Here is a 105,068-nt window from a genome sequence, read left to right as displayed (position 1 = left end):
GATTCCAGCAAAATGATTCATTAGTCGACATCGTGACCAATAGTACAGTTATTTGTGAATCGTTAGTCTGAGAAATTACATTTTTTCGTTTCTTCCAAATATTGGTATCTTGTTTCTAAAAAGTAAGAGTATACTATTTTGCAAAGTCGGGTTATTGATCTATTTTTAAATTTCGAAAATACAATTAAAAACTGACAAAAAAACAAGCTAATGTTTACCACCATTTATAAAAATCGATGGAAAATGTATCCAAGCGACCGCTAAAATTTCAGTTTTAACGCCATCTTTGACATCTTGCTGATTAGCCAATACTAGAGCGGTAAACAATCGATGATCTGAAAAACCTATGACAATTTATACCTCAGTGGTTTATTAATCGAAAATGCATTACGATTATGAAATAATGACTAACGATGCATTCGAAATCAAGAAGCAGCTGCAGTCCAAATTTAATACTAGGAAGGTCCGGATTTGGTCCGCGGCCCGCCAGTTGAGTAGCTCTGTCATATAGCATTTATACACACATATATACAAATATATGGTATATATGTTTAAAATTAAAAGTACGGTATTTCAAAGTTTGAGTGTCTGAAATACTTCGGTTAATTTTTCTTGTTTGGTTTGTTTACTGTAAGAAAATGAGAATCATAGTGTAAATGATCATTCAATCAAATGGTTTCTGTTCTTTTCTTCAATGTATCTGCTATTTGTAGTTTTGTTTTGTAATATCACTGCCACGAACGCATGATTGAATTCGGTCTAGAAACCCAATGTTATTTTATTCGCACACTGATTGAATAATTTCACAAAAATAAATTAAATTTAAAATATTTTTTTATGCAAATAGACTCTAAGCAAGAAACAAGTAGGCGTAGGAACAGTACTACTAGTTTAGTTTGGACACACTTAGAGCATGTTACATCTTAGGCTGGCAAATGAGAAGTCGGCGAATAGCTATTTTAAGGCGAACTTTAATACTACACTCTATTTACGATACTTTATTAACATTTTGATTAGGCAGAATAGACATGGATTTCAGAAAAATATCCCACTGTGTATTTCATAAGATTCCCTGTTTCATTCGTTGTCCAACAAGGTGAATAAGACCGACAACAAGCCACGTGGTGGCGCAATGTACACATGAATAAAAAAAATTCAAAATGACATTTTGAGCACCTAAAAAAAATTCAAACAATAAAATAAAAATAATAGCGATAGTCTAAAATGCGAAAAATTTGAATTAGAAAGATTCACTAGTCGTGGACAGAAGCGTTTGTTCATAACAAAAACAACGCATCAAGAGACTACTAGTACTGAAATTAAAAAGACTGTACAGGTGCTTTCATATTTGAAAGCATGCAATACAAGAAATAATTACAAGAAATCTTTTCCAGAAATTTCACAAAATTCAGCAGCTGATGCGTAATAGATGTTACGCCCATGCGTTAGTATGAAATTATGTCACAGGCAAATGAGTGAATTTCAATAAAATTCTTTTCAGGAGCCATAAATCAACATTATATATACGTACATCAAGAATTGTATTTAATGTTTGTGTGTACGCAGTCATATTTTCAAAAACGTTGGCAAAGATAAATATTTGTCATATCAGAAATACGATAATATTCTACATAAAATTGAATATTGAAAAAGAGTTCATTGCTGCTGTAATGTATTGTCCCTGCGTAGTTCATTTACCGGCCATGATAGCTAATCGCCCTTCTTTTATTTCAATTATTTCCTATGCTTCCTCTACAAAATTAATAACGCTCTTCGGCCAAGATTGAGTTAATATTACGACTAATACGTTCCTGCAATATTTTTGGCATAGCCATATATGAAATATATTAGTATCTTAATAATACGAGAGCAATGCAAATATATCTATGGGGAGGTCAAATGTCAATAAAGTTTTTATGAATTAAGTTGAAATAGTACAATTTTGATTGATATATCGGCCCTCGTAGGACTCAGAAAAACAAGTAATATCCTTAAGTAACGCTTTCAATTTTACAGCATACTGCGAATCAGTCCATCAGTTGCGGTGAAAGGCTATATTTTGACACCGTACTATTTAGCAAAATTATTCATACAATAATTTGATAAAGCCATTTTCAATAGTGTTCAAAAAATACTGTGCAGATCATGACAGAAAGACCCGCGAGGTAAAATATATATCTAGCATGGTGACCGTACATTTGAAGCCACGTACATTTGAACCCATGCGTATATCCGCGGGTTCAATCTATATGCGGTTGCTAAAACCCATGGGTTAGGGTGAGTATGGGTTTAATTTTTCCGTAAAACAAAAAAATATCCATATGTGCAATAGTATGCAGGTGCAATTGTCACGGGTTCAAATGTCCGTGTGTTCAAATGTAATGGAACCATCTAGCATGTATTGCGTCGGTGTGTGTTTTGAACATATGTCTAATTTACGTTTTATCACGTGACTGGTGCATAGAAGAACACACATAGCTTAACATTTACTTGTGTAATAGAAATAGCAACATTGTTTTGCCAGTTCTTAACAATACCTGCCTTCGTATCCTGAACATCATCAATAGCGAGATATGACATCAGCCATGCTAGACTCTTGGCTGTCGACTGGGCTAGAAGGAAATTGGTATTGTCTTGAAACGTATGATAGAGCTTACTCGTAGGTATCATAAGATTATTGTTACGTTGATGTGCTGGCAGACGCAGGTCAACATCTTGAACCAGGTTTAGTCGGGTTACCAGGTTCAATTGTCAACGGTAGCAGGAAATTTATGGTTGATTAGTGACGTGCGTGATACTGTTCTAAAGAAACGTAGTCAAACGATACTGATCTCAGCAAGAATATAACTTAAAGCAAGTAAATTGAGATGACAAAATTGTCAATTTCTACATCACTTCCTCGATGATCTTTTGGATTGTACTCATGGTCGTGTCATGTTCTTGTAGCTTATCTATCACTCTTATTATTTTGTGGCAACACACACGTTGTATCAATCAACATTACCGACATTGCAACTGACTACTACTCTAATACTCTAATCTGAGCCGAAACAAGAACTTTTGAATTGTTTTCCTGCTGTTTCAGAGAGTTAGTAGTCATTATCAAGTTCAGCACGTTACGAAATTTTGAATATACTGCATATTCATTGATTCACTAAAAAAGAATATACATACATATTCAACATCATTCGGACAACATAGGTTCAGCAATTACATAATTAAGAACTCAGAGGGCGCTATGCATCGGAACTAGGAAAGTCCACTTCTTACATGATCTCCAAAATAGTTTCTGGTCAAGCTGTATTTATGTATTTGAATGAAAATATTGAAATGCAGAGAAAATGAACGCGTTTGGAATATCATCACTCTGTATTATTATGTCAATAATACTTGGAGTCTCAAACGCACAAAGTAAGATGCTTTTTTTCCAAATATAGTAATGACATTGTACGTTGAAATAGATACGTCGTCTTAACGTCTTATGTAACGCGCATGGCAATATATGTATAGTCTGATCATATTGTGATATTGATCAACAGCGGAATAAATGAGATACCATAATTATTTTACAGATATGTAAGTAAAAATAAATTAATTTTTTGGGCTAGACAAACTAATTTTCTTACAAAAAATTATTACGAAAAATTGCGATTCTGCTGTTTTCCATCGATAATTCATTATATTATCTCACTATTCTCGAGTAACATCAATAAATAGCATGTTTGCGTTTTTGCAAATGCATGGCCGATCGACTGGACTGGTATTTCTTTAATTACAGTGTTGCTAACTGTTATTGTCGAATTGTTTTCATATAGGTCCATGGGCAACAAAATGCGTAGATCAGTACGAACTGACTTTTTTCAATGATACTCGGAAGTATTACGAAGAAGCAAAAGCTGCCTGTGAATCACTGAAGGGATACTTGGCAAAAGTTGATAATCAAAGAATGACTTATGTCATCAATGCAACCTTTGAGTGAGTTTATAAATTATGCCACCCAATGCAACCCGAGTCCAATAACTTGGTTTTTGAATCAATTCCAAGTTACTGCATTTCCGAGGCAATTACGATTTTTCTAATACAACAATAAAGATGTGTTAACTTGTTCTTTAAAGAATCATTAGCTATTCCAAAGACTTTTCTCCTAGTCTTGTGTCAATTTCCATTAAGTCAAGTGCATTTAGCATCAAGTCTAGTGTTCGAGTTATGTTGACTAGATAAGTCACCTATAGGGCTTACAAATACAGTGACTCGAGTCTCCCCAACACTTGAGTATATTTGTATAAATGCTTGCCCAGCATAGACAAGGCATCTACCGGTACTTAATGAATAGCTTAATATCGTTTTCGGCGCAAAATTCCAAGTGTTTGTCGAAGCAGTTAGGCTATTATTTATCTCGTTGGATTAAAATTTATTCTTGTTTGAAAATTCCAGACTCGTTGGATCTATTAATTCCTACTTCATTGGAGGTAACGATAGAGCATTAGAAGGAGATTGGAAATGGCAGGATGGTACTGATATGATAATGAGCGGACAAAATGGATATCAAAACTGGTTAGATCTGAAATAATAATAAAATAATCATTATGTATTTTTTTTATCTTATTCTTCATAAACATAAGAGTTTTCAAAAATAACAAAATCATTTCAGATACTGCGTTGTCAGTAACGACCAGTATTCGACCCGCTCAATTTTATACTCAGTAATTACAATTTAAATGTACAGGAAATCTGATATTGAACATAAAAGTTTATTGATATATAAATTTAGTTATACATTTATTGAAGGAAAAGCGGTCAGCCGAACGATTATAGTGATGATGGGGAAGATTGTTTGATGGTAGGAAGAGACAGTTATCAATGGGTGGACAGCCCCTGCCATGAACAAATATTTTACATTTGTCAATCAGGTTATTTTTTATTATTTTCTAATCTAAGCCATGAGAAAAAAACTGGCATCTACTTCTATTGCGAAGACTTTCTGTTAATTTGAGTAACAAATCCCTTTTTTCGTTGGGCCAAAAATGTACTGTGTCATCAGTAGGAAATCAACGTAACAATACCTTTACGAATAATATAGGAATAAATCGAATTTCAAGAAAAATCAGTGATCCAAGACGATTATCATTATATTTAAATTGTAGTCTGATATAAATATATATTGGTTCTTAGTATAACTATGACCTAGTTTCTATTAGATTAGAGTAATAATATTAATGTTGTTTGCTCATCATAATGCCTATCTATTGTTTACAGATGCCATTTCCATCGATGCTAGCACAAATTATAAAAAAATAGTGTGCACACTAAAAGATTCCTGCACGAATATGGAGGTACAATGGTACAGAAATTTTAGTCCTGTCACGGAAATGTCCAAACAAAATGGAATTTATCAACAAATCAATGGAAAGGAATCAATATTACATCTAGGGAATGCATCAATTTCAGATATCGATACATACATTTGTAAGATAACGGATGCTAGTGGCGGTATTGAGTATAATGTCACAGGTAAACTTATAGTTAACGATAAAACAACGAGTCATTATATATACTTGATATATATTCCGGGTAATAACGGACAAAAAATAACATTTTACTACTAATTGCTCAACTATCTCTATTGTTCTCTGGATTGCACAATTAGCATAGCCTATTATTATAGGATGTAGATTTTTGCGACAAATCCTTTCTTTCTGTTTACGATATAAATCGGATCGCTACGTGGACGTTGACAGTTGACACAATGCCCAAAAGCGACAATATTAAAGTGATGAATTCGCCATTTCGGGAAAAGATTACATTATTCTTATTATTTTTGAATCGAATATTGTTACATCTATAACTAACACAATCATATTATTAACATGCATATCGGTCTTCTAGTGGAGGGAAATCCATCAATCACGTCGGTCGCCAATTCGTCATGCAATCAAAATTTGATCGTGACATGGATACCCAACAATAATGCTATCGGAGTTATTCACAGGTACAAAACATCATTTACTAATTAAACCTATGCCAATGAAGTAGATATTAAGTAGATGTTTCATTGTACATGTTGAGATGCCGATGGCTGAGAGCTAAAGCCACCATGCAATTTAGCTGCTACAATACCTGATAATAAATTTTTACTGGGATACTAAATGTATGAATATACTTTTGGTTGATATATAAATATTTCATTATATTTATCCATCGAACAGTCTATTGCCTGTCCATTTACTAGCACTTATACTAACAATCTATTTCGTTTTATTTTAGAATCTCAGCATGGAATTTGACTACCAAAAAAGAGGTCTCTTGGAATTCATCGGTTCCTACATCAATCACGTCTCAATATACAGAACTTTTCGGTTTGGAGGCCTCATCAGAATATTTTGTAACGGTATGTTGGTGTTTTGATTTTTGAATTTATCGCGTTGGAAAGCAATATATCATACGATGTTTCAAGTGCCAAAGGTTTGGACATATTGCAAAATTTTGTAAAAGTAAAGTAAAATGTGCAAATTGCGGATCGGAACATTCTACGAATGAGTGCACAATACCAAGCAAATGCTATCGATGCCTGGGAAATCATAGCGCTGCTAGCCCCAAATGCCCAGAGTATAAGAAGCGAAAAACATTCAAATTCTACAAAAGCAAGGAAACATGACCTATGCTGAAACAGCACGTACAATTCAGGCGAGGAAAATTATGCAACCTTAAGATCTAAAATATGATCAAAAACAACAAAAGAGAACAGAATCAGAGTCAACACAATCAAAACAGGCAAAAACAAAAAATCGATTCCATACTCACCAACTCAACAGAATCCAATTCCACAAACATCAACCATGGACATAGTGAGCTTGATCGAACTCATTACAGATATCCTGAAAAGAATAGTCGCAATGAAAACACCAACTGAATATAATATAACAAAGATAATTGCTGAGGTAGCAAAAACAAGACTCAAAATTGATATGACAACAACTGATCAAATAGAAAATTTGGTACAAATGGATGAGAAAGACCAAAATGAAACGTCCTGATGGCCCTCACAATTTTAAAATGGAATTCTAGAAGCATCAAATATAAAATTTCAGAATTAGTTCATTTTATATATCATACACATCAAATACCAGATATAATTTGCTTAAAAGAGACATGGTTGAATCCAAAAGACGAAATAAACATACCAGGATACCAAATTTATAGGAAAGACAGGCTCAGAAGAAGGGGAGGAAGTTGCTTAATAGCAGTGAAAACTTCTTTATCATTCAAAAAAAAATACAGGTTACGACAACGCAAATTGAAATTCAGGCAATAGAAATTAATGGATTTTATTTGTTCAATGTATACAACCCTGGAGTAAATATCACACAAGAGGTTTTGAATGAAATTCTTAATATACACAGACAAAACGTAATCATATGTGGAGATTTCAATGCCCAAAACACTATTTGGCATTGTTCACAGACAAATTCAAGAGAACAGGTTCTACAGTCATTCATTGAAAGCCATGAATTAGTTATTTTAAATGATGAAATGCCTACAAGAGTAGGAAATGGGAATGAAAGCTCTGTCATTGATTTATGCATAACAACGAAGGACATTGCCCACTTATGCATGATGGAGATATTACATGAAAATTTAGCAAGTGACCATAATTTAATCTGGATGTCATTGAACTCATATAAAACCCCTTCAAAAGCAACAAGGCAACCATACATCACGACTAAAAGAACAGACTGGGAAAAATATAAAATTGAAAGCTTCAATCATATAAATGGTCCAACAATAAACGATGACGTTGATCTTTTTAATACAAACCTGTGTCAGGGCATAATTCTCAGCGTCACATTATGTACTCCACAAAATGTGATTGCTTTATCGAAAAAATGCGCTACCATGGTGGAATAAAATATGCAGCAAGGCTGTAAAAGAAAAGAAGCATATAGGAAACTAAAAAGAAGTTCTCTACCCCAAGACCTAGTGGCATTTAACAAGGCGGCAGCAACATCAAAAAAAGTAATACTACAGCAAAAGAGGGAATACTGGGAAAAAATTCAAACAAAGTGGGATACCAAAACAAATCCAAAAATTGTTTGGAATACTATAAAGAAAATGAAGGGGAATATACAAAACAATGACTAAAAACTAAAATCCGGAAATGGGGAAATAACAAACCACAAGGAACAAGCTGATGTACTTGCCGGAGTGTTTGCCCAAACCATGTGTTCAGACAGTCAAGATGATGTATATAACACAAATAAAAATATTCGTCAACAGTATTACAACCAAGTTAAAATGGAAATTCAACAAAACACAAACCCAATTATGTCATAATATAATAGACGAATAATAATACATGATCTAGAGAGGGAATTAAAAGATTGTAAAGATGATACTACCCCAGGGGAAGATCAGGTTACATACAAAATGATCAAAAAACTTCCGGGACCATGCAAAGGAATAGTCCTTAACTTATTTAACAACATCTGGGATATCGGCCAAATACCAGTAGCATGGAAGCACTCAATCATGATACCAATCCATAAAACAGGTAAACAGAAATCAGACCCAGACTCATACAGGCCTATTTCTCTAACCTCTTGCTTATGTAAAATTATGGAAAAAATTGTTGGCAACAGACTGATGTTATATTCAGAATTGAATGGAAAACTCAACAAAATTAAAAGTGCTTTTCGCAAACAAAGATCCACACTTGATACACTTATTACGCTTCAAGATACAATCACAAAATCTCTTCAAACAAGACAAGCAACTTTAGCTGTATTTCTTGAATTTAACAAAGCTTATGACACTGTATGCCACCATGGACTAATAGGAAAAATGACAGACATGGAAATAAATGGAAAAATGTTCAACTTTTTTGATAATATTTTAGAAAAAATGTTGAAACGATCGTTATGGCCAATAAACGTGTCCAAAAACCAAGCATTTATAGTTTGATAGTGAATGTGTTTTTATGAAAAAAGTTTCTCGAGCAAAATACATAATAACAATATGTTTATGTGTATTAGGTCGCGGCTTGTGTGTCTGAAAGCAAGTGTGGTTATGAATATTCGGACAACGAAACTGCAAGTACAAATGGAAAAACCGAACCTGTGTTATCTACATCTCTATCAACTAACTGTTCTATTCAATGGGTTTGGAAGACTAATGAAAAACCAGAAAAAGTTACAGGTTTGAAAGTAAGTGACGTAATAACTCGAGAAATACAGAAAGAATCATTCAGACTGGATTGTTGAATTTCCTATTAAGCTAGGTTTATGTGAAAAGTTAAGGATTTAATTAATTGAAGCAGTGTTTAATGCTGGTGAAATCCATCCACATTTACCTAACCTGTCAGTATTGTTTGGACAAATTTACAATAATTAAAGAAGTGCAATACGTCTGGTTAAATTTGTCTTAAAAAATACCAAAGATGTTTTTCATGACTCTTCGATTTTAGATTCGTGATGAGGTTAAATTATATATAGCAGAACATACAATTGTTTAAAGTTTGCCGCAGAGGCTTCAGATAAAAACCGTGGTTATATTCGCATTTGTTTTAGCGCCCCGACTAGTCCAAACAAGTGGTTTCATACTAACTCAATGGAAACCTCGGCTACGACAACATACCTACCCAATGAAGTTTTACTTGTTACTGTTCCATTGAATATATATTTTAATTATTCATCTATTTTTCAGGTCACCAGATATTGCACGACCATTGCCACAAGATCGGACGTAAAGTCTCCGCAAATAGACTCATTCAACATATCAATGCAACAATCTTTTACTCCGATACCCAACAGAAACTGCACAGTATCAATCAAAGTTATCGGATGTACAGGACTGAGCGAGGCAGTGAATGCAACAGGATATTGTGTTGGAAATCCAGCAGGTTTTGTATACTTTATCAATTGTGCACAATATTTCAGAAACAGGTAGCATGAACTCATTCACTAATTATACTTACGTAGTAATGCAGTTACAAGTAATAAAATCATGAATGAATATAGGAAAATTTCAGAAACAGATAGCAAGAACTAATTTAAAAATGACGTATTAATGCAGTTACTAGTAATCAAAACATGAGCAAATATGGGATATAGACGCAGAGGCACCGCATGGTAGCTCAATTTGCGTTATTGGATGAAATTCTTCGTTATTTATGTTATCAATAAGGGTATTATCCTATTATTGTCACACCAACAGAAATTAGGTTGGAATTTGGCTTTACCTATTTCTGATAATCTTAATAATAGATAATTGTAAGCGAAAAAACAGATTAGTGGCGAATCTGAAATACGCGTATTTAAAGGCTTATTTTGTCCTTTCACTTACACTAGAGCTAATATAAAGTTTTGGGTACTAACTGTTTTTTGCCCCATCGCTCTTTTTTTATGTTTAAGCTAAGTTTTTTTACTAATGGCCTAACCCTAACCTGGAGCACATACTACTCTCCGGTGTCCGCCCTATTGGTTCACATACTCCGGGAGTAAATTTGATTTTGTGAAAAAATTTTGATTTCTTTCTTCAACAGCTCCGGATGCAATCACAAAACCAATGGTTACTGATGACGCCACTGACAGTAACGGAATGCGCAAAATTACCGTGACTAAACCCGATGAAAGCAACGGTTTACTGAGGTTTGTATTGTGACGTAAGGCTGTCCAAGCCTGCCGAATATTTGAAATGGAATAGAATCGCAAATTATTCGAATTGTTTTGCGGCTAATTGGTATTCGAATCGTTTTGCGGCTAAGCGGCGGCGCTTTGCGCATAACTGGTTTCCCGATATTTTACTCGGATTCATTTTGCGTTAAAAAAAGATGTCGCGATCTCCCAACGACATGTTATTATCCATTTCATGCATGTTCATGACTGTAAAGTTATTATCGGCAATAAACGTTTAAAATGACGTTTTCGAGTAGTATAAAAAGCGAAAAAAAGGCAATTTAGTATCGACAGAAAACGCTAGTTCTATAAATAGAATCTATTTAAAGCTGTTGACAGCGCTGCCACTTTAGATGTTTTATTGCTAGATCCAGATGTGTTGTTCAAGATCTAGATGTAAAATTTGAAGTTTAGATGTTAGCTATGAAATCTAGCTTTTTTTTTTCAAAGTTCTAAATATTATCCAGTGGGAAATAAAAAAGCGATGTGTATAATTGTTGAACGAACAGTATTTAAAATCATATCATATCATATGCCTACCATGAATTGTATAGCGATGTGTATATTTGTTGAACGAACAGTATTTGAATTATATCATATCATACTATGATGCCTACTATGAAATCCAATCGATTTTATTCACAAGACTAGAGATAGCAATATAACTGTATAAAGTAGGGCGGTCCAAACCCAGGGCCGCGGGCCACATGTAGCGCGCCGCTTCATTTTCTGTGGCCCGCGTCGCATTTGGGCAGTGGTAAACAAAAAATCGCATTTGGTGTTGTTTCGTCATAAAAATAAACAGAAAAATCTTTATTAATATTGTTACATAACATCACTAATGTCACAGAATTGACTAGTGTTATGGCTATCTGAGGCAACTAGCGAAGTTGAATGATGTGCTTGACACGTCTAAATTGTTAACTGGTTTCTATATTTTCGGTCGAGAATATATGCTAACAAAGTAGGCTTCATAGAAAACTAAAAATCAAAAGAGGAATCTAATAGCCTAGGTTGGGTATGCCTGATAACTAAATATTAATGTTATGACCGACCAATATAATCCTGCCGGGTGTTTTTTTTGCAACCGGCCAAAACAGTATTACAAAAAATGCTACCTATATGTCAGAAAATTTAGTAATTACCCTCCTGTATCTCAAATTTGGTAAAATTCGGTAATCAATCAATCTGCAGTTATTTGTAAGTTATTTTGTAAACATGAATTTGAAAAGAAAGCTGACCAATTCAAACAGATTTTTGACTGGATATGGAGGAGAAATTCCAAATGCATGCTTAATAAGTCTGCAAGTTGTGTCGGTGACTATCACTTTCTCCGTTATGAAGATTTTGAAATCTTACACTAAATGTAGATGTACTAAAATTTTTGCACGTTTTAGCTTGATAAAAAACAAATAATGACCAATGTGTCTAGACAATAAATGTGTTTGTTCTGTATTGCACTGTTTACCTATTCTTGGCAATATTCTGGCCCGCGAACAAAACAAAAATTATAGTGTGACCCGCGAGTCCGACAACCTTGGACCACCCTGGTATAAAGTATATGCCAAAGATTTTTATCTTCAGTATCTGACATTAACAGCTGAAACGAAGACTACCTGCAAATTTGACTGTTTTAAAAAGCATGTCTTTGTTTTCTGTCAGCAACATACGACATACATTCTGTTAGCTGTCATAAAATATACCTATCCTAAAAACATTATCGGAAGGGCAGAGGGTCAGCTACAAAACTTTAATCTTGTAAAGTCAGAAAGTGGAACGATAACACGGCAACAGCAATGTAAGCCAGCAATGTTACTACGTCATTTAAATGCTGATGTTGAAAAAAATTTAGTGCAATAAACTGTGAAAAAAACAAACTAAAAAACAGCAGTGGGACAGATTCACTTAATGCAGTACTAGTCAACCCAAATTCAAATAAACAATGTTGCACGTCATATAGGGAACTTGTTTTGGTTTCAAAAATATATGTACAGCAGAAACATATAAATCCTTTTGAAGCAACTGTAGCAACAACATCAACTTCAAATGATCTTCGAAATCAATTTATTAAATTATCAATTTGCTTAAAATTACACAAAAAATACTAAGACTTATGATAATAGGATTAAAATAGAATCTACAGGTTTTGCATGCCCTATTGAAACTGAATCCAATAGTATTAGGTAAATAAAGTATTGAGTGCCTGTGCAGTTTTCAACCCTCAAAACTCTAATTTTGGAGACATGTGATCTTCTTATATAACTCTGGAAACATAGTTATATGCAAAATATAAGCTGTATTTTAGATGTAACTGCACATACGTTGACACAATATATCGAGGGGGGAATTTCTATTGTACAATAGAGACATATTTATAATTGCGCAATGATATTCGATCATTCGATTCGATAAAATATTCGATTCGAATCAAAAAAATATTCGATTTTGAACAGCCCTTACACTATACAAAGAAAGTAAAACAAATAAATTAAATATTAATTCATTCCAACACGGAATTCAGGGCACGTTGTGCGAGCTGTTAGAATTAACAAATCTTGCGCTTTTTCTGTATTAAATTATTTTAAATTAGTAGCATGAACTTGTTATATGACACGAAGGTGGTTTTGGCACAACTAATGGACCAAGCAATTACAATTACATATTATTAGCTACGCATAGTTCGCCCAAAATTTTGTTGTTGTTTTTTAAATTTGGAAACGCAACTCTATTTGCATTCAGTACAGTATTTCAGCATTTGGCTGGAATTTTGCTGGCATTGTAGTGATAATATTAGTCACTGGGCCTTCGTGTCAGCCTATTAACCTCCGTATATTTTGCATTGCTTCCTTGTTTATTATGTAAATATTTTCATTGCATTTAGCTGTTTATTCGTCATCGTAAAAGATGAATCATCGGAACGAAATATTAATTTCAGCATGGAGAATTTGATCAAGGCAACCAATGGATACATCGCAGTAGCGCTTCCAGTTTACAAGTACGCCGTCCATATATTATAATTTCCAGGCAACTATAGTACTTATATTACGGAAGTTGCGCGCATAAATGTTCCAACTTACCATGGGCAGTGGTTTTGATCAAAATTTCGTTAATATTTACAAATTGGAGTATTTATAAAAGTAAAATAAAAAAGAATAGGAAATATTTAAACTTATAAGATACATCTGAAACAAATGGTTTGACTTGCTTACTATACTCTTCCATTCCTGACCTACTCTTAATCATAGTCGATTTTTACTTTTGTTCAAATGAAACTGCTTTCACGTCGATCCCAGAACTATATCCATAACAGACACAGTTATCGAATCATTAGCTCGCGCTATAAAAAGAATAGTAATTTTTTTTTCACCGTCCAATATTAACCCACATCGCAGATTTACTGGCGATAAACAAGGTATCAAGCTTGGCGATAGTTCGAATTCTTCTTGTGACGTCACTCAAATAATCGATGCTGTGTCCAAGAAAAAAAGACGGCGGAGAAATGTCGGAAAGAATGCAATATTTGTAGGACAAAATCGGAAACTTGACAAAGTAAAATCTTACAGGTATGGTAGTTTGAAGGAATAACATAAGATTCGAGAAATATCAGTTTTGCTTGAAGAATGTTTGACAATGAAGAAGTGACCACCCAAAGTACAAGAGGTGCATAATCAAAATAGTTTTTATTGCTTCTCCTATAACGTTCCCCTTTGTCTATAGTGTGTTCATCGTTGCAACAACGCCTTGTGGAAATAGAATTTGCATGAAAACGAGTCCACCAACACAATTAAGTGAGTTGGTTTTTTCTCGGCATTAGGTAACCAAATTTTTTCGGCAAATTTATCTCAGTTACGGTAGACTTGTTGAAAGTTGCGAATTAGTACATGAACATCGAACATACCGGATAAAGTGCAAATTTTAGAAAGTTCGAGTGAAACAGCCAAATTAAATTTCATTGAAAATTATTTCAACAAATGTCTAATCATGAAAACATATTTTAGAACTACTATAGTTCATTCATTGAAATAACAAGATGAAACGCGTTGCGACATTTTGCTAACGAGCAAGATTTCGCGGAATACGGTTATACGAGTCGTGCTTGAAAATCAAACACGTGTTCTTCGTTCTTTAGACAATACAAATGGTTTCCAATCTTGGACAATTTCAGTAATAGTAGCTGGAGCTTGCTTGTTGATTGCTCTGCTGATAATGGTTGTAGTTATAAAACGGCGGTGAGTTCCTATTTACAATATAAACTTACTAAAAGGTATTTAGTAGATGATGAAAATGCTTGTCTGAAGTTGTTTTGAAATATTGTTAAGAAACCACTTATATAGAAATAATATTTGCTATTGTTATAAAATATTCTTCAGAGCATAAACGATAATAATCTGCATATTTGCCTATTCAAAAATTGGAAGATGAAAAAAAATGTCATTAGTTGACTTCAAGTTTCTATAATTATATTTAAATACTGTTATTTTAGCAAAGTGAAAAGTGAATCAAGCCAAATCGATTCGATGGACGAAGGTATTCCAACAAGACCGGATAACGTGGACTCAGCTGCGTGAGTATTGTAAAGCTTCCCATATTGCTTCATATTGCCAACATTTATTGGATACGAATTGGATGGAATCGTTTTTTATTATGTTGTTGTTCTTATTTTTCTTCTTATTGAGAAAAAATCTTCCGTTTTCATTTTGCGACCTCGTGTTCACGAGAAACAGAGTTTATATCATATCGGTAATGCACGATAGGTATGGTTGGTTCGTTTTCGCCTTCGTGTTCATATATTTGAGCATCGAGCACTCACAATCATTTTGTTAATGGGAGACGGAAAGGAGATATTAACTGCTAAAGTGTATGAATTAGCTAATTTACATATATTATTTTGCTGTAGAAATTTTCAAAATGAAGAAGCAACAACAGACGGTTATGCTGAAGTGGGGTTCAATGCAACAAACAAAAGTATCCCATCAAACTCGTAAGGTTTTGTTTTGATTTTACAACGACGACAAAGTATGACACAATAATAACGGACAACCCTAGATGGATGAAGTTTATAAATTTCAACCCCTGCTTCCCTTCGGGACTCAGCCATTTAGCAACTCGAACTACCCCAACTATCTTCAAACAAAATTTCAATAATTTCTTCATTTTAGGGTTCAGCCTTTGGTGATTTCAACTATTTATTTAACTCCAAATGAATTTCACTTTTGAGTTTAACCACCCCGCCTCCTCACAAAAGCAATTTCATCCACTTTTCATTTTTAGCGTTCAGACTTTTAGTGTTTTCAAATAATTATTTTTGAGAACAATGAAACATCCGCTATTCTCCCATTGGCAGTCACACATATTTTATTTTGCAACAGGAATTTTCAAAATGAAGAAGGATCAACTGATGGTTATATTAATATGGCCTTCGCTAGGACAGCAAAAAATGTCACATCCACCCAGTAAGTTTTTGATTGGATTTTTAAATCTCTCGTGAGATGCAACAAAGTATTAAAAACTTACAGAAACAGTTGTAATCTTCATCGAGTAAGGATCCTAATAACAAAAAGTTATTTTACAATTTTCACCCAAGATTCCATGCGTACTAAATTATTTTAGAAAAGTGTAAATTAAATATTTTAGCCTGATATATTTGTCATTCTCAGAAATTCAAATCCCAAAACACAAACCAACCCGAGCACGCCGAGCGCACAAAAGACGCAAATAAATGCAGAGGAAGGTGGGTTGACAATTACTAATATCTCAGAATATCAGAGTACAGTAAATATGAATATATAAATGATAATAGTTATCACTATATCCCAAGCCTAAAAATATGAACCAGGATTTGAATTCAATATCACGAATACGTGGCTGAGACATATAATCCAGCATAGATCAGATAGATAAAAATATTTAAAATCACAATTCAACAATTATTTACAGATTTGGGTCGCTACAACAACGTAACGGCAAAATTTAAATTTACAAAATCCTCCGATACCGCTATCAGCACTTCTGATTTAGAAGAAGTTTACAATTCAATGAGAAAAAAAGAAAACTCACAGTTTTTGGATCAATTTCAGGTAATAATTTCCCCCGCGCTTCGATATCCAGTCATAGTAGTCTAGTTCAGTATCCTATATCATAAGTTACTTTATATCCTTATATCAACGGAGCTGGTCGACAGCAGTGTTGTGACTAAAAATTCAATAATTGATACCTCTGAAACACAAACAAGTATCGCGATAACGGTAGTAAGTCCGCGATACCGGTTACAAGTTCACGTATCGAACATTAACTATAAAAAAATCTGTATATGACGTAACAATGCAAAATTAATGTAATATTGGGCTATTTGGATAGCTAACTGATAGTCTATGTCTCTATGATGCTACGGCTTAAGCCTTGTTAAACGCTCACTCAGGGTTGCCATATTGGCTTTTTTAACGCCAAATTTGCCATTTTTGGCTCTTTTCAAACGCGTTTGGCTTCAAAATTTCCGTTTGGCTTTTTGGCTTTTTTTGGGCTTATTTCAAGTCTATTCTAGTGACTAATATTAAAATCATATGAAATACAATATTTAGTGTGTAACAACTGAACAATAGCCTATTTCCTGTACTTAGTTACTTAACATTAGGATTTCCTGGAGCATCGATTTCCTTGTTTGTTACATTAACTCTTAACTATACCCAATAAGAAATAAGTGCAGTTTCTGTAGCTGCTTAGACAGATGTTCAAGCAGGGTTGTAAACACTGCCTCGTTTTTATAGTTTATAGGTATTTGTCAGTTTACGTTCTGTTTCCAAAAAATAGTTGTGTAATCTAATTTTCATTATGCCTGATATGATTTATGTGGGCTTTCAGCTTTAGTTTAATTCTGCAATTGCAGTAACGATGTGATTAACTACGCTAAAATTACTGAAATTAGATATCAGTGGTCCACCTGTGAGCGGCAGGGGGCTAGATAATTTTTTAATAAAATTGATGGTTTATAAATTTTAAAAGTAAAAAAATTTTCAATAGTAAAGTACGATATCGGGAGAATTTTTTTTAAGGTGTAGCACAAGTTTAAGTAGAAACATACCGGTATTGTAGGTATATTACATACTGACAGACTGAAGCGGCACCCTGTATTGTATATATTGAATGGTAAAATAATGCTGCCCGCTTGATATTCATTTTACTTTCTACAGTTCTATAGGAACTTTACTTTCTATTTGTGTGCCTCACTGAATGAACTGATGGCTCTACATCATCATCAGTACGTTGTCAAGGGCTTAAAATCTGACAAATCATGGGGCTTTTGTACTTAGTAAAATTGTTGGCTTTTTCTGGCTTTTTTTATGTCTTGATTTGGCTTTTTTTGATCGCTGGGGTCTGGCAACCCTGCGCTCACTTTAACCTACCTAAACAATTCTATATATACTCAGATACGATTCAATAAGCGAAATATCATAAAAACAGTCCGCTATACCAGGGTAAATACCGAAAATTACGGCACGGTTTATATTAGCGAATGACTAACGTTACCGGTAACATCTGCTCTGTAGCGCCTGGAACTTTTTTGGGTACCCCCGAAGTATGTGAACCCCCGAAGTATGTGAACCAAGATGGCGGACACCGGAATGTAGTATGTGTACCCGGTTAAGGTTAGGAAATAATTTTATTTCAATTTTTCTTATTTTAGTTCTATTACGAGTTCGGGGACTAGCCAAGTGACTCCCGTAGTTTTTGTATTAAAAATACATGGCCTAACCCTAACCTGGTACACATACTACGTTCCGGTGTCCGCCATCTTGGTTCACATACTTCGGGAGTACCCTATTTTGCACATGCCAACGTTATTCAACACGAAATGAACCTATGAGACGGTTCGTTTTTATTATTATTATTATTATGTTGTTGTTGGTATTCTTCTTGTTACCATATAAAAAATTGCTTTTCACTCTAAATACTGGGCGATTTCCTTTGGAATTTTCAGTGGGGAAATATTATATTTTTCACTAGAAGACTACCGGTATTACTTATATTTATTACGAAAATTTCTGTGGGCTCTAAGAGATTCGGTTTTGGTGTGCGAAGACGTCATCATAATTCAAAATTGCGCTCCTTGCTGTGGTTCCGCCTTCACCGTACGGTAGGGTATACCCATACGATTTCGTGTCCATGTATTTGAGCATCGCTCTCATGTTTTGTTTATTCCCATCGAATGTGTTTGTCAACAGTCTCGAAATGTTCACCGTCAGTAGTTTAGATACTTGAATAACTTAGATTGGTATACATTTCCTCCCTGTGTACCAAAATTATTAGCATTTTGATTTGCGTTTCAGAAAATTCTTTCGGAAGCTGCCAAACTAGGAGAGCCAAAAAAATTTGCTTCCAATCCTGATTTAAAGAAAAAGAACAGATACAAGAATATTCTTCCATGTGAGTTGTATGGAGAAACATTAGTTGTACTTTAATTTGTTTTCCACAATAGTATTTTGTCACATCATTGTGAATATAGACAACGACATATTTTACGCGGCAAACTCATGCGTGGTATTAGTGAAAGTGATTCTTTGTGCAATTTGACTTTAACGTTGAAATCTCAATAACCTTCACGCCTTATAATAACGATTTTATAAGTCAAACCTAGACGACTTCGACCCGTTCGATTTTCGAAAGGTTAAGAATAACACAATTGAGATACAAAAGTTCATTAAAATTTGATCGACCTCCGTCATGTATGCTTCTTATTCAGTAATAAAGTATATTGAAAAAAAAAAAACTACAATAAGAAATTTTGAGTGGTCGGGGTGAAAGAATAAGAAAGCATAGCATCATATTATTGACATCTCAAAATGATTGACAAGATTTCAATGACCTTTTCAATAAATGTAATTGTGACCTTTCCCTTTTTCAGTTGATGAAACTCGAGTGAAAATATCACCAGAAGGTTCGGGATATATAAATGCCTGTTATATTGATGTAAGTATAAAACAAACCGCTATGATTTATTACCTTACGTTTGCCTTCTATGTTATAAATATACTTTCAAAAAACAACCTGCTATATGAAAAATGAATACGCCTGGTATTAATGTATGATAAAACAACCAAAAATATGGTGATACCATAACTGTTAATACACTAATTTGACTCCAAACATATAAAACTGAAATATTTATAAAATAAATCATACAGACACTTTATTATATCTCGGAAATTATATTGTCGATTTTCGCGTCGTTTCATATCATTTCTTATTCTACAAGACGTGAAACCAGCTAAAAGTTACTGAAACTGAGAGAAAATTCTCATTGCAAAAAAAATTGAACCTGACCTTCTAATTGGATGTTCAATTTCATTTTTAAGGGTCACAACAAGCGACGTAAATACATCGCAACTCAGGGACCTCTTGCAACGACTGTCGATGATTTTTGGCAGATGATAATCGAACATGAATGCTTTTTGATCGTGATGTTAACAAAGGAAAGAGAAGCTGGGAAGGTAATCTGACTTCACCCTGAATTCATTTCTGAACTAAAATTCTGACAAAATATGTCTATGGCCAAGTTGGTAATGGTTAATATGTAGATCCTAAACTTCCCACCGGTATGTTATTCAAAGATAAAAATACCGCAATATAATCCTCAAATATCTCATAACAGCTCAATTATCCCAAGAATTATGCAATACAATATATAGATACGATAGTGCATTACAAAAATGACGCAAGAAAAATATATTGAACACAATTAAATTCTATTTGTAGAAAAAATGTGAAAAGTATTGGCCCGATGAGAACAAAAACCAGAAGTTTGGTTCCGTGCTAGTGGAAAATGTACATGAAGTCAAATACGGCTCGTTTATAAAGCGAAGTTTTACTGCGAAGTCTCGTAATGAGGTAAGACAAAGACGCGTCAGTGAGTCAGTCACTCGCGTATTTGGTATCACAAAAGCATGTGTACTAGAGTCGATACAAAGATAAATATAATATTATAACTATTTGTGTGGCAGGAATAGCGATGGACCTCATGAGGTTTTCAAGCAGCGACACCTATAACGCTGTTACTGGTTTATTGTAAAAAGTTACTGCATATGGTATGTAATAGACACGATGGTAAACACATTTTGAGAATAACACATAAATTATCGATGAAATTCACAGCAAAAGCAATTTTGTCGAAGTATTTATTGAAATTACGAAAAAAACATATGAAGAGAAGAGTGCTTTGCATATCCATAAGTTCGGTGTAAAATATAACTTTCACGGTACAATTAATGTGGTATCCGTAATAGCCTATCATAATTGAGCGCAATAACCGAAGATATGAATTTGACATGGGTATATGGGCACTGTTTTATCAATTTTTATGAAAGATCTCCAACCGGTTTTTAGGAATCTTTAAATTTTGCACGTGCGATATTCCTGCTGCTTCTTGAGGTTAAAGTTATTTTTATCGCACAATGTACTGTCCCCTAAGCATTGATATGACTCACGTGACGGAAGTAGAATTATTATCTTAACCGCAATTTGATTGGCACATAACCCGTGTTGCGTTGGCGTATGTCCACGACCTAAAAGAAATTATAAATAGGTCGCTGACCTATACACTCCGGATCAAATGCTTTATTTTAGGATCTTGATGTCACGTTAAATGTATACCAGTATCAATTCTTGAAATGGCCTGACCATGGTGCGCCGGCAACCACTTCAGATTTATTGCGAATGCATCGGGCTGTGATGGAAAGTTATGGAGAAATCGGAAAGGGATCTCCAATTGTAGTCCATTGCAGGTATTACAACGCACAGCCTAGAAATCGTTATGGGTTATATGGAATTATCAGTCTTAGAACTATGTGCAAAACTCATTTCTCTGAAATGCCAATCACCCAACTCTGTCGAACCTCCCAAGATCATCTCAGACATTGGGATTGCTTTTCTGTAGGCGTACAGATTTTTTGTTTATATGAAGATAAATAAAATTTGATGATATGCTCTGTCTGCATTATCTGCATTAGAATCCGCGAGTTACATGAATATCAGGTCCTTCAATTTCTACTTTGGCACAGGGATGGTAAGCAGGCAAAGATAGGATCTATCAAAAATGTAAAATCTACGACAAACAAATTATCGCGACATATTTTAACACCTTCGTTTTCTTGGCTCTCTAGCGCCGGTGCAGGACGAACGGGGACATTGATTGGTTTTGATATTCTGCTTGATGAAAGCAAGTCTGTAGGATCTGTTGACGCCTTTGCTTGCGTTCTCAACATGAGGAAACAGAGAGTTGAGATGGTGCAAAATTCGGTGGGCTATATCTTATATTTTTGCCCATACCCATTCATTATTCGGCAACTGCACCCTGAAATGACTCAGATGTTCAACAGGAGAGCAATGCTCAAATATATAGACACGAGAGCCAAAACGAAGTAGTATCTAATCTTTTACGGTACCGGTATTCTGACCACCAGATCACTGAGATGTGATCACGGAACCAAGGCACGTTGCTCATTTTATAATATTGATGACGTCATCACACAAAACTTCGAAGTAAACAACGAATCCCAAAGAGCCCAACAATTTTTTTTTTTCGAAATAAACAAAATTAATAGCGTTTCAGCGACAACAAGAATCTTTTAATTACTAAATATTTCAAAGCAATTGGTCAAGTAATTGAAGAGAAAAGCGATTTTTCACAACAATAACAACACAATAACCAAACGATTTTTAGGTCCATTTTTTGTCCAATAATATTATTATTTATTTAGGATCAATACGTTTTCGTTCACAAGCTCGTATTCGAAGCCATCTTGTTTGAAGACAGAGATTTATCTTCTGATGAAGCAAAAGCTAAATTGAAAAAGATAAAGTATGAATAATTTTCTTTCATATATTCGGTCTTGGTAAATGACTCTCCACTAAGGCTTTACGGTTTTCCTACACAGATTCGCTCGCGTATACGTATTGGTGAGGGCATGGTTCAGTATTGCAGTTGTATTTTCAAATGCCCAGTCAGTCTGTACAGTAATTTTTTTTTTGTAACGTTGTCGGATGGTGGTACCAAAATTACATATGCAAAAATTACTAGAAGTACTTAAGGTACTAAACAACACTAGATCCTGGTAGTACAGATCACTGTATTTTCCGTTCCTTTTTCCAGCTGAACTTGGAAATTTACTATTATCGCTAAAATCAATTATCACAATAACAAGTGTCGAATAAATTTAAATTCCAGGACTCCTGATGGCGAAGCTTCAATAAAGAAAGAATTTGAAGATTTAAATCGAATTGGACCAATGAAAGACTCAAAATTGCGTGGGCTCGATGGTAAAAATAAGAAAATGAGCAGATCAAAGAAATCTATTCCATGTAGGTTTTGTAAACTTTATATTCCCAATTAAACATTCTTTTATGTATAAAACTACAGAAGCCAATTTTTGTTGACCACATTTGCCTGCTTGACATATTTATACAGATTGAGAAAGTCTACAAAATGCTCAAGAAGGGCTTCAATAGACTCTCATTACTGGACAAAATTAATAAACGTTTAAAATACCCAACCTTTCAAATTATTTTATTCTTCGGCCAATACAGCGCCGCGAATCTTTAGGGTGATGTACATGATTGCTATGTAAATCAAACTTTACTAAATCAACTTGTCTTTAACCCCCTTTTTTTCTAGACGACCACACACTGGTAACAATATTCATGCAACAAGATGAAGATGAGATACCTTATATGAATGCTTCGTGGGTAGAGGTACATTTAAAATTGACACTACTTATTCAACTTATTCAACTCCATACTCTTGAGGCCTATATATAAAAAAAACATGTAAACGAACAATGCCATTGTCTAAAGAATTATTGAACTTCACGCTTCAGGATTCAAATTTATTTGAAGTTATTAAAAATCATTTCATTGGCCAATTTCTTATTTGGTCCCAAACGAAAACTATTTGGAAGAAATATACTGTATACTTCTTTTAGAGCAATGATGAATCAAGTCCAATGATCGCCTCTCAAGGTCCAACTTCATCAAACATTAATTTATTCTGGAGATTGGTTCTGGATAACAACGTTAATACAATCGTTATGTTGACGAAACTCAAAGAAGGGAAAGAGGTTAGAAATATAAAATCTAAATCAGACTGCCAACTAACGCAAGATCTTGTTCATGTTTATTCACTTCAAACCAAATTCTGCAATGGTGTTTCGCTGAACTGACTTATTGCTTATTAATAATTTCAGGAACAATGTTCTCAGTATTGGCCTACAAATGTTGGTGAAGTTATGAAATGGAATAACTTATCTGTAACTAGGATTAGTGATGAAACAGAAGCTCCCGTAACGGAGAGAAAAATTCGAGTGGAGAGAGGACCTCAATCAGTGAGTCATTGCTATCAATCCTATAGGAATTTCAAGATAAAAAAAATGCAGTAGGTTGCAATAATTAACTATTCTGGCATCGCGGGTTGACAGGTCGCAAGTTTCAACCCTTATGCAGGTTTCAACCTCACTCAGGGTACAATATTCTGGTTAGAAATTGAAAAAAATGTAGAATTCCTGTGTTTATAAAAAAAAACATACAAGTAGCTCGTTTGGAGCGAAGTTGTAATAGAGTTCAGGGGTCGGCAACCTTTTGCCTCTCGCGGGCCAAACAGTGTTGCAAGCAGTGTTCCCTCTAAAGTGTGCGCGTGTGCGCGCGTACATAGATTTCAGAGGCTGGGCACACGCATAGATTTACTGCGCACAGACGTATTTCGATGTAATGTAACAATGTGCTCGGTTGGCAGGTTGAGAAAGTTTGTTGTTGGCCCACTTATTACCCGGTTAGAACGCCAAAATTTCTTCATTGGTTTTTGCACAAATATTAGTCATTTCCAAAAAAGTTTGCACACATACTACAAAAAATTGGAGGGAACATTGGTTGCAAGTCAACAAGTCATTGGCGGGCCGCACATATTTTTAGAAAGTTGAAAACCGAACGGATGATACTTTATATAATAAAAATGAAGCAGTGATACATCTCTCAATTAGAATATATTTATTTTCTCATTGCATTGCATTTCCGGCGCCATTGAACCCCGCCATTGAAGCATCAGCTTTCTGCGTTTTATTGCCATTTGTCTATTTATAGGCTCATTAAACGAGTAATTGTGAATTTTATACTTGTTAGATTATAATATAATTTAGTCTGCACGCGTCTCACAACAAATTGTGTAACGTGAAAAATATAATCATCAAAACAGCTGTTTTGTTTCTATAATTTTGTAAAGCGTCGCGGACCGGATTAAGTTACTCCGCGTGCTGGATCCGGCCCGCGGGCCGTAGGTGGCCGACCCCTGTAATAGACACCCTAGAAAAAGTAGGTAATGATGCTAGTCTATCTACTGTACTTGCTATGCCATTTTTGATTAGCACAATTCGTAAGGTACTATACTGCTTTCAGTGACCGAATATAAAGCAAACAAATTTCTGAACATTTTCTCATTTTTTCAGAAAACAGTGACTCAGTTCCATTACATTGGATGGAAATCAACAAGTTGCCCTGAAGATGGAAGAGAAATAATTGATCTTGTAAAAAGGATGCAGAAAAATATCCGATCAACTGGGAATGGAGTCACTCTCATACATTGCAGGTATTTATCGCCATCGGTACTTTGGTGAGAATGAGATTTATTTATCAACGATTTGTAGCTGTGTACTTTGTTTTAGTCCAAATCTAATATGGCATAAAAAAATAATGAATAATCACATTGTTTCTCAATATCTTCTATTTCAGTGATGGTATCGGTCGAACTGGTGTATTCTGTGCAACAGTGAACCTGATAGATCGATTGAAATGCGAGAATCGAGTTGATGTTCTCAGAACCGTGAAAGATCTCAGAGATTGGAGACCAAATATGGTGGAAAATTTGGTAAGAATAGTCACATCATTTTTTCTTTTTATTTCTTGTGTCATGGAGGTCGCCCAACTTATTCATCACAGTAACGTGACAAATCATCAACCTCGGTAATCTAATTATGTTATCGTGGAATGATTTTTCAAATTACGCATATAAATGTGATATTCACGTGAGTGAGTATGTAACGTAAAATAAGGTAATATATATACAGCCATCGCATATACAGTCAAAGTGATATTCGTATACAACTAACCTAATATACCCATACAGCCATTCAAGTTATGTGCATGCAAAAGTAATCGATTAAGTATGCATTTAGCGTTGCCTATTGTTTTATTTAATGTAAGCGGAATAGCACATTCATACACCAACAAAATACATCTATAATAGTATCATTCACGTGATGCTTCGCTTATTCGACAACAGATAACGCTCTGATTTCAAAAACACGGTCATACATGCATTTATAATTATTTGGTTGCATATGTATAAGTGTAAATGGCTGCATATGTACGTGATTTTAATTTATAATTGGCTGCATATATACGTAAATAGATTATACATGTATATTTTGGCTGTATTTATAATTATTGTATCAACCCTATCGGTTTAATTTAATTTTTGAAAGTGTAGAGAATTGTTTCAGAAAATGATTCATTAAAGGATCGTTTCGAAAAGGCCTATTTGTAGTACATAATGACACCGTAATGGCAGTGGTGTAATAGTGAATCGCTTTGGCTAAAAAATTTGAAACATTTTAGCATCGCGGGTTCGCGAACAGTGAATGTTTAATTGGTGAGTTAATGCGACACAAGAATCTCGTTCAGAGCAAGAACATAAAACACCTGAAAAAAAAAAATTCTATGTGGGAGTGCGGTTTGTCCATATATCTCACACAATTTAATAAATTTGTTGAAAGTATATCTTTAAAGTGCCCACGAAAGTTCCTAACGTTAACAATTTTAACAGCGTAAAACTATTAGCCAATTGTATTCACTACGTATCATCGCTTTGGTTTCTAAAACACAATTATAATTTATTTCAGGATCAATACAAGTTCTGCTATCAAGCTATCGTGGAATATCTGAAATCATTCGATCTTTACTCAAACTTTTAACTTTTTATTACGACATGAAACTTTTATTTCCATTATTTTCTTGTATATTTCATTATTTATCGCAGATTAACGATAATTGAAATTATTTAATTATTTGAGTATCTTCTATGTTTTTTTTAACTTTTTCTCATTGGTTGATTATAACAGAATAAGAATCATAGCGTCAACAGTTATTAAAGCATATCTATTCTGTACTTGTTGTTCACTATATCGTATATTTATATTATTTGTGTATTATCACGTACGTACGTTTGTCGTTTATATGAAGTGGTTTAAGAAATCCTGTAGTGATACAATTTAATATTTGCGTTTCAAAGTAAAATGGTTGGCTGATTTTACAAAAATCAGAGACTTTTATAATATTATCACAAAAAAATTTGCTCAAGATCTTAAATGTGGAAACAACAGTAGAGTTTAAGACTGATTGACACACATACACAATCAGTCATGCGACAGAAATGTCAATGGATAGCTGTACACGCCAAACTTAATAATTCACATTAACTGATAAACAAAAACCCAGTTTTCTTATAGAATTAGCCTTCGCCCTTTTACATATATTTTCTGAACATTGAATATATTTTTAGAACGCGCTTCAGGTTATTTTATAATAAAATTAGGATATGATATTGAGACGTAAAATAAGTGAGTCTGAGTGTAAAAATTTAATAAATATAAAATGGATGGTAATCGTTCTATTATGGTTTATTCCATGTTTGAATTAATATAATATTGTTTCGGTAAATAACTGTTTCATGCATATTCTATTCAAAAGATGATTATAATGAAAGCACATAGCAACGTATGTCTTGTTGTAATGGTGTATTTTTCCTACCTGTAATGGCACTGGCATGCCTTGAGTGTACAAATTGCCATCTATGCCTGTTGGTGATTTTATATAGACGAAAACAAAATTTTCGTGCCGTCATTGTTCGGATAAGAGATTAATGCTCAAATATATGAACATGAAAGCCCAAACGAAGTAGTCTACCCGCCATTTTCTTAAAACCCTATCCCGCACGAAGCTAGAACTATGAACAGCTACCGGTAACTGGGTCTAGTGTAGTATAGTATCACAAGAAGTGGGCGTGGAGTAACAATTTATGAACATGTCATTCCTGACCCAAACCTGACTGCGCCATCCCAAAATTACATCCCGGCTACGTCATAATAACAAAACGATTCACACGTATTATTTATTCATTCAATATTGTATTCAAGTATTTATGTATTATCTAAACAGCGAAAAATAAATATTCTCAAACCATGAATGTTGCATGACTACTCAGACTTCAGTATCTAATTTACAATTTCCTCTAAGTGTTGTTCTTGGCTCGCTGGGAACTAAAAAAAATTGGGCATTCTGATGCCACTGCTACCATTGCGAATACAATCTATCACACTACTCTTGGAGTGAGACAATAACTCTCGCACACCGCAGAAGTTATTGTAGGATCGTTTGTTAGTCAAGACAGGCGATATTCGGCACTTCATCTTTAAACCTTGGCAGCGGCAAAACTTGCATTTGTTACATAATAATATGCTCTATTGGCCCAAACTTAAGTACTGTATGTGTATATTCTATTTTGCGCAGGTATAGTACTGTATTCTTCCTGTTTTAAAACACACAGATGGTTCAAGGCAATTTCTGGGGGTATTTTGTTAAATTCACTCAACATCAGACGCGATCGACTACTCGTGACGTGGCGATCGACGTGTTAGCCACCCCTGCTATAACGCATGCCTCCGCCTAGTACATTGACCAGCCATGATAAGTTATTACCAATCTTCTATTTCAATTGTTTTGCCTCTACCAAGTAGGCAACCACTTCGGCATATCTTTTATCAATACATCAGATCATGTTCGTTTCTGCAAAGTTGGATGCATATCTTTATATATAAAATTGAACATTATTTCAGTAATACGAGACCAATGTTAAAATATATCTGCATGGAGGTCAAATGTCAAAAGTGTGTTCACATGAATAATAAGGAAACCACAATAATTTGTTCAGAATATTGAATCACGCATGAATCATGAAGATAAGTAGTAAGACACGAACTTCTTCAATTTTCACGTACTGAATATTATTAATCGAACTACTAGTTGTGGTAAAAGGAAGTATTTTGACAACAGCAACCCTGGCAATTTGTCAAAACTATTCAAATTTTATAAGAATATATGATGGAGCCATATTCACTTATGTTCACAAATATCGTACAGATTTTAATAGAAAAACGAGTGAAGTAAAATATATAAAGCAAATTTGTTAATACCCAACCTGTGTACAATAATGTGTGTTTCAAATACATGCCAAATCGACGTTTTATTACATGACAGGCGCGTAGAAGAAGTCACATATATTTATGTTCACAACCTTAATAGTGTAATAAAACGAGCAACATTGTTTTGTCAGTTCTTAGTAATTCTGCCTACGTATCCTAATGATTCATCATCAATGGCGTATTAACAAATAATCGCTGCCCCAGAATATGACTCTTGACGTCGACCAGGCTACAAGGAAATATAACAGCAATTATCAACGTATGTTAGTACCTATGAGTAGGTGCCATGAGTTTAATGTTACGTTAATTTGCGGGCAGACACAGGTCGACATCTTGAACCAGCTTTCGGAAATGTGAAAACGGTAACACGCAGATTAAAATTGATTAGTGACGTACGTGGTAGTGCTTCAAAGCTGCGGGGTTAAACGCTACCGATTTCAGCTAGAATTTATGAAAGGGAATTGAGATGAAAAATTGCAGATATGTCATTTTCTCGAAAATCGACATCACTTTTTCAATTATCTTTGGAATTGTAATCATGGTCGTGTCATGTTCTTATAGCTTATCTATCTCTATAATGTCATATTTTGTAATATATTTGTTATATATTTTATATATAAAAATGTTTTAAATCAGTGCATATATATATATTTTTTTTTTTCATCTCTTCTTCGCAGGCTGCTTCTAATGTTAAATTTGTGAGTATTTTCACGTATTCGTGTAAAAACAGGTGCGGCACACGGAAGCTCACTATAAAAGAGAACACCCTAATAAACCATTTTCAATGATTATTGCTTTTCTATACCAATATTCTATAACATATATTTAACACCATTTGGACAGCATAGTTTCAGCAATTACATAATTAGGAACTCAGACGGGGCTACGCATAGTAAACAGGAAAGTCCACTTCTTACATCTCCAAAAGCAATTCTGGTTAAGCTATTTATGCATTTGAATGGAAATATTGAAATGCAGAGAAAATGAACGCGTTCGGAATATCATCACTCTGTATTATTGTGACAATAATACTTGGAGTCACAAACGCACAAAGTAAGATTTTTTTTTCAATATAGTAATGACATTGTACGTTGAAATAGATATGTCTTCTTAACGTCTTATGTAACGCGCATGGCAATATATGTATAGTCGGATCATATTGTGATATTGATCAACAGCGCAATAAATGAGATACCATAATTATTTTACAGATATGAAGTAAAAGAACAATAATTTTTTTGGCTAGACAAACTAATTTTCTTACAAAAAATTATTAAGAAAAATTGCGATTCTGCTGTTTTCCATCGATAATTCATAATATTATTTCACTATTCTTAAGTAACATCAATAAATAGCATGTTTGCGTTTTTGCAAATGCATGGCCGATAGACTGGACTGGTATTTCTTTAATTACAATGTTGCAAACTGTTATTCTCGAATTGTTTCTATATAGTTCAATGGACAACAAAATGTGTGGATCAGTATGAACTGACTTTTTTCAACGATTCCAGAAAAAATTACGAAGGAGCAAAAGATGCCTGCGAATCACTTGGAGGATACTTGGCAAAAGTTGATAATCAAAAAATGACTGACGTCATCAATGCAACTTTTGAGTGAGTTTATAAATTTAGTATTGGGTGCAAGCCAAGTCCAATAACTTGGTTTTTGAATCAATTCCGAGCTACTACACTCCCATTGCACAAGTCAAGTTCATCTCCATCTCCATTTGTTGCCGAAACATTCTATCGAATTTCGATTTCCCCAATACAATATTAATGGTGTGTTAGCTTGTTCTTCAAAAAATTGTCTGCTATTCCAAAGACTTTCTCCGAGTCTCATGGCAATTCTTATTAGTGTTTAGATTAGCATTTGGTCTAGTGTTCGAGTCATCTCGTTTAGGTGAGTTGAGTCATCTCGGGATTACAAAAACAGTGACTCGAGTTTTCCCAGCACTGAGTATATTTGTATAAATAAATTACACGCCTAACCAAAATAGGCAAGGTATCTATCGTACTGATTGAATTGCTTAATATCGTTTGTTGGGGAGTTTGTTGAGACAGTTAGGCTATTATGTATCTCATTGGATTAAAATTTATTTTCGTTTTAAAATTCCAGACTCGTTAAATCTATTAATTCATACTTCATTGGAGGTAACGACATAGCTAGAGAAGGAGATTGGAAATGGCAAGATGGTAGTGATGTGATCATGAGAGGAAGAGTTGGATATCAAAACTGGTTAGATCTGAAATAATAATAAATTAACCATTATGTGTTTTCTATCTTATCCAATATAAATACCTTAAAATTTAGAGTTTTCAAAGATAACGTCCAGCTCAATTTCATACACATTAAATACAATTTAAATGTACAGAAAATCTGAGTAGTGAACTTACAAGTTTATTGATAAATACATTTATTGAAGGAAACACGGCCAGCCGAACGACTATGGTGGAGATGGGGAAGATTGCTTGTTGATCGGAAGAGACACTTATCAATGGGTTGACAGCTCCTGCCATGAACAATTATTTTACATTTGTCAATCAGGTTATTTTTCAATATTTTCTAATGTAAGCCATGCAAAAAACTACGATAAATTGCGTCAAAGCGATACAAAAATAGCGTTGTTTCAGGTATCAGCTCAGATTTATCAGGTATTGCCGTAGAAGAAGGTCAATTCCATTTTCAGAAATTATTCCCAAAATTAAAAGCAACATTTCAATACACGACAATTTTGAGATAACCAGGGTCGCAAAAGGTCCGCTTTTCAAAGTCGTAATTCTTGTTGTTTTTAAATGTTACTTTGATTTAATTTCTTTTAAATATATCCTCTAATCCAGGGCAGGGCAATTATTTTTGCTATCGGGCCACATTGGATATTCAAAATGCAGTGGCGCGCCGGATTAAGTGAAGCCAATTGTGCGTTTTTAATGCATTTCATTACACATTTAAATAAAACAAAGTACTATTGTACTCCGTTATTTTTATTCAAAGCACAGTTATAAAAACTAGTTTAAAACATAAATATCGCGATTTCGAGACAATACATAGGATCAGAGTAACATTACGCTTTCAAAACAATGCCGAATTTTATCATTAATGCTAAAGAGTGAGTAACTATGCGGAATTAAGACCATGCCTTCGATGACCAAACATTCGTGATTCATATAACTTTGTTGTCACCATAGCATTTTTAACGTAAACAGGGGTCGCGGAAAATTTTATTGCATTGGAAGGCGTTGCGAGCTTAAAAGTTTGGAATGCACGGCTCTAAAATACAACGTCTATCTGCGTATATAAAAGTGTGAAATAAACTGCCGGATTATACTTAATATTGATACCTATTTTTGCGATACGGGTATATTGCATTGATATGGGCACATTAAAATGTCTTTGTTGTTTTGAACCTAACCCGCATGCTTTGGCAAAATATAACCATTACTACTCTTAAATACCACCGCATGCCGCGGATAAAAAAAATGTGAGATGAAGTGCCAGATTACTTTTATTCGTGTTTTGCGATTTCGTGAAATCAACAAATGTGATTTGTTCTTGCAACAATGACTTGGCTTTATTTTACAGATTTCATCAATAGAAAAATCCATACGTCTGCGATAAAACCACACCGAGTAAAATTCAATTTAGTACCAGGAAAATCGGTTGAATTTATTTACTTTGTGCCATGGGCACCAGAAATTTTTCAGTTTCCAATTTCTACAACAGCGTTTTTAATCTGTCGCAAACCTTCTAAATCAATCTTGTTTCTGTCCAGTTTTTAGTATTTTATATTGCCGCTCTGAAATCTCGATTGAGGTTGCTTGCAGATGCACTCGTTTATCTTTAGCATTATTATATCATGACTCGTTTTTCTCAATGGTTTCATAGTTCCGTATGCAAGACATATATATATGTTGAAGATAATTTGTGATTTGAGTAGAATAATCACCGACGTAAAGGTGTTTACGGTCCAAATACCATCTCGAGCTGACGAAAACAATCGGTCATTTAAAAAAAATTAGTCGAATGGTATTGCTGACTTTTTCATTATAAATAGAGGCAACTTAACATGATAAGTTCACTTGGTTCACTCAGGTATTTGAGCATCAAATATAGATAAAATTAGGATTAGGAATTGAGAATATAGAATTATAATTGGAATTATCCGAAAATTATTTGATATCATTTAGATTACTTGCTACGTTGTGCAAAAAAATGTCCTGTGTCACGTCCAGTAGTACGTTAACTACAAAGCGAGCAAACGTATCTGACAAAGCCCCACGGGCCCCGAATCAGCTATTACTATCTTGTGTTTTTGCACAAATGACTCACTAAAAATTATCTAATGCAGAGCATTCAACACCGGAAATCGGCATTGATGATGGCCCGTCACACCACGAAAAAATATGTCGAGTAAAGAATTGCGGGAACTCAACTGCAGAATGGTATAAGGAATCCTCTTATGAACAAGTTACAACAGATTTTAAAAAAAATGGAATTTATCAGAAAATAGATGGTAGTTCCTCCACGCTACACTTTGGCAACGCAACAATTTTGGACATAGGGAAATACTATTGTCGTGCTCATAATTCAAGCAAGGAATTTTTCGACTTCAAAAGTAATTGTTTATATTTCTTAACATTAAATTCAAAAACTTAGAGCCATTAATCTTTGGTGATGTTCTTTGATCAAATTTTCGTTCAAATATTTAGAATTGCATTTGCGACAACAGGCTCATAACCAGTTGAACCAACCCATTTGCCACAAATTTTACTAGTAAAAAATATTTTACTAGTAACAGAGCTAATCTATACCGAATTGTATTTGTCAAAAAGGTTCCAATACTAGTCCAGAATTGGTTATCGCAGTCAATTTGAGTGAAAAATTGGATAACTAATGTATATCAAACACTTCTAATATTTGCGCCTTCATCACAGTTGATGGAAATCCAACGATTACATCAATCACAAATTCATCATGTAGCCGAAGTTTGTTCGTTAACTGGAATCCAAGCAGATATGCAGTTGGCTTTCGACACAAGTAACTATCCTATTTATTCTTCTTATTAAAACAGGGTATTTTACAAAGTTGGTTAAAAGTTTATTTTATAAATTTTTCAAAAAGGTGAATATTTTTAAGTCACCTATTAGACAAACGCCCTGAAACATGAGCATTCATTCATAAATTTTTACTTTCGCGTACCAGTCGAAGCTCACGTCTATGTCGAAGTACCCGTACTGATTTGGAGAGCGTTCTTGTCTGGGCGAAGATTCGCTAAGAAAATATTTTTATTTCATTTCAGAATTACAGCAAATAATTATATTACCAAAGAAGAAAGTTTTTCAACATTCATTATTCCTACATCAAACCCATCGGTGATCAGTGAGATTTCAGGATTAAAGGCAACTACTGAATATAATGTAACGGTGAGTCGGTATTGTGATACTGGTATTATTTTTCACCAGAACTCTTAATCGAGATATCACGTCCAGAATATATAAACAGGAAGTATATCGAAACGTTATTTCCGGCAAAATGTTTATATCAGTATACACAAAAGTATAGCGTGTAGTAATATGTCGCATTGTCTGCAATTTTATTCCAAAATTAGGCCATTCGAAATTTTCAAGAGTTGCTATGCATATATACAGACACACAAGTCGAATACATGTAAAAATATGTGACAAGCCACATTTTGGACTTTTCCCAAAAAGAATTCCTCTCTTCAATACTCATATATTCATGTATATTATATATCAGATCAAAGTTTGTGTGTCAGACGATGAATGCCGCTCAACTTATTCAGCTACTACAACTGCAAAAACAGATGGAAAAACACAACCCGTGGCGTCTGCATCTCTATCGACCAACTGTTCTATACAATTGATTTGGAAAAACAATAACCAACCAGTAAACGTTGCCGGTTTGAAAGTAAGAGACAGGTTTGAAAATAGAGAAATGAGGACATTGAAGTAGACATGACCCAATCATTTTTCTATTTTTTCAGTCTCTCAGATTCATAGTTTGAATAACTTAAGTTGGCTCAAATGAAAACTAAATTGCAAATGCTTGGAATATCTTTCTCTATTGAATATTAACTGTTAATTCCAGGTCACGAGATATTGCACTACAATTGCAACACGATCGAATGTAATCTCTCTCCATATGGACTCATTCAACATATCAATGCCGCGTACATTTACCCCGGTACCCAACAGAAAATGCACAGTATCAATACAAGTTATCGGATGTGCGGGACTGAGCGAGGCAGTGAATGCAAAAGGATATTGTGTCGGAAAACCAGCAGGTTTTAATTATTTTATCAACTGTACGCAGAAATTCAGGAATAGATAACTCTTTCAAAGTATAGAAATCTTTGCTCATAAATGCAGATTGAATGGGACGTAGACGTCAAGCCACAGAAGCTCAATTTCTTTTTTACATGCAACTTATCCTTACAGATTTATATCAGTAAATTTATTATTACATTCTTGTTACAACACTGTAAGTTGGCTATTACCTGCCCGCCAACACCCAACATAGATATAATCAAAGAAAACAGATCAGAGAATCCGTGGTGAGGAAATAATGAGATATACCTGATAAACTTTTTAGTAAGCACTTGTGTAAGAAGTCTTCAATGTGTTTTATTACAACGTAGTGATATTTTTAAGCTATATAATTTTGGATCCGATTCGAAACTATATAAGCTCGTGTTATCAATCAATGTTTAGATATGGTAACGGTATACTTACTTGACTTCGATCGTTATTATTTCAAAGCGACAGATCAATATTTTTACGCCGCAATTTGATGTCAATTTATGAGTTATAATAATATTTTATTCCATACAAGCCACAGTTATTGTTAAAAGGAAATCTCATATACAGATCTGTTGTTCATCATGAATAAAACCAACAGAATTTGAGTTATTATTGTACCAACCTCTGCGTATGACTATTCACTGTCATTACGAAAAAATACCCAAATACTGGTCACAGTCTACAAAAGAATCGAAAATACTTGTATAAAATAAAATCTCGTCTACATACTATCATATTACAGAATGAGAAAACTAAATTGTTTAGAATCTTTTGTATTACGCCATGAAAAACTAGTTCGCATAAATTGATTAATTATTTTTACTGTTCATATATTTGAGGATGGCCTTTCCATTTTTTTCTTCTGCAGCACCGGATGCAATAGCAAAACCAATCGCTTTCTTTGATGTCACCGACATTAACGGGATTCGCAAAATAACCGTGACTAAACCCGATGACAGCAACGGTTTACTAAGGTTTGTATTGTGAGAATACAACTACTAATTGTACTACTTAAAATAAATGTATAGCCATACCGACCTATGGATTGATTTGCTAAATTCAAATTGCTGTTGTTCTCTTGTCTTCTGAAGTAACCTATCAAGTTATCAACCAATTTTTCAAAACAAAATAAAATATAAAAAAAACTAATTATAGGCTATTAATTTTAGTTTATCTGTAATTTCATCTGAGTCATAAGATGCCCAGTATTATTTATCAGTTCCCATCAGCGGCACTTGTTTTAATATTTTTACTAAAATTCATAATTTAATTTTGAACACTTAAGCCATTTGTTTGCAATGGTAAAGTATGGGGAAATTTTTAGGGAATCAAGGCACAGGGAAACGTCCAATATATTAGTCATTTGATCTTCATGCCAGTATATTTTTGCATAATTGCATTGCCCTCGTTGTTCATTTTGAAAATATGTTCATTCCATTCAGCTGTTTATTTATCATCGTAAATGATAAATCTTCTGGTGAAAACACACATTTCAGGATGGAGAATTTGATCAAAGCACAGAGCTCAACAACAGAATATATCGCCGTAGCGTTGCCAGTTTACAGGTTTGCTGTAAAAGTAACGCAAATAATTTTTGATATGACTGTTATTATATGATAACCATGGACGACAATAATCAAATAAGTTTACAGATTGAAATTTGCTGATGACTTACAGACGGGAATATTCGTAAAATGAAACATCAATTACATGAAACAGTTTCACATGTAACAGACCCAGTTTCTTCTAAATTATTACTTCTAACTTCTAGCAACTTCTTCCTTTTTACCATTCCACCATCATGGCAGATTTACTGGCGATAGGAAAGTCGTCAATCTTGGCGATAGTTCGGGTGCATCTTGTAACGTCACTCAAACAATCGATGCCCTGTCCAAGAAACGAAGGCGGCGGAGAAATGTCGGAGAGAATGCAATATTTGTAGGACAAAATCGGAAACTTAACAAAGAAAAATCTTACAGGTGTGCTAGTGTTTTAATCGACGATACAAGAGTCAAAATATTAATGTTTGGTGCGAGATGTACATAACCAACGCGCTGCTCTAAAATCTATTTTTTATCTCAAACCGTATTTAATAAGGTTTTTTCAATCAATGTTACTTTTCTTTCTGTAGTGTATTCATCGTGTCAACCACGCCTTGTGAAAATGAAATTTGCTTGCGAACGAGTCCGTCAATACTGTTGAGTGAGTAACTTTTATAATTTCTTTTTTATTTTCAAAACATGGTCACAAGCCTTTTTTAAGGGTAGAAACAGTACAAATATAATAGATTCCAGGATACGGCAGCAACAAATAAAACATATATAAGTTTATCCTTTGCTTGAATAGGGGATACCTGCGGACACGAGACCTGAAACAAATCAGGTTATGAAAGCAACGAGCGTAGGATACGTGTATTCATTTCAACCAGAACCAAATCGTAACTAATCAGCACCTATAAAAATAATTAATTGCTTTTGACCTGTCAAAGGTTCTTATGTAGGAAATCCAACAGGTATAAATTTAATTCAATTATCATAATCCCAAATATTTACTTTTGCTCTACTCAATTGGATGTAATCATGAGAATTCACTCCCTCATACGGAATTCATGGAGAGTGGTTGGTGCATTATCTTAATTAAATTGTAAATATTTCGCAAATTAGTTTTTAATGATTGCTTGTACAGCGCAAAAAAGGGTGAAATACCATAAAAAGCCTATATATATATATATATATAGCCGATATTAGTGAACCGTGTTTACTTTGTTGATGTATTATTTCGGCTGAAACCTGAATTAGTATTAAGTTTAAGGAAATATTTTATTTAAAGGAAATGTAATTAGATACTAACAGATTATGTTTCGATAACTATATAATATTCCAATCGAAAATTCATGACAATGAACTATGACTTTAGCAGACAACAGTTCATTTCCTTCAAATAAATCATGAAATTTGAGAAACACTTACTGGAATATTTATTGTTTAGGAAAGTTTTCTTTCGATTTAGGGATAATGTTATTCAACTTTCCCATTTTAAAATGCATGGTGATTTTGTCATTTCCTCAATAAGCATCCAGTTGTGCTTGTTCCGGACCCAAAACTTTCAATGCAGTTACGAAATCTGTAATATTCAAGTTTTTGTTAAGGTTATATAATTTTCAAAAAAGAAATCGTTCGAGTTCAACATCGTCAGTTTTGTGATTGGTTTTCTTATTCCATTGGTGTTCTACGTAGTCTTTGTCTTAGTCATATACAAACTGATCAAGAAGATAAAGAAGTTGAAGAAAATTGCAGAAGCGAAAGAGCACAATTACGAAACTATACAAGAAAAAGGTAGTGAGAACCGAAAAATCTCCCTTTCAAGCGTAAAATATTGATCAATCATTGAAATATTTTGAACATTTAACAAGTACATATGACATTCACCAGCTTCCTTTTATCATCAATGGAAAAATATCTGAACATGATGTTAGGCAAATTTGAAAGAACCCGAATATTGCCTTCTCATGAGTCATTCTCATCTCGGATTACTAAAATATGACAAAGACTGGTCTAGTATTTTTTGCATCGTGAAGCCATAGAAAATTTATATTTTGCAGTATTTTGTCATTTGCTCTTAAGTTACGTGAAATCAAAGTGAAATCATCACTTTGAGATATATGTTCGTCAATATTTAAAATTAAATTGATATTTCTGCTATAGTTGTTGAACAAACTTTTTTTCAATTAATCAGCAACTTTCTCCAACGACCCAGTTTCCCAACCATCATATTCGAACGTGCTACAAGAAACTGCCGGTTACAAAAAAGCTCTAGGTGCGACAACTAAGCAAACACAAGTGGAATCAGCTTACGAAACTTACAACATCTAATGAACTTCAGCTATGAAGTATGTACTCGAACATCATAAAATGGAAGAAAACATGTTGGTGTCGATCGACATTTCTATGTTACACTCGGACCAAGAATTTATTGGTCTCTATTTACTTGCTCACTCAGAGTGTATTGAACTCCTTATACTATGCCGTGAACACGTGTTGTCTTACAATATTATAAATGACTTATTTAGTTCTGGTAATTCTGTACATTCCATTATACTGCAATAAAGAAAATCCATAAGCGTCAGTTAAATTTTCAGTTTACCAATTTTTTATTGATGGTTGTAACTTCTACCCCAAAAACTTATTTGTGTTTTATTGTATTCCCGTATCTAATTGTAAGAAAATATTCCTAAAAGTTAACTACATATGGAATGTGAGTATAATCAGCGCTGCGCTTCATCCTAGTGCTGGTGTGTCTGTCCAAATTTCACAAACCGTCAATAGCTGACACTAGAGAAGCTCAAACTACTTGATCATGTAAGTGGGCCTTAAAATGTACCTCGGGAGTATAAATGTTAAATAGGAAATGCGTTCGGCTCTCACAATTCACACCAAGGTTTAATGACAATTGTAAAAATAAGCAAGTACACCCATCAATTTAAATGTGATTTCACTAACTTCCGTCAAGTTTTGTTTGTGCATGTAAATGAAACTTATTGTCAAAAAGGTTTTTCATTGAAAGGTATTAAGACGTTTTTTATGGGGAGTCGCAATTTGAGAAAATTTTTTGGAGAGCGTCAAAATACGAAAGAAGTTTTAGAACCGCTGGTGTACATAATAAAGAATAAACATGAAAAAGATGAAGATATAAAAAAAATTGTTTTAACTTTCAACTTCTTGTTACGACATGAAACTTTAATTTCTAATATTCTATAGTATTTATACACATATATGTGATTAAAATTGAAGGTATTTTCAAAGTTTGAGTGTTTGACATATTTTTTGTTATTTTTACTTGTTTAATTTGTTTACTATATAAGGATGGGAATCATAGTGTAAGTGATCATTTAATCAAATGATTTCTTTACTTTTCTTCAATGTATCGCGTATTTGTATTTTTTTTTTTGTAATCTCTGTCACGAACGTATGAACGAATTCGTTCTAAAAATCTAACAGTATAAATAAATGAACAATATAACATTTCCATGCAAATATGCTCTAAGCGAAAACAATTAAGCGTAGAAACAGCAATAGCCATTCAGACACGCTTAGAGCATGTTACATCTTAGGCTGGCGACAGAGATGTCAGCAAATAGCTGTTTCAAGGCGAACTTCAATACCTCACATTATTTACCACACAGATATCTTATCTAGCTTGCTAGCCGTGTCGCCTGTTTCAAATTATTTTTTAAATTTGCAGCTAGGGTTTATTTAAGTAGATAATTCTACTTTATTAACATTTTGACGAGGCAGATTAGAAAGGGGTTTCACAGCAATGTGTAATTCGTAAGATTCCGTGTTCCGTCTGTTGTCGAGGTGAATGAGATAAAACGTAGCTGGAGATGCGATTCATCTTATGAATGATTTTTTTAATGCGAAATCGCTGACGTTACAAATGTAGTCAATTTCTTGCGTGTAAAACTATATAAGTGTATTTTATATATTTTTGTTCAAATGTGATTTCTAGAATGCTTGAATCATTTTATTAAGATTTCAATAAGTTATTTTTTCAACCGTCATTCAAATGCGTCAAATCAAGTATCCTAACACCGACCGAGTCTGTCCACAAAACGGCGAAAGTCACGTTGTGGTGTCATATACCCATGTACCCATGAGTTGAGGCCCCGCTTTGAAGTCACAAAAATGTGGTAACCCTAGCCATAACATTAGTTAATTTAGTGACATTAGTGATGTAACTATATGCCAAAAGAATTTTCTGACGAAACAACACCAGATGCGATTTTTTGATACTCTGCCAATGCGACGCGGGCCACAGATAATGAAGCTACAGGCCACAAGTGGTCCGCGGCCTGTATTTGGACCACTCTGCACTATACATACATCAAGACTTTTATTTACTGTTTTATATCAAATTTTCAAGATCGCTGGCAAAGATAAATTAATTCACAATATCAAAATGTGATCACGTTCGCCATAAATTTGAATTTGGTTCAAGAGTTCATTGCTGCTATAATGCATTGTCCAACCCTATTTGATTTACCAGCCATGATAGCTTATTGCCCTTCTTATATTTCAATTATTTCCTATGCTTTCGCTACAAAAGTAATAACGCCTTTCGTCCAAGCTTGAGTTAATAATAAGACTGTTATCATATCCGTTTCGGCAATATTTTGAATTATTCATATATGCAATATATTAATTATAATCTTAATAATAATAAAAAATGCACGAATATATCTACAAGAAGTTCAACTGTCAAAAAAGTGTTTTTATGAATTATAATGAAACAAAACAACAACAACGTTGGTCAAAATTGTGGCGACTTTTTCAATATTCGAGTACGGACAATTAGCCCATTAGTTGCGGAGAAAGGCAAAAATTTTGGCAAAACATTTCATATTTCATATGATGAATCTATTTCCACTTTGTGTTCAAAAATACTATAACCAATTATTGCACGGGGAAAAATATTCGGTAGCACAAATTTGTTAATACAAACCCTGTATGTGCATTTTCAATGCATGCCTAAGCGACGTTTCACTACATGATGGGCGCGTGGGAAAGTCACATAGCTTAACCTTACCGGAGTCATAGAAAGAGCAACATTCTTTTGGTATTTTTAGTAATCCTGCCTACGTATCCTGAGCATCATCAATGGTGTGAAAATACATGAGCCAGCCTGACTATTACTTCTGACCGGGCTAAAGAAAGTTGGTATTGTCTTGCAACATATGATAGCGCCAATTAGTAGGTATCATAAGTTTAATGTTACGTTGATGTGCTGGCATCCTGAACAAAGTTATGTGCGCATAATAAAAGTGAAATGTGAAAGCGGTTGCAGGTATAGTTGATTCGTGAACTGCGTAATAATGCTTCAAAGCAACGGGGTTGAACGATACCTATTACTGTAAGAACTTATAAAAGTGAATTGAGATGAAAAATTGCAGATATGTCATTTTCTTCAATTTCGATATCACTTTATCAATTATCTTTTGAATTGTAGTCATGGCCATGTCATGTTCTTATATATCTACCTTTACACTGTTATTATTTCGTGGGAGCACACGTGTTGACGCACATGCCGACGAGCACCGAACGCTTCAGCTCAAATAAAAAGATTTGAATTAGTGGACATATATATGCGTCTTTTAGCTATCTTACGACGGCTCAATGTGAAACCTATGAGTATTTTCACATATTCGTGTAGAAACAGGAACACGAAAGCTTACTTAAAAATAGAACAACTTAAAATCATTTTCATTGATTATTGCATTTCTATACCGACATTAAAACTAACTAATATTTTGGACTGAGCGGCAACAAGAACTTTTGAATTGTTTTTTCTGCTGTTTTAAAGAATTGGTATTTAATACTAAGATAAACCGATACGAGATTTTGAATTTACTCTTGTCATTGATTCACTTAAGAAAGGATACATATTTTAAATACCATTTGGATAGCATAGTTTCAACAATTCCATAATTAAGAACTCGGATAGCACTGTGCATCGGAACTAGGAAAGTCTTCAATATTGAACCTAAAAAGCTGTATTTGGAAATTCGAATGAAAATATTTAAATGCAGGGAAAATGCACGCGTTTGGAATATTATTACTCTGTATCATTATGTCAATAAAACTTGGAGTCTCAAACGCACAAAGTAAGATTATTTTATCAACATAGTATTGACATTGATCCTATAGTGATATTGATCAACAGCGAAAAAAATAAGATAACATACTATTTCACAAATTTGAAGTAAAAGAACATTATTTTTTTGCGCTAAGCAAACTAATTTTCTCATAAAAAATTATTACGGAAAAATTGTTATTCTGCAGGTTTTTACCGATTCCATCGGTAATTCCCATTACTATCTCACTATTCTTGAGTAATATCACTAGCATTTTTACGTTTTTAATCGATCGATTAGTATTTTAATAATTACATTGTTGCCAAATGTTATTCTCAAATTTTTTCTATATAGTTCCATGGACAGCAAAATGTGTGGATCAGTATGAACTGACTTTTTTCAATGATAGCCGGAAGAATTACGAAGAAGCAAAAGCTGCCTGTGAATCACTGGGAGGATATTTGGCAAAAGTTGATAATCAAAAAATGACTGATGTCATCAATGCAACTTTTGAGTGAGTTTATAAAAAATGGTATTGGGTGCAAGCCAAGCCCAATAACTTGATTTTTGAATCAATTTCGAGGTATTACAAGCCAGAATCACAGCCAATTTATTGATGCAACAAACCAGCATTTTTGATTTTTAACAACAGTAATTGGCGTGTTAACTTGTGCACGGAATAACTTTTAATTCTAAAAACTCCAAATTGTCTAGTCTAGTTTGAGGCATTTTAATTACCGGTAGATGACTAGGGTCTAACGCAGAGGTCGGCACCCTACGGCCTGCGACTGAATTATAGTAACAAAACGGCTGTTTTGACGATAATATTCCTATTTTATTGCTAGTCACGAGTAGACTAAATTATACAAGACATATGCTGAAAGACATATGCATGCAAACAATTATTTTCGAAAATGAATATTATGGAAAACAAGCTGAAAACTCGGATTAGTGATTCCCATTTATGAAATGTTTTAATCTTGGCTTCATCCAGTGTCCTATTAAGAAAAGCGTGATGCAACAAAACGTGTCACATTATATGTCAATTGTAATTTTTTTTCTCGAAGTAAGACGACCAAGTTGAGTTAATTTTGGCTTGTCACTCTAATAAAGTCTATGGAGACGAGTCTTCCCAACACTGAGTAAAACTGTATAAACCTATTACTTGCCTATTCAACATAGGCAATGAATCTACTAATTGAATAGCTTAATTCGTTTTTTGATGCGAAACTCTGAGTGTTTGTTGAAATTAGAAAACAAGTAAGGAAGCAGTTGGGCTATTATTTATCTCATTAGGTTAAAATTTATTATTGTTTAAAAACTCCAGAATCGTTGGATCAATTAATTCCTACTTCATTGGTGGTAACGACAGAGCTACCGAAGGAGATTGGAAATGGCAGGATGGTACTGACGTAATAATGAGAGGAAAAAAAGGATATCAAAACTGGTTGGTTCTGAAATAATAATAAATCAACAATTTGGTGTTTTCTATCTTATCCTATATCAATTATATAAAATTTGTATATAAGAGTTTTCAAATATAACGTAAGCATTTCATATACGTTGTGAGTAACAACCAGCTCAATTACATACATAGTCACTACAAATTAAATCTACCCGGAATCTGATATTGAACATATAAGTTTATTGATAAATACATTTATTTATTAAAGGAAACCCGGTCAGCCGAACAATTATGGTGGTAAGGAAAATTGTTTGTTGATTGGAAGACACAGTTACCAATGGGTTGACAGCCCCTGCTATGATCAATTATTTTACATTTGTCAATCAGGTTATTATTTCATATTTTCAAATCTAAACCATGACAAAAAATGCGATAAATTGCGTGATAACGAAGCAAAAATATCGTTGTTTAAAGTAGCAACGCAAGACTATCAGGTATAGCCGTAGAAGAAGGTCGGTTTCGTTTTTAGAAATGATTCCCAAAATTGAAAGCAGTATTTCAATACACGACAATTGTGAGATAACCAGGGTCGAGAAAGTCCCGACTTTGCGTTCAGGCCTCTCAAAGATGAGAAACCCCAAAAAAGTTTCAACTGTACTAGTTATACTAGAAAGAATATTTTCCGCGCTCACAGTCGAATCTTTTAAATATATATCCTGCAATCGCTGTTTGCATTAAATTGAGACCACTGAGATTGAGACCAATACACAAACCAATGTGGCACCTGAAGAGCTAGTCTCGAGATCGTCGGCTTTTTGTAAAAATGCAACACACGACATAAATTAGTTTGTTTATGTTCTTCCTCTCGCAACTTGTCTGATAAACATATTTTTATTTGAGACGAACCGATAACAAATACGATACCATGACCAATAGAATACGAACAGAATACCTGCAAAAGTCTTGAAATTTCAAATTAAAGTTACCGATAAATAACATGCGATGGCGGCAATTCTTTCACTAAAAATATAACTGAGACATTGGGAATAAGTAAATAAACTAGAACAGATTTAACTATTCTACCTAGCAAAACTATGGTGGCCCATCGTTGTCACGCGTAAAATTAAAAAAATATAGAATTGAGGACGAAAATTCGGGAAATTTGTTTTTACGTGTAGAAGGTAATTGAATTGGCGCATGCTACTCAACTAGCACAGACTTGAATTAATAAAAAAGGACTGTGTGCATAAAGTAGCCTAGCTAGACTCGTCCGTCGGCTCAATGAGCATATATACAATGAGTGGAAACTTCCAAATATTTGCTCATTAATCCATTGTGCCTTGCATTTTTACGTCGTCCAGCTAAATGTTTCGTTGCATATGGAGAAAGCATATCGCTCGCTGCAAAAATCCCTTGCTTCGGCCGCGCCGGTTGCGAAATTGGCCGTATTGAGGCTTTTAATTTTTCGATTTGTGTTCGGTTTTGGGTTTCGAAGTATGGTACGTTGAAAGCATACCAACTATAAGCATATGCTTATTGGGAATGCATATCTATTAGCTATAGCACAGAATATGAAGTCAAGTGCGGTTATTTCTGATTATAGCATGGGATTTAGGTACATATTTATCCATGGGAAAGGAAAGGGATAAGAAGTCCTAAATATGTGGCGAACCACAGCTTCTCGCAATCATAGTTTATAAGGCGCTCCATACAAAGACCCAAGGCTATCCGATTTCAAATCACTCTGGCAGTCTGGGATATCTTGACAATAAGAACTAAGACAAAAATTAGAAGAATAGCAGGGAATCGGCTTTCCTCTCCACATGAGTAAATATGTTAACCCCATCCTATATCAATGAATACAAAGCCCCACGTCCCTCTTTACATAATTCGTAACTCGTAACGAGTGGTGGAATTCAAATTTTTTGTCAGCTGGTTCCATCACAAAAGTCATAGTTTTCGGCCGGTTCTGTTACATGTTTTTTTAGTAATGCTGACCGATTCGCTGATCTCATTAAATTCCGTGAGACAGTTCTATAGAACGGGCTAAATTTCACCACTGGTCTTAACCACCGTAACTGTGATACAAATCCAACACAGAAGATAAAAATCAGAATAAAATTAATTTTTGTTGTGAATACATTCCTCAATAGTTGTCTTTAACATCTTCGCCGATGTTCGTTAAAATATTCGAATAATTTTATATAAAAAATACGCTTTGCCCACCACTAATCACGGCGCATGTAAATAATCAATGAATGACAATAAAAAATCAAGCATTAAGCATTAAATTCCAAGTTAGCATTAAATTCTAAGCAAAATTTCCACATTTCATGATTCGATCGGCGCTACACGCAAGCGTGTTTTTGTATATATTCACCAAACACCGTCAAGAAAACAGAGGCGAGCTACACGTGACTGTGGAATTTCGCTTTGAAGGACGCATTGTTTTTAATTTATTACACGCCTCACGCCGCCGTGAATTGAGCTTTTGGCGCACTGTTTTAATTTTACCGTATGCCCCCCACCCCGTTGGAAAAATCCTGGCTGCGACCCTTGTTCAAATTCTATATCTCACTATTGATTACCAAAGTATAATTGCATCCAAATCAACAGTATCTATATATATGACTATATGAAGGATCGTTAAAATGAAATAATATACATGTCAAAATCATATTTGATAACAAAATGTACTCTAAATAATAAAATAAAAAAGAAACTTTTTTGTGTAAATTCACAAGACATGAAAATGGCAAATTTTAAATTTCAATGGCAAGTTATCCCAGAGTAATTTATAGTTAAAATCAGTTATTTTAATAAGTAAACGAATAGCTCACAAAGTCCAGGCAGCCTGGGGGTTCATATGGCGCACAGAGCTATTTGGAGAGGCAGCGGTTCGGCATTTATTAGGCTCTCGCTTTCCTCTCCCCCTGGATAAATATGTAAGTCCCATGTTATATCAATGAATAAATACAGCAATAACCGCACCCCACGTGGCGACTAATTCATATTCTGTTCTGTAACTACGTTTTCTGCCTAATATATATGTATTCCCAATATGCATATGCTTATAGTTAGTATGCTTTCAACGTACCATACTTCGAAACCCAAAATGGAACAAGAATCGAAAAATTAAAAGCCTCAATACGGCCAATTTCGCACTCGGCCCAGCTGAAACAAGGGATTTCTGCAGCGAACGGATGTGCTTTCTTCAAATGCAACGAACCATTTAGCTGGACGACGTAAAAATGCAGGGCACAATGGATTAATGAGCAAATATTCGGAAAATTCCACTCTTTGTATATATGCTCATTGGTCGGCTCTAAACCACTACTGTCTGATCGTACAACCACGAGGCTGGACGGCGATTATGGTTAGTTAGACCTGATTTCAATGGAACGTGCATGACGGCATGTGCATACGGTACCGTATGGCATACCGTACAGCCGTAACGTACCGATCCAGACGAATGATGAATTGCGTGGGCTCAACCATTTATTTCAATCCATTCCTCGATTCTCCATATTCTACTAGACTATCCGTATCTCGCACTCGTTTCATGAGTGTATGCTGGGTACGGGGTACGATCAGACGGTATCGGTATCGCACGAGTGTCCGGACAACTGAGCATTTAGCAGCATTCTCCAATTCAATTGCCTTCTACATGTAAAAACAAATTTCTCGAATTTTCGTATTCAATTCCATATTCTCTTATCTTTATTTTGAATATATATAATACTTCTAAGTGAACTTGTATCATGGAGAATTTATAAAACATTTGCATATTAAATTTATTGAATATAGTAGTTAGAAACCCAGGGAACACCGCTTGTGCGCGTAGGATTATGAATGACAACGTTGGTCCCAAGCCGAAGCAAATTTTCTCAAAATAAAAACGCGTGACAACGATAGGCCACGAGGCGGCCCATCGTTGTCAACCTTTTTATTTTCTTTTTATTCACTTTTATTTTTTTTAATTTTTTTTGCTTTTTTTTATTCCGTTTCTATTTTATTTTTGTTTTTTTTTTTATTTTTTTTTTTGCATTTTATTTTTATTTATTTTTCATTTTTTTTTATGTTTTTTCACAAGTATTTTTTTTATTTTACTTTTATTTTAAGTTTTTCATTTTTTATTTTATTTTTTTTTTAATTATCCGCGTGACAACGATGGGCCACCATATCAAATGAAAATAGTTTTTGTCAGTTTTCAATTTATTGCGGGCAATAGTTTTGGTTTCAAATTTTTTTCTCATTATAAAAAGACGTTGTTTAATGGAGCGGATTTTTAGAAATAGTCTGGCATCTACTTATATTGCGAAGTCTTTCTGTTAATTTTAGTAACGAATCACATCGATTGTAGCTTTCTTCTTTGTGCCAAAAATGTACTGTGTCATCAGTTGAAAGTCCGTAACAATAACTTCACAAATATTATAGGAATAAATTGAATTTCAATAAAAATCAGTGATCCGGGTCAACTTCGAAGACGATTACCATGATTTTTAAATCGTACAGTCCGATATAAATATATATTTGTTCTTAGTATAACTATGATCTCGTTCTATCTGAGTACCATTATTAAAATGTTGTTTACTCATCACAATACCTATCTATTGTTTGCAGATGCCATTTCCATCGATGCTAGCTCAAATGATAAAAAAATAGTGTGCAGACTGAGAGATTCATGCACGGATATGAAGGTACAATGGTACCGAAACTTTAGTCCTGTCAAGAATATGCCCAAACAATATGGAATTTATCAACAAATCAAAAGAAATGATTCAATATTACATATAGAGAATGCATCAATTTCCGATATTGCTACATACATCTGTAAAATAACAGATGCTTATAGTGGTATTGACTACAACGTTACAGGTAAACTTCGTTTACAATAAAAATGTAGCCTACAAGTCATTATATATACTTGATATATATCAGGTAATATCGGACAAAAATATCATTTTACTAATAATTTGATCAAATATCCCTTTTGTGTCGCGGATTGCCCATTTACCATATTTGTATTTCGGCGATGGCAAGGGGAGATATAAATTAATTCGTATAGACAGGTCCTTTCTCTGTGTGTTACTTCCTATATCGGGTTGCTATGGGGCCGTTGTCAGAAAGCTTGAAGGCGACAGCAGTAACTTGCTATTTCGCAATTAAATTATATCATTCCTATTATTTTTGGATCAAATATCATCGCATTCGTAAATTGCACAGTAAATATTACTGAAATCCATTTCGGTCTTTTAGTGGAAGGAAATCCATCAATCACGTCGGTCACCAATTCGTCATGCAATCAAAGTTTGATCGTGACATGGATACCCAACAAAAATGCTATCGGAGTTATTCACAGGTACAAAAAACTACATCAATAACACGTTAAACAAGTGCCAATGAAGCAGATATATAATAGATTGTTCGTTGTACATGTCGATATAAATATGTCGATGGCTGAGAGATAAAGCTACGATGTAATTTAGCTGATACCATATCTAATACCAAATTATGACTGAGATAATAAATGTATGAATATACTTTTGGTGGATATATAAATATTTCGTTATAGCTAACCATCGACAGCTACAATGTCTGTTCATTTAGTAGGACTTACATATACCGACAATCTACTTCGCTTCATTTTAGAATCTCAGCACGAAATTTGACTACCAAAAAAGAGGTTTATTGGAATTCATCGGTTCCTACATCAATCACGCCTCAACATATGGAACTTATTGGACTGGAGGCCTCAACAGAATATTTTGTAACGGTATGTTGGTGTTTAGATTTTTAAATTTAACGTGTCGTGTGGAAAAGTTTCTCGAGAAAAATACATAATACCAATATGTTTATGTGTATAAGGTCGAGGCTTGTGTGTCCGAAAGCATGTGTGGCTATGAATACTCAGACAACAAAACTGCAAGTACAAGTGGAATATCCGAACCTGTGTTATCTGCAACTCTATCAACTAACTGTTCCATTCAATGGATTTGGAAGAATAATGAAAAACCAGAAACAGTTACAGGTTTGAAAGTACGTGACGTACATAATAATTAGAGAAATAGGGAAAGGATCACTCAGGCAGGATTGTCAAATTGCCCCTTCTAAGCTAGGTTTATGTAAAATGTTGAGAAATTTTTTAATTAACCCTGCTAAAACGCTTAAAGCAGTATTGAGTGCTTGTAGACAAACTCTTTGGACAAATTGGCAATAAATAAAAAAAGGGCTATAGGTCCGGGTAAACTTGTCCCGAATAAAATGGCAATGATTTTTTTATGTCTCTTCAATTTTAGAGTTGGGATGAGGTTTACCCATATTAAAATAGATATGGCAGAACATACAAATGTTTTAAGTTTTTCGTCCGTCAAAATTAAAGTTTGAATGCCTTAGATAAAACTGTGGTTAAAATCACATTTGGTTTAGCGCCACGAGTAATCCAAAACACAGTGGTTACATACTCACTCATTGGAAACCTCGGCTACGACTACATACTTGCCCAATAAAGTTTTCCTTGTTACTGTTCCATTGAATATATATTTTAATTATCTATATATTTCTCAGGTCACGAGATATTGCACAACAATTGCAACAAGATCGAATATAAAGTCTCCCCTTATTGACTCATTCAACATATCGATACCGCAAACTTTTACTTCGGTACCCAACAGAAACTGCACAGTGTCAATACAAGTTATCGGATGTGCAGGGCTGAGCGAGGCAGTGAATGCGACCGGATATTGTGTTGGAAAACCAGCAGGTTTTTTATAATTTATCAATATTTTGGAAACAGATAGCAAAAACTCATTTGAAAATTATATTCACGTATCAATGAAGTTACTAGTTATCAAATCAAAAACAAATATCGCCATGCTAATATCCAAATTGCGTAAGTCAGTCTTTGGCGGTTTTCAGATTTTTATATAGTTATTCATGCGATGCTGCTCACCTATCTATTAACTTGGATTTTATCCCAGGGATTCCAAAACACATAAAAAGGGAGATTTATGTAGCATGCACATTGTTGCAATTGTACCGTCATACTGAATTATTATTGTATAAATATAAGACTATTGCGACTTCACAAGGGCGAAACAACCATCGGCAAAGCGTTTTTCAAGTTTTTGCATTATAGATTCTAGATTAGCGCTTGAAATTTGAATTTACGCTATACCACTGGAAGGTGGACACTCGTGATATCCACTTTCTCAGTCCATTTCATATTGGTTGGTCTCTAATTAAAGGATGCATTGCTATTTTATTGTTTATGTTTAATATTTATGGGAAGTCTTATTTTCGGTGTATGTGCAGAGCACGTCATATTGATAAAATAGATATTTCAAACAATGAAAAATATTGATATTAAAACAGATAAATATGTTTGGGGATTAGACATCGTAGATACTATAAATTACATACATTTTACGAATGTTTTGGTTTCAGGACTGATAGATATAGTCAAGTTGCAAAGTTGCGTATGCCCCCAAATCGTGGGTACATTTCTTACAAGTCACAGTGCGCCATTATGGCGTCATACGAATAGCTTCAAATACGGCTAAACAATTGAACCATGGGAGAATATTTACTCCTAATGACATAATAATATCTTGAAGAAGTTTTTCATGACTTACGCAATTTTGGTATTACTGTGACGATATGGGACATGGAAACATAGCGAAAAATGTACACCACGGTAGCTCTATTTGCGTTCCTACAGGAAATTCTTGGTTATTAATTTATATCAATGAATATATATAAAGAAGACATAACTCTCAGTTCTTATCTATACATGCGTAACCTATTAATCTGATTTCAACGTCAGTGCTTGTACTTGAGTTACGACTAGCCATAATTTCAACTTGTTCAACATTTATTATCGCATAAAGTTGCATTTTGGCCATATTTCATTGATCTGTATTAAAAGCGCTTCCATTTTGACAACCCGCTTGACCGACTGTTTTCTGAACAGCAAATTTATGTAATGGGTGGGGTTAAATGAATTTCCAGTCTGTTTCAACTTACTTTTAGTGTTAGTTTATCACTGATAAATATTTTTCCGTCTCTGGTCGGCTTTTTCTCTTTCACTCTGGTGAAAATTGGTAGCAAATGTGCAGTGTAGGTCTTCTGTTTGCTGCTTTTTACAAACTTTGCGCCAAAAGCTCATTATGTACTGGAATATATCCAACGATATTATCTTTGTGATTGAAATATTTAATTTATAGAAGTTTTGCACCGAATTCAAACCATATGTACTCGAGCTATTAATGACTGTTTGATCTTGTAATGGCAATTTTACGCGACTTTCGATCTTTATTATTTCAATGGGAAATATCAATGTTATTAGGCCGCAGTTTATTGTCGGTTCAAAGGTTCAGATAATATTTGTTTCTTACAAACCGCCTTGGGACAACCTACACTCGTATATGTTCTTTTTATAAAGAAAACATTCAGAATTATAGTCATAATATTAGCAGGTTTGTATATGACTATTGAATCATTATCTATTACTATTATCATTTGTCTTTGAAATGCCAGAGTTGACATGCAAAAACGTCATCACTGACCAGTTATCATCAAACGAATCAAAATGCTCGTTGATATAAAATTTAAAAATAAATGTTATTTTGCTGTATTTTGTATAGTTCATGTCAAATATAGTGTCCTTTGTATCGTAATACAATACATGTTTTAATTCATTTTAACCATTTTGATGATTTGACTATCCCCAATGAAAACAGTCGAAAATTACATGCACCGTCAATGCGTTACGTCAAAACGAAATTGATTTGTACAAATTGGTATATTATTTTATTTTAAATTATTGGTATTATATATACTTAACCGATTTCGTAAAAAAATATTCTTTAACAGCTCCGAATTTTTCTTTAACAGCTCCGAAAGAAATTGCGAAACCAATCTCTTCTGATGACACCACCGACAGTAACGGGATGCGCAAAATAATCGTGACTAAACCCGATGAAATCAACGGTTTACTGAGGTTTGTATTGTGATGTAAAATTACAATTGCTCCATCGCAGTATACAATTAGCCAGTTTTTATGTATATACGGAGTTACCCGAAAAACAGACCCATAAATTTCTCAATTACTTCTATGAAAATGAAGTAAATTATTTAGGTCAATTGTTTGAGGTTTGTTCTGATACACATTTTTCCTTCAAATACTCTTACAAATAAAAATATGGGGCGTTCAAGTCCAATGAATGAGGTGGTCACTCGATGCCACTGCTGATTGCTGATCAGACTTCTCTAAATCGCTCTCTCAGTCAGCCAGGGGTGTGATTTGATGTGTGGAAGGTCGCCTCGTAATGCTAGAACCATTGTTATCTCGGTCAATATCTCTACATCGTCTAAGATTCTGAGTGATATCCACAACTCCTTGTGCACCATCGCGTAACTTTTCATATTCACCGTTAAAGCCCTTTCTTTTTCGTCTTCAAACCAATACGGACCGATTATGCCACATTTTGGAAACGATTACCCATGCCGTGCGCTCTACCAAGTGCAACGGACTCTGTAATACTTCATTAAGAGACGCTGTGCCCAGTAAACATTATTGTTGCTATTGACACGTCCTGACTGCAGAAAGTACACTTCAGCAAAAAATCAGTTGAGTTGTTTACATTTTTGCGCAACAAATATGAGTAATTTTTTTTTTTGGCTTTTTTCTGAAAATCACGGACAAAGTGATTTTTTTAATTTTCTGCAGTTAAAAATGGACCCTCAAAGGCTATAAATTTTATTTTTTTCTTCCAATTTTCTCTGGGTCATTCGTGCCTGATAATTGTGCCCAAATTTTTCTATTATTTATAATTTACGTAAGCACTTTTACACAACTTTCGGTACAAATAATATCACTTTCAGCACAATACTGTTAATATTTGGCTGGAAATTTGCTGGTAATGCGGTGATAATATTAGTCATTTGACCTTCGTGTCAGTATAATTTTACATTGCTCTCTTGTTTATTTTCTAAATATTTTCATTACATTTAGCTGTTTATTTATCATCGTAAATGATGGATGGTCTGACGAAAACACAAATTTTAGGATGGAGGATTTGATCAAGGCACAGAGCTCAACAACAGAATATATCGCCGTAGCGTTTCCAGTTTACAGGTACGCCGTAAACGCAGCACATATGACTGTTATTATATGATAATCATGGACAGTAATCAAATAAGTTTACAGATTGAAAATTGCTGATGACTTACAGACTAGAATTCCCGTGAAATGAAACATTAATTACCTATACAGAGATATGGTTTGATCTCACAATTTCACATGTAACAGACCCCGTCTCCGCTAAATTATTACTTCTAACTTCTAGCACCTGCTTTTATTTTTCTCCTTTTTAACCATTCTATCATCGTGGCAGATTTACTGGCGATAAAAAAGTCATCAATCTTGGCGATGGTTCGAAATCATCTTGTAACGTCACTCAAACAATCGATGCCTTGTCTAAGAAGAGAAGGCGGCGGAGAAATGTCGGAGAGAATGCAATATTTGTAGGACAGAATCGGAAACTTAACAGAGAAAAATCTTACAGGTATGCTAGTTTTTTATTCGACGATACAAGAGTCAAAATACCAATGTTTGACACAAGATGTGCATAACGAACGCGCTGCTGTTTAAACTATTTTTATCTCAAACCGTAATTAATAAGTTATTTCACATTTCTTTCTGTAGTGTATTCGTCGTGTCAACAACGCCTTGTGAAAATGATATTTGCTTGCTAGCGAGTCCGTTAATTCTATTGAGTGAGTTATTTTTAAAATTTCTCTTTTATTCTGAAAACATGGTCACAAGCCCTTTTCGAAGGGTAGAAATAGTACAAATAGAATAGATTCCAGGAGAGGAAAGCAACAAATAAAAAATATATATTATATAGGTTTATCCTTTGCGTAAATAGGCGATACTAGCGGAAACGAGACCCAAAACAAATAAGGTTATGCAATTATGGAAAAACGAACCAGGGTACGTGTATTCATTTCAACCTAAACAAAATCGTAATTATTCGGCATCTATGAAAATATTTAGTTGCCTTTGGCCTGACAAAAGTTCTTGTATAGGAAATCCAACGGGTATAAATTCAATTATTATAATCACAAATATTTACATTTGCATTTGCTCTACTCAATTGGAAGTAATCATGAGAATTCAAGCATTCATATAAAATTCATGGAGAGTGGTTGGTGCATTATCTTAAATAAATTGCATAGATTTTGCAAATCAAGTTACAGTGCTTGTATTTACAGAGCAAAAAGCGTGAAAATACCATAGGGCATAGGATAAATATATTGGCATTTTTTTTTTATTAAAGGTTCGATATTAGAGAACCGTGTTAATTTGTTGATGTATGATTTCGGCCGAAACCTAAATCAGAATCAAGTTTCAGGTAATAGTTCAAGAGAAAAGGTAATTGAATACTAACTGATTATGTTCCGAGGACTTTATAATATTCCAATCGAACGATTATGACAGTAACCAGTTGACGTGAGACACTAAACTGTTCATTTCCTTAAAACATAGGAAAACTTGGGAAACACTCAATGAAATATATAGGACTTTCCCTAATATTTGAGAAATCTCTAATATTTAAGTTTTTGTTAAAATTATATAATTTTATAGAAAAGAAATCGTTCGAGTTCAACATTGTCAGCTTTGTGATCGGTTTCATTATTCCTTTGATCTTCTGCGTAGTCTTTGCTTTAATAATATACAAACAGATGATGCAGATAAAGAAGTTGAAGAAAAATGCAGAAGCGAAAGAACATAATTACGAAACTATACGAGAAAAAGGTAGTGTGATTCGAAAATCTTCCTATCACGCATAAAATATTATTTTTTGTCCACCTATAGAATATTCTGAACATTTAGCAAGTACATATGACATTCACCAGCTTTCCTTTCATCATCAATGCAAAAATATTTGAACATAAAATTGAGTGAATTTGGAAGAACACGAGAAAATGCCTTCTTAGGAGTCATTCTTATTATCCCAGACTACTAAAATATGAAAAAGATGGGTCTAATATTTTTTGTATCGTTGAAGTCATACAAACGTGATATTACGCATTATTTTTTCATTTGCTCTTAAGTGATAAAAGGAAATTATTGGAAATCATTTAAATAGGTGTCTCACTTTGAGCCATCTATTCGTCAATATTTCAAATATAATTGATATTTCTGCTATGGTTGGTAAAAGAACTTTTTGTTCAATTAAACAGCAACTTCTCCCAACGACCCAGTTTCTCAACCATCATATTCGAACGTGCTACAAGAAACTGCCGGCTACGAACAAGCTTTTTCTGCGACAACTAAGCAAACACAAGTGGAATCAGCTTACGAAACTTACAACATCTAATGAACTTCAGCAATGCGGCATCGACTCAAACATCACAAAATGGAAGAAAACTTATTGAATTTTATAAAACACTCCGTAAACAATCATGTTGGTGTCAATCGACATTTTCATGTTACAGTCGGACCAAACAATTTTTTGTCTCTATTCACTTGCTCACTCAGAGAGTATTGAGCTCCTTATGCTATGCCGTTGACACGTATTGTCATGCGTTCTTATAAACTCATTTGGTTCTGTTAATTTTGTGCATTCCATTATACTGCAATGAAGAAAATCAAAAAGTGTCAGTTGAAAAGTTTACCAATTTTCTATTGATCTTTGTAACTTCCACCCTAACAACTAATTTGTGTTTTATCGTGTTCCCGTGTCCAACGATGGGAAAACTCTTCAAAATAGACTGTGAATGGAATCATTAGTAGAATCAGCGCTGCGTTTCTTCCTTGTGGTGGTGTCCTAATTACGCAAACAGTCAATAGCTGCTCAAAACTACTATAATCAAGAGGCAACCGAGATTCGGGTGATGTCATCTCACTCTACGGGGAGAGCTAGGGTGTCCGAGCACAGAATTTCAGTTCGAGTACCGCAACATTTTTTACTAGATTTTTTTTGTCGACTGCCGAATTGTTAAGAGTATCGAGTCGTTCGACTACCGAGGTATCAATGTACACTGTTATCGAAAATATAAACGGATTAATTATTTTTGCAACCGCACCCCGAACACGTCAAGGGTTCGGCCATTCCAAAAAAATATCTTAAAGTACAAGAGCAATGTTCGATATCGCGCTTCGTTGCCAGTATGACAAGACTTCAATGGTGTAGCTAAGCACCGACTTAGCTAAAAATATCTGAAATATTCGTTCATATAGCCCCCTTAAAAATACATATATTCAAAACTTTCTAGCGTTTTGAATTATCTTCGAGACTGAAAACTTGGAATATATATATTAGTTGCGGAGAAGAACGATTTTTTCCAGGCAAGATTATGAAAAACCACATCGTTCACAAAGATTCCAGCAAAATGATTCATTAGTCGACATCGTGACCAATAGTACAGTTATTTGTGAATCGTTAGTCTGAGAAATTAAATTTTTTCGTTTCTGCCAAATATTTGTATCTTGTTTCTAAAAAGTAAGAGTATACTATTTTGCAAAGTCGGGTTATTGATCTTTTTTCAAATTTTGAAAATACACTTAACTACTGACAAAAAACAAGCTAATGTTTACCACCATTTATAAAAATCGGTGGAAAATGTATCCAAGCGACCGCTAAAACTTCAGTTTGAACGCCATCACTGACATCTTGCTGATTAGCCAATACTAGTGCGGTAAACAATCGATGATCTGAAAAACCTATGACAATTTATACCTCAGTGGTTTATTAAGCGAAAAATGCATTACGATTATGAATTAATGAGTAACGATGCATTTGAAATCAAGAAGCAGCTGCAGTCCAAATTTAATACTAGGAAGGTCCGGATTCGGTCCGCGGTCCGCCAGTTGAGTAGCTCTGTCATATAGCATTTATACACACATATATATAAATATATGGTATATATGTTTAAAATTAAAAGTACGGTATTCCAAGTTTGAGTGTCTGATATACTTTTACATACTTATTTTTTCTTGTTTGGTTTGTTTACTGTAAGAGAATGAGAATCATAGTGTAAATGGTCATTCAATCAAATGGTTTCTGTTCTTTTCTTCAATGTATCAGATATTTGTATTTTTGTTTTGTAATATCTCTGCCACGAACGCATGATTGAATTCGGTCTAAAAACCCAATGTTATTTTATTCGCACGCTGATTGAATAATTTCACAAAAATAAATTAAATTTATAATATTTTTTCATGCAAATAGGCTCTAAGCAAGAAACAAGTAGGTGTAGAAACAGTACTACTAGATTAGTTTAGACACACTTAGAGCATGTTACATCTTATCTTAGGCTGGCAAATGAGAAGTCGACGAATAGCTATTTTAGGGCGAACTTTAATACTACTTTCTATTTACGATACTTTATTAACATTTTGACCAGGCAGAATAAAAACATGGATTTCAGAAAAATATCCCACTGTGTAGTTCATAAGATTCCGTTTCATTCGTTGTCCAACAAGGTGAATAAGACCGACAAAAAGCCACGTGGTGGCGCAATGTACAAATGAATAAAATAGAAAATAAATGAAATTTTGAGCACTTAAAAAAAATTAAAAATAATAGCGATAGTCTAAAGTGCGGAAAATTTGAATTAGAAAGATTCACTAGTCGTGGACAGAAGCGTTTGTTCATAACAAAAACAACGCATCAAGAGACTACTGAAATTAAAAAGACTTGACAGGTGCTTTCATATTTGAAAGCATGCAATACAAGAAATAATTACAAGAAATCTTTTCCAGAAATTTCACAAAATTCAGCAGCTGATGCGTAATAGATGTTACGCCCATGCGTTAGTATAAAATTATGTCATAGGCAAATGAGTAAATTTCAATCAAATTCTTTTCAGAAGCCATAACTCAACATTATATATACGTACATCAAGAATTGTATTTAAAGTTTGTGTGTACGCAGTCATATTTTCAAAAACGTTGGCAACGATAAATATTTGTCATATCAGAAATACGATCATATTCTTCATAAAATTGAATTTTGAATAAGAGTTCATTGCTGCTGTAATGTATTGTCTCTGCGTATTTCATTTACCGGCCATGATAGCTAATCGCCCTTCTTTTATTTCAATTATTTCCTATGCTTCCTCTACAAAATTAATAACGCCTTTCGGCCAAGATTGAGTTAATAATACGACTAATACGTTCATGCAATATTTTTGGCATAGCCATATATGAAATATATTAGTATCTTAATAATACGAGAGCAATGCAAATATATCTATGGGGAGGTCAAATGTCAATAAAGTTTTTATGAATTAAGTTAAAACAGTACAATTTTGATTGATATATCGGCCCTCGTAGGACTCAGAAAAACAAGTAATATTCTTAAGTAACGCTTTCAATTTTACAGCATACTGCGAATTAGTCCTTTAGTTGCGGTGAAAGGCTATATTTTGACACCATACTATTTAGCAGAACTATTCATACAATGATATGATAAAGCCATTTTCACTAGTGTTCAAAAATTCTGTGCAGATCATGGCAGAAAGACCCGCGAGGTAAAAATATATCTATCATGTATTGCGTCGGTGTGTGTTTTGAATATATGTCTAATCGACGTTTTATCACGTGACTGGTGCATAGAAGAACACATATAGCTTAACATTTACTTGTGTAATAGAAATAGCAACATTGTTTTGCCAGTTCTTAACAAAACCTGCCTTCGTATCCTGAACATCATCAATAGCGAGATATGACATCAGCCCTGCTAGACTCTTGGCTGTCGACTGGGCTAGAAGGAAATTGGTATTGTCTTGAAACGTATGATAGAGCTTACTCGTAGGTATCATAAGATTATTGTTACGTTGATGTGCTGGCAGACGCAAGCAACATCTTGAACCAGGTTTAGTCGGGTTACCAGGTTCAATTGCTAACGGTAGCAGGAAATTTATGGTTGATTAGTGACGTGCGTGATACTGTTCTAAAGAAACGTAGTCAAACGATACTGATCTCAGCAAGGATATAACTTGAAGCAAGTAAATTGAGATGAAAAAATTGTCAATTTCTACATCACTTCTTCGATTATCTTTTGGATTGTACTCATGGTCGTGTCATGTTCTTGTAGCTTATCTGTCACTCTTATTATTTTGTGGCAACACACACGTTGTATCAATCAACATTACTGACATTGCAACTGACTACTACTCTAATACTCTAATCTGAGCCGAAACAGGAACTTTTGAATTGTTTTTCTGCTGTTTCAGAGAGTTAGTAGTCATTATCAAGTTCAGCACGTTACGAAATTTTGAATATACTGCATATTCATTGATTCACTAAAAAAGAATAAACATACATATTCAACATCATTCGGACAGCATAGGTTCAGCAATTACATAATTAAGAATTCAGAGGGCGCTATGCATCGGAACTAGGAAAGTCCACTTCTTACATGATCTCCAAAATAGTTTCTGGTTAAGCTGTATTTATGTATTTGAATGAAAATATAGAAATGCAGAGAAAATGAACGCGTTTGGAATATCATCACTCTGTATTATTATGTCAATAATACTTGGAGTCTCAAACGCACAAAGTAAGATACCTTTTTCCACTATAGTAAAGACATTGTACGTTGAAAAAGATACGTCGTCTTAACGTCTTATGTAACGCGCAATATATGTATAGTCTGATCATATTGTGATATTGATCAACAGCGGAATAAATGAGATAACATAAATATTTTACAGCTATGTGAGTAAAAAAACTTTAATTTTTTGGGCTAGACAAACTAATTTTCTTACAAAAAATTATTACGAAAAATTGCGGTTCTGCCGTTTTCCATCGATAATTCATATTATTATCTCACTATTCTCGAGTGACATCAATAAATAGCATGTTTGTGTTTTAAAAATGCATGGTCGATCGACTGGACTTGTATTTCTTTAATTACAGTGTTGCTAACTGTTATTCTCGAATTGTTTTTATATAGTTCCATGGACAACAAAATGTGTGGATCAGTATGAACTGACTTTTTTCAATGATACCCCAAAGAACTACGAAGGAGCAAAAGCTGCCTGCGAATCACTGGGAGGATATTTGGCAAAAGTTGATAATCAAAGAATGACCTATATCATCAATGCAAGTGTCGAGTGAGTTTATAAATTCGGTATTGGGTGCAAGCCAAGTCCAATACCTTGGTTTTTAAATCAATTCTAAGTTACTGCATTTCCGAGGCACAAGTCAAGTCGATCCATCTTCATTTATTACCGCAACAATCTAGCTAATTACGATTTTTCTAATACCACAATATTGGTGTGTTAACTTGTTCTTCAAAATATCATTTGATATTCCAAAAAATTTTCTCCCGAGTCTTATGTCAATTCCCATTTAGTCAAGTGAATTTAGCATTTAGTCTAGTGTTCGAGTTATTTACTAGATAAGTCATCTAGGGCTTACAAAAACAGTGACTCGAGTCTCCCCGACACTTGAGTATATTTGTATAAATGCTTACCCAGCATAGACAAGGCATCCACCCGTACTCAATGAATAGCTTAATATAGTTTTTCGGCGTGAAATTCTAAGTGTTTGTGGAAGCAGTTAGGCTATTATGTATCTCATTGGATTAAAATTTATTCTTGTTTGAAAATTCCAGACTCGTTGGATCTATTAATTCCTACTTCATTGGGGGTAACGACAGAGCTATAGAAGGAGATTGGAAATGGCAGGATGGTACTGACGTAATAATGAGAGAAGAAGTGGGATATCAAAACTGGTTAGATCTGAAATATTAGGAATTTAACCATTATCTGTTTTCTATCTTATCCTATATAAATTTCCTAAAATTCAACATAAGAGTTTTTAAATATAACATAAGTATTTCTGATACTGCGTTGTCAGTAACGACCAGTATTTCGAACAGCTCAATTTCATACTCGGTAACTACAATTTAAATACACAGGAAATCTGATATTAAACATACAAATTTACTGATAAATACATTTATTGAAGGAAACACGGTCAACCGAACAACTATGGTGGTGGGGAAGATTGCTTGTTAGTAGGAAGAGACACTTACCAATGGACTGACAACCCCTGCCATGAACAATTATTTTACATTTGTCAATCAGGTATTTACATTATTTTTCAATCATGACAAAAACAGCAATGAATTGCGTGAAAACGAAGCAAAAATACCGTTGTTTCTATTATCAGCTCTCGGCATTCAAGAACAACCCATAGCCGTAGAAAAAGGTCAATTCCGTTGCTAGTAATGATTCACAAAATTAAAAGCAATATTTTAATACACGACAATTTTGAGATAACCAGAGCCGTGAAAGTTTAAACTATCCGGAGTTTGAGACCTCTTAATTTCCAGATTGTGACTGGAGTTTTCAAACAAACATAAACTAGATTCCTAGTGCAGCTATGATGCTTTTCCCTAAATCGCACCCCGCAACCAATTCTTAAACAACGAACTCAAGTGTAAAATAATACAAATAATACTTCAGCGATTCACAGTCGGTTAATTTCTTTCAAATATATATTGTAATAGCATTAAATCACATCCACTGGAAGCCACATGGCCGGTGAGGAATCTGAAGAGATGCGAACTATATAGCAAGTCTTGGGATTGTTACAATTTTAACATTCAACAAATGACATGAAGTAGTTTGTTCATGTTCTTCCACTCGCAACTTGTCTGATAAACATAATTTTATTTAACACAAATCAATACCAAATATGATGCCATGAGCAATAGATTGCAACAATATCATCAGTAAAGTTTCAAATAACTGTTGCTTATATTAACAATAAATAATTTACGACGGAAGCAATTCTTTCAGCAAATAAATGGAATATTAAAGACAATTTAAAATGATAAAATAAACTGCACGAAAATTCACTATTTTATTCATTAGGCCTTCGATCATTAAATTTAGATTAAATTAGGAATAGGAATTGATCAGAGTAGTGTGTTAACTACAAAGCTTGCAAAGGTGATGAAAGGTGTATTATTGCAACAGCACCTCACGCCGCCAAATCAACTATTACTATCTTATGTTTTCGCACAAATGACTAACTTAAAATTTTCTAATGCAGAGCATTCAACACCAGTAATCGGCATTGATGATGTCTTGTCACACCACAAAAAAATATGTCGAGTAAAGAATTGCGTGGGCAAAACTGCAGAATGGTATACGGAATCTCCTCATGAACAAGTTTCAACAGATATAAAGAAAAATGGAATTTATCAGATAATAGATGGAAGTTCATCTATACTACACTATGACAATGCAACAATTTTGGACATAGGGAAATACTATTGTCGTGCTCATAATTCAAGCCAAGCATTTTTTGACTTCAAAGGTACCTACCTACCTACCTATTCTTGTACAAGATATGTTTGTCGCGCGAATAATTCAAAGAAAAAACATTTTGACCTCAGAGGTAATTTTCATGACATCAAACAAGTGTAATGAAAATACAAAAATTAAACTTCAACTTCATATTAACAACTTTATCTGCATCAGTTTGTATTCGTTATATTCGTAGACGCCTATTCAGCCAAGCAATGAAAGGCTCACAACAAAGAGTGGTTTACAAGCGTACGCATAATAACATAAGCGTACGCCAAAAATACTTACAATTTGAGTGAATAACTAGGTATCTAAAACGTATCGAGAGCTACTGACATTTTCGTGATTGCTTTATAGTTGAAGGAAATCCAACAATCACATCGATTACAAATTCATCATGTAACCAAAGTTTGATTGTAACTTGGAATCCAAGCAAATATGCAGTTAGCTTCCAACACAAGTAAGTATCCCCATATACACTTAAATAATTTACTTCATAAATATAAAAAAAGGGAATATTTTCATATTATCCAAAAAACGCCTTTTTTTACGGCTTTCGCGCAACAGTAAAATCGTACGTCTATGTCCATAGTGCACCTAATTATTACGCGCGCATCGACTTGTCTTGGCAAATGTTCGCTACCAATGTTTATATTCATATTTCGTTTCAGAATCGCAGCAAATAATTCTGTTACTAAAAATGAAATCTTTCAACATTCATTACCCCAAAATCAAAGACGTCAGTGGTCAGTGAAATTCCAGGATTAGAAGCAACTACTGAATATAATGTAACGGTGAGTCGATGTTAGTACTGGTATTATTCCTAAAACTTTTAATCGAAATCTTACGTTTATAATTAATATATAAACAGGAAGTATATCGAGACGTTATTCCCGGCGAAATTTATATCACTATTTTCACACTGTCTGCAATTTCAGACTGAAAATAAGCCCCTCGAAACTTCCCAGAGTGGCTATGCATATATACAGACACACAAATCGAATAAATGAAAAAATATGTTTGCCATTTTTGGCAAAGTCATTTTTGGGGCCCTTCCCAAAAAGAAATCCTGTCTTCAGTATTAATATATATATAAATATTATATATCAGATCGTAGTTTGTGAGTCAGATGGTGAATGCCGCTCAACATATTCAGCAAGCGCAACTGCAACAACAAATGAAAGAACCGAATCTGTAACATCTACATCTCTTTCGACCAACTGTTCTATACAATGGATTTGGAAAAACAATACCAAACCAGTGAACGTTACAGGTTTGAAAGTAAGAGACAGGTTTGAAAATTAATAAATGAGGTTAAAACATATTAACGTAGACATGATTCAATCATCCTTCTATTCTTTCCGTCTCTCAGAATTATAGTTTGAATGGCTTAAGTTGGCTCAAATAAAAATTGATCTGAAATTCTTGGAATATCTTTCTCTGTTGATTATTAACTATCAATTTTCCAGGTCACAAGATATTGCACTACAATTGCAACACGATCAAACATAAAGACTTCGCATATAGACTCATTCAACATATCAATGCCACTTACATTTACCCCGGTACCAAACAGAAACTGCACGGTATCAATACAAGTTATTGGATGTGCAGGACTGAGCGAGGAAGTAAATGCAACAGAACATTGTGTTGGAAAACCAGCAGGTTTTATTCATTTTATCAGCTGTACGCAGGATTTCAAAAATAGATAGCAATAACTCATTAAAAGTACAAAAATTTTTGCGTGTAAATGCAGGTTGGGGTTCCCAAATCATAAACAAATAATGGGACATAAAAGATAAAAGTCAAGCCATGGTATCTCAATTTCCTTTTATATGCAAGTTTCCTTACAAATTTCTATTAGTAAAGTTACTATTACACTATTGTCAGAACACTATAAGTTGTCTATTACCCCATCTTTCGCTGTTTAATCATAATAGGCATCTGTTAGTAAATAAACAGTGAAATGTGGGCTATACACATAATCAAAGAAAACAGCTCAGAGAATCCGTGGTGAGGAAATAACAATACGATATACCCAATAAACTTCTTAATGAGCACTTTTTTTTGAAGGTATTCAATGTGTTTTCACAATCTAGTGATATGTTTAAGCCGTATAATCTAGGCACCAATTCGAAACTATGTCTACTCGTGCTATCAATCAATGTTTAGATATGGTAACGGTATACTTAATTGACTTCGATTGTTATTATTTCAACGTGACAGAGTAATGTTTTACCGCCGCGATTTAATGTCAATTTTATAAGTTATCATAATATTTTCTTCCATGAAGCCACAGTTATTGTTAAAAGAAAAACTCCTACTCGGATCTGTTGTTTTCCATAAATAAAAGCAACAGAAAGTTAGACATCATAGTACCAAGTTCTATGTACGATTATTTATTCTCATTACTATGGGAAATACCCGGATCTTGATCACAATCTGCAAAACTATCAAAATACCTGTAGGAAATAAAAACTCCGTCTACATACTGTCGTATTACAGATTGAGAACATTAAATTGTTTTTAAATCTTTTGTATCATCTCATAAAAAACTAGCTCGCCTAAATTGATAAAATTTTTTTACTGTTTATATATTCATGCATTGGTTTTTCATTTTTTCCTTCACAGCTCCGGATGCAATACCAAAACCAATCGCTTCGGTTGATGCCACTGACGGTAACTGGATGCGCAAAGTAACTGTGACTAAACCTGATGAAAGCAATGGTTTACTGAGGTTTGTAATGTGAGAATACAACCTATGGGTGGCTTTGCTATATTCAAACTGCTGCTGTTCCAATTGTAAAAACACAATGTAGGGGGAAACAGTAATGAGGCTATTACTTTCAGTTTATTTTTAATTTCATCTGAGTCATATGACGCCCCCATCACGCAACGATGTGCATTCATTACAAAATTTTGACATTTGGAAGGTATTTTTCTGGCATTGCGGTTATAGATTTCCCTCTTTATTTTATTAAACAATGGCCAATCAGCGAAAAGTAAACAAAGACGTAACAAGTGCATTTGTGCGGCCACTCCGACACCTCTTTCTATCAGCCGGATATTCATTCAATCATGGTTATAAACATTCTTCCGATTTTGTTGTTTTGCGTGTTATTTGTCAGTTTTTAGTCGTATTTCCAAAAAATAGCTGTAAATCAAATACTCTACGGTAATTGTAAATATGTCTTCAATTTGGTTGCAATAATCAAAAATTGATCTAGCAAGCGCTACGATACCCAAGCCTAATATTATGTATCAGTCCATGTAAGTGGCACATGTTGCTTATCGTAAGTAAGTTGATAGGTATTTGTCTGTCTGTCTGTTAGATACACGCGATATCTCACGAAAGCGAGGTTGAATCAGCTCCAAATTTCGCATGTGCATTCATCATATCTTGGACCAGAAGCCTATTGACTTTGGATGAATTATGTCGTATAATTAGAGAGTTATTAATCAATTAGTGATGGGACACGCGGTGTTGATATTGAGTCATAACGAAGGATACACGCATCTAGATCGATAAGTCGGCGGAGATTTTTTAAAGAGTCAAGGCTCAGGGAATTGTGCATTATTTCAGTAATTACTTATCGATCTCGATCGGTTTTGCGTTGCATTGCATCACTTGTTTATTTTAGAAATATGTTCATTCCATTTAGCTGTTTATTTATCATCGTAAGTGACGGATCGTCAGGCGAAAACACAAATTTTAGGATGGAGAATTTGATCAAGGCACAGAGCTCAACCACAGAATATATCGCCTTAGCGTTGCCAGTTTACAGGTACGCTGTAAAGTTAGCGCATATAATATTTTATATGACTGTCATTACATGATAACCATGGACAGTCATCAAATAAGTTTACAGATTGAAATTTGCTGATGACTTACAGACGGGAATATTCGTAAAATGAAACATCAAATACTTACTTACTGTTACAGAAATATGGTTTGATCTCACAATTTCACATGTAACAGACCCCGTCTTTCGTAAATTATTACTTCTAACTTCTACATCTTCTTCTGTTTTCACCGTTCTACATCGTGGCAGATTTAATGACGATAAAAAAGTCATCAATCTTGGTGATGGTTCGAAATCATCTTGTACAATCACTCAAACAATGGATGTCTTGTCCAAGAAGCGAAGGCGACGGGGAAATGTCGGAGAGAATGCAATAATTTTAGGACAGAATCGAAAACTTAACAATGGAAAATCTTACAGGTATGCTAGTTTTTAATCGACAACACAAGATTCCAGAAATATCAATTTTAGTACAAGATGTGCATAACGAACGCGCTGCTCTAAAAACTATTTTTATCTCAAACCTTATTTAATAAAGGCACTTGACGTAATGTTACCTTTCATTTTGTAGTGTATTCGTCGTGTCAACAACGCCTTGTGAAAATGATATTTGCTTGCGAACGAGTCCGTCAATACTATTGAGTGAGTTACTTTTGAAATTTCTCTTTTATTTTCAAAACATAGTCACAAGCCCTTTTCTAATGGTAGGAATAGTACAAATAGAATAGATTCTAGGAGACGGCAGCAACACATAATATATATATAGGTTTATCCTTTGAGCAAATAGGCGATACCATCAAACACGAGACCCGAAACAAATCAGTTTATACAATCATGGAAGAAACGAGCGTAAGATACGTGTATTCATTTCAACCAGAACCAAATTGTAATTATTCGGCATTTATACAAATACTTAATTACGTTTGGCCTGTCGAAGGTTCTTGTGCGGGGAATCCAACAGGTATACATTGAAGGCAATTATTATAATCCCAAATATTTACATTTGCTCTACTCAATTGGAAGTAACCATGAGAATTCACGCACCTATATGGAATTGATGGAGAGTGGTTGGTGCACTATCTTATTAAATTGTAGATATTTATCAAATTAAGTTTTAATCCCGTCTTGCACAGCGCAAAAAATGTGAAAATACTATATAAAATAGAGCATATATTTTTTCTTTCATATACATATATAGCCGATATTAAAGAACCGTATTACTATATATCGATGTAATGTTTCGGCTGAAACCTAAATCAGTATTAAGTTTCAGGAAATAGTTTAAGGGAAAAAAATAATTAGATACTAACTGATTATGTTCCGAGAACCATATAAAATTCCAATCTAAACTTTATGACAGTGAACTATGATTTTATCAGACACCACTCATTTCCTTCGAAAAATCATGGAATTTGAGAAACACTTACTGAAATACCTATTGTTCAGGAAAGTTTTCTTTCGATTTAGGGATAATGCTATTTAACTTTCCCATTTTAAAATGCATGGTGATTTTATCATTTCCTCAATAAGCATCCAGTTGTGCATGTTACAGACCCAAAACCTTCAATGTACTTAGGAAATCTGTAATATTTGAGTTTTTGATAAGGTATTGTAATTTTTGAGAAAAGAAATCGTTCGAGTTCAACATCGTCAGCTTTGTGATCGGTTTTCTTATCCCTTTGATCTTCTGCGTAGTCTTTGCCCTAATCATATACAAACAGATGAAGAAAATAAAGAAGTTGAAGAAAATTGCAGAAGCTAAAGAACACAATTACGAAACTATACAAGAAAAAGGTAGTGAGATCCGAAAATCTCCCTTTCACGCGTAAAATATTACTCAACTGATCAACCAATAGAATATTCTAAACTTTTAACAAGTACATATGACATTCACCAGCTTTCCGTTTATCATCAATGCAAAAATATTTGAGCTTTAGGATGAGCTAATTTGGAAGAACCCGAGAAAACGCTTTCTCAGGAATCATATTACCAAAATATGACAAAGATTGGTCTTGTATTTTTTGTATCGTTAAGTCATAGAAACTTTATATTTTGCATTATGTTGTCATTTGCTCTTAAGTGATAGGAATAAATTATTGGAAATCATTTGAAAAGATATCTAAATTTGAGCCATCTGCTTGTCAATATTTTATATTTAATTGATATTTCTGCTATAGTTGTTAAACGAACTTTTTTTTCAATTAATCAGCAACTTTCTCCAACGACCCAGTTTCTCAACCATCATATTCGAACGTGCTACACGAAACTGCCGGTTACGAACAAGTTCTTCCTGCGACAACTAAGCAAACACAAGTGGAATCAGCTTACGAAACTTACAATACCTAATGAACTTCAGCTATACAGTATATACTCGAACATCACAAATTTGAAGAAAAAATGTTGAATTTTATAAAACACTTTGTTAACTATCATGTTGGTGTCATTCGACATTTCTATGTTACAGCCGGACCAAGCAATTATTTGTCTCCATTCATTTGGTCACATTTGGTGTATATTTAGCTCCTTATGCGACGCCGTGAACATGTATTGTCATGCATTCTTTCAAACAACCTATTTAGTTCTGTTAATTCTGTGCATTCCAATATACTACAATAAAGAAAATCAAAAAGCGGTACTTGAAAGTGTCTAATAGTAAGAAAAGATCTTCGAAGATTAACTACATATGGACTGTGAGTATAATCAGCGCTGTGTTTCTTCCTGAAGGTGTCCCAGTCTCACAAACCGTCAATAGCTGACAGTAGAAAAGCCCAAGCTACTAGACTAGATTGTGTAAGTGAGCTTTTAAAGAGACCTCGCGATGGACTATAGTTCTATCGTTTACTGCGCTTTTACCCGATCGATTTGTTTCCTCTATCAATTTTTTGAATTCACAACTCACGAGTATTGTGGTCTCTATGACGCGGAAATACGTCCTTCACAAATTTTGTTATTATATTTAACGTAAAAACTACAACAAATTCTCTAATTTAAGACAGATTAACATATATCATATTTCATCATATATTAAGTTCATGAATCTAATCCTCGCAATTTTTCATCTTCTAATTAAGGAACTTACCAAACCTCTACGTTATTCTGCTTACTCCCGTCAACGGGAACAGTTGAGTTACATTTAATGCAAGGCTATAAAATTGCTACCGTGGTCAAAATTGAAAAGGAGAATGAGTTGAGTTTTTGAGAGTACCGGTATATTTGAGGAACATACATTCTAAGACATAGAGCAAGATTCAGCGTCATCAGGGCATAATATAGGAAGGACGCAGCGTATATAAATAGCAATGAAAAATGATCAAGGCGTGGAATCTAATCTAAAAACATGATGAGTTCGACCTAAGTAATTTGGCAGAAGTTCAAACAAACACGGTCATTTCAGGCACGCCATGATTTCACATGCATTTATGTATGCTTACTCCGGATTTTTGCTTTGAAAGTAATTCTGAGCTACAATTTATTAATAGATTACACTGTGTAACACATTTTCTGTTCCTGGCTTCTAATTATTATTTTTAATTGGTTACAACCCAAAACTGAAAAAAATGACATTCATTTTCCCAAATTTTTCACACAGAATACAAAGAACTCATCCCTGGAATATCAAAAACTAAATCACGAATTTGTGCCACGGCAACGATGATAATTATTCCTTATTCATATACTGGCACATAGTTATGAATTCGGTGAGAGATATTATAATTATATATTCATCGGCGGCTAGATGCTAAAATCAAATAAAGGAGTGATGCAAATGTTTTTATTGACATGCGGCAATATAAAATACTAAAAATAAAACCGTAAACAATATATTATATATAATTTATTGTAGGAGACCAATGTGCCAGGTTGGCTCATATTAATACATTTCATCGTCAACTTTATGATAATTCATTGAACATTATGCTAATTCCATGGTTAGTTTCAGATTGAGTCTACAGATCTTAGGAACTACATCACTTAGTAGGCCAAAAAAATATCATGAAATTTTACACTTGCTCCCTATAAAATTTCACAATTTTCAAAAGCCGCATTTTTGAAACTTTTGATTCTCACCGAGCCAAATATAGCTGTAGCGCACGATCAGATATTTTCAAGTATAGGATCGCTTGTATTTACACTTAAAATAAAAATTCACTTTTAAAAACTGGCAGTGATCAAATATTTGGACACGAATATCAAATGAATAGCCGCAATAAAGTAGGGGCATATGTAAATTACACAGAAATCTGTTATCTGATCACTCAAATAAAAGATTAAGTTCCATCAGCACAGCAATTCACATCGGTACCAGTAAGGTATTAGCTCAGCACCGGGTTAGTCGAAAAGGTAGCAGACTGGACTGACAGAAAGCCACGCGGTGTCGCAATATACGCACAAATAGAAAAATTTAAAATGAAATAAACACTTGGAAAAATTAACTTTACAAAATATTAGCGATAGTCTTGAGTACGGAAGATTTGAATTTTATTGGTTTACTAGTCGTGGACAGAGGCGTTTGTTCACAACAAATACAACGCGTCAACGAGACTACTGATATTAGACTTGGTAATTGCTTTCATAATTAAAAACAGGTAACAAATCGTTTTCAGAAATTTCACAAGATTCAATAGATGATGCGTAATGGATATTACGTCGATGCGTGAGTAGAAAACTATGTCATAAGAAGATGAGTGAATTCTGATCAAGGCAATTCCAGAAGCCACGAATCAAGATTATATGCGTACATCAAAAATTGTATTTACTGTTTGTGTGTATTCACTTAATGTGCGTAGTCATATTTCCAAGAAAGTTTGCAGTGAGACGTATATGATATCAGAAATATGATCACATTCGTCATAAAATTGAATATTCAATAAGAGTTCATTGCTGCTATAATGCATTGTTTATGCGTAGTTCATTTATCGGTCGCCCCTATATTTCAAATATTTTCTATGCTTCCCTATTAAAATAACTTTAAGCCTACCTTGAGTTAATAAAACAACTATTACAATGATTGAGAGCATAGCTCAAATATATCTACTGGAAGGTCAAATGTTGAAAAAGTTCTCTTGATTTAAAATAACAAATTTTTGGTTGAAATATCGGCCCTCGTAGGACTCCGGAAAAGAAGTTATATCCGTCTATAGCAGATCATGGCAGACAGGCCAGCAAAGTGAAAATATACCTATTAAATTTATGTGTGTGTGTGTGTGTTTTCTAAATACATGCCTAATCGACGTTTTATTACATGACTGTCACGTAGAAGAAGACACATAGCTTAACCTTCACTAGCGTAATAGCACTGGCAACATTGTTTTGCCAGTTCTTAGTAATCCTGCCCACGTATCTAGAGAATCATCAATAGCGCGATAAGACATGAGCCCTGCCGGAATATGACTAACCGGGCTACAAGGAAATAAGTATTGTTTTCGATAGCACTTATCAACCTATGTTAGCATCTATGAATCATGAATAGGAAAGTATCAAGAGTTTAATGTTATGTCGAGTTGCTGGCAGACACAGGTCAACATCTTGAACCAGCTCACAAAAATGTGCAAACTGTATAGTAGAAAATTTATAGTTGATTAGTGACAACCAGGAAAGATAATGTTTCCAGGTAACGCGGTTAAACCGTAAATATATACTACTACTGATCTCGGCAATAATTTATACATGCCAATTGAGAGCAATAATTGCAGCCATGTCTTTTCTTCCATTTCGACACTTTCATCTCATAAATTATCTTATGAATTGCAGCCATGGCAGCATCGTGTTTCTGTAGCATAAATTTCTCTATGATATATATATTATATTTCGCTGGGAGCATACGTATCATGGCAATCAGATCACTTTACACAGATTGAACCGAATCTACTAGCCTTATGTTCTTGACATTGTTTAAATAAGCGCAAATATATATACTTGTCGTGTATCCTTCTTCTGAGCATTCGTTGTGGTGCGAATTCTGTAAGTATTTATATATTTCTAACGATACGATTTTCATTGGTTCACTAAAACCGATTATTGGTTTTAACATAACTTGACAGAATTTTCAGCAAATATCTAATAAGGCACGAAGACAAATTGTAAATCTTAACCCACAGTTTATATTGTTATATTTGTCTGCGAATATTGACATGTAGCGAAAATGAACGCGTTTGGAATATCATCACTCTCTATCCTCGTGTCAATAATACTTGGAGTCTCTCACGGTCAAAGTAAGATACCTTATCTTATTTAATATAATTTTGCCGTGGAACGTTTACACAGATGTTTTTGTCTTTGTGCAAAATATATATATATTTGACCGCATTGATATTGCAAACGCGGAAAAAAATAAAATTACCTAATTAACTATGTTACAGCTGTGAAAAAAACAATATTTTTAGGCTAAGCAAACTAACCTCTTCATAAAAATTATTACATAAACTTCCAATTTTTATACCTATATTCTGTCGGCAATTCTAAATATTATCTCATATAGATTATTTCACTATAACTGACTGACTCGTAATTTGCAACTTACCATTGATGATTATTTTTATTTAGATCCATGGGTAACAAAATGCGTTGATCAGCACGAACTGACTTTTTTCAAGAATCCAAAGAAAAACTATAGGCAGGCTAAATTTTTCTGTGAAGGGATCGGAGGTTATTTGGCAAAAGTTGATAATCAAAAAATGACTAATGTCATCAATGCAACTTTTGTGTGAGTATAATTGTTGAAACAACCGCTAATCAATGTGTGCAACTGCAGTGAGTAGTTTTCATCTGAAAAAATTATTATTGTTTTAACAACTAGATTTTAAAATAAACGGTTCTAATCTCAATTCAGTAGTCGATTCTATCAGTACCCTTTGCTATTTGAAGGATATGGTATTTGGTTAAAAAAAAAATATATATATATTCTCAGAATAAAAAGCAGTGATAACACCTTTTATATCGGAGGCAACGACATAGCTAACGAAGGAGTATGGAAATGGCAGGATGGTACTGATGTGATCATGAGAGGAGAAGACGGATATCAAAACTGGTTTGTTTTCCAATTTACGGAGATTGTAATTATAAAAACTAGATACGTACAATGTACGATAAATAGTTCACAGTAACTTTCACGTCGTGCAATATTGGGTATTCTCAATATTGTAGGAAAGATAATCAACTGAAGGGTGCGACTTATAGCAATGACACTTATGACGCCGTGGTAAACTATTTTTTCGAGATTCATTAGAGAAACCTTAAGCCAGGTAATGAAACATTAACACCAGTCATTCTAGGCGGTAGTACTGGCAATTGGTAAAATTATGTCAAGCAATAAAATTTTAAATCTATACATATTTATTCTCTTTAATCTTCGTATATTTATAGACTTGGTGCGCATCCCCTTATCAAGGCAATATTATTCCTATTAGTGATTGAAATTGGCATAATATTCTAGATTAATAAAACTATGTAATGGAATTGATTAATTTACGGCATATGAATTTATCAGGAAACATAATCAGCCTAACGGCGGGACTAGTGAAAATTGTTTGACAGTTGGCAGACAAACGTATGAGTGGATTGACGTGGAATGCGGTGGACAATTCAAATTCTACTACATTTGTCAAAAAAGTAATAAAATATTTAATTACTGCATCATCGTTTGTTACATTCACTCTAAATCATTTTACACAAATAACAATGCTCAAGCTTTCTAGAATAAAATCATTGACTGATATTTATTTAGGGAACTTTATATTTACAGTTATATCTTGTATTGTTTGAAGAAGTTAGACCATGATCTAACGAAAGCTCACAAATATACTTACTATTTCGTTGAAAGAGATCATGTTATTTTTACTTGATATTTATTTGCCAGCGAAAAACGTACTTATGAGTGTATCTTGTGATGAAACTATTACTATATTTGCCAGAAAAGCAATATTGCGCAGCAGTCACAAATGACTACGTTTTGTTCCTTTGAATAGTTGCGAGCAATAGGCAAATAGAATGCGTAGAGTGTTAAATACATCACATATCAGCAATGGGGCATTTTGCAAAGACTGTCAAATTTGAAGTGGTTTCGTCCGGAGTATTGGAATCAAAAGCTTTTTTTGCTCTTTCAAAATAATATACTCGATAACATATTCTCCATTCAATCAATACTGCGACCCATATCATCGATGTAGCACATGGGTAGCACGAACTAAGCAGAAATTATAATACCCAGATGTGGTTGAGGTGGTTCCAGTTCCAAAAAGTGAAATTTGGGTAAACTTGTTAAGTAGGAAATATTTGACAAGAACCAATACCAAATACGACAACACGGCCAGTAGAATGCGACAAGTAAAACTATACGCAAAAGTTTCAATTTGAAGTTGAAACTTATATCGATCAATAAGTTACTTCTTCCAGTAAACAAACATCACGATACATTCAATTCAAAATGATCAAATAATCTAGAATAAATTTATTGGCACCTATTGAGACCTCGAAATAAAACGGGATATAATTACGATTAAAAAAAGGGCAAAATGAATGTTAGTTATTTGAAAATATTGATTTCTTTATCTGTCACGGATAATTGTTTTGGTTGAAACCTATTTACACTTAGCATTAAGAAGATAAGACGCTGTGGTGTTCGGCGAAAATACGAATAACTCCCGTGAGTTTTAAACAAGATAGACCAATTGTTGTACCAAAAATGTCACCGGTAATACGTTTTCTATCAATCCAGTGGTTTTTAACCAGGGATCCGCGCCACCCTAGGGTCCCGTCCGTTCCGTTCAAAACTGGAAGTCAATTTTGAGATATATATCTTTTTTACATATGTTTGTTTACACTGTTACAAAATTTTCTGCGTTTTATAGATCATTTTGTTTTACCAGTATTAGCTTTAATTTTATATATATTCATAGATTACACAATTAAGACAATTAATGACACTTAAACTATTGCACTGTTTTCCGAATCTTTACAATGTTTTGTTGCGGCTCTGCACCAGAAAAGGTTGAAAATCACAGTACTAAGCGTATAAACATAGTGCAATTTGTAGGCAGACAACGGCCCCTCATTGTGTCAAAAGAGCCTTGCATACAACCGATACAACTACAACAATGTCATAATTTCACACAAATGATTTGAATAAAATCTCCTAATGCAGAGCATTCAACACCAAAAATCAGTGTTAATGATGGTCCACCACATCACACAAAAATATGTCGATTAGAGAATTGCGTCAATAAAACCGCAGAATGGTATAAGGAATCTCCTCATGAACAAGTTACAACCGGTATAAAGAAAAATGGAATTTATCAGATAATAGATGGAAGTTCATCCACACTACACTTTGACAATGCAACAATTTTGGACATAGGGAAATACTATTGTCGTGCTCATAATTCAAGCAAAAAATTTTTTGACTTCAAAGGTACCTACCTATTCATATTTCTTGTCATTGAATTGAAAAACTCAAAGCTATTTATCTTTGGCCTGTGATAGCTTACGATCAAATTTTCGTTTTGCAAATTTAAAATCGGATCTGCGATAACAGGCGTACGATAAGTTGAACATCAGCAACGTTTTTGCCTCATAACCGGTAAAATAGATTTTTGTATTATAAATGTTTTTGTCAGTGGGCATGCATTTAAACGCATATCCAAATTTAACCACGCAATGAAAGGATTATATTCAAGTTGGTTTCATCAGCGTCGGAATACTGCAATTGCATAACCGATACCGTAATTGCAAAACTGACTCCTGTAGTCAATTTGAGAAGATGAATAGGTAACTAAAAATGTATCTGTGACTTCTGAATTCTCTGTACATGCTTTACAGCAGATGGAAATCCAACAATTACATCGATTACAAATTCATCTTGTAACCGAAGTTTGTTCGTTACCTGGAATCCAAGCAAATATGCAGTTGGCTTTCAACACAAGTATGTCCTATATATTATTCTCAAAATAGTTTTGTTTTGCAATTGTTTTGAAAAAATTAATATTTGCAATATATTCCGACAAACGTACTAAAAAACAAACATTCATCATTTTAGCTTTCGCATAATAATAAAAGTATACGATTATCTCGTGGTGCACATACATATAACGAGAATTTGTCTGGTTTGCTATACCAATGTTTGTTACTTCATTTCAGAATCACAGCGAATAATTCTAAAACCAAGGTGGAGAGTTTCAAAAACGTAACTAGGCCGCAATCAAATACATCTGTGACGACTGAAATTTTGGGATTGAAGGCAACCACTGAATATCATGTAACAGTGAGTCGTTATTATGCTACTGACATTACTCTCCACCGAAACTAAAATTAATCGAGAACTTGCGCTTATATGAACAGGAAAGACATCGAAACGTTATTCATGTTCAAATGTTCATACCACTAAACTTAGCTAATAAGTCGCAATTTTAGCTTGAAAATGACAAACTCAATTTTTCCAGATACACGCAAATATACATTCTCACCAATCATGTAAATGTTGAGCTATTATGGAAAATCATCTCAAAATCCTACTCAAAAATAATTCCTGTCTCTACCAATACGTTCAGATCGTCGTTTGCGAGTCAGACGCTAAATGCAGCTCTGCATATTCAGCTAGCACAACTGTAACAACAGATGGAAAAACCGAACCAGTGGAATCTGCATCTCTATCGACCAACTGTTCTATACAATGGATTGAGAAAAATGATAACAAACCCGAAAACGTTGAAGCTTTGAAAGTAAGTGGCGTAATAACCTGAGCGATGCAGAAAAGACCACTCGGGCTGGACTGTTCGGTCCCCTTTCAAATTTGGATACCATAAAATACTATAGGTTTTTTCTAATTAATTCAGAATTGAAGATTGGGTATTTCCATCCACATTCCTCTGGCCTACATCGTTACCGTGTGGTTCCCTTCACAAAAAAGTGCCGTGAGTCCGTATGAACTCGTCTTGAAAAAATGCCAATGCTGACTATTTGATTTTAGAATAGAGGATAAATCATATTAAAGTTGATATAGAAAAATACTCATTGGAAACCTCGACAACGGATATTATCATCGGAATATCTTGGATAATTATCTACCTATTTTACAGGTCACAAAAAATTGCACGACAATGGCAACTAGAGCAAACATAAAGACTTCCCATAAAGACTCATTCAACATATCAATGCCGCAATCTTTTCCTCCCGTGCCAAACAGAAACTGCACAGTATCAATACAAGTTATTGGATGTGCAGGGCTGAGCGAAGTAGTAAATGCAACAGGATATTGTGTTGGAAAACCAGCAGGTTTTTATATATTATCAGTTAGTCGAATATTTCAAAAACAGATATATATCACTCATTCAATAATTATACTTACGTACCAATGCAGTTACCAGTTACTAGAAACCAAATCATAGGAAAAAACGAACAGGCAAAAATTTCCACCACGGGAGCTCAATTTGCGTTTTACAGAAATTTTCTCGTAATTAATTTACATCAATAAAGGTACTATTACTGTCACACCAATAAAATTAAGGTTTGAATATGGCTTCACTTTTTCCAGTTGATCTTGACAGTTAATAATTGTGAGCGATAATTGTAATTGTACGTAATTGTAAGTTAGAAAAACAGAGAAAGTGGGTCACTAGCCTGACATAAATGAATTAAAGAAAGCAGAGTGGAGGGGAAATAGCAGAATAAAACCACATTGGCTTTATATCATCTCCAGTAAAAATAAAAAACAAAGGAAGCCGTTATATATGCCTGTTCCGATCTCATTCATGTATATATAGAATTTCGGATTGTGTCAAACTCATAGACACCGATACATAATACAATATATATTATATATATATAAAGTTAGGTCAATAATCTAGTTTAGGTTGGTCCAAGCCTCGGCCCGAACAACCATTTTAGCGTGCACTTAATCATTGGCAGAACATTTTTGAGTTATTTTTTAACCTTAGCCTTTTTCTAGTAGCCCTTTTTCTAATTCCGATATCGGGATTCAAGTTTGTTAAAATAAGGAAATTTCAATGTTATATCTATAAACGTCAGGACGATGTCAATATGGGAAAGACGTCCTGTGGTCGGTATAAGAAGAATGAATTGTCTTGTGCAGACTGGACCAAGTCGATGAATGGGTCGCGCTTTTTATCTAAAATTTGTACCTTCAGCTCGTTTCAAATAACGCCTCATTTGGAGAGACGTTTTGTGCCTTTATTTTAGTAAAAACACTCTTCTATTTTCAAGGGTTGGCCATGTGACAGCAGTTACGAACCGCAGAGCCGACTTAGCGCCACGCGAAAAAGTTTTCTTTAGCTGGGTCCGGAATCTTACTTAGACGGACATGGTTGTTCTTTGACGATAGCACTAGGCCTGCTAACGCTACAAGTAATAAAATTAGTCAAATATAACAATTCATCATACAATGAGTGTAAAAAAAGGTGACCGAGGTAAACTGTGAGTAAACGTATTTCCTAACCCACAACATTCTCAAATTGTGGAATATACAATTAACACGACCAAGTTAACAGGAAACAATTTTGATAGATTTTTTGATTGATCACACCAACCTATGTGAACGCGTCGTGCTGAGTTGTTCCTCGTATTTCACTGCAGTTTGTTGTAGGTTCAACGGTTCAGATAATATTTACTTTTATATGAACCGTCGTGAAACAACTCCAACCCAGAATCTGTTGTTTTCTAAAAATAAAACCAGCGGAATTTTAGTCACAATAATACTAAGTTGTGTATATGATTATTTTATCATTATTCATTGCGAAATACGCAAAGCTTCATGTAAATAATTATAAATGATCTAAATATTTACAAATCTTCAATTGAAATGCCAAAGTTGACTTACTAAGTTATTTCGTTACTAAAATATGCATGAATGCACTTTTGTGACCATAATTTACGATTGAATTAAAATATTTGTTAGATATAAAATTATGACCATTTCATCGTTTTGTATAAATCTGTCAAATCCTATTTACATAGTATCATACATAGTACAGCAAGCGGAAATTTGTAGAAAATCTTCTGTATCACCACCACAAATGACATAAAAAACTAATTTCCAGAAATTGGAGGCCTCAAACGTGTTGGTCCTTTCTTTGATAGTTTTATTCGTATATTTGTATATATTTGACGATACCTCCGATTTATTTCTTCAACAGCTCCGAATGCAATTACAAAACCGATCGCTTTTAATGACGCCACCGACAGTAGCGGAATACGCAAAATAACCGTGACTAAACCCGATGAAAACAATGGTTTACTAAGGTTTGTATTGTGCTGTAAAATGAATTTTTGCATCGCGGTATACAAATACACTAGGTAAATGAAAGTAGCTGTTTTATTACATCATATAATCTTTAACCCTGCACTTCATATTATGTCCCAAAATGAGCAAACAAATCATCGACTTGTCATTTGACACGAAGTGGTCATACCGTGTTTCCCCGAAAATACGATATAGCCTGAATTTTAAAAATGATCCCGATATAATTTTTTGCTGGTATTGCGATGATAATTAATATTAGTCACTTGACCTTCGTGTCAGTATTTTTTTCATTGCTCTCTTGTTTATTTTCTAAATATTTACATTACATCTAGCTGCTTATTCATCATCGTGAAAGAGGGATCTTCTGACAGGAATATAGATTTCAGCACGGAGAAGCTGCATGAGGCACAAAGCTCAACTACAGAATACATCGCTGTTGCGTTGCCAGTTTTTGGGTATGCACTAAAAATAGCGCATATAATAACGAGGCATCTATGAAAAATTGACTTGACTGAATTTGCATGAACACACTCCATAAATGTGTGGGCAGTCCCACAATGTGGTTGAATCAGGCGCAGTGTTTCGAATAAAATTTCCAGGCTATCCATAAATTCAAATATTTATAAAATAGGAGCTATTTGTATATTTAACGTAAAAATGGTTTGACTTGCTAATTTTAGTTTTTGCTTTCTTAAATTCTCACTCATCGGCGATTATATTTTTGTTAAAGTAAACTGCGTTCAGAGTACTTTATCTCCAGCGATTCCAGAATAATTGTTCTAAACACACGCTCATATGCGCCTTTATCGGATCATCACGTTATGTCATTAAAAAAGTAGTTTTTTTCTTCACTCCCATCGCAGATTAACTGACAATAAAAAAGACATCAATCTTGGCGACGGATCAAAATCTTCTTGTAACGTCACTCAAACAATCGAAGCCTTGTCCAATAAAAGAAGGCGGCGGAGAAGTGTCCCAGAGAATACATTGCTTGAAGGAAAAAATCAAAAACTGGACAGAGAAAAATCTTACAGGTAAAGTATAGCTTTGGTAGACAAAACAACAGTCCAGAAATATCGAATTTGCTTGAAAAATGTTTGACAATATAGAGGCGGACATCGAAAGAACAATATGTACATAACCAAACGATGCTTCTTTCAAGACTAATTTTTAAGGGCATAATGTTTCCCCCTTTTTTTGAATATAGAAGTGGCCACCAAAAATACCGGATGTACATAATCCAACTACTTTGTGTACTGTTGTGAAATGTTTGACAATAAAGAGGCGGACATCGAAAGTACAATATGTACATAATCAAACCATGCTTCTTTCAAGACTACTTTTTAAGGGCATAATGTTTCCCCCTTTTTCTGAATATAGAAGTGGCCACCAAAAATACCGGATGTACATAATCCAACTACTTTTTGTACTGTTGTGAAATGTTTGACAATAAAGAAGCGGACATCGAAAGAACAGTATCTACATAATCAAACGATGCTTCTTTCAAGACTACTTTTTAAGGGCATAATGTTTTACCCCCTTTTTCTGAATATAGAAGTGGCCACCAAAAATACAGGATGTACATAATCCAACTACTTCGTGTAATGTTTCATTTATTCTACAGTGTGTTTGTAGTTTCAACAACACCTTGTGGAAATGATATTTGCATCCAAGCGAGTCTGCCAACACAATTAGGTGAGGTATTTTTTACGATAATAGCATTCGGCAGATTGACAATATAAGTTACGATCTCAGCCAGGGTAGACTTCAAACAGCTGAATTAAATACCTAGCGGTGCATGAAAGTTTTTAAATATTTTTTTTTTTGTTCTTCAGGAAATGCTAATGCTTTTCAATCTTGGATAATTGCAGTAACAGTAGCTGGAGCTTGCTTGTTGATAGCTCTGCTGATTATGGTTATAGTGATAAAACGACGGTGAGTTCTTATTCACAATATGAAGCTACAAACAAGTATTCAGTAGGTGATAAAAATGCTTGTCTGAATTGTTTCAGATTATTGTTATAGAAACCACTTATATAGGAATAATATTTTTTATTATTATAAAATATTTTACAGAGCATAAACAATAACCATCCGTATATTTGGGTATTCAAAATTTAAAAGATGAAAAAATACTTTAATATTTAACTTCAAATTTATATAATTATAATTAAATACTGGTATTTTAGCAAAGCGAAAAGTGAATCAAGCAAAATCGATTCGTTGGACGAAGTTATCCCAACAAGACCGGATAACGTGGACTCAGCTTCGTGAGTATTGTAAAACTTTGCCGATATTGCCAACATTTGTTGGATACGGAATGAATGAAATCGTTTTTATGTTGTTATTATGTTGTTGTTCTCATTTTTCTTTTTGTTAGGAAAAAATCTTCCGTTTTTTGATTTTGCGACCTCGTGTTAAGTGAAAGTCAAAGTTTATATGATATCGGTAATTCACAATAGGTATGGTTGGTTCGTTTTCGCCTTCGTGTTCATATATTTGAGCATCGAGCATTCACAATCATTTTGTTGGTAGAAGATGAAAAAAGATATTAACTACTGAAGTGTATGGTTTAGCTAATATACATATATTATTCTGCTGTAGGAAGTTTCAAAATGAAGAGGCAACAACTGGTGGTTATGCTGAAGTGGGTCTTACTGCAACAAACGAAAATACTTCATCAACTTCGTAAGGATTTGTCTTGATTTTACAAAGACGCCAAAGTTTGGCAAAATAATAACGGACAACTCAAAAAGGATGAAGTTTATAAATTTCATCCCCTGCTTCCCTTTGGGGCTCAACCATTTAGCAACTTCAACTACCCCAACTATCTTTAGACAAAATATCATTAATTTCCTAATTTTAGGGTTCAGCCTTTGGTGATTCCAACCTTTTATTTTACGCCAAGTGAATTTCACTTTGGAGTTCAACCACCCCGCCTACCTACAAAGGCAATTTTATCCACTTTTCATTTCTAGCGTTCAGACTTTTAGTGTTTTCAAATTTTCATTTTGGGGAACAATGCAACTTCCGATTTTCTTCCACTGACAGTCACACATATTTTATTTTGCAACAGGAATTTTCAAAATGAAGAAGAATCAACCGATGGTTATACTAAAATGGCATTCGCTGGGACAGTAAAAAATGTCACAACCACCCAGTAAGTTTTTGATTGAATTTTTAAATCACTCGTGAGATGCAACAAAGTATTAAATACTTACAGAAACAGTATCTTAATAACAAAAAGGTATTTTGCAATTTTCACCCAAGATTCCATGCGTACTAAATTAATTTTAGAAAAGTGTAAATTAAATATTTTAGCCTGATGTATTTGTCATTTTCAGAAATTCAAATCCAAAAATACAAACCAAACCGAACACGCCGAGCGCACCAAAGACGCATATAAATGCAGAGGAAGGTGGGTTGACAATTAATAATATCTCAGAATATCAGAGTACAGTAAATATGAATATATAAATGATCATGATAATAACTATAACCCAAGCCTAAAAATATGAACCATGATTTGAATTCAATATCACGAATACGTGCCGAGGCATATAATCCAGCATAGATCAGATAAATAAAAATAATTAAAATCACAATTCAGCAATTATTTACAGATTTGGGTTCCTACATCAACGTAACGGCAAAATTTAAATTATCAAAATCCTCCGATACCGCAATCAGCACCGCTGATTTAGAAGAAGTTTACAATTCAATGAGAAAAAAGGAAAACTCACAGTTTTTGGATCAATTTCAGGTATGGTAGTCAGGTATGGTAGTCTAGTTCAGTCTCCTATATCACAAGTTACTTTATCCTTATATCAACGGAGCTGGTCGACAGCAGTGTTGTGACTAAAAATTTAATAATTGATACCTCTGAAACACGAACAAGTATCGCGATACCGGTAGCAAGTCGACGATACCGGTAACAAGTTCAGGTAACGAACATTAACTATAAACAAATCTGCATATGACGTAACAATGCAAAATTATTGTTATATTGGGCTATTTGGATAGCTAACTGATAGTCTATGTCTCTATGATGCTATGGCTTAAGCCTTGTTAAACGCTCACTTTAACCTACCTGAACAATTCTATATACTCAGATACGATTCAATAAGCAAAATATCAAAAAACAGTCCGCTATACCAAGGTGAATACCGGAAATTACGGCATGGTTTATATTAGCGAATGAGTAACGTTACCGGTAACATCTGCTCTGCAGCGCCTGCAGCTTTTTTGGGTACCCCCGAAGTATGTGAACCAAGATGGCGGACAACGGGATGTACTATGTGTACCCGGTTAAGGTTAGGAAATAATATTATTCCAATTTTTCTTATTTCAGTTCTATTACTAGTTCGGGGCCTAGCCAAGTGACTCCCGTAGTATTTGTACCTAAAATTATGGCCTAACCAGGGATGGCGAACCACTGACCCGCGAGTCACAAAGTGACCCACCGCGTTTTATTTGTGACCCGCCAAGCGAAGGCACGAATGAAATAAAAAAAAATGCTAACATATCAGTGATAAAAATTGATAAAACCTGCTTTAAATTAATCTAACAATTACTAAACTATTATAATGTACCGCCAATTGGACAGTCAGGGAAGGCTGCGATCGCTCATGTCCAAAATGTTGATTTTCGGGCCGGTACGGTAATTTTCAAAACCCCTAATCTTGTACGCATGTATGCACCGCTGTGTACCGTTATTCAGCTATTGGGCCTGACATCGTTTATGACATAACAATGCAATTGATCTGTTCATTTCTCGCAACGCCTGACTTTTTTGGAAGTGCATCTACAGACTGTTTTAGGGGTTATACGAGAAGTAGATGCTACTTTGCATTTTATTAGTTTCTCGCCAACAATGCCGTTGTGAAAACAAAAACTTTCAGACTTGAAATAAAAATCTATAAATCTGATATAACAATGGGGCAGTGTAAAAGTGGCTTAATGTGGTTGGAAGCTGATCGAAAATTATAACACTATCAAAGCGGAATTACCTCCAAACACTAGAACCGTGAAATAATTTAACGCATTATCCCAAACGTTTTTGGTAATTCATATGCGTTATTTTCGTACTCTGATATCATGAAACCAAGTGCCATAAAAAGTCCCTGATAGAAGTGCTGCATAAGTAAAGCCCAAAACTACACCAACACCAGCTTATAAGATTCGTTTCAGAAGTTTCTTATAGATACAAACGTGAAATAAATATCTGTGACCACTCTCTTCTGTTCCGCGATAAAATTATAATTTTTGACCCATTCATTGAAAAAGGTTCGCCACCCCTGGGCCCTAACCTGGTACACATACTACGTTCCGGTGTCTGCTATATTGGTTCACATACTTTGAGAGTACCCTATTTTGCACATGTCAACGTTATTCAACACAAAAAGAACCTATGGAACGTTTCGTTTTCATTATGTTATTCTTCTTGTTGTTACCATAAAAAAAAACGCTGTTCACTTTAAATACTTGACGATTTGCTTTGAAATTTTCAGTGTTTAAATATTATATTTTTCACTAGAAGACTACCGGTATTACTTATATTTATTACAAAAATTCCTGTGGGCTCTAAAAGATTCGTTTTTAGTGTGTTGGAGTTCATTTCCATCGAATGTGTTTGACAACAGTCTCAAAATGTTCACCGTCAGTAGTTTAGATACCTGGATAACTTAGATTGGTATAGCTACATTCCTTCTCTGTGTAATAAAATTATTAGCATTTTCGATTTGCGTTTCAGAAAATTCTTTCGGAAGCTGCCAAACTGGGAGGGTCAAAGAAATTTGCTTCCAATCCTGATTTGAAAAAAAAGAACAGATACAAGAATATTCTTCCATGTGAGTTGTTTTGGAGAAACATTAGTTGTACTTTAAATTCTTTTTCCCCAATAGTATTTTGTCACATCATTGTGAATAAAGACACCCGACATATTTTACTAGGCAAACTCATACGTGGTATTAGTAAAAGTGATTCTCTGTGGAATTTGACCTCAACGTTGAAATCTCAATAACCTTCACGCCTTGTAATAACGATTTTATAAGTCAAACCTAGACGACTTCGACCCGACAGCCATATAAAGGTTAAGAAGAACACAATTAAGATACAAAAGTTCATTAAAATTTGATCGGACCTCCGAGATGTATGCTTCTTATTCAGTAATAAAGTATATTAAAGTAAAACTACAATAAGAAATTTCGAGTGGCCGGGTTAAGGAATAAAAAACCTCAGCATCATATTTTTGACATCTTAACGAGATTTCAAACTTACGAACTTCGCTTTTTTCAGTTGATGAAACTCGAGTGAAACTATCACCAGAAGGTTCGGGATATATAAATGCCTGTTATATTGATGTAAGTATAACACAAATCGCTATGATTCATTACCTTACGTAGGCGTTTTATGTTCCTAATATACCTTCAAAAAACAACCTTGTCACCAAGGGGAAAATGGATATGCCTGTTATTAATGCATGATAAAACAACCAAAAATATGGTGAAACCATAATTTTTAATACACTACTTTGACTCCAAACATATAAAATTGAATTATTTATAAAATAAATCATACAGACACTTCATTATATCTCGGAAATTATATTGTAGATTTTCGCGTCTTTCCATGTCATTTCTTATTCTACAAGACGTGAAATCAGCTAAAAATTACTGAAAATGAAAGAAAATTCTACATTGTCATAAATTTTGAATCTGATCTCCTAATTTTATTTTAAGGGTCACAACAAGCGACGTAAATACATCGCAACTCAGGGACCTCTATCAACGACTGTCGATGATTTTTGGCAGATGATAATCGAACATAAATGCTATTTGATCGTGATGTTGACAAAGGAAAGAGAGGCTGGGAAGGTTATTTGACTTCAGTTGTATTACTAAACTAAAATTCTGACAAAAGTTGGTAATGGGTAATATGTATGTAAATCCTAAATTGTCCACCTGTATGTTTGTTATTTAGTGATAAAAATTACTCATTGTAATCCTCAAATATCTCTGTAATCCTCAAATATCTCAGAACAAGTCAATTATCCATAGAAATATGAATTACAATATATGGATACGATAGGGCTTTACAAAAATGCTTTTGCGCGAGAAAACTATGTTGAATCCAATTAAATTATATTTGTAGAAAAAGTGTGAAAAATATTGGCCCGATGAGAACAAAAACCAGAAGTTTGGTTCCGTGCTAGTGAAAAATGTACATGAAGTCAACTACGGCTCGTTTACAAAACGAAGTTTTACTGTCAAGTCTCGTAACGAGGTAAGAAAAATGCGCACCAGCCAGTCAATCGAGTGTGTGGTAGCACAAAAACAATGCACGGGAATCGATACAGAAAATAAATATATTATTAGCGCTATTTATGTGACAGGAGTCGCGTGGGACCTCATGAGGTTTTCAAGCAGCGACCCCTATACCGCTGCTACTGTTTAGTGTAAAAAGTTACTGCATATGTTATGTAATAGACACGATGGTAAACACATTTTGAGAATAACACATAAATTATCGATGAAATTATCAGCAAAACCAATTTTGTCGAAATATTTATTAAAAATACGAAAAAAGCCTATCCATAAGTTCGGTGTAAAATATCACTTTCAAGGCACAATTTAAAAGTAGTATCCGTAACCGCCTTGGGTTAGATATAAGAATTTGACATGGGTATATAAGCACTGTTTATTCAGTTTTTATAAAAAAATCTCTAAACTGTTTTAGGAATCTTTCAATTTTGCACATGAAATTAACCTGCTGCTGCTTAACGTTAATATTATTTTTATCGCACAATATACTGTTCTCTAAGCGTTGATCTGACGTCACGTGGAGGAAGTAGAATTATTATCATAACCGCAATTTGACTGGCACATGACTCGTGTTACGTGATGACCACGACCTGGAGGAAATCATGAATACGCCACTGACGTATATATACAAACGCACATAATAATCAAATATATCATTTCAGGGTCTTGATGTCATCAACAATGTCAACCAGTATCAATTCTTGAAATGGCCTGACCATGGTGCACCAGCAACCACTTCAGATCTATTGCGAATGCATCGGGCTGTGATGAAAAGTTACGAGGAAATCGGAAATGAATCTCCAATTGTAGTGCATTGCAGGTATTGCAACGCAACACCATATGATTCATAAAAAATCGTTTTTAGGTTTATATGAGATTCTTAGTTTTAAAAATAGGTACAAACCTCATTTTCTCTGAAACACCGATCACCCAACTCTGTCATACCTCCCAAGATCACGTCAAAGTCAGGCATAGGGTCGCTTTTATGTAGGGATACCGGTTTGTGTAACTTATACGTGGTAAATAAGATTTGATGGTGTTCTTCATCTACGTTAATATTGAGATAAACTATAGAGGAAAGACAGATGATCCCCAAAATATTATTGCCCGTAAATGTCACTAACATAATCCTCCAATATATCGACGCTTTCTATTCGATATTGTACTAATCAATTTTCCGTGGGTAGTACGGGTAGTACATACTAAGTAGTAGTTTAAACATCTATCGGTTTCTACTATGAGATAGAGATTGATAATTAAACAGACGAAGATGGGATCTATCAAAGAATGTACGATCTACGACGAAACATATATTAAATCCATCGTTTTCTCGTCTCTCTAGCGCCGGTGCGGGACGAACAGGAACATTGATTGGTTTTGACACTCTGCTTGATGAAAGCAAGTCTGCAGGATCTGTAGACGCCTTTGCTTGCGTTCTCAACATGAGAAAACAGAGAGTGGAAATGGTGCAAAATTCGGTCAGCTATATCTTGTATTTCTGCCTACGTGGACCATATAATACCCCTAAATTTATCATTCAACAAATGCACGCGAATCAGATTTGCAACAAGAGAGCATTGCTTTTTTTTATGGGCACGAAAGCCAAAGCGAAGTAGTATCAAATCTTTTGCAGTTCTGGTATTCTGACCACCAGATCTCTGAGAAGTGATCACATCTTCAACTACTGAAAATCCCAAAGCATTTGGTCGAGTAGATTTTTCAGAATAACTAAACGGTCCAATAATATGGGTATTTTCGATTTAGGATCAATACGTTCTTGTTCACAAGCTCGTTCTGGAAGCCATTTTGTTTGAAGACAGAGATTTATCTTCTGATGAAGCAAAAGCTAAATTGGAAACGATAAAGTATGAAAAATCCTCTTTTATATATACAATATTCATGACCAACTTAACTCAACTCCCACTAAGGCTTAACAGTTTGCCTACACATGTTTACACGTGCATAAGTGTTGGTGTAAGCACGATTCAGTTTGGTATTTGTATTTTTAAATGCCCAGAAAATCTGTACGTTATTAATATTGCAGTAACGTACTTTTTGGATGACGCAGTCAAGTGGGGGATAAGGAATAACATAATTATGTAAAAATAGTTACGCCACGCCCACCGGAAGTACTAGACTACCGATAGCACAGATGACTGTATTTTCGGTTCCTTTTCAACTAAACTCGGACTATTATACTATTATTATGAAATTGCTCCGATTATCACAATACCAAGTGTCGAATAAATTCACATTTCAGAACTCCTGATGGCGAAGCTTCAATACAGAAGGAATTTGGAGATTTAAATCGAATTGGGCCAATGAAAAACTCAAAATTGCGTGGACTCAATGAAAAAAATAGGAACGTGAACAGATCAAAAAAAGCTGTTCCTTGTAAGTTGTGTAAACATAGAAATTTTCTTTTATATATAAAAGCCAATTTTTGGTTGACCATATTTGCCTGCTTGTCATATTTATACAGAGATTAAGAAAGTCCTCGGAATGCCCAAAAAGGTCTTCAATAGACTCTCATTACTGGTCAAAAGTAATAAACGTTTAAAATAACCAATATTTGAAATTATTTTATTGCCCTACCGATACGGCGCCGCGAACCATCAGGGTGAGAGAGTAACTTCGTTCAGAGACGTCAGAGTGTGCAATAAGTTAACAGTAATCGCTATGTAAATAAAACTTTACTAAATCAACTTGCAAAAATGTCTTTAATCCCATTTTTTCTAGACGACTACACACTGGTAACAATATTCATGCAACAAGACGAAGATGAGATTCCTTATATGAATGCTTCTTGGGTAGAGGTACATTTGAAATTTACACTATTTATTCAAATTCATACCCTAGAGGCCTATATATATATATATATATAAACATGTAAATGAACATTGTCATTGTCTAAACTCTAAAGAATTATCGAACTTCACGCTTCAGGATTCAAATTTATTTGAAGTTATTAAAAATATTTTCATTGGCGAATGTCTTATTAGGACCCAAGCGAAAACTACTTGGAAGATATATACTGTATACCTTTTTCAGAGCAATGATGAATCAAGTCCAATGATTGCCTCTCAAGGTCCAAATTCATCAAACATTGATTTATTCTGGAGATTGGTTCTGGATAACAACGTTAATACAATCGTTATGTTGACGAAACTCAAAGAAGGGAAAGAGGTTAGAAATATAAAATATAAATCAGACTGTCAACTAACGCAAGATCTTGTTCATGTTTATTCACTTCAAACCAAATTCTGCAATGATGTTTTGCTGAACTGACTTATTGCTTATTAATAATTTCAGGAACAATGTTCTCAGTATTGGCCTACAAATGTTGGTGAAGTTATGAAATGGAATAACTTATCTGTAACTAGGATTAGTGATGAAACAGAAGCTTCCATAACGGAGAGAAAAATTCGAGTGGACCGAGGACCTCAATCGGTGAGTCATTGCTATCATTCTTATAGGAATGTCAATATAAAATAATGCAGTAGGTTGCAATAATTAACTGTTGTGGCACCGCGGGTTGGCAATTAAAAAAAAACGTAGAATTCCTGTGTTTATGAAAAAAAATATAAGTGCTGCATTTATAGCTCGTTTGGAGCGAAGTTACAATAGACACCCTAGAACAAGTAGGTAAAAATGCCAGTCTATCTACCAGTGGCGGCGCGTGGTCATTTTGACAACCGGGGCAAGCTACTGCGGGACCAAGTCGCCCCCATCTACGGGGACAGGATGAGCGCTGTAAGTTCTCCCATCATTTTATGAGTATAAAAACCATTCCATCGGTAACAACCAATCGGCAAAAGCGACAATTTTTAACGATAAGAAAGTGTCTCTAAAACCGGCCCAAGTCAAGGGATTAATAAATATAGACATAGTTTATTTTGATACCTCTTTCAAAAGGAAAGGCAATATTTACCCAGATAAATACAATGACATATTAACAGAAACTTCGGGAAAGCAGACAAAACCTAAAATAAGGTTTAAAACGTTACTATGAAGAAAGGAAAGTTAATGCAAATTTAAGGACATGCGTCGCTCACTCGTAGATATATATGCTGCTAGACTTCTACTGCTTGAACATATATGCAACACGCCGCGGTTTCTTGGAAGCAAAATGCTCAATAACGCGCTGATTTAAAACCTTCTGATCTCGGGTGTCCCTGGGTCATTTTGACACCCCTCTATATTTTTTTTAATATTACACCAACCAAGAATGCCAAAAACATCATTAATGTGTCCTTAAAAAGCTTATTTTCGTCGCTTTCCACTAAAACGCGCCCAAATTACGTAGCGCAAATGTGTACGCCGTACGACGGTAAGAAGAGAGAAATTTCAAAAAATTTCGAGAAAAAGTTTCTCACTTTTAACGCTGTGGTCGACACGTGATTGATATGCGAGAGAAAGAGTTCTCTTTTAGAAGAGCTATACGTCACCTTCAAGATAAAACAAGACTGGGATTTGTAAGTGAAGTGATATTCGTTTTATCGAAGAGCATTTGATCGCGTGCTGTCTGGTATCTTTGTTTGTTTATTATGAGCCGGAGAACGTTGCTCGCGCGTTCAAAATACTTCGTTTTCAACTAACCACAGATTATTTGGTTATTTTTAAGCTTTGAAATACTCATACAAATAAAATTGACCTTGTTGCAAAATAAAAATTATACATAAAAAAAATATGATGACGTCACCGTAATTAAGAACACTCGGATCAAGCATTGATAATTTAAACTCAAACATTTTGAGTTTTGAAATTGGTTTTGTTCACATGCAGACCACTATGAAATACTATTGACCCCCCCATAATACATTTAATTTAGCCATAAACCCAAATTATGACACAGATCAGCCATTTATGACCAGGCCGAAACCCTAGGGAGTCATGCATCCCAGAAATAACGTCTCTGTGAATGGATAAAACAGCCAAGGAATTTAATCTATCTTGCTTCATTGTGTTTCTGAGATACGTTCTAATACGCTTAAGGGTGCTGAATGTTCGCTCTGCGTCGGCGGAAGAAATAGGCGTCGTCAAAATGATGTCCAGAAATTTTGCAGACGCCGCAAAGGTAATTACTAGAGTGTTATCTATGAGGAACCCATAGCGCGCAAGTTGATGTGATGTTCAAAAAAGTTTGATTGGTGTATATACATCGCAATTCATTTTCTAATTTACCCACGTTGATCATGGGGTAAAATTTGGAGACAGTAGCCAACAAATGAATGGGAAATGGACGTGCAAATTTTGAAAAATTTTTGGGGTTCATCAAAGAGAACGCGGCAAGGTGTTCAGTGCGCAGACGATCGCCTATTTGATTCACCAGAATGTCACAGCATTCCTTTGCAGACAAAATCAAACGCTGCGTTGTTTGCCCGTGGCGTAAAGAAGCACTCCATGTGTCGTCGTATTTTATTGTTTCCCGGATACGAGATACAGCATCGCAGAAGTCTGAAATACACGACTGCACAGACGCTCCATCCATTAGCCTTGACTGCAATGCGCCGTATAATACATCCACGTGATAGAATATTGTGGAGAAAAAAGCGAGAAAAAATGAAAACTCACCATCTTCTAGCAGACGCTTTAGACCTGCCGCCTCCCTCACAGAGCGTTCGTCCCAAACCGGAGAGCTCTGAATGCCATTGAAACACTCAATGAGCTCAGACCTAATTTCGGACACGCGCTGCACCACGCGTGATTGGAAGTTCCAACGTGTCGGTGCACAAGCTGGGAGACGGCGGCTACATATCTGGCGAAGGAGGTCAGAGCGCTTCAGCGAAACGGGAAAAAATGAAGAAAACCCCGAAACATTTGCAAAAAATATACGGACGAGAGGGGTATCAAGACACATATTTTTAATATCGAGGTTAAATTGGTGTGCATAACAATGTAAAAAATGCGCATGAGGAAAATCTTCTTTTATATAAACTTGAACACCATGTTTCGACCCACTCATGACTGCCGCGCCGTCATAAGTTTGAGCTATCAATTTTGACTTCGCGTTGTAAGGCTTAACACTTCTTTCAGTACAGCCGATATCCCGCAAGCCGTGCGAGCAACGATTGGTACAAAGCTGTGAAATCTCTCGGTAGGTTTATCATCTTTCACAAACCGAAAAATCACAGCCAGTTGGGAAACGCACGTGATGTCAGTTGTCTCGTCAGACTGAATCGAAAGGAACTGGCAATTCTCAATTTCCAGAGCCAAATGTTGTAAATAAATTTTATACATTGAGTCGAGCAAATCATTTTGGATATCCTTAGATGTCCCATTCGAAACAGTTGCGGCATCAAGATGATCTCTCAATACTGTATCTAGGGATGCGGTGTATTCCACCATATCCAAAATACCCCTCTATTAGAAGAGCCAGCCCGTTCATCGTGCCCACGGAGGGACAGCTCGTGACAACCAATGAACTTCAAAACATCTATCAATCGACCGAGAACATGGCGGTTTTTCTCGACGTTTTGGTTGTGCCGACGAATAGAAACCGCGCGTCTCTCATCCAACTGTGCTGCAATATTAACATTTCCGAATGTTCGGTATTTTACTGCATTGTCCAGATGCTCCATAGAAGATTGATGATCCCTGGCACGCTCGGAAAGATGTTTAAGTTCTCTAAAACCAAATTTACACCAACGTGAGTCACGGGCGGTAGCAAAAAGTAGGCAATAAAAACAAAAAAGTGCATTTTTGTCCTCGCTGTAACACAACCATTCGTGTTTTTTATACCAAGTTTCTGCGCAGAATGTACGCCGACGCTTTCCTCCGTCATGGGATTGTTACAGTGAACAATTTTTTGGTTGATAAGGCCAAGACGTTGTACCTCTAATTTTTGTTCCATCGGCAGCTGCGAAAACGGAGTGCGAAGTAGTGCATCAACCTTATTCATTATGAGGTCTAAGGCTAAGAAATGCGAAGCCGGAAAGAAGTGAGGAGCTCAAAAGGAATATATATGGAAAATCGAAAGCAAATGGACTAAAGGTCTCTAACTGATTCAAATAGCGAAACAAGCGACAAAAACGAAGGCGAGGAAACTATCAACTCTTCAAGCAACCAACGAACTAGAAGGAATGCGTGAATATGTCAACACGTTGTTGTAAGAAACGTCGGCATTGTGTCGTCATAATTTCGGGGCTAGCCCCGATCGGCCCCGATGATTTAGTAAAAGAAACAGAAAACAAACGAGACAAACGCGGCGAGTGGAAGATAAAAGAGAGAATACGATATACAATGAGCAACCGGGGCAAAATCGACGTCGCCCCGTCGACGTTCGGCGAAGGCTTTGCGAGCGAAAAATGAACCATGTCGGGAGAATATGGCTAGTGTAGACAGTCTGTGCAACCGATATTGAGGTATTTTTCAAATATTTTTTATTATACCGAAAAAGCAACCGGGGCATTGCCCCGGTTGGCCCTATTGACGCGCCGCCACTACTATCTACTGTGATTGTTATACCATTTTTGATTGACCCAATTCGTAAGGTATTATACTGCTTTCAGTGACCGAATATAAAGCAATAAATTTCTAAACATTTTCTCATTTATTCAGAAAACAGTGACCCAGTTCCATTACATTGGATGGAAATCAACAAGTTGCCCTAAAGATGGAAGAGAAATAATTGATCTTGTAAATAAGATGCAGAAAAATATTCGGTCAGCTGGGAATGGAGTCACTCTCATACATTGCAGGTATTTATCGCCATCGGTACTTTGGTGAGAATGAGATTTATTTCTCAACGATTTGTAGCTGTGTACTTTGTTTTAGTCCAAATCTAATATGACAAAAAAAAATAATGAATAATCACATTGTTTCTCAATATCTTCTATTTCAGTGATGGTATCGGTCGAACTGGTGTATTCTGTGCAACAGTGAACCTGATAGATCGATTGAAATGCGAGAATCGAGTTGATGTTTTCAGAACCGTGAAAGATCTCAGAGATGGAAGACCAAATATGGTGGAAAATTTGGTAAGAATAAACAGTCACAAAATTTTTTCTTCCTATTTCTTGTGTCATTGAGGTCGCCCAACTTATTAATCACAATATCGTGACGAATCATCAACCTCGGTAATCTAATTATGTTATTGTGGAATGACTTTTCAAATTACGCATATAAATGTGGTATTCACGTGAGTGAGTATGTAACGTAATATAAGGTAGCCTAATATATCTACAGCTATCGCATATACAGTTGAAGTGATATCCGTATACAACCAACCTAATATAGACATACAGCCATTCAAGTTATGTGCATGCAAAAGTAATCGATTTAGCATGCATTTAGCGTTGCCTATTGTTTTATTTGTTGTAAGCGAAATAGCACATCCATTCACCAACAAAATACATCTATAATAGTACCATTCACGTGATGCTTCGCTTATGCGACAACAGATAACGCTCTGATTTCAAAAACGCGGTCATACATGCATTTATAATTAATTGGTTGTATATGTATAAGTAAATTTTGGCTGTATTTATAATTTTTGTATCAACCCTATCGGTTTATTTTAATTTTTGAGAGTGTTGAAAATTGTTTCAGAAAATGATTCAATAAACAATCGTTTCGAAAAGGCCTATTTGTAGTAAATAATAACACCGACTTGTAAGGGCTGTGGTGTAAAAGTAAATTGCTTTGGCCCCAAAATTTGAAACATGTTTTCATCGTAGGTTTGTTATCTCGACACCCAATTACAACCGTGTACATAAATTTGATAGTTTTGAAAAGCGTAAACTTATTAGTCAATTTTCATTTGTATTCACCACGTATCACTGCTTTGGTTTCTAAAACACAATTATAATTTACTTCAGGATCAATACAAGTTCTGCTATCAAGCTATCGTGGAATATCTGAAATCATTCGATCTTTATTCAAACTTTTAACTTTTCCTTAAGACATGAAACGTTTATTTTCATTATTCATCACAGATGAACAATACTCAAAGTTATTTAATTGAGTGTCTTTTATGTTTTTTTCCTTTTTCTGATTTATTGATTATAACAGGATAATAAACATAGCGTCGACAGTTATTAAATTATATATGTTCTATACTTTTTCTTCACTGTATTGTAAATTCATATTACTTGTGTAGTATCCCAATCACGTACGTTTATATGAAGTAGTTTTGGAAACCTTGTGATGATACAATCCGATATTTGCGTTTTGAAGTAGGAATGGCTGATTATACAAAAATAAGAGCCTGTTATAGTATATTCACAAAAGATTGTTCAAGCTTTCAACTAAATGTGGAAACAGTAGAGTTTGAGACCAATTGACACACAGGGAGCATTATTCACGCCCAGACATACGACGGAAATGTCAATGGATAGCTGTACACGCGAAACTTGATAATTCACATTAAAAGTGAATACCTAGTTTTCTCATCTTTTCAAACATTTTTCTGAACATAAAAATATTTTTGGACACGCTTCTGGTCAGTTATTTTATAGTAAGATTATGTGATTTCAAAACGTAAAATGTGTTAACACTCGGGTGTTAAAAGTGTAAAATACATGTTAATCGTGCTATTTTGATTTTTTTCATGTTTGAATATATTATAATATTGTTTAAGTAAATAACTATTTTATGCATATTCTGTTCAAAAGTTGATTCTAATAAAAGCACAAAGAAAGGTATGTCATCTTGCAATGGTGTATTCTTCCATGATGGTACCTATGATGCCTCGAAGTATGTGTGTTGATGATTTCATTCAAGACATAAAAAGACGAGAACAATACTTGGTGTGGTCATTGTTTGGATAAGAGATTAATTCTCAAATATGTGGATAAGAAAGCCAAAACGAAATATTCTACCTACAATTTCCCCTAAAGCACATCCTGAACGAAGCTGGAACTATGAAACAGCTATCGTAACTGGATCTAGTGTAGTATAGTACCACAAGTACTTCAAATGAGCGTGGCGTAAAACATTTTGCATATGTCATTACTGACCCCACTCTGACTATGTCATTTAATAGTTACGCCACCGCTACGTCATTTTAACAAAACGATCAATATGTGTCCAAAGATTCAAAGAAACCTGTTGCGCATTTTTCGTCAACTTTAACCCATCATAATCCAGTACATCTGGCAACACTGTATTGGTTGATTGGCTTTGTTTCAAATTAATTCTAATGAAGTTAAGTGGAAGAAATGAAATCACAAACAGATTTCTCAACATATAAATCTTTACACTCGTTCACCAAAGCGCTTAACTGGCGACAACTAATTTTTCAAGCTCAGATTCTCAAATGTTTGACTATTACCAATCCAAATACAGCAGCAGCGCATGTTAACGTAATTCAAAACCTTTTTTTGTTCTTTTCCTCTACATGATTCCTTGTATTTGCACCTAGAATAAAGCTTTCTCTCTATTAAAAAGGAGCAATGCTCAAATATATGTATACGAATATATATGAAAAGACTAGTTGCAACTTATACGATAGACACGAAAATCTGTTATAAGATCATTCAAATCAAAACACAGGCCGAGGATGAAAGACCTTTGTTGCTATAACGCATGCCCCCGCCTAGTACATCGACCAGCCATGATAAGTTATTACCAATCTCATGATTCAATTATTTCCCATGTTTCCTCTATCAAGAGGGGAAGTACTTCGGCATACCTTTTATTAATACATCATATCATGTTCATTTCTGCAAATTTTTGGGAAATCTTTATCTATATAATCAGGGTTGCCATCTACCCAGAGCCAAAAATAAGCATGGGCGTCAAAATGTTATTTTTCAAGGGGACGGGTCTTAACAACGGCAGAAACGCAGAATAAGAAAGAGATCATACACGAGTCTCCCACTTTTTATCATTAGAAGTCGCTTCGAACATGGTTGTACGCAGCTCCAAAATTGCAAAAAGCTATGGAAAGACACGGAGTCACTGCCACACTGCCACAATTTCTAAGACTAGGGTCGGCAACTTTTGTCGCTCCCGGGCCAAAACCAAGTGTTACGAATCTTGGCGGGGCGCACACATTTTTTCAAGAAAGTTAAAAACTGAACGGGTGGCTGATGAACCACATTATTTATACAGATTAGAAATTTAAATTTCGGACTTTAATAGCGAGCGAACACTGCAACAACTCGTGGACTCCAAGTCGTCTTATTATACAAAATATTTACAAAAAACATTTAATGCGACACTAGGTGACACACTAGATAAAATCAAAATTTTCTAAATGTCTATCACTAATTCTAGTTCTTCGCAAGGAAAATTTCATTTTGGTTAAGTAATTGAAAACAAAAGCGATTTTTTTCATAAAGATTGGAAAACGAATTATTAATGAAGAACAAGAATAACATAATAACGATCCGTAGGTTTAAGTGAAGCACTGTGGGCCGGATTATTTTACTACGTGTGCCGGATATGGCCCGCAGGTGGCCGACCTCTAATCTAAAGTCCTCATATATACTTTGGTTTCTCGCAATGCTTCTTGTGTTTTTATGGTAGTATTGTGGGCACCGATTACTGTTTTCCACCTTTCTCGATGTCGCAATAGCAGTAGTTAATAGAAAATTCCTTTTCATGTTCGAAACAGAACCCATGGTTACGCTTACTCTAAATTGCAACTATTGTGTGTGTGACAGTTTGCCTGGAAATACCGCAAACCCCACCGTTGACAGAAAAAGTTCGTCCCTCGTTTCCACGCAAGCTTTGTACGCAAAACAAGTACTGGTCATCCATGTTTCTAAAACCAAATAAGCACGCGACTCAAAAATAAGCACTTTTCTTAGAAATAAGCACGATATGGCAACCCTGGGTATAATACATCATCACTTCAGTAATACGAAAGCAAAGTTTGAACATATCTGCATGGAGGCCAAATGTCAAAAATATGTTCACATGAATAATAATGAAACAACAATAATTTGTTTAAAATATTGGACCCCGTAGCAATTAGAATAATAAGTAGTAAGCTACGTACTACTTCGATTTTCAAGTACTGAATAATAGTTGTGGTGAATTGCAATATTTTGACAACAGACAATTTAACAAAACTATTCATATAATGATATGATGAAGCCATATTCAATTACGTTATTAAATACTGTACAGATCATGATAGAAAGACGAAAGCCAAGTAAGAAAAAATATTTTCAGATAATTTGTTGATACTCAACCTGTGTGTGTGTTTCAAATACATGCCAAATCGACATTTTATGACATGACAAGTGCCTAGGACTAGTCACATAGCTCTAACCTTACTAGTGTAATAAAAATAACAACAACATGGTTGATCCTTGACTGTCGACCGGGCTAGAAGGAAATAAGTATTGTTTTTATAGCGAATAGCAACGTATGCTATATATATAGCACCAATAATTAGATGTCATGAAATTAATTTTACGTTGACGTCTTGGCAGGCGCTTGTCATCTAATAGTAGAGAGAGGAAAAGATAAAATCCGTGTCGCCCAATTCGTTGTTGATTCATGGTACTGTTATATCATAATATTTCAGACGACATATTTGTTATGCTAAATGCCAATTATGATCGCGATCACAATTTATGCGTGTGAATTTGAGAGAAAAAAATCAAAATTTGCAAGTGTCGTAACATAAATTCATAAATTAATCATGTTAATGAAAGCGGATGCAGTGCTGTTAGTTTACATTTACTTTTACGATACTAAGGTCCGAAGGTGTTCCATCTTTTAGCATCGCCTGTTCTATCTCGGCAACAACAGTGCCTTTCTATGGTTCGGCCAGTGGTTCATATCAAATTGTTTTGCAGATTGTGTTAAATATAGTCGGCGTGTCGCAATTTACAGCTGTTAAGTATCATTTTTTGTTGAATAAACAAAATATAATAATTTAATACTTAGATTCTGCAATTGTTGTGACGTGTACTATTTGTTGAACAAGATATTTTTTAATTTTCTATTTTTAGCAGTCCATTCTCATTAACAATATTACATATTCAATTTCAACTCATTTTCTTCAAATTAATACCTTAAAATAAAATAGCGGTGCGTATCGGTGTCAATGTCTTTTCGGGTATTGGCTCGATATAGTGTATTGAATATGATCGTGTTTGGAATATTAACTATTTTCTTTATTTCAACGATAACTGAAACATCTTACGCACAAGGTAAGATCAACTTCATTTCTTACAGTCTTTTTTTCCTCGCAGCTTTCTCAGATTTTCCATCTACTCGAATACTTATCTTTTGTGTACTTCTGGTGAAAAAATGTCTCCGCCCCTAAGCAACAATATACAAGTATAAACTATCCTATAATAAAGTTACATTTCCCCTAGAGCAGACTTAATAAAATGCTTTTAAAATATTACAAATCGCGATGTGTGTGCAGAAAACGTGATTGGCATTGAAGTAGCCTTGATGATATTCTACCACAAGAAAATCAAAATATGTAACAATGCATCAAAATGGAGGTGTTTCGATTGTTTGCATGATGTTGAACTAATTTTCTGTCAAAATTTCCACCCACTGGAATTTTTCCTCATATCAATTTTCGTTTACTGATCAAATATTTTCAATGAAGTCTAATTTCATTAGAGGATAATAATAGTAGTCGAACAAATTATTCTAATACAGATCCGTGGCGAATAAGATGTGTGGATCAGTATAAACTTAAGTTTGTCACAAACCAAAAAAAAACTTACAACCAAGCAAAAGCTATTTGTGAATCACAGGGAGGTTATCTGGCAAAAGTCGACAACCCGAGAACAACAAACGTCATCAATGCTACTATCACGTGAGTAAACTAATTCAAGCTACAGGTATTCAATGTTTAAAATTTCTAATCTCATCTACTTGTTGAATGAAGCGTATCTATGAACTTCCGTAATATGGAATTTATACCCAAAGGAGGCAACTCAAACTGTTAAATAAAATAAGTATGAATTTAAGAAACAAGGAGAAATTAATTTCCTGAAGAGCTAGTTCTAAAAATACCGATAAATCTTGAAGGTGGGGACGGCATGAAAGCCTTGTCAATAAAGATGTGATCGAGGCGTCAATTAATAAAACTAGAAGTGATTAAGAATGAATTAGAATTGATTCGGTAAAAACGTCGTATTATTAGCGAGTTATTAAGTAATTAGTGATAGGACACAAGGTGTCACTATGGAGTAAGAGCGCTGTTTTGGGTGATCCCCTAACTTTCGATTGATAAGTCTTCGGTCTCTGACCGATATTCTCGTTTATTGGACACGTAGTGGACATAACGATCGTTTCAATATTATGTTGTTGTTGTTCTTGTTCTTTGACACGTTTTTAAAAAGTCGCTTTTCTCTTTGATTACTGGACTAATTGCTTTGAAATTTTCAGTGGTTGAAGATGAAATTTTTCTCCAGAAGGCTATTACTTTTATTTATTTCAAATATTTCTGTTAGCTCTGTAAGATTTGTTTTTGTTTGCTATGACGTCACTAAACGTTCTGCGGATATCGGACGCCATTTTGTGTCCAACGGACCTTCTTGCAATTTCAATTCACGCTGTCACAAGACAGGAGTTCTGGTACCGTAACACAGCGCGGTGACACTGAACTAACTCGTAGCTGTCAAAAGCTTGAAAATCCATACAAATATGAGAAATAAAAAGATGAAACTTGGCAGGTGGGTAGAGTTATGTTTCTTTTAACCATATTTGAAAGTTTCGCGTTTCTACATTTGAAGGAGGGGGAATAGGGGGTGTGCATTTCCGATAAGTCGATAATATCTTTGTCAACCAATTTGCGGCCGCCGTGTTTTCGTCTGTTTGATTGCTGTGATGTGGTGCTTTATTTATAATTTAACGAGTTTTGTTCGAAATAACCGTGTTCTTGAAATATATGACGGTCAGAAATGCAATTAGAAGCCCAATGTTTTCACGCTGTCACAAGACCAACAATTGTCAACCAATTTGCGACCACCGTGTTTTGTCTGTTTGATTGCTGTATGGCTGCGTATGCGATAGTCTCGACGCAGCAGAAACGATGATCAAGGCTTGAAATCCGTGGTCGCACACTGGTCGTTCGGTCGCAAATACGTCTTTCGAGTGCCGTACTTTGGGGATTTGTATAGCTTCAACCCTTTGTCGTAGAAAGTTAATACGAGGTTTAGCGTGTAGAATAAATGCCGCCAATGCACCCACGGTGAAAAAATTAACAGGTTAGATATATTGGTTTTTGTTTAATAGCGGTTTGAATGAAATTGTCCGCAGACTGGCTACACCACCCTAGGCCTGATGAGTTGTCCGTGTAGTCGAATTGTCCATCAGCCCTAAACGGCTATGACAGTCACTGTACCAAAAATTGTACCCCGATTCGGCTGGTGTTAAGTTGACGCATGTTATTTAGTAACGTTTTTATCTGAAATGTTTGACTGTGGTTCGGTACCTGATCCGATAATACGGTACATAATTGACTCATATCACGAGATATTTCAACTGGTGTTTCAATTGTCACAGGACCTAAAATATCTATGACAGTCCCTGTATCGTCACGGTACCCCGATACAGGTACTGGTAAGTCACCGCCGGTATGTTAGTCGTTGGTCACCGCATATGATTTTTGGGGAATTGTTCTGCGTGTCCATATATTTGAGCATTGCTCTCTTGTTTTCTTAAAGCATCAATTATGAAAACCCTTTCTTCATTGGTGGAAACGATATAGCTAGAGAAGGAGATTGGAAATGGCAGGATGGAACTAATGTGATCATGAGAGGAGAAACAGGATATCAAAACTGGTAAGAATCAGAATCCCACTTTAAACATAGGAATTATTCTAGAGTTTGGTTTGATCATCATTAAAACACGTTCATCTCATATTACACAAGTGTCGAGAGCTTTTGTACATTTTTAAGGAAATATAATCAGCCGAACAACGCTGGTGATGAAGATTGCATGGTGGTAGGGAGAGAACATTATGAATGGATTGACAGTAGTTGTACCGAATCCCTGAACTATATTTGTCAAACAGGTTTGTTGCATTCGTCAATGTTTGTTATAAAGACTCAAAACATTGATTCAGCAGGTAAATCTATCAAAAGGTTGAGGATCAAAATGAGATAATATTAATCCTGAAGTCTCCGAATCATAAAATATTGTTGTATATATTATTTTGTATGCAAACGAAGTAGCCTACATTGTTATTGCATACTTCTTCTATTGATATTATAAATCATCCAACTAAATAAATACTGAGTTGACGTTGCCTAAAACTGCAAGGGGCAATGCTCAGACATATCGACACGAAAGTCAAATTACTACGTCAAAAGTCTTGGTCAGTATGAAAATACATTAATTTAAAACCTGGTCTCCCAGGCACCATGTTATACATGCCAATTTCGAACTTGTGTCATATATATAAATACTGTATCTGGACAATCTGGAATATTAGAAATGTACTGTTCTGCAATGAATAATTCTCTGGTTTATGTCCTCAAATTTACTCACTGAAACACGTACGCACACGCGCACACACACACACAAATACATACATACATGCATACACTGAGTTCACTGAACCGAACGATGGAGGGAACACACACACATACATACATACATGCATACACTGAGTTCACTGAACCGAACGATGGAGGGAATAAAAAAAAAGGTTTACCTCAATTTCAAATAAAACAGCAAAATTCTGGGTGAAATATAGGATCTAAAACTCCGAGTTTTATTGATAAAATATAAGTTAAAACTACCACCTACGGTAAGTATGTTGATAGGTATTTGTCTGTTTGTATGTCTGTTTGTCTGTCTGTTTGTCTGTTAAATGCACGCGATATCACACGAAAGCGAGATTGGATCTGCTGCAAAATTTGCATCATCATATGTCGGACCAGAAGTCTATTGATTTTGGATGAATTATGTCGTATAATTAGCGAGTTATTAATTAATTAGTGTTGTGACACAAGGTGTCACTATGGAGTGAGTGCGCTGTTTTGGGGATCCCCTAATTTTTTTTTTTTTTTTTTTTTTATTTTATTTTATTTTTTTTTTTTTTTTTTTCCTATTATTTTTTTAACCTTCGATCGATAAGTCTTCGGTCTCCGACCGATATTCTCGTTTG

At 34.5% G+C, this 105,068-nt stretch overlaps 7 protein-coding genes across 7 annotated transcripts; all 7 read left to right on the top strand.

The window, feature by feature from the left end:
* The first annotated feature begins 3,123 nt into the window (after window positions 1-3,123).
* Window positions 3,124-27,922, top strand: LOC120334842 (uncharacterized). The gene is made up of 33 exons (XM_078114492.1): window positions 3,124-3,411; window positions 3,816-3,975; window positions 4,435-4,554; window positions 4,789-4,910; window positions 5,257-5,511; window positions 5,887-5,989; window positions 6,265-6,388; window positions 9,030-9,200; window positions 9,700-9,895; window positions 10,538-10,643; window positions 13,552-13,665; window positions 14,063-14,233; window positions 14,388-14,458; window positions 14,800-14,899; window positions 15,154-15,234; window positions 15,568-15,651; window positions 16,040-16,123; window positions 16,328-16,401; window positions 16,608-16,747; window positions 18,995-19,091; window positions 19,570-19,634; window positions 20,021-20,155; window positions 20,421-20,552; window positions 21,288-21,445; window positions 21,824-21,959; window positions 22,421-22,521; window positions 22,888-23,021; window positions 23,335-23,411; window positions 23,642-23,776; window positions 23,903-24,040; window positions 25,154-25,293; window positions 25,437-25,572; window positions 26,606-27,922. Exons 1-33 carry the CDS (start codon window positions 3,342-3,344, stop codon window positions 26,675-26,677), a joined length of 4,002 nt encoding a protein of 1,333 aa, XP_077970618.1. The 5' UTR covers window positions 3,124-3,341; the 3' UTR covers window positions 26,678-27,922.
* A 1,901-nt stretch (window positions 27,923-29,823) lies between these two features.
* LOC144425116 (perlucin-like protein) lies at window positions 29,824-31,214 on the top strand. The gene is made up of 3 exons (XM_078114465.1): window positions 29,824-30,016; window positions 30,417-30,576; window positions 31,079-31,214. Exons 1-3 carry the CDS (start codon window positions 29,947-29,949, stop codon window positions 31,212-31,214), a joined length of 366 nt encoding a protein of 121 aa, XP_077970591.1. The 5' UTR covers window positions 29,824-29,946.
* Window positions 31,215-35,143: 3,929 nt separating this feature from the next.
* On the top strand, window positions 35,144-38,619 carry LOC120334900 (uncharacterized). Its single transcript, XM_078114444.1, has 6 exons — window positions 35,144-35,264; window positions 36,149-36,254; window positions 36,723-36,845; window positions 37,089-37,259; window positions 37,412-37,482; window positions 38,450-38,619. Exons 1-6 carry the CDS (start codon window positions 35,144-35,146, stop codon window positions 38,617-38,619), a joined length of 762 nt encoding a protein of 253 aa, XP_077970570.1.
* A 4,058-nt stretch (window positions 38,620-42,677) lies between these two features.
* Window positions 42,678-57,540, top strand: LOC120334844 (uncharacterized). The gene is made up of 15 exons (XM_078112581.1): window positions 42,678-42,940; window positions 43,265-43,424; window positions 44,238-44,357; window positions 44,584-44,702; window positions 48,939-49,193; window positions 49,575-49,677; window positions 49,968-50,091; window positions 50,184-50,354; window positions 50,883-51,078; window positions 53,211-53,316; window positions 54,331-54,453; window positions 54,713-54,883; window positions 55,024-55,094; window positions 55,966-56,136; window positions 56,565-57,540. The coding sequence occupies exons 1-15, from the start codon at window positions 42,871-42,873 to the stop codon at window positions 56,699-56,701; spliced, it is 2,097 nt and encodes a 698-aa protein (XP_077968707.1). The 5' UTR covers window positions 42,678-42,870; the 3' UTR covers window positions 56,702-57,540.
* A 3,103-nt stretch (window positions 57,541-60,643) lies between these two features.
* Window positions 60,644-64,870, top strand: LOC144422778 (uncharacterized). Its single transcript, XM_078112592.1, has 8 exons — window positions 60,644-60,889; window positions 61,286-61,445; window positions 61,949-62,068; window positions 62,305-62,423; window positions 63,397-63,663; window positions 64,011-64,113; window positions 64,325-64,447; window positions 64,764-64,870. The coding sequence occupies exons 1-7, from the start codon at window positions 60,820-60,822 to the stop codon at window positions 64,419-64,421; spliced, it is 936 nt and encodes a 311-aa protein (XP_077968718.1). The 5' UTR covers window positions 60,644-60,819; the 3' UTR covers window positions 64,422-64,447; window positions 64,764-64,870.
* A 320-nt stretch (window positions 64,871-65,190) lies between these two features.
* On the top strand, window positions 65,191-69,993 carry LOC144422779 (uncharacterized). The gene is made up of 7 exons (XM_078112598.1): window positions 65,191-65,318; window positions 66,285-66,390; window positions 67,316-67,438; window positions 67,706-67,876; window positions 68,028-68,098; window positions 69,080-69,250; window positions 69,666-69,993. Exons 1-7 carry the CDS (start codon window positions 65,198-65,200, stop codon window positions 69,800-69,802), a joined length of 900 nt encoding a protein of 299 aa, XP_077968724.1. The 5' UTR covers window positions 65,191-65,197; the 3' UTR covers window positions 69,803-69,993.
* Window positions 69,994-73,528: 3,535 nt separating this feature from the next.
* LOC144422771 (uncharacterized) lies at window positions 73,529-97,650 on the top strand. The gene is made up of 33 exons (XM_078112568.1): window positions 73,529-73,668; window positions 74,000-74,159; window positions 74,364-74,483; window positions 74,943-75,064; window positions 76,596-76,862; window positions 77,270-77,372; window positions 77,588-77,711; window positions 77,998-78,168; window positions 78,526-78,721; window positions 80,599-80,704; window positions 81,038-81,160; window positions 81,569-81,739; window positions 82,330-82,400; window positions 82,541-82,640; window positions 82,895-82,975; window positions 83,310-83,393; window positions 83,782-83,865; window positions 84,050-84,123; window positions 84,329-84,468; window positions 86,458-86,554; window positions 87,003-87,067; window positions 87,446-87,580; window positions 87,858-87,989; window positions 88,690-88,847; window positions 89,370-89,505; window positions 89,792-89,892; window positions 90,288-90,421; window positions 90,767-90,843; window positions 91,079-91,213; window positions 91,340-91,477; window positions 95,588-95,727; window positions 95,871-96,006; window positions 96,847-97,650. The coding sequence occupies exons 1-33, from the start codon at window positions 73,599-73,601 to the stop codon at window positions 96,916-96,918; spliced, it is 4,023 nt and encodes a 1,340-aa protein (XP_077968694.1). The 5' UTR covers window positions 73,529-73,598; the 3' UTR covers window positions 96,919-97,650.
* The last annotated feature ends 7,418 nt before the right edge of the window (window positions 97,651-105,068 follow it).

The sequence above is a fragment of the Styela clava genome, chromosome 1 (assembly GCF_964204865.1).
Source record: "Styela clava chromosome 1, kaStyClav1.hap1.2, whole genome shotgun sequence".
Taxonomy (NCBI): domain Eukaryota; kingdom Metazoa; phylum Chordata; class Ascidiacea; order Stolidobranchia; family Styelidae; genus Styela; species Styela clava.
The sequence above is the reverse complement of the archived record's forward strand: the minus strand, read 5'-3'. Positions and strand labels throughout refer to the sequence as shown.

Bases quoted from the DNA above. Each gene is read 5' to 3' on its own strand.
- LOC120334900 (XM_078114444.1), top strand. From the start codon at position 35,144: ATGCCGCGTACATTTACCCCGGTACCCAACAGAAAATGCACAGTATCA. The intron at 36,255-36,722 runs GTTTGTATTGTG...CATTCCATTCAG, and splicing joins GACAGCAACGGTTTACTAAG to CTGTTTATTTATCATCGTAA. The intron at 36,846-37,088 runs GTTTGCTGTAAA...CCATCATGGCAG, and splicing joins GTAGCGTTGCCAGTTTACAG to ATTTACTGGCGATAGGAAAG.
- LOC144422771 (XM_078112568.1), top strand. From the start codon at position 73,599: ATGAACGCGTTTGGAATATCATCACTCTCTATCCTCGTGTCAATAATA. The intron at 80,705-81,037 runs GTTTGTATTGTG...CATTACATCTAG, and splicing joins GAAAACAATGGTTTACTAAG to CTGCTTATTCATCATCGTGA. The intron at 87,990-88,689 runs GTAAGAAAAATG...ATATCATTTCAG, and splicing joins CTGTCAAGTCTCGTAACGAG to GGTCTTGATGTCATCAACAA.
- LOC144425116 (XM_078114465.1), top strand. From the start codon at position 29,947: ATGAACGCGTTCGGAATATCATCACTCTGTATTATTGTGACAATAATA. The intron at 30,017-30,416 runs GTAAGATTTTTT...GTTTCTATATAG, and splicing joins TGGAGTCACAAACGCACAAA to TTCAATGGACAACAAAATGT. The intron at 30,577-31,078 runs GTGAGTTTATAA...TTAAAATTCCAG, and splicing joins GTCATCAATGCAACTTTTGA to ACTCGTTAAATCTATTAATT.
- LOC144422778 (XM_078112592.1), top strand. From the start codon at position 60,820: ATGAACGCGTTTGGAATATCATCACTCTGTATTATTATGTCAATAATA. The intron at 62,069-62,304 runs GTTAGATCTGAA...CATTTATTGAAG, and splicing joins GAAGTGGGATATCAAAACTG to GAAACACGGTCAACCGAACA. The intron at 62,424-63,396 runs GTATTTACATTA...TTTCTAATGCAG, and splicing joins ATTTTACATTTGTCAATCAG to AGCATTCAACACCAGTAATC.
- LOC120334842 (XM_078114492.1), top strand. From the start codon at position 3,342: ATGAACGCGTTTGGAATATCATCACTCTGTATTATTATGTCAATAATA. The intron at 3,412-3,815 runs GTAAGATGCTTT...GTTTTCATATAG, and splicing joins TGGAGTCTCAAACGCACAAA to GTCCATGGGCAACAAAATGC. The intron at 4,555-4,788 runs GTTAGATCTGAA...CATTTATTGAAG, and splicing joins CAAAATGGATATCAAAACTG to GAAAAGCGGTCAGCCGAACG.
- LOC120334844 (XM_078112581.1), top strand. From the start codon at position 42,871: ATGCACGCGTTTGGAATATTATTACTCTGTATCATTATGTCAATAAAA. The intron at 50,355-50,882 runs GTACGTGACGTA...TATATTTCTCAG, and splicing joins AAACAGTTACAGGTTTGAAA to GTCACGAGATATTGCACAAC. The intron at 54,454-54,712 runs GTACGCCGTAAA...TCATCGTGGCAG, and splicing joins GTAGCGTTTCCAGTTTACAG to ATTTACTGGCGATAAAAAAG.
- LOC144422779 (XM_078112598.1), top strand. From the start codon at position 65,198: ATGCCACTTACATTTACCCCGGTACCAAACAGAAACTGCACGGTATCA. The intron at 68,099-69,079 runs GTGAGTTACTTT...GTAATTTTTGAG, and splicing joins GAGTCCGTCAATACTATTGA to AAAAGAAATCGTTCGAGTTC. The intron at 69,251-69,665 runs GTAGTGAGATCC...TCAATTAATCAG, and splicing joins CGAAACTATACAAGAAAAAG to CAACTTTCTCCAACGACCCA.